Below are 144,179 nucleotides of genomic sequence, written 5' to 3' on the forward strand. Positions count from 1 at the left end.
TGTCCTCTACAATTAGCGTAAGTCAGCAGCATGATCCATGCAGACGGGAATGGAGCCCTCCGAAGACCTGGAGGGACTAAGGAGTAACAGACTGTTTCCCTGTGACAACGCTGGAGGCACCTCGGCGGCACAGGAGATGGACAAGGTCCAGAAGCTACAGGACGAGACCTTGTGTAAAGGAGATGCCCGAGAGGACCAGCCAACGACCCCTGAGGCAGCAAGAATCGTCGGAAGAGAGGAACACGAATCGGAGCTCGCCAGTGCTGATTCAGGGAGAGGCCAACGAACTTGGTCTAATGGACTTGGACTGATGGACTCGGACTGATGAGCTTGGACTGACAATCCCGCCAGAAGGCGGAGGACCTTGCAGGTTGATATGTTTTGAGACCCTGGGGGTGGAACAGTTTTGTTTGTAAACCCCAGGAGATGGGAATCTGGGGGTGGCCAGTGGGCCTTGATGGCCAAAAGCAGCCTGTGCATGCCCAGCAGCCAGGTGGAGGAGAAAAGCCAACTGAGAAGGCAAAAGCTGGTGCTGATGCTAAGTTTGAGAAGCCTTGAGTGGCTGTTAAGCAGCCTGAGTATGCTGAAGAACTGTGAGTCTCTTAAAATCACCTGTGGGTGATGCCCTACTCGTTGTCGAGTGAGGGTGAGGAGCTGAGGAACCTGTCCTTAGGGGACGGGTGGGGAACGTGGCTTGGGGTGGAGCCCAAGCCGAATGTAGAGTTTGGATCCCCGACCCATGTGCTTGTGCAGTGGGTTGGCCTGAGTGCAGGGGTCTGCGAGTCGCATTGGTAGCTATGAAGGCTGAGTGTTGGAGTGACTGCAGACAGAAACCCTGAGGGTTGGCGATTACCCCCAACAGAATAGAATTGCCAATCCCAGAGTGAGTGCATCCTGGGGGTGGATGCAGTGTGTGGCTTGTGGCTGAGACTACAGCCATAGAAGGCCAGGAGGCCTGACGGCTCCTGGTGTGTTACAGTAGATGCTGTGAGTGATTCCCCTCCCTTGTATGAGCAGTGCTTCGGCAGCAGATGTGGTGGCTCATCTGCTGGTACCAATAATTGTCTTTTGCACTAGGTTGGGGCCCTGCCTGGACTTATTTGTGTTCTGTTGTATTTTGTTGTTAAATTGTGATGTATTTGCTTTTGTGGGCCATGGCTGCATTGTTTGTTTGACAAGAAAATTTGTGTGTGTGTGTATATATATATATATAGACTGTACGGCAGAAAACCCTGAGGGGGTGGACTGTAGGATAAAGAAAATGTCAGGCTTTTCTGCCCTCCAGCCATCAGGATAGATGATGGATACTTAAGGTCCTGAATGCATGCCTGATGGCGGACACCTGGAGGAGGGTGTGGGCCTAGGTAGATGGGATTCACCTGGGCTAAGACTGTGCTTCTAAGGGCGGCGTCACAGGGATGCTAGTAGCAGCCAAAAGAGAAGCCGAGAGAGAAGCAAGAGAAGCAGAAGCTGAGAGAAGGCCGGAGAGCCCAGATAGAATGAAGACTTGCTGGGGGCTGAGAGGACTGCCAGCCTCCCGGCCCCCCAGCACCCCTGCCTGCTGTGTACCGGGTAAATCCCAATAAGACCTGCAAAAAACCACTGAGGACTCTGACTCCTCCTTAACCCGGTCTGCTGGATCATAGAAAACCTGTACTGTGTCCAGTCCTGTCCTCTACAAACATCTTCATAAATCCTGATGGTAGCCCTGTATTTTAAGCAGGGCTTAGTGTTTTTCGGTCTTGCCACCTTTAGAATCATTTCACTTAAGAACATACACTCCTGTTAACCATTTTCTTCATCTAAATAACAAAAATGGCTTTAATCAGGGCAACCATGAATAGATGACTCGTGAGTTGATTGTTGGCAAAAATAATGAGAAGTTAGGGAAAGATATCAGAAAAAGTGTGGTTCCTTGGTATAGAGAAGGAAGATAGGATTCAGAGTAGACTGGCTTGATTTAGATCCTGGCCTTGACCTTTACTGCCTGTGTGATCTTGGGTAAGAAAAGGAAAGTTTCTTTGAGCTTCAGTTTCCTCAACTATAAAATAAGTATGTTGTAGCACTGAGCATATATTAGACAAGATCACAATTTAAAAAGTAGACAAATGCTCATTTACAATTCATTTATACACACACACATCATTTCTTACCTGGGCTCTTCCAATATATATAATTGAAAGACACAAATTGGCCCCCAAAACTGAGAGCAATTTATGCTCACTGAAGATATCTCAGGCTTTTTGTTTGGACTCAACTCCTTTTGTTCCTGTAAGACCATTTATTTTAAAGATTTATTTATTTATACAAGAACTGGGGTGTGAGAGGATTCACCAGAGACAGAGTGGGGAGCAGAACAGGAGGATCTACTGAAATACACTGCTGAGAGGAGCAGGCAGCCAGACAGGAGAAGTCTGCTGCACCATGGGAGGGGGTGAGATAGAGCTCACGCTGGGGATAACTTGATAATGCTGTGTCTTTAACCCCTGCACCACCAGGGAGGCCCAGTTTTTTGTTTGTTTTTTTTTTAAGTCGGAGATGAGGCTATTCCATGTCCATGTTGACATCAGCCTCCTTTTGATGGGTAATTTAGGTAACTGAGGTGTTACACTTTGCTGTCTCCTTATTCACTATTATGTAGCTCTACCCCTATTCTTATGATACAAGAAAGGTGAACTTGGGGATAAGATGACTGGCTCAAGCTTCATGATAACAACAGCTAATATTTATGTTTGATGTGCCAGTAGTGACTACTGTTCTAAAAGTTTCACTTTTATCATTAAATTTAATCCTCACATCCGATGAAATAGATAATCTAATTATCCCCATTTTACTGGAAAGGTGCCAAGATATTATGAGCGTCAAATGCATCTGAGGACTGTTACAGGCATAAGTGACAAGTCCTAAGTATTGCAAAAATGCCGAGACACCACATACACACAAATATACAAAAAATGAGCACCCTATGGATTCTTTGAAAGGAATCTTCAAAAATGTGCTTCCTTTACATTTTTCTTTTTTATTAATTTATGATGAAAAGAGGAGTAAAGTAGGACAGGTTGGAAAATATGTTGTAATATGGGAAAAATACCTGCTGTGAACTATGCGAAACATGTGTTTCCTTACACTGGGCTTGAAAGACATTCTGGCAGAAGACTTTCCCAAATCGCCTAACCTTACATGCCTTCTGTGATAACTGCAACCCGGAAAAACTCTGCCTTGGCATTTAGCATGGTACATTATTAATATTTCGTTTCCGTTTCCTCCACTAAACTAGCCTCCGGGCAGAGGACACACTTAATATCTACACCTTTAGAACTTCACCCAATACTTGGTACATAATAGGTTCTTTAAAATAATTTTCTATTGAATATCATTGGTTTATAACAAATTTCAGGGGTACAGTATCATACTTTGACGCCCATATGTACTACATTATGATAATCACAAAAATTATCAAAATGGAAAGAAAAGTCTGCTTTCCATTCACTACCATACAATTAACCCTCTTTACCTGTTTTACCCACCCCACAGTCTTCTTCCCTTCCAGTTACAATCAATCTATTCTCTGAATATGAGTTTGTTTTTGTTTGTTCTTTGCTTTGTCTCTTTAACTTCCAGAAGTGAAATCATATGGCATTGTCTTTCTCAATTTTACTTATTCATTTAGCATAATACCCTCAGCTTCCATCCATATTGTGACAAATGGCAAGATTTCATTTTTTAAATTTTTTTTTTAAGATTTATTTATTTATTTATATAAGCACTGGGTACAGTCAGAAGTGCAGGAGGGTAAGAGAATTCACCAGAGCCAGAGTGGGGAGCAGAACAGGCAGAAGGACCTAAGTACACTGCTGAGGGGAGCAGTGGGCGGCAGGGGAGGTCTGCGCGCCATGTGGGACCCTCCTCCGGTGGCCGGGGAGCAACCGGGGATCGAACCAGTGCTGCAGAGGCTGCAGGCAGCTTCGCAACCCAGCACTCAACTGCTGCGCCACCGGGGAGGCCCTCATTTTTTAAATTATAACAAAGTACTATTCTGTTGTGAATATATGTGCCACATCTTCTTAACCCATTCGTTCATCAATGGGTGTAGGTTGTTTCCATATCTTGGCTATTGTAAATACTGTTGTAATGAGCATGGGTCTTCATATATCTTTTTGAATTAGTGTTTTTGTATTCTTTGGGTCAATATGCAGGAGTGGAATAGCTGGGCCTTAGTGTATTTCTATTCTTATTTTTTTGAGGAAACTTCATACTATTTTACATAATGGTTGCACCAATTTACATCCCACCAGCAATGTCTGAGGGTTCCCTTTTGTCCACATCTCTGCCAACTCTATTGTTTCTTGTCTTTTTGATAATAGCCATTCTAATGTATGTGAAGTTCAGGTATCTAATTGTGCCTTTGAGCTGAAGTTCCCTAACATAATGGATTATGTGCTTGTTGGCCATCTGTATGTCTTCTTTAGGGAGATGTCTATTCTGATCCTTTACCCATTTTTTTGGTTTGTTTTTGTTGAGTTGATGAGTTGTTTATATATTTTGGGTATCAATCCCTTGTTAGATGTGTGATTTGCAAGTATCTGCTCCCAGTCATTAGATTGATCTTTCATTTTGAGGATGGTTTCTTTCACTGTATGGAAATTTTTAAACTTTTAACAGTAATAAAATTCACATGCAATAATCTTGCTTTTCCTTGGGTTACCAGAATACTCATGTTTGTACAGGAGAGTTCTGGTTTTTAGAAATATACCAGAATTTACTGACTTCAAGGTCATCATTAGATCACATGGGACTAGATAGAGCAGCCTTTCAAATCCAGCTAACATAACATTTTCATTAAAATAGTTGCAAACCATTATCTAACAAAAAAGATCTGTATCTAGACTATATGAAAAATTCTCAAAACTCGTCTAGTTAGAAAATGGGCAAAATATATGAACAGACTTTTTTACTGAAAAGAATGTACAGGTGGTATTTAAGGCTGGGGATTGGGAAACTCAATATCACTAGCCATTAGGTAAATTAAAATTAAAACCTCAAAGAAATTTGGCTACCTACTTATGAGAATGGCTAAAACAGAAAACAGTGATAATACCGAATGATGACTAGGATGTGGAGAAACTGGAAAGTGAGTCACTCGAGCTTTGCTCATAGTGTAAGTGATCAAACCAGTTTTTTCGTTCCCACTCATACAGTCAAACTCTGAACCACAAAAATATCTTTGCACAGAGGAGTTTATTATATGAGATGGCCACCAAGGGAGTCAGCAATTTGGTTATCAGCCCAATGAAGCCAGCTCCCTAAATGGTGTGAGTGCTGTGATTATATAGGGGTAGAAGGATTGCAAGCAAGTGAAGGCCATAAAGGAAGTGAAGACCGGAGGTGGTGCCAGATGGTGTGGGCTTCAGTGGTTATAAATATGTAACTTTTTCAGAAGAGAGTGTTCCTCCTTTGGAGATAGAAAGGCTTGCCCGGATGCTTTCCTTAACTCTAAAGGGACATAGAGAATTCTGCTGAAGTAACACAATTAATTCTCAAGGTTCCCCGGAAATTGAGAAATAAATCACACTGGAGGGGGATGCCAGGGAGGAGAGCAGAGTGCTCAGTTCAGTATTTGATTCTGCTTAGTTTAATTGTTTCTATTCTAAAAGGTTTTAGACTACAAAATTAAAGGGGTCCAGTTACAGTAGGAATGGAAGATGGTAGAGTCACTCTAGAAAAGTTTGGCAGCTTCTTAAAAATTATACAGATAACTACTGTACAACCCGGAAATTAAACTCCTGAGAGTACTTGATGGTTACTGTTGTATGTCAGCCAGACTGACCATAGGGTGCCCACAAATCTGGTTAAATATTATTTCTAGGCGTGTCTATAAGGGTGATCCTAGAAGAGATTAGTTTTTGAATTGGTGCAGATGGCGCTCCCCAACCCATCATCTAACCCATTAAAGGCCAGGAGAAAACAGAAAGGAGAAGGAAGGAAAAATTCTGTTATCTCCCTTCCTGATGGCTTGAGCTGGGACATTAGTGTTCTCCGGACCTTAGACCAGACTTACACCATGCTGCTCCAGTTCTCAGGCCTTCAGTCTTGGTTTGGAACCACATCACTGCTGCCAGCTTGCTGACAGCAAATCGTGGGACTTTATAGCCTCCACAATCACATGAGCAATTCCTCATATAAACTATACATAATATTCACACATATATAACTATTATGTATGTACTATTATATATGCTGTTATATAAAGTAATACTAATAATTGTTATTATTACTAATTCTGTCTCTCTGGACAACCTTGACTAAGAAATAAATTTATAATGATAAATGGAGTGCTGTTGTAACCAAAACCTAAAAATGTGGAAGGAACTTTGGAATTAATGGGTAGCAGCTGGTCATTTTTCTTTTCAGGGCTTTCTAGAAAAAGTTGTCATTGCCATGAAGGGCTATTAAATGTAATTCTGGCGAAGCCTCAGAAAGAAAAGAGGAGAGTTGTAGAGAAAGCAACCACCTTCTTAGAGAATGCAAATATTGGCTGTACTTCGTACGGAAGTTTGGGAGAAATATAGATGGTAAAGGTCATCTTGATGAAATCTCAGACAGGAATGAGGAACATGTCACCTGACAGTGGAGAAAAGATTATCCTTGTCATAAACTGGCAAAGATCTTGACTGAATTGTGGTGATGTTTTTAGTGTTTTGTAGAAGTTGGATCTTGCAAGCAATGACAGTGGAGTTTAGCTGAGATTGCTAAGTAAAATATTAAAAAGTGGTGGCGCAGTGGTTAAAGACAGCACTATCAAGCTATTGCCAGCCACTGCAGCAAGAGTTCGATCCCTGGGCCAGGGAGTTAACCCACATGGCGCAGCAGACCTATCCTGTCTCGCCTGCTGCTCCCCTCAGCAGTATATTTCAGTGAATCTGCCTGTTCTGCTCCCCACTCTGTCTCTGGTGAATCCTCTCACCACCTGCACCTCTGGCTATACCCCAGTTCTTGTATGCATAAATAAATAATAAATCTTTTTAAAAAGTGGTTTGGTTCCTCCTTACTGCATAAGGTAAGATGTGAGAAGAGAGAAATGAATAGAAGAAGGAACAGTTAGGAAAAAAGGAATAGAACATAAAGATTTGAAAAATGCTCAGCCTGTCCATATTGAAAAATAATGAGAAAGCATGTTCACAAGCGAATAACATGGGAAGCTGACTGATAAGGAGATTAACACAGGTGTGAATTTCAGGTCTAATCATCCATACCTGACTTAGACAATATTTAGATGATACTTTGGAATTCAGTTTTAAGAATTGATGCTGGAACAAGTTGAGACCTTTGGAGATGATGGGATGGAATGAATAAATTGTGCATGTCCAAGGATATTGAGGCTCAGAGGCAGAATGCTATGGACAGAGTATTTGTGTCCCCTACCAATTCATTTGTGATAGCCCTAATCTCCAGTTTGATGATATTTGGAGCTGGAGACTTTGGGAAGCTGTTAGTTTAGATGACATCCTGAGATGAAGCCCCTATAATGAGATTTGTTTCCTTATAAGAAGAGGAAGAGAGCAACACCTCCCTCCTTGCCCCATGTGAGGGCACAATAGCAAGATGGCCATCTGTAAACCAGGAAGAGGGGTCTCACCAGGACCCAACAATGTTGGTACCCTAATCTTGGACCTCCCAGCCTCCAGAACTGTAAGAAATAAATTTGGTGATCAAGGCACCCCAACTTATTTTTTAATTCTTTTTTTAAAGACATTTACTTATGCATACAAGAACTGGGGTACAAGCCAGAGGTGCAGGGGGGGCAGAAGGATTCACCAGAGACAGAGTGGGGAGCAGAACAGGTGGATCTACTGAAATACAGTGCTGAGGGGAGCAGTGGGTGAGACAGGAGAGGTCTGCTGTGCCATGTGAGTAGCTCCTTGGCCGGCTGGGGATCGAACTTGTGCTGCAGAGGCTGCGGATAGCTTCACAGTGCTGTGCTTAACCCCCTGCGCCACCAGGGAGGCCCCAGACTTATTTTATTAAAATAGCCCAAAGTAACTATTTATCCCACAGAAATGAAGATTTATATTCACACAAAAACCTTAAGCCAAATTTTTGTAGCAGCTTTCATCATAGGCCCCAAATGGATGCAACCTAGATTCTCTTTAATGGATGAATGGTATAAAGGTGGCACACTTATGCCATAGAACACTACTCAGTAAGAAAAAGGAACAACTACTGTCATACACAGCAATGTTTATGACTCTCAAGGAAGTTATGCTGAGTGAATAAACATCAGTCTCAAAGCTTATTGTATGAGTCCACTTATACAGTCTTGGAATCACAAAATTATAAAGATGCAGATTAGTGATAAACAGAGATTAAGGTAGTTTGGTCAGATTTGGAGGTAAGTTGTTTAACTATTCAAAGATTAGCTACTATGAGGAATCCTGGTGATGGAACTAGTTTATTCTTGACTATGATGGTGATCACAGAAATCTATACATGTGATAAAATGGCATAAACTAGATAATTATATGTGTGTGCCTCTGTATAAGCACACACAGACATACATACACGAATGAGTACATGTGAAACTAAGATAGATAGCATATTGTCAATTTCCTGCATGTGACACTATTATAATTAGGCAAGGAGTTATCACTGGAGGAAACTAGGTAAAGGGTAAATGAGAAGACTCTCTGACTGTACATGAATCTGCAATTATCGCTAAATAAAAAGTTTAAAAATCTAAACACATACAAATAAACCTTGTTCCATCTCATTCCATCACTTCCAACCCTTTCCTATCTAGTTCAATTCATTCCTCTCTGGCCAAATCAGAGCAACAACTTACACAGAATTATAAATTAGTGTTGCTTCATTAAGAGAGAGAAGAATAATTAGCTGATGATGTGTTTGTTCTCTTGGGTCTCATTTGTGTGTAAATTATCTCCCTCTCCCCCTCTCTTGGGCCTGCTAAGAAATGTAGTCCCAGCCAGTCAGCACTTGACTTCCATCTGAATCTGGGCTCTAATCCATCTTTGAGTCTGAGATAGCAAGGAATGCTTGGGACCAATATCTAATGCATTTACCTTTTTAATGCTGATCTCTTGGATAGTAAAATCCATAAGGATAGGAATTCATTTTTCCATGTGTTCATTCATTGAGAAGCCCCTCAGTAGGAGTACGATTTCAATTTGCAGTTAAGGCAGAAGAGTGGAAAGAGAAGGTTCTTTCATGGCTTAAGCTAGAGAGAGAAAGGATTGACTGTGAAAGACAATGATAGGTTAGATGTAAAAAAGAGATCAATGGAAAGAATTAAGGGGATGGAAAGAAAGGCATATTTTGAGACTGAGATATAGGAGTTAAAGATAATAGAGGAAGTTCTGGGTGAATAATTACAGCATGCCATGTTTTACTAATTGCACAATTCAACTAAATGGATTGAAATGCTTGCTGGCAGCAGCAAGGTAATGTAATAGATGGAAAATTTATTTCCAGCTATTTAGCATTCAAAAGACAATTAAGAACATCAATGCTTAATGTATGAATGTTAAGAAAGAAGTCTTTTGCTATTGGTATGTTCTGTTTCCCTAGCTCTCTGGCTCACTGACCTTTTGTTGGCATGAGGTCAAAACCTAGTACCTTTTTCTGTTTCAGTTCTTACAAGGCCCTCATTCATTTTTTTCCTTTTAACAAATATTTGTTGACTGCCTAATAAAACCAGACATTCTGTTGGGTGTTGATGACATATCTAAGAATAAGACAAAATATCTGTCCTCAAGAAGCTTATACTTAAGTGCCGCAGTCAGCCAAACAGGTAATAATAACAGAATCATAAACACTATAATTATGTTAAAACTTGGGTCTTACTAGGAGGACACCTAACTCAATCTTGAGTTGTCAGGAAAGGCTTCTGGTGAGAAAGCCCAGTGAAGTGAAGTAGTAGTAGGTATAATTCAAGCAAATGAATAGGGAAAGGAAAGGAGAGGGGCTTTTGATGGGCACAGAGGCATCTCTCACCTTTTTCTAGGTGCCTTCTTGCTCCTCCTTGCTACCTACCACACAGTAACCCTAGTATCCCCCTACCTACAGGATGCTCCTCCCCACAAGGAAGCACTGAATTGAAGTCTCAGCAGTATTTCCTGTTGAGGTGACTTTACACTTGTCAGTTAACCTCAACCTAGTTTCTTCCTCTTCAAACAGGAATAACAAGACCTATTTCAGAGTTAATGAAATAATCAAAAGATGAAAGTGCTGTGTAAACAAATTGTAACCAATCTTAGTGTCCTAAGGGGATATGACATAGGTTTCTGTACTTTTGAGCCCACTATGGCAATTAAGGGACAAAGAGTCCCTAATCATTAGTATGGATTTATAGGTGCATTTCAAGTCTGACAAGTTTAAGCTCTGAAATTAATTGTTCCCTAAAGCCACTTAAAGTGTTTTAGTTAATTACTGTAATTAATTACTGTAATTGTTCTTCCACTCAAAACCACCACAGAGATGTGGCAGCTAAAGTATCACCCAGCAGTAGAGTGAGCAGGACAGTATCTTGGCCATTGTATGTACAAAACCATCAGTAGAGAAAAGTTTTTGACAACTAGTAGACATTAGAGATTAATAGGTATTACTACTGGAAGAAACTAGGTAAAGAATACAGGTATTCTCACTGCATTATTATAATATGCTAATAATAGATGTTAGAAACACTGAATAAAGGTGAGGTTGGGGGATATGGTGAAAAACATGCTCATTTTCAAATTTAGGATAATCCCTTGAACCATCAACAAAATACATGAATATGATTCAGCAACTTCTGGGCATTTACACATAGTTTTTAAAGAAATTTTACTCCTGGGTATGTATGTATGTATGTATGTATGTATGTATATACCTACCTATCTATCTATCTAGTTTTTTAAGAAACTACCAAACTGTTTTCCAGAGAAACTAGTATCATTTCATTCCCACCAGCAGTATTTGAGCAATCAGTTTTCTCCCCATCATTGCTATTGAAACTATATTTTAGACATCCTTATAGAAGTATAGCAAAATCTCATTGTGGTTTTGATTTTATTTCCTTTACAGCTAATGATGTTGAACATCTTTTTATGTGCTCATTTTCCCCTTTGGTGAAATATCTCTTTATACATTTTGCTCATTTTCTATTTGGATTAGTTTTAAGCTGTTGAGTTGGGGAATTCTTTGTTTATTCTCTTCATAAATCCTTTGTATATATGTGGTTGGCAAATATTTCCCCCCAGTCTGTAGCTTATCTTTTTATCCTCTTAAACTGGATCTTTTGAAGAGGCAAAAATTTTAATTTTGATGTGGTTCAAATTTATCTCTTTTACCTTTTATATTTCATGCTATTGGTGTCAAGTCTAGCCCTAGATTCTGGAGTACTTTTTCTTTTTTTTCTTGAAAGTTTTTTTTTTTTTTTAAAGATTAATTTATTTATACAAGCACTGGGTACAGTCAGAAGCGCGGGAGGGCGAGAGAATTCACCAGAGCCAGAGAGGGGAGCAGAACAGGCAGAATGACGAAATACACTGCTGAGGGGAGCAGCAGGCGGCAGGAGAGGTCTGCGCGCCATGTGGGACCCTCGCTGGTGGCCGGGGATCGAACCGGCGCTGCAGAGGCTGTGGGCAGCCTCGCAACCCAGCGCTCAACTGCTGCGCCACGGGGGAGGCCCTTGAAAGTTTTATAGCTTTACATTTAAAGTCTGGATTCATTGTGATTTTATTAACTGTGTAAGCTAAGAGATTCTCCCCCACCAATCCCTCCCATGGAACTCCAAATTAGCTTGGCACCATTTGTCAAAAAGGCTATCTTTTTTCCTTGAATTGCTTTTGCACCCTAGACAAAAATCAGCTGGCCACATTTTTGAATAGTATTATATGCCAGACCCTCCAAGGATATCTTTATATGAATTCTTTTATGTTCTTCCAAACAACCTGCAAAATAATTATTGTTTCCATATTTTTATAGTTAAATAAGTTGCCCAAGGGCACTCAACCAGAGTGCCCTGTATTTTTTTTTCATTGCATCTGCTTCTTACTTATCCAGCCAACATTTATTTAGACTCTGTTGTATGCCAAGCACTGTGCTGAACTCGAGAAACAAAAATTAACAAGACTTCCTGGAATGCTTCACAGAGGAAGAAACAAAACTAGACCCTGAGGTCTAGTTTCTTTGCAAAGAAAAGAGAGGTAAGGAGAACATTCTAGGTGTGAAAAGGCAAGGGGTGTGGAATAGCTTCATATATTCAGGAAGAATCAAGTTTTTTTGTTATGGTTAAGAACAGAGAGTGGGAGGAAACGGTCTCTTGTTAGACTTAAGATAGGTGAGATTAGGAAGAAACTTTCTTATTAGATTTAAGATAGCTGGGGCTGTCTCAATGGAAATGAACAGCAGGAAGTTGGCTATGTGAGTCTGGAGCTCAGGAGAGAAATTTGGTGGGACATTAAGCTTTGGGAGCTGTCATAGCACAGGTGACATTGAACTGCCAGAAACTTATTAGAGAGACAAGGAAAGGGGGCAAGAGAACATTTTAAACATTTGCACATTTAAGTGATGAAAGAACTGAGAATGAATGGTTAAAGAAGTAGGAGATAGGAGAGTGGTATTACAAAAATGAATACCAGTTAGAAATTCTGATTTTTGCTTTACTGTTATGGGTAACACCTAGCACAAAAAAGATCTTAAAGACATGATGGTTTCACAAAACTATTTTTAAAATATTTCAACTAGAGTGTTCAACAAATTCAATAATTAAGAAATTAAATGTAAATATGTTAGCTGCTAAAATGGAGTTTTATAATCATGTAGTTTGATAATGTTGAATCAATATAATTTTCATCAATATAATTTTCCTTCTATATAGGTCTATATATACACATATAAAGACAATTATGTGTCTAGGTATAAACATAAAGACATTTGCCTACATATACACGTGTAAAGACACACACATACATATAAATTGCAGGAAAATTCAATAGGTTGGGTCTTTAGTAAGAAAGCAAAGTAAGTATATAAGGCTATCCTTCCATTTATTGGTAGAAAATTATTTTCACCTGAATTTCCCACAAGTAATTTAGATTTTCACTTTTGAACTTGAGAATTGGTAAAACCACCCTGTAAGGTCAGGACTAGATACAGTGCAGGTTTTCTGATCCCATGCAGACCGGGTAAAGGAGGAGTCAGAGTCCTCAGTAGTTTTGCAGGTTTTTTATTTGGGGTTCACCAGGCATATGGCAGGCAGGGGTGCTGGCTGGGGGGCTGGGAGGTTGGCAGGCCTCCCAGCCCCCAGCAAGTCTTCACTCTATCTGGGCTCTCTGGCGTTGGTTCTGCTGCTTCTCGGCTTTTCTTTCAGCTTCGGCTTTGGCTTTTACTGCTGCTACTGGTGCTGCTGGCGTCCCCCCGTGACGCCGCCCTTAAAAGCACAGTCTTAACTCAGCTGAATCCCATCTACCTATGCCATTACCCTATTCCAGGTGCCCGCCATCAGGCATGCATTCAGGATAAGAATCCATCATCTATCCTGATGGCGGAAGGGCAGAAAAGCCTGACATTTTCTTTACCCTACACACCCGTATTACAAAAACAGTCTCCTCTCTTACATTGTAGTACCCTGATATACATAGAATACTATTGTAGTGTGTGGAAAGTGTCTCCCCTAAATTTATACCCACTTTTGGAAATACAGTCTTTGCAGCTGTAATTAGTTAAGGATCTTGAGAGGAAATCATCGGGAGTTAGGATGGACTTTAAATCTATTTTCTGGTATCTCTGTCAGAGAAAGGAGGGAGATTTAGACACCAGGAGATACACAGAGAAGGAGGCAATGTGCTAATGGAGAATGTGATTAGAGTCTTGTGTTGCAAGAGAAGGAACACATGGATTGCTGACAATCAAAAGATTTCTCCAGAGACTTCAAAGCAATCAACACTGCTGACACCTTGATCTCAGATGTCCAGCCTTCAGAGCTTGAGAGAATGCACTGCTGTTGTTTTAAGCCACCTGCTTTGTGCCAATTTTTTTTTTTAAGGATTTATTTATACAAAAACTGGGTACAGTCAGAAGCACGGGAGGGTGAGAGAATTCACCCGAGCCAGAGCAGGGAACAGAATAGGCAGACTGATGAAATACACTGCTGAAGGTAGCACGGGGCAAGGCAGGAGAGGTCTGCGCGCCGTGTGGGACCCTCTCCGGTGGCCGGGGATTGAACCACTGCTGCAGAGGCTGCGGCAGTTTCGCAACCCAGCGCTCAACTGCTGCACCACCAGGGGAGGCCCGTGCTAATTTCTTACAGCAGCCCTAGGGTACTCATACAGATCCTATTCCTCACCATCTTCCCAGGCCCCAAAGGTACCATTATATAAATAACTTCTTATTTTTTAAAAAACATAGATTTTTACCGTTTACCATGTGGAGAGGACAATATCCACAAAGATATGCTGAGCTGGGTTTCCTGAGGCTCACAACAGCTCTAAACAAAAACTCATTTGACTTAAATTGCCAATTATTTAATTTTGTGTTGACGGTTGACTATCAGCTCTCCTTGATCCTCTTTCCAATTAATGTTGATTAGTGTAAGCTCATTTAGTTGGTTAATATTTATTTCCTAAAAGGAAATGCATCTTGATTGATATGCCTGGGAGAAGGGAGCTGAGATCCAGGTTACTGATGGTTGTTGCCTTCAAACCTATCAGTGTTTCCATTATTAAAATCCTGTCTCTTTGAAGTTATTTACTTTGCTAATGATAACTTACAAGAAGGAAGTCTGGAAAATTAATTGCTGATAAAAGCTGATAAGTGCTGATAACTGTCTAATGTAATAACCACAATGAAAATATTAAATTATCCAATTCTCTGGTCTGGTTTTAACTATTGTAGATGTGGAGCAACAAATTGTCTTTAGAGTTCAGTTTTGAATTTTTGGCTGTTGGGCACCTTTCACAGCTTCAAAGTAGACCCAAATGGTGTGTTACACTCATCTAAAGACTTAATCTTTTTTTTTTTTGCTTTCACTGGATTAAGGCTCTATATATTTGTGGGTACCAAGTCTCCTAATTTTGAGAGGGTTTAAATTTCCATGTTTTTCCTAGTCTTAAAATATATTAAAGTGTTGCATCTATAATAAAAAATGTGCATATATAGGAGAGGTACAGTTCTAAAATGGGGATGGGAGGCTATGAATATCAAGGAGGAAGGAGTAGATATCAAAATGGACAAAGTCCTTACAATTTAGTAGGGGCTAGGGGCCTCCCTGGTGGTTCAGGAGTTAAGTCTCAGCACTATCAACCTATCGCCAGCCACTGTGGCATGAGTTCCATCCTGGCCAGGGAGCTACCCACATGCGCAGCAGACCTCTTCTGTCTCGCCCACTGTTCCCCTCAGCAGTTGTATTTCAGTAGACCTGCCTGTTCTGCTCCTCACTGTCTCTGGTGAATCCTCTCACCTGCCCCCATCTGGCCTGTACCCCAGTTCCTGTATGCATAAATAAATAAATCTTTAAAAAAAAAAAAGCACAATTCAATAGGGGATATAATGTTTTGCAGAAATTTTATACAAAACTGTATCTAAGGTTCAGAAGAAATTTGCAAAGAAATGTTTGGCTCTTAATTTAATCTGTGACTCCCTGTATGAATATATTGTGATTACTATGTAGTAATTTAAGGTCTAAATTAGAACTCTCCAAGTGACAAATGTTTTCATCCGGAGCAATGGCACCCAAATTACGTTGGAAACCTAAGCAAAATGAACTTGAAAAATTATATGCTTACTATTTAACTGCAGAAGTGAAAAGTGGTATGTCATCTTTGGATTTATTCTCATGTGATATAGTCACAAGTAAGTCAAAAGAAATAACTTATTTTTTTCAAAAATCTAGTCCTACTTTTATTTTAATTTTATTTATTTTTAAAAATTATTTATTTTTTACATCATTGTTATTTTTTAAACAATATATGCTTCCCCCCTCCCAGGTGTAGTCCCCAAATGAAATAATTTATTGAGCAGTTAGTGAAGCCAGCGTTTCCCATCAAACTCATTATTGCTTTAAAACCCAGGGTTGTGTCTTTCACAGGCCAGGGACTGTATTTAACCTTGGCTGGATGGCAGTTGAATGACCTTTTTGGGCTGACTGGGCACAAGAGATGTTCTCAGCGTGAGTTTCTCCGCAGTTCATTTCTTTGTAAGGTCATGGACTATCTCTTTGGACTTCTGAGTTTGAAATGCATAATTTTACTCATCTTCACTATTTCAACTTTAGTAAGAAGCACATCCTATAGATAGTCCATGATGGCTTTGCATGACTGAACCATTTTAGACTCTTACTATTCCCACCACTTGGAAGCAGAACACAGGGCACACTCATCCACAGAACTACGTGCAGAGAACAACCAGGTCATTAGATTTCTCGGTCCCTTCGTCGTTAGGTGACCATCAGCTAGGCCTGGCCAGCGCGCCCAATGCCCAAGGGCACTTTGCAGTCGCTGAATATTAACACCAACAGTTACGCCTTTCTCTGGACCAACCGTTGGAAGACCTGCACGCAGATGTCTGTTAATTTTCGGGGCCTGACTTCGTTTCCGAGGAATTTAACTCCACCTCTTTGGCCTCGAGGGTGAAACAACGCCCCCCTGCGCGCCCTTCACCCAGCCGCCTCCCACTTTCTCCAGTGGCTGAAGTTCTGACTTTTCCTAGACAGCTGGAGAAAGCCAGCTCGCAAAAGCAGAGCTATATTATCCACTTCCTCGCTCCGGTGGGACGCTAGAGAGGAAATCACACTTTGTAACTGGCTCTCCCGGGGGAGAGGGCAGCGCAGCCCTGAGGTCTTGGGCGCGCGCCCGCCTGGCTGCAGGTTTGACTGACGCGGACAGGCCGAGGGCGCCGGGAGGCGTGGCGGGGGCCGTGGGCCGAGCCTGAGACAAAGGGACTTGGGCTGCCACGCCGAGCAGTGAAGGGCATTCTGTGAGGTCCTTTTCGCAAGTCCGGGGAGGGAGCCGGCGGAGCGGGGCGGGGCGGGGCCGGGGCCTGGCGTGGAGGGGCGCCGGGTGGGGTGGGGGCTGCGCGGTCACCAGGCCCTGCAGGCGCGGGGTTGGCGCCTTTTCTCCGCGTCGGAGGCGCCGAGCCCGGGGTCGGCCAGCCCCGTGTCCTCTCGCGGGCCTCCGCCCCGGCCCGCGGGCCTCCCAGCCTAGGTGAGTCGGGGCGCTGGCGGTGGGGACGCTGGGGGCGCTGCGGGGGAGGGGTGCGGCCCCCCACGGGGAAGCCCTGCTGTCTGGGAGCGGAAGGGGGCGGGGTCGGCAGTGATCCGCGCTGGGGTGCCCCCCGGGCGCCCGCAGACCGTGCACTGCGGCGGGGGGCGGGGGGCGGGGGCCGGGGGGCGGGGGTTGGGGGGAGCCACCCCTTTCTCGCCTCTTGCAGCAGCGACGTGGAAGGGAGTGGCCGGGTGGATTCGGGAACCGTGTCCCAGCACAGCCCTGGGGACGAGGCCTGCAGCCCTCCGGGTGAAGGTTTTGAAACTTTTGGGGGCGGGAGTTGTACTGGGTCGGCTCGGCCTGCAAGATGGGGAGCAGGCAGTCCTGGAGGACTCTCTGCAGGGGGTGCACCCAGGTGGTAAATGGACGCCTCTTAATTGTGTTTGAACCTTGAGGGGGTGCGGGGTGGTTGGCCGACCGGGGACGTAGGAGATGGCGACCCAAAGGTGTGAGTGCAAGTCAGGGCTGCTGGGGGTGGGGCAGGAGGCATGATGGTCCTGGGCGCAGATTGGGGCCCGGGCTGGTGACGGGGCTGACAGCAAAGGGGGCAGAGCTTGCAGCCTTTTTGCAGTGTCGACCCATTGGCTTCGGGGACAGTTATAAATAGCGGTCCCGGGAAGATGGCAGAGTGTCAGGTCAGGTTTTTATAGGGTGTTGTGCCTTTTGTTGGCATGCTGGGCTTTAACATGTGAGTTTACTGTTGCAAGCGTCCTTTATTTGCCCCATGGCAAATGAAGTCTTGTAGGATGGACTCTGGAAGGGTGGAAATGTCAAGAGCGCTTGGGCTGCATACCTTTGCTGATAGGATCAGTCTTCCACAAGGCTGCAAAGGCATTTCATTTTCAAAGGAAATTTCCCAAAACTGCTGGAGGAAGGTGTTAAGTAGATAGATACCTAGGATTTGTTGTAGGTTACCAGCCACAGGTGAACATTCAGTCAAAAAACTTGTTTTCTGCTGTTGTGTGCAAAGCCCAGAGTTAATACCAAATGAGTAATACTGATAAAGATATTGTGTTCACTTAATCCTTACAACACTATAAAGTAGATGGAATTATGACGATTAGAGAGTCAGGTCTAGGGAAGTGAAATGACTGATTTTTGAAGTCATACAATAATTTGCAGAGTGGGGGTCTCCAATCACAGTTCTTCCTTTGGGCCTCTGCTGGCCCCTCTAGGTCAGGTGCTTATCCTCCAAGCTTTTACTATTTGGGGGGAGAGTTACCCAAACAACTTCTTTTAATCTGCTGTATTAAGAAAATCTCTCTTTTTTCAGTTTTGAATTGTAAAATTTCTCTCCTTTGCTTCAAAGCCATAGGAAGCAGATGGAATAATAATAAAACAGCAGAGAACTTTAAATTGAAGATAGGGGAAAATGTCGCAATTAATATGAACTGCTGTCTTTGATGTAAATAAGTACAAGCCTGTGATAAGATGTTTAAGATGTTTCAAATAGTCACTATCTGTCAGGGTCATTTGTATTTGATTTAGGGTGATTGATAGGGATTGTTCTTGGGAATCAACTTTGTCCTGATTACTGCCTTGTGTGTTATAATCAGTGGAACATTTGGTAGAAATTGGCCTCAAGGCTTTGGCCTAGAAATTGTTCAATGTAAAATTACCATTTTACAAGTAGGCAAGGCAAAATTTCCAGACTACAGGCCACGAAATAGTATTTCAACTTTTAAAAGAATGCAAGATTTCGTTAAATCATAAAATTTCTAGGGGCTAATGGGCACGCTGCAAACCACTTTCTCTATGCTCCTTTTATAGATGAGCAGACTGGACAGAGAGATCCAGGTCAAACAGTGAGTGAGTTGCAAACTTAGACAATACATGGGCTCCATTATGTCTAGCTTTGTTTTTGCTGAAGAGGTCTGGGTAAGCCTTGTCAGTCCTGTGAGAATGATGGTTTTGGGGAGTTGGGATCATTTAAGAAGAGAAACTAGGGAAAGTGAAGGAAGTTGTGCTAGGACAAGGTCATACATAATGGGAGAAAAGATCCCCCACAAGATCAGAATTATCTTTTATTTTCTTGTGCATTTCCCTTGGTTCTTGGTGTAGAGTCAGTGAATGATTTGAATGTGTAGCTAAATTCTGAGCTCATTTGCTGTCCTTTTTTAAAAGATTTTTATTTATTTATTTATTTATTTATTTATTTATTTATTTATTTATGCATATGGGAGCTGGGATGTAGGCCAGAAATGGGGGGTGGGAGGCAGTGAGAGGATTCACCAGAGGCAGAGTGGGGAGCAGAATAGGCAGATTTGCTGAAATACACTGCTAAGGGGAGCAGTAGGTGAGACAGTTCTGCTGTGCCGGGCCAGGATCAAACTCAGGCCATAGCGGTGATAGCCCTGAGACTTAACCCCTCGGGTACCAGGGAGGCCCCTGCTGTCTGTTCTTAGCCATGAATAATTCTTGAAGTGCCCGTGACTGAATGAGGAGACTATTTACGGGACTCAGGGATTCTTTAGTTCTGAAACTAAGTGACATATGTGGAAACATTTTGAGAAGGTAAAACCTATTTAAGTACAAAAAGTTATTCACATACATTTTGATTGCATGCTCAAGCACTTATGCTTGGTAGCTGTGCATTCCATACATACATGGGAATTGCCATTAAAGGCAGTGGAGGTAGCCACTGAAGCCTCAATAACAGTGAAGGTCAATGACAGGTCTCCCAGTCTAGTTAGAGCTGACAAAAAAATGACCACTGTGAGAACCACTCACAGATGAGTCCCTAGTTATTCCCACATCTGTAAGCACACATCTGTGTGATTAAAATAACCATGGAATTTTTCTTTCTTATTGGAGTGACATTGCATACATGTTTAATTTTTTTGAGATGTGCATTTAGCAAATACTACTTTCCTACTGACTCAGTCTCAGTTCATGGGGTTTCACTGCATGGGCACCTGGCTGTCCTGAATAGGATTTCAGTGTTTTCTGGACAACATGGTGACTAAATAGGTTGCTACTGTATTATACAGTATCTTATACAGTATATAATATATTGTATATTATAGTATATATAGTATATAATATATGTTATACTATAGTACATAATATAAAATATACAGTGTTTTAGCTAATTTAAAGGAAATTCAAGGATAATGTTGATTATATGCAATTATTGCTGCATGTGCTGAATTAGAGGATAACTTTCATGTAACATGTGACTAGACTGTATAGCAAATGCAATTTTGTCCAGCTGTATTAAGCATCTATTAGACTTATGTGACCTAGGTTTGGAATTGAATATTGAGTTTATAACTGCAACTGAAGTGGGAAAATGGATCCCAAATTTTAAATATTTGAACTAGAAACAAACTCTGTGAAGCATCTTATGTAACTTGACTTGACAACTAAATTCATTGTAGGTGTCTGCATAAAATGATCATATTCCAGGCTTTTTGGATTAGTGTTTTTCTTAATGTTTTTGATGTTCAAAAAACAATATATGTTTCTTTCAGGACATACATATTTTATTTTCTTTCCTCTTAGTGATTTACCTTCACGGAAATTGGGGGATTCAGAAAATTGGGAGCTCTTATGAACATGGCCAACCTACTGAGAACAGCGGTGACTGGCTGTTCATGTCCTTTGCTTAACAATTTGGGGTCCTGTAAGGTTTTCCCTGGGAAGAAGGAGTTTTTACGAAAACTTCATACTCATCAGGTGCTGTGGTCTGAAGCCTCTGCAAAACCAGGTAAAGTCTCAGTGTGTGTAAATCTAACCTTCACGTTATAGGCAAGAATGGGTCTCCTGATAAAAGGAAAAGTCATACAGATTGACAGCCTGGCGCTTGTGAGTGATCATTGTCAATAAAAAAACATATGAGTGCTTTGCCAGATTTTCCATATATAGTAAATTCTGGAAAAAAAGGAAAGGTAGTAGAAAAAGAAAAATGATAAACTAGTTGAGTTGTACTATTTTTCCTAGCAGTTCTTCCTATTTCCTAGTCAGTATTGGGGAATTATACTAGATATGTTTCATCTGTGCTCATGAATTTGAAACTAAATGTATTAACTCATCTGCATTAATACTTCTCCGTTTAGTTAATGGCAACTTCATCTCATTTACTCAGAAGCCATTCTAGATCTTTGTGGGAGGTACAGATCAGCTCTACCTTGTATCTAGAATCTGTCCTCATCATCACGGCTGGTGTCATTCTGTCCAAACCACCATCATCTGTCACCTGGACTATTGCACTAGTCTTCCCAATGGTCTCTATGCTTTCTACCTTGCCCCTCTTACAGTCATGTACATGATAGTGAACATAATCCTTTCAATGAAGGAACCTCCTTTTTTTTTTTAAAGATTTATTTATGCATATAAGAGCTGGGGTATAGGCCAGAGATGCGGCGGGTGAGAGGACCCACCAGAGTCCCCCACCAGAGTGGGGAACAGAACAGGCAGATTGACCAAAGTACACTGCTGAGGGGAGCAGCAGGTGAGACAGGAGAGGTCTGCTGCTCCATGTGGGTTGCTCCCGGGCCCACCGGGGATCGAACTTGTGTTGCAGAGGCTGCGGATTGCTTCATAGTGCTGTGCTTAATCCTTTGTGCCCCTGGGAGGCCCAAAGATCCTCCTCTTGCCCAAAGACTGTCCTAGCATGCTCTCTATACTTACTGGCCAGGACTCTGCCAAGTGCCATATATAGCTGTAAGGAAGGCTCAGATATTTAGTCTTTTTTCCAGAGGGCTTCTGTTATTAAGGCAGACAAATAGGATGGATATTTGGGAGGCAACCAGAAATCTTTGCCACATAGAATAATGCCCTTCTTTTTCATTTAAGCTTGCAGGATAGTGTTTTTTCCCCTCCTCTATAAGATAAGGATTCTATTTTTCCCTTAACATAACCACAATGTAAGTATCACGTTGGAAATCCTGAACAGTAATTTCAGTCAGTATTCATTATTTTCTCAGTTTTTTTCTCTTTTCTTTTACAGTTCCCTTATTCAAATAAGGCTCCCAACAGGGTCTACATGGTATATTTGTTGCTGTCTTTAGATCTCTTTTGATCTTATGTCCCCCTCCTCTTGTTGCTTTTTAATTTGTTCATTAAAGAATTTTGTTATTGCCCCGGGGAATTTCTCACATTCTAGTTTAACTGACTGAATTCCCTTGATACTGTTTAACCAATTTCTTGGTATTGTTTAACCAATTGTTTAACCAGTTTCTCTTTCCCTTGTGTTTTCTGTAACTTTTAGCTAGACCTAGAGGCATGACAAAACTCAGGTTTGTACTTCTTGGCAAGAATACTTCCTAGGTGGTGCTATGGAATATCTGTGACATTACATCAGGAAGATTAGTCAGTGAGTTTAGGTGCTGTCATCTTGAGCCATCTGATGTATTGCCCATCTGCTTTTCACTTAACTTTGGTTGATGATCATTAAATGAATTCATGACTCTATCTCATCTTCATTTATTAGCTAGAATTTTTCTATGAGTGAAATTTTTCCTCTTGTTTAATTACCCTGAAATTGTACTAATGAGATGGGATGCTTGATCTTTTCCTATTATTTGCTAAATTTGGTAATCATCAGTTGGTTTCCTTATATATTAGTTTTTCACTCCTGCTGTTATATATGTAACATATAACACAAATGTAACTTACCTTTCTGAAGGCCATGTACGGAGATGACTGTCACTAGGTTTATATCCACATTTGGTTGTGGCTATCAAAATGTTGAGTATAGGGTTGTTCTCCAAAGCAGTCATGACCATGAGGATAGGGAGACCATAAACCTCAGAGCATTAGTTGGAAGGGTGGACTTAGCATTTTAAGTGGTCTGTCAACCCATTTTTCCCCCATGAATAAACTAAGTTAGTCATATGCCTTAAGAACCATTTGATTAACTAAAATATTTGCATTTTCAGAAGAGGGGGGTATAACATTTTGCATTGCTTAACAACAAAAAAAGGCAAAGCATTATGATTATGAACCAGGAACATTACTTTGAAAAGCCAGTTATATGTGTAGTATATTTTAAACAGACTGCCCATTTCTATTTTCTGAATTTTGTTATTAAAATCATTGTTTTCTGTCATTTTTAAACCTTTGTAGGAATTCCATATAAGCAATTGACTGTTGGCGTTCCCAAGGAGATTTTCCAAAATGAGAAGCGAGTGGCACTGTCACCTGCTGGTGTTCAGGCCTTGGTCAAGCAGGGTTTTAATGTTGTTGTGGAATCGGGCGCTGGAGAAGCTTCCAAATTCTCAGATGATCACTACAGAGCAGCTGGTGCCCAAATCCAAGGGGCAAAGGAAGTGCTGGCTTCTGATTTGGTGGTCAAAGTAATTATTTCTTTTTCCCTCTCCCGTTTGTGGCATGCTGATTTTTTGAAATCTGTTCATCAAAAAGTTCAATTACTTTCTATTATTTTCTAACAATGTCTTTGTCTGAAAGAATTGGTTGCATGTTGTGACTCTAGTTCATGCTCCACTAGAACTTTGATCAGGCAATGTGATCTGTGTTTTCCTATGATGAGAAAAAGTGGTCTTTGTTTTTATACAAAGACCTTGTGGAAATTCTCTTTTAACTATGTAGGAAATAATTGCTCTACATGATTCATAGATACCTTAAGTGCCCACAGGTAAGTAGTTAACTGCTACTAAAAGAAAGAATGGTATGGAGCTCCTCCTGGTACTGAATGTACAGTACTTTTCTAGATACTTAGAAGAAATGATGACTTAACTGACATGGTGCTATTTCTAGGAAGGGAGGGATTCTTCTGGAGAAAGCAGTCTGGGAGTAAGTAGTGAGTAGCCTTATGTTAATATAGTGTCTTAAGATAATATAGAAATCTTTGTGTTAAAGGACTTTAGAAAAAATTTGAAGTTAAAAATTACATGGGAAAAGGAAGAGTGATTGTATCTGCAATTACAGATAATTACTAGAGTTGAGGGTTAACTTAAGTCTTAAGCTTTAACAAACAAAGTAAACAGGGAAGTAAGGATTTCATAAGCAAGATCGTCACTACTCACTTTTTCAGATCAGTTTTTTTTTCTGAGTTGATTTCTAAGGGGGTATCAATCATATATTTTTTAAAATATAAGGTCTACTGAATGACTTATCAGGGTCTTAAATAATGTGTGTTTTTTTTCCCCCAGAACATACAGAACTCTTTTTTGGGTTTGGAAAATTAATAGTAAAATTTATGACATGAGATAAATTATAATTCAGCTAAAACTTTTAAAGTGTTTCGATATACCCATAGATAATTGGTAATATAATTTGGCATCGTAAGAAAGCTTAGTGGACACAGAGAAATAAATATAATTCGTTTCAGTGTCCTAGGGATCAAACTTTTTGAGATCCGCAAAAAGAGGTTCATAGGGTACGCATAAGTTTTGGAAATGCTCTGTATTCCTTTTAGAGAGTCACAGTGTATTGAGAATGTTAAAGTTGCTCAGAGGATTCTATAATATAGAAACTATATACTTACGTGAATAAGCTACTTCTCTTTGGACCCTCTCTTTTGAACCAAGTCTCTTACTATGCCAAAGATGTAATGATCCAATAAACACACTCAGGGAAGTGTTCAGTTGGCTTAACTCACTCATATGGCTGTGGTATCATGGGAGCATTTGAGAGGGGCCAAAAGAATCCTTTCAAAGCTATCCTTTAATTTTTATTAAATCTCCATTATGGATTCTCATTGAGGAAAAATAGACCTGTTCGGGGAGTCTTAAAATTTCAGAACCTAAAATCACATGCTTTCCCAGATCAACAATTGAAATGAGGGGCCTCCCCAGTGGCACAGCGGTTGAGCACTGGGTTGCGAAGCTGTCCGCAGCCTCTGAGAGCGGGTTCCATCCCGGCCGCTGGTGAGGGTCCCACATGGCGCAGACCTCTCCTGCTGCGCCTGCTGCTCCCCTCAGCAGTGTATTTCATCAGTCTGCCTATTCTGTTCCCCGCTCTGGCTCTGGTGAATTCTCTCACCCCCCGCGCATCTGGCCTGTACCCCAGTTCTTGTATGAATAAATCTTAAAAAAAAAAAGCTAAAAAAAAAACCCACAAAAAAAAAACAATTGAAATGAGAATGACAGATAAAGCAAGGTGTCTTGTAGGCAAATTGAGATGAAATGCTGTGAAATGAAAAGTATTGACTTGGTATTTGTATTTCCTTCTTAAAAGTTAGTCCCAGTGCTGTGTTTTTCAGTGCTTAAATGTGCTTGGCTAAAAGTACTTGTTGCAAACCAGGAGGCAATAAGATGATATGCTTTAATTGAAGATTGATTTTAAACTTGGACATAAACACATTTTAAAACATTTTAACAATGGAATTTATAAAATTTGGCTTGAACACATGGACATTTGAAACATTCAAGCACTTGGAGTGTATGTTCATTGACTTATTTGGCACTTATTTTTCTATATCTTTTAAAAAATTGAAGTAACTTTGATGCTAGCATTACATACAATTTCAGGTGTATGTGATACTTCTTAGAAGATGCTTCTTAGAAGAAAATTAGGCTTAAACCTAATTCAGGAGGGCTACTATTTGTTGTGTTCATTTAAATATCCATTTGGACTATTAAGGTAATGTAAATCTACACATTCCATAGAGATTTTAGTATACACAGTTTTTGTTTTGTTTTTTACTTTCCTGTGTTTCTTTCCTTTTTTTTTTTTTTTTACATCGTTGTTCATTTTTAAACAATATTTGCTTCCCCCCACCTCCTCAGGTATAGTCTCCATGAAATTTCCTTCCCCAGTGCACCCGTGCACCATCACCTCAGTCCCCTGTGCTCCTCCCTCCCCCCTCTTATCTCTCTCCCTCCTCCTCCTCCCCTGCAGGATGTCTCTGATTTTTTTTTAAAGCTAGTTGACCCTTCTCACCTCACCCCTCTTACTACACTGAAGTATTTTTTATTAAAGATTTATTTATTTTTACTTATTTATACAAGCACTGGGTACAGTCAGAAGCACGGGAGGGTGGAGAATTCACCAGAGGCAGAGTGGGGAACAGAACAGGCAGACTGACAAAATACACCACTGAGGGAAGCAGCGGGCACAGCAGGAGAGGTCTGCGTGCCATGTGGGACCCTCGCTGGCGGCCGGGGATCCAACTGGCGCTGCAGAGGCTGTGGGCAGCTTCGCAGCCCAGTGCTCAACCACTGCGCCACCAGGGGAGGCCCTGTCTCTGATTTATAATTGTTTTTGCTTTGTTGTGTTTTGTACTGTTATTATTTTTTTTTTACATTGATGTCTTACTTGGTTCTCCTATATTCCTGCTATAAGTGAAACCATCCTATATTTTTCTTTTTCCTTCTGGCTTATTTTACTGAGCATAATTCCTTCTAGCTCCATCCATGTTGCTGCAAATGGCATGAGTTTATCTTTTTTGATTGCTGAATAATAGTCCATTGTGTATATGTACCACATCTTCTGATCCAGTCATCTATTTTTGGACATTTGGGTTGTTTCCAGTTTTTACCTATTGTAAATAGAGCTGCAATAAACATAGGGGTGCAGGTGTTCTTTTGAATCAATGTTTATGTGACCTTTGGGTAGATCTCTTGGAGTAGAATTGCTGGGTCATATGGTAGCTCCATTTTCAGCAGACTGAGGAACCTCCAGACAGCTTTTCATAGTGGTTGGACCAGTTTGCGCTCCCACCAGTAATGTAGGAGAGTTCCTTTTTCACTATATCCTCGCCAGCATTTTACACAGTTTTTTTAACTCCTTGTACCTCCAATGTTTGTGCTTGCCAAAATCAGCAAGAACTGGATCTTTGAACATGCAACAAAAACTTGTCTATTTGTATTAATTTCTTTTAATTGTACTATAGTTACAAGTTTTGGGACAAGTCTGTTGTAGAGTAATATATTTTTTCCACTACTCTACAGTTAATTGCAAACCTGTCCCAACACTGTTTCTTAGGGGTGTGTACTCTTTGTCCAGACAGCTCATAGGTCCTAAGTCAGAGAGTAGATGGTGTAGATCCTTGTTTGCTTTTCCTTGCTTAGGAATTTAGTCAGAAATTCACTGCTGAAAGATTTACTTCTGCAGTAATATTTCAGCCATGGTATATAATTTAAGCTATCCTGTTTACTTAAAAAATATGGTAAAGGTATTTATATTTTTTTAATCTGTTACTCTACTCTTTTCTCAGGTTCGAGCCCCCATGGTTAATCCAACGTTAGGTGTTCATGAAGCTGACCTTTTGAAGACGTCAGGAACACTGATTAGTTTTATTTACCCAGCCCAAAATCCAGACTTGCTAGATAAACTTTCCAAAAGAAAAACTACCATTCTGGCAATGGACCAGGTTCCAAGAGTCACAATTGCTCAGGGATATGACGCGCTGAGCTCCATGGCCAACATTGCTGGGTAGGTTGATTCTTTTCTGTTTCAGTTGAACAAAAGCACACGGTACTACAGAAACATCCTTCTCTCTTAGAGATTGTAGCCTTTGAGAACACAAATCCTTTTTAAGATTCTATCATTTCACAGCCTTCAGATAGGAAATAGCTCTTCATATGACACTGCTGTTCATTCCCTTTTAATCTTCATGTGTGGAAGAAAGTAGTATTTCTTTCCATCAAGGAAAATGATGGCATGATAATTTGCATGAGGAATAGGCTATGTTTTCATATATGTATGTATATGTATATGAAATTGCCTTTTTTTATCAGTCAAAGTGACTGAATCTGTTGGATGTGGTTCAATTTAGGTTTTACCTAGGTAAATTCATAAATTATTTGGTAAGCAGGGAAAATAAAATGTCTGTACCCAAGGAAGCTTCATTGGTGTCAAGACCCATATTCATAACTGGGGGCTAACTGTGGTCTCTTGATTTCCAGGCCAAGATAGCATAAGCTTTGCCCTCCAGCAGAAATGCATTTCCTATTTTTTGTCCATAGTGCTATTTTGAGAAGGATTCTGTGGTACGTTCTGCTCAGAGGAGTGTGGCTATGACTGAGTAGTCATGTATGCCCTGGGGGAGGGATAGGAATAGTTATCTGCTTGCTGTGTTGCTGACTCTACATAATAGTGGGGAAAATGTGAAAATTAGATGATACTATGAAATCATCTCAGTTAATAAACTAGTTGAATTAGATTTTAAGCATGAAAAGCATTAGTAGTTGATAACTTGCTAATAAGAATGAGGCATCTACAAATGAAAATATTTAGAAAGTAAAACAGTGCATAAAAAAGATTAACCTGAATAAAATCTTTTGTGGCCTAACACACCAAATGAAAGTTTTTCTTGGTTTTATATCTTAGCTGGAGCATATCAAATACACCATATCTGGTACTTTGGGTTTCATCCATTCACATTTGATCTAAGTCAGAAGCCATAAACTAAAATGACAAATTAAAAATACATTTTGTTGTCCTTCAAGTAACATAGCAAATGGTTGGTTGGAGGACATTTTTTGTGGTACAAATAATAGACCAAGGGGCAAAATAAATTGTTGCCATATCTATTTAGTTTGCAGAAGAATTAGGTTATGCAATGTAGGACTTAAAATACTATATAGAAAATGTACAAATTATCCCAGAAATTTCCATTGTAGTGCAGATCAATGATAAATAATAAAATTTTATTGAAATTAATAAAATGGCTATTAATAAGAACTACTATTTCAAAAAGGGAAAATGTAGAAAGTAAACTTGTAAGGGTGCTGCTGATTTTGTCATGTGAAATGCACTGAGGTGAAGGGTCATCAAAGACAGTAGCTCCAGATCAATGGTTTTTAGTTGCAGAACCTTGTGAACAAATGAAATACCATGAGGCAATGTAAGTACCCCAGAAAAGCAAGGTGGACTTGGTTGAATTGAGGGACAGAGGGGGTTCAGAAACATGTCTGTTCTCCAGCACCACTGTCACCCCAGAGTTGGCTGAAATTTGAGACTTTTGGGATCTATGGGACACAAATTAATGAATCGTTATCTTCTGTCCTAAGTTGATATTTGTTTACAAAGGGCATATTTTCAGATAAATCATCTAGTCTCTAAAGCCACACATATTTTCAGATAAATCATCTAGTCTCTAAAGTGGGCTTTTGATGATGAAAGTAAAAAAGTTCCAAATGAACAAGAATGAAGTGGAAGGAGCATGTCTTCACTGCTTCTCACTATGGCTGTGTGTATTAGCCAGACAGAAAACCACTTATTAATCATCTAGTCTCTAAAGCCATATCACTAAAATCTTACTTTCTTGCTCCACTGTGACTTAAAGAAACAGTGGTAACTGTTACATGCTTTGGTATCAATTGTTGTACATGTTATGCCATGTGTTATTTTATAAAATTATTACTGGGGAAGGTGTTATTGTCAATTTAATATTGCACAGTTGCATTACATATTTCGAAAGAGTGTATCTTACTAAGAGTGTGTAAGATTGCCTTTTAAGTATGAATGATATGAAAGTGAAATTGTTGTTAAAGATATCCCATTAAAGGAAAGATGGTGTACTTTTACTGGTTTTTACTGCATAGTTTGTTTGGTTAAAAGCCAAGCACTTTTTATTTGCCAAGTGCTTATGTGACAGATTTATGGTAAGTGCTTTTCCTGCATCATCTCATTTAGTCCTCACAACAGCACTAAGCGATGGATGCTCTTTTTGTCCCACTTAATAGATGAGGAAACCAAAGATTAGAGAATTAAAGATATGTACCCAACATCACAAAGCTAGTGGTAAAACTGGGTCGGTCTCCTACACTGTCACCCATTTGTGATCAAGGGAAGTGTTTTTTATTTGTGTTTTTTATTTATGTATTTTTACATTAGTGTTCATTTTTGTACAAGTTTGATTTCTCCTCTTAGGTGTAATCCCCATAAAATTACCACCACCAAGACACTTGTGAACCATCACCACAGACTCTTGTGCTCTTCCCTCCCTTGTTTTGATCCCTCTCTCTCCCCCTCCCCTGCTAAATGATTCCAGTTTATAGTTTGCTTGCTAGTTTTCTTTTTTTTTTTCCTGATCCCTTGTTTTGTTTCCCTATATTCCGCCTATAAGTGAGATCATCCAATATTTTTCTTTTTCCTGCTGACTTATTTCACTGAACAATCCCTTCTGGCTCTATCCATGTTGTTGCAAATGGCACTGGGGGTGAAATCTTATGATGTCGAAGCCTAGAGCTCATTTGATTTTTTATTTTAAAGTTTTTCCCCTCTATTATCATTTGCTACATAGTCATCAACAAAGATTTAGATGATATAATAAATTAAAACAGAGTTTGGGGCCTCCCCTGGTGGCGCAGCAGTTGAGTGCTGGGCTGTGAGGCTGCCCCCAGCCTCTGCAGTGCCGGTTCATTCCCCGGCCCCTGGCGAGGGTCCCACAAAAATAAAAAAAACCCAAAAAAACAGAGTTTGAAATATCAATAGTTCTAATACCAGAAGAAAGTCTTTGCTGGCCTTTTTTTGTCTTTCCTTCATTTATTTTCTTCTTTTTTAATCCTAATTGATCAGCAATATTTTTGAAAAGGCCAGGTTCCATCACAGATGAGACTGTGCCTCTGTAGGCAGGAGGCCTGGCTTAGACTCTGGCTCTGCCATTTACTCCCAAGTGACCTTGGACAAGTCTCTTCCTATCTGTGTCTCAGTTTCCTCACTTGTTAGGTGAAGATAGTAGTTGTCCCTATCCACAGGATTGTTGTGGAGATTAAAGGAGCAAGTATCCATTCAGCACTAACCACATTTTGACACATAGTAGGTACTCCATAAATGCTGGTTTCTGTTCTTTTACAAAGTTTGGTTGTGGACTTATGATGGTATATGAACCTGAGGTCATTCACTTTATGGGTTTTAACCGTTTGCTTATTTATTTTTTAAGTTATAAGGCTGTTGTACTAGCAGCAAATCATTTTGGACGGTTTTTCACTGGTCAGATCACAGCTGCTGGAAAAGTTCCTCCTGCAAAGGTAGGCAAAATGCCTAGTGTTTCTTCATAATATGAATTAATTAGAGCAATGTTGTGTATGGTCTGAAAAGAGTTATTTGAAGATTCTTATTATGTATAACTTCACTTTGATGACTTTTGTGATGTACTAACATGTGATCGTGGTTCAAAGGGGCTTGAAATTACTTAAAAATAAATTTAGACAGTCTTAAAGTTACCCTGTTTTCTTTCCTTCTGTTTTTGACTTACTAACTTGAATTGCTGGATAACTTGTTCTGCATAGCTTATTTATTACTGACTTTTAAAAAAACTACAAGATACCATTGAATAAACTCAGTTTTCCAATTATTGTGACACTTTGGTGCAGAGAAAACATTATCTTGATTTCTTCACTTTTGATCATATTTTGGGTCAAGAAGACAAAGTGAGAGGTGGTATGATCAGGATATTTGGTAGGAGGAAAGGGTACAGTTTATTAACTTTTTATAGAAGTATATATGAAATTGTTTGTTATTTCTCTTTCTTCTGACTTATTTCACTTAGCATAATTTTGTCACATTTCTTCCATGTTGTTGCAAATGCCAAGAATTCATGAATTCATGTTTTTGTTTTTGTTTTTAGTAACTGAGTAGTATTCCATCATGTGTATGTACCAGAGGTGCAGTTATTTTTATCTAGATTGAGAGCAGAGACAAGCAGTTCATGAAACGTGGACTGGCTAGATGAAAGAATAGATTATGCTGTGACCCTTCAACTCAACTCTTCTTACGCTAAATGACAATATAAGCACATGGCCAAGATATAGGACACTGGACTTTAAATGTTGTCATCTACCTGCTCTATAGAATATGGGTTTATCTGGTGCTTCCTGCTTTTCAGTACCTTATTATTTAAGCCACACAAAATAAATCTCATAGGAAAAAATTAAAAGATTGTAGCAACTCTGAGAAATCTAATTATATACTGCCTTTTTTTTAAAGATTTATTTATTTATTTATTATGGTACAGGCCAGAGGTGCAGGGTGTGAGTGGATTCACCAGAGTGGGGAACAGAACAGGCAGACTGACTGAAATACATTGCTGAGGGGAGCAGTGAACGAGACAGGAGAGGTCTGCTCACTGTGTGGGTAGCTCCCTGGCTGGCCAGGGATCGAACTTGTGCTGCAGAGGCTGTGGATAGCTTCACAGTACTATGCTTACCCCTTTGTGCCACCGGGGAGGCCCATATATACTGCCTTAAAAACAGGCAAGAAGGAGAAAATGGCAAGTGGTTTAAGTGGTGGCCAGAATATTCAACAGTACGAGCAGAGAGCACACAGAGAAGTGATGTATAAGGAGGTGGTTACTGAAAGAGTCAGAAATGGTTTGGTTATTATGGTGGTGGAAGTTGGGTGCGGCTCTTAAACTGGCTGAATGCTTTGATGCGCAAACCCACTGCTCAGTTTTGGTTAGAATCTTCCTTGAAGTATGTAGCAGTTGAGAGCAAAGTATAAATATAAGAGATTAAAAAGTAAAAGACAAGAGGCTTAAAGGAAGGAGAATCAGCTAGCCTTTAAAAGGTAAAAAGTGACTCTCTTTACTGAGTTTATATTTCAGCTTACCTGACTATAGTTACCTGTCAGAAACAGTTTTCTGATATTGAAGGCATGAGTTGGGCTCAGCTAGGTAGGTTGCCTAATTTATTTAGGTTTCCTTTAAGCATGGAGGATTCTTGTCTAGGATGAGCTAACATCAGTGGAAGATGTATCATACTCTGGGCACTGTTCTAGGAGCTGGGATATGGCATGAACAATGCAAACAAGGTCCTTCTCACATGAAACATATTGTAGTAGGGGCCACTGGGAGGAGATAAATAAGCAATTAAATATATGAGGCCATTATAATATAAAAGAAGTGAACAAGGTGTTGTAATACTGGGTTGTGGATGCTAGCTGCTTTAGTTATGGTGATGGGAACGGCTTCTCCCATCCTTCCATGGTTAGAGAGATTGGCTAAGTTGCTTTGGATATCAGATACAGTTTGTTCAAAATGGTTCAGAATTAAGTGGATGGTTACATGCTGTTTCTTTTAGCATTTGTCCTCAAACTAGGGGTTGGAACAGATGTTTCACCAAAGTTGCACGCATTTTGAAACTCATTTTGATATTTTATGAACACAGAAAACTATAGAATTCAAGAGGTGAGAGGTAACTAGAAGCTCACTCTGGGAATTTTAGTAAAAGTAGCATTTATATAGCCAAGACCCTGTTAATCTTTAACATATGGAATGCTGCAAGTGTCTTTCACCCTGAGGTGCTGATTATCAGGCTATTTTGAGTGAAGGTTGCTGACCTTCAGGCTATTTTGAGTGAAGGTTGTTAGCAGATGTCCTTCTGACAAATTTTTAAAACCGTGGCTCAGCTAAAGAGTAGTCTATCTGTTATAGGGCAGCCCCGATATTGAACGGGGTTGCCTGGCTGTGGGTCCTCACCCGTGCGCTTCAAAGGGACTTATTAATACTCCACTACAGACACACACAAAAGGTTAATAAAAGGTTTATTTACAAGGGAAAAGGAAATAAGGAAAATGTACAACTCAGGGAGAAAATATGGAAATAAAGTCTTTAATGCTTCCTATCCGATCTGCCGACCTGGAAACCCAAAAAGCGCTCTCAGAGCTGGCCGGACGCTGCGAGCTGGCGGAGAGCCAAAATGGGGGAACCCCTCCAAAGCCCACGTGTCTGGCTTTATACCAACCTGGCTGCTTAACCCCACCCTCAGGTCCCAGCCACCTTCCCTTTGGTGGTGATGGTATTTGGAGTTCCCAGTGTCTTTGGCTTTGGTCTGGGGTGGGGGGTGGAGTCCACAAAGCCTGTATGGAATTAGCTTTAGGACAGACATCCTTTTCCCCCTAACATATCCACTTGCAGCATTTATGGAGGGCCAGCCATCTCGGGCACTTGGTGTATTATTGAATGCCGTGTACCAGCTATTGATAGTCATCAGTTGATGATTTTTCGTAGTCAGATGATAACACATTGTTGAAAACACACTGGTTCTGCCTTCTTTCCTAGATTCTGATAATTGGTGGTGGTGTTGCTGGGCTGGCCTCTGCAGGTGCAGCAAAGGCAATGGGTGCAATTGTACGTGGATTTGATACCAGGTGAGTGCTTTACTAGTGACTGCAGTTAAGGTAAAAGGTTTTGTTTCACTGGTTAGTATGTGCTCCTTAGGGTCTATAAATTGAAGTAGCACATTGGAAACTGCTCTGCAAGCTCTCATTTAAAAGTGTTTCCACTTTTTCAAAGTTAAACACAAAGTGAAAAAGTATTATATAGCAGGGAAAAAAAAGAACCAAGACTCAGTATAGGGGAAGCAATTCATAAAACAAAAGAATTAAAAACAAACACTTTTGTTTATGTGTGTAGATTAGCAGTAGGACAGTTATCTTTGTCTGGTTTATAATAAATTATTTATTACTTTTTTTTTAGATAATAAATTTTATTGTTATATTCCCCATAAAATTGCAGCCCCCCCATTCTGACCCCAATCCCTCCCCTCCCGCCCCCGCCCCCCTAAAAGTGTCTCTGGTTCATAGTTTTTTGTTGATTTTGATTTTCACTTTCTTATAGTTATTCATTTTCCTGGTCCCTTATTTAAGTATTCTAGATTCCTGCTATGAGTGAGACCATCTGGTATTTTTCTTTTTCTTTTTGGCTTATTTCGCTGAGCATGATCCCTTCCAGCGCCATCCATGTTGCTGCAAATTGCATGTGTTTATCTTTTTTGAATGCTGAGTAATATTCCATGGTGTATATGTACCACATCTTCTTGATCCAGTCATCTATTTTTGGGCATTTGGGTTGTTTCCAAAGCTTAGCTATTGTAAACAGTGCTGCTATAAACAGAGGGGTGCAGGTGTTCTTTGGAATGGATGTTTCTGTGTCCTTTGGGTAAATACCTAGGAGTGGAATTGCTGGATCATATGGAAGCTCTATGTTTAGTAGGTCCAGAAATCTCCACACAGCTTTCCACAATGGTTGGACCAGTTTGCACTCCCACCAACAGTGCAGAAGAGTTCCTTTTTCTCCACACCCTCGCCAACATTTGTTGTTGCTAGTTTTTTTAATATGTGCCATTCTCACTGATGTAAGATGGTATCTCATGGTAGTTTTGATTTGCATTTCCCTGATGACAAGTGATGTTGAACATTTTTTCATATGCCTGTTGGCCATTTGCATTTCCTCTTCAGAGAAGATTCTTTTTAGCTCTTCTGCCCATTTTTTGACTGGATTATTTTCTTTGTTGTTGTTGAGTCTCATCAGCTCTTTGCAGATTTTTGTGATCAGTCCTTTATCATTAGTGTTGGGTGCAAAAATGTTCTCCCAGTTGGTGGGGTTTCTCTTTGTTTTTGTTATTGTCTCTTTTGCTGTGCAGAAGCTCTTTAATTTGATGTAGTCCCAGCTGTTTATCTTTGCCTTCACTATCACTGCTTTGGGTGATGTGTCTGTAAAGATGTCTTTGATGTGCAAATCACATAGTGTTTCGCCTATATTTCCTTGTATATATTTTATGGTTTCAGGTCTTATGTCTAGTTCTTTAATCCATTTTGAGTTGATTTTTGTGTATGGTGTGAGGTAGTGGTCAAGCTTCATTCTTTTGCATGTAGCGACCCAGTTTTCCCAGCACCATTTATTGAACAAACTTTCTTTGCTCCAATGCATAGTCTTTGCTCCTTTGTCAAAGATTAGTTGACCATAAATCTGTGGGTTTATTTCTGGATTTTCTATTCGATTCCATTGGTCTGTATGTCTGTTCTTGTTCCAATACCATGCAGTTTTGATGATTATGGCTTTGTAGTATAGTTTGAAGTCTGGGAGTGTGATGCCTCCATTCCCTTCTTTTTTTTTCAGGAGAGCTTTGGCTATTCGGGGTTTTTGGTGATTCCATATGAATTTCATCAATAATTGTTCTATTTCTTTGAAGAATGACATTGAAATTTTCATTGGAATAGCATTGAATCTGTATATTGCTTTTGGAAGGATGGCCATTTTAATAATGTTTATTCTTCCAATCCATGAGCAGGGGATGTTTTTCCATTTCTTTGTGTCTTCTTCTATTTCTTTTAACAGTGTTTTATAGTTTTCTTTGTATAGGTCCTTTACCTCTTTTGTTAGATTTATTCCCAAATATTTGATTTTTTTTGTTTCAATAACAAAAGGGATGGTTTTTTTGATTTCTTCTTCTTCAGATTTATTGTTTGTGTATAGGAAGGCTACTGACTTTTGCATGTGGATTTTGTATCCTGCCACTTTACTGAACTGATTGATGAGTTGAATTAGTTTTTCTGTGGAGTTTTTGGGGTTCTCTATGTATAATATCATATCGTCTGCAAATAGTGATAGTTTGACTTCTTCTTTTTCTATTTGGATTCCTTGGATGTCTTTCTCTTGTCTTATTGCCCTGGCTAGGACTTCAGTATTATATTGAAAAGCAGTGGTGAGAGTGGACATCCTTGTCTTGTTCCAGATCTTAATGGAATTGCTTTCAGCTTTTCACCATTGAGAATGATACTGGCTGTTGGCTTGTCATAGATGGCCTTTATGATGTTGAGGTATGTTCCTTGTATCCCAAGAATTTCAAGGGCTTTTATCATGAATGGGTGTTGCACTTTGTCGAAAGCTTTCTCAGCATCTATTGATATTATCATATGGTTTTTATATTTATTTTTGTTGATGTGTTGGATAACGTTGATTGATTTTCGGATGTTGAACCATCCTTGTGTCCCTGGAATGAATCCTACTTGGTCGTGGTGAATTATCTTATGGATACATTGTTGGATTCTGATAGCTAAAATTTTATTGAGGATTTTTGCATCAGTGTTCATTAGGGAGATTGGCCTGTAGTTTTCCTTTTTTGTGTTGTCCTTGTTCGGTTTTGGTATTAGTGTAATGTTGGCTTCATAGAACGTGTTTGGTATTGTCCCTTCCTTCTCAATTTTTTGGAAGAGTTTGTGAAGGATAGGCACTAATTCGTCTCTGAATGTTTGGTAGAATTCATTTGTAAATCCATCAGGTCCTGGGCTTTTGTTTTTGGGGAGGTTTTTGATTACCATTTCAATTTCGCTAATTGTAATTGGTCTGTTTAGGTGTTCTATTTCTTCTTTATCTAGCTTTGGGTGATTGTAGAGTTGTAGGAATTTGTCCATCTCCTCTAGATTGTTAAACTTGTTTCCATATAACTGTTCATAGTAGTTACTGATTATTCTTTTGATTTCTGCTGTGTCCGTTGTGATTTCTCCTCTTTCATTGATGATCCTGTTTATTTGTGCTTTCTCCCTTTTTTCCTTTGTGAGCCTGGCTAGGGGTTTGTCTATTTTATTGATTTTTTCAAAGAACCAGCTCTTGGTTTCATTGATCTTTTGGATTTTTTTTTTAGTTTCAATTTCATTTATTTCTGCTTTGGTTTTTATTATTTCTTTTCTTCTACTGGTTTTGGGGTTTTTTTGTTGTTCTTTTTCTAGATCTTTGAGCTTCGAGATTAGGTTGTTTCTTTGCGTTCTTTCTTGTTTCTTGATGTGAGCTTCTATTGCTATATATTTTCCTCTTATTACTGCTTTTGCTGCATCCCATACATTTAGGATATTGGTGTCCTCCTTGTCGTTCAATTCAAAGAATTTTTTAATTTCTTCTTTGATCTCCTCATTAGTCCAGTGGTCTTCCAGTAGTGTGGTTTTTAATCTCCATGAGGTAGGAAAGTTCCTTGCCTTCTTTTTATGGTTTATTTCTAGTTTGATGCCTTCATGGTCAGAAAAGATGTTGATATGATTTCAATCTTGGTGTATCTGTTGATGTTTGTCTTGTGCCCCAGTATGTGATCGATCCTGGAGAATGATCCGTGTGCGCTTGAGAAAAATGTGTACTCCTTTTTTTTGGGGTTTAGTGTTCTATAGATGTCTGTTAAGCCCAATTGCTCTAGGTCCTTATTTAGAGCTTTGGTTTCTTTACTTATTTTTTGTCTTGTTGATCTATCCATTGTTGATAGTGGTGTGTTGAAGTCTCCCACTACGTATGTGTTTTCTCCGATGTCTGTTTTCAGAGAGGACAACAGTTGTCTGATATATTTTGGTGCTCCTTCGTTTGGTGAGTATATGTTAATGAGTGTTATTTCTTCTTGAAGTATTGTCCCCTTGATCATAATGTAGTGACCCTTGGGGTCTCTTTTTATATTTTTGAGTTTGAAATCTGTTTTATCTGATATAAGTATAGCTGTTCCTGCTTTCTTTTTTGGTCCATTTGCTTGTAGGATTGTTTTCCATCCTTTAACTTTGAGCCTATTTTTATCTTTTGTAGCTAAATGTGTTTCCTGGAGACAGCAAAAGGTTGGGTTTTGTTTCTTAATCCAGGCTGCAACTCTATGTCTTTTTATTGAAGAGTTTAGTCCATTTACATTTAGAGTTAATATTGATATGTTAGCATCTGTATTTGCCATTGTGATTGTCTTTGCTTTGATTTTATTTATTTATTCTTTTAATAACTTTTTTTTTTTTTGGCCTTCTTTCATTGTTATTCGTCCCTCTGAGGTTCTGGCTTTAGGACTCCTTGTAGTATTTTTTGGAGTGGGGGTTTAGTTGTAATGAAATTCCGGAGTTTCTGTTTGTCTGGGAAGGTCCATATTCTTTCTTCAAAGAGGAAGGAGAGCTTTGCGGGATAGAGTATTCTTGGTTGGCATCTGTTTTCTTGGAGTCTGTTGACTATGTCCCTCCACTCTCTCCTAGTGTTTCTTCGGAGAAGTCTGATGTCAGCCTGATTGGCTTTCCTTTGAATGTTATCTGTTTCTTCCCTCTTGCCAGCTTCATTATTTTTTCCTTGTCCTGGATTCTTGGGAGCTTTACTATTATGTGTCTTGCTGTATTTTTCCTTTCGTCGTGGAAGTTTGGTGTTCTTCTTGCTTCTTGTATATCAATTTTCAGCTCCTTCTTCACATTTGGGAAGTTCTCTTCAATTATCTCTTTGAATATTTTCTCTGTTCCTACATCTCTCTCCTCTCCTTCTGGTATTCCTATAACTCTTATATTTCCTTTCCTCATGGAGTCAGATAGTTCCCGAAGTCTTTCTTCGTTCTTTTTCCTTCGTACTTCTCTTTCCTTTTCTGTTTTGGTTCTTTTTATTTCTGTGTCTTCAAGATTACTTATTCGTTCTTCCATTTCATCTATTCTGCTTTCATTGCTTTTCCCAGAATTCTTTAGTTCTTCCATTAATTCTTTGGTCTCCTGCATTTCTTTTACTTCCCTCTTTAGGGACTCAATTTCTTTCTTCTGACCATTGTTTTCCCTCTCTAGGGACTCAATTGCATTCTTCTGATCGTTGATTATTTTTCCCTTATCATTGTTTTCCTTTATGACTTCTGTCAGTTTTTTAATCACGGCAATTTTAAATTCTCTTTCTGGAAGGCTCAGAAATTCTTCCAAGTTATTGTCGTTGCAATCTGGGGGCTGGTTTTCTTTTTGTGGTGTGCTTTTTCTCTGGAGAGTTGCTAGGTTGCGTGTGGTTCTTCTCCTCCCTACTGTCTGTTTTCTAATTTGCCGTATGCGTTGGGACACTGTGTAGTTGGGACTGGCCGGCATCTTGGGTGAGCTTCTCTGCTCTCCTCTGGTTCCTCCAGGAGTCATCTGTCAGTTTCAAGCAGTCTTTACTGGAGAAAGGTCCCTGTTCTAAAATGCCGATGTGGGGACACACTCCCCTGTGCGCCTGGTCTGCCCCGGCGGTGGGTTCCTGCTCCCCCTCTGGGCTTGGACTGCAGGCCAGAGGGGGTCTGGCGTGGGCGAACTTCCCCCGCTCACCTCTGGCTCCTGAGGAAGCCTTCTGCAGGTAGTCTTTACTGAAGAAATGTCCCTGTTCTAAAATGGTGATGTGGGACACACTCCCTGCGCGTCTGGTCTCAGGCACACTCTTCTGTGCGCCTGGTCTGCCCCGGCTGTGGGTGCTCGCTCTCCCTGTGGGGTCAGACTACTGGTCGGAAGGGGCCCGGCCTGGGCTAACTCCCCAGCTGGCCACTGGCTCCTTCAGGAGTCTCTGCTCGCTATGTGGCGCTAGAGATCTCTCCTAGAGCCCTTGGGGAGCTGATTTTCCACCCCGTGGGACAGGGAGCAGAGCAGGGATGGTAGGGTACACCTCAACGGCTTTGGGGTGCTGTGTCTGCCTTGTGCCCCACCGTCGTGGGGAACCCATGCCCCTAATTTCGTGCCCCGGGTCTCAGTTCTAAAGCCCTCAGTTCCAGGACGCGGGCTGTAGCCCAGATCAGTGGCGCGGGAATGGCGCCTTTTGAATCCCGCTCCCCTGCCTGGGCGCCTGGTTCCTGCTCACTCAGGGAGGGCCTCCGCGTGTCTCCCCGCAAGCCTAGGTTGCAGGCAAGGGGACCTGGGCAGCTGCGATCCGATCCGGATCCGCATTTACTTTTCAACCGCACTGCTTTTCCGCGCGATCCCATTTCCAATCTGCGCCGCTTTTTCGCGCAATCCCGATCCGCGCCTGCTTTTCCAGCGCGCCGCTTTTCCGCGCAAGCTTACCAGGCGGCCGGGGCTGTGTGCTGGTGCTGGCCTCCTCCCCGGGGGCGGGGTCTCTCTTTAATGGCGCCCGGAGCTCACCTCCGCGGCGGATCCTGCAGGGTTCTCCACAGCTCCCGTTCACGGGGTGTGGTAGCTGCAGTAGTTCCTTTCCACCTCCAGTTCCGCTTGCTGCGTCCGTTTTTCTTGTTGGCCGTTTTGGTTTGTTGTTTCCCTCCTCTCTGCAGGTCGGAGAGTGCCGCCTCTGTGGGCGGGGGAGGGGAGCAGGGTTCTGCGCTTCCCTCCCATCTGGTCCTCTTTTATGGCAACTTTCTTCTTAGGGCAGTTTGCTGGAGTCGTCCGTTCATCTTCCGTGTCCCAGTTCTCACTGGGACCTGCCGCTTTTCCTCCCTATTAACTTTTTTTAATGGGAGATCTTACTCGCAGTGTCTCCTCGCCGCCATGTTGCTCCGCCCCCTATTTATTACTTTTTAAAAAAGATTTATTTATGTATACAAGAACTGGGGTGTAGGCCAGAGTTGCAAGGGTTGAGAGGATTCACCAGAGACAAATTGGGGAGCAGAACAGGCAGACTAACTGAAATGCACTGCTGAGGGGAGCAGCAGGTAAGACAGGAGAGGTCTGCTGCACCAACTTGTGGGTCACCTCCCTGGCCGGGGATCAAACTCGAGCTGTAGCAGCTGTGGATTGCTTCATTGTGCTGATGCCCAACCCCTTGCCCCACCAGGGAGGCCCAAGTTTCTAACATTATTTTACTGTGTTCTATTTCTGTTCAGAAATAGGTAGGGCATGAACAAAGATGTTTGTCAGTGTGAATTAAGAATCTTGGAGAAAGAAACATCTTGGAGAACAGACTGGGAGTTAGGGGTAGTGAGGGACATGCCTGCATGGAATGGTTGGAAGCAGGTTAAACTGAGAGGGCAAAGTAGGCCCCAGAACCTTCAACTTGAGTAGCAACACATGTATTATTATTATCATCATCATCATTGCATTATTATGATAAGATCCCTTCTTTTAATGTAAAGATAGAGTTGAATATATTTCTCTGAATAATTTTAGAATCCCTAGGTGAAAGTACTTGTGTGCATTGTGTATTTACTTAGACAGCAATATTTTCCTAGAATTTCTATAAAGAGAAGTTTGATTAAAACCCTTCTTTTCAGGGCCTCCCCCGTGGCCCAGCGGTTGAGCGCTGGGTTGTGAGGCTGCCCGCAGCCTCTGCAGTGCTGGTTCAATCCCTGGCAAGGGTCCCACATGGCTCGCAGACCTCTCCTGCGAGGGTTCCACATGGCGCGCAGACCTCTTCTGCCGCCTGCTGCTCCCCTCAGCAGTGTACTTCATCACTCTGCCTGCTCTGCTCTCCCCTCTGGCTCTGGTGAATTCTCTCACCCTCCCGCGCTTCTGACTGTACCCAGTGCTTGTATAAATAAATAAATAAATAAATAAATAAATCTTTAAAAAAAAAAAAATAAAACCCTTCTTTTCAGAAGACATTGATACTAGATTTCATTAAATTTTTATTGAGCATTATTATCATTTATGTGTTCCAGTACTTTTTTGAGGTTGAAATGTGGTTATTTATTATTAGTTGAGGAATAGAGAAATACTACCAACTTATTAATCTTTAGTATAGAATGATCAAAAAGTCACCAAAGTTGGAAAGTGTTACTTTTCTGAGTAAAGAATGTTCCATAGAACATTGGACTTGACTTGGACTTTAAAGAAGCTATGTACTGATTAAAAAGTTGGCCTGTTTAAATGAGAAAGGCATTAACAAAGTTACCAGGATGAAACCAAGGATAGCTAGAATTAAGCATGCCATTAGTCCTATCTTTTAATTTTGTATGTTGATGTAAAGTTTTTGAACCCTTCAAGTTTGAAGAAAACAGGTTCTTGAAGTTTTCATTGTAGTAGACAGCATTATATAGTAGAAATGTAAATACTTGACTTAGAGATGATTTGAAATTTGGTGTTGGGTTAACTATTTAGAATTTATTCTTCTATCAGTGTTATTGTTTTATATTGTGTACAGAATAGACAGCTAGAATAGCTGTTGCTTCACTTCATTTTTATTTACAGTTTAGTAATGTTACTCAGGTGTACTATGAAAAAGATGTGGCTGATCTGCTATAATACTTTTCTGAGAATTTATAATCCAATTAGATTAGATTGGAGAACACACTTGATAAATTCTTATTGGAAGAGTGAATGGTATATATTAAGTTACACCTCAAAAATCTTAAATACAATTCATTGCCTTTTGGTATTAAAGGGGTGCAAATTTTAAATTCTTTCAAACAATGACTAGGAATTTTCCCTCCTTACAATAGTGATTATTTTGCTTCATGACTATATTATAAGTGTAGAAATTAAAAGCTTTAATTTTTCTTTTTTTGTACTTAAAGCTATATTTACAAAAACAATTGGCATAACAATTTGTTTTTGCCTGTACTAAATGCTTACTCCCTTCTAGGGATTGTACTTTACACCTTACTTTACTTGTAAGGTGTTTTTTACAATAACTATATGAACTATGAACAACTAGTCCTATTTTATATAATAATAGGCACTGTGTATCAATTTTATTGTTTATCTGCTTTCTTTCTAATCATAAAAACAGTATATTGCTTATTGCCTCATTTAGAAAAAACATTTAAAAAGTACAAAAAATGAATAAAAAACTCTAAAATCTTAGTGCCTACTATTAACATTTTAGTATATGTTCTTTTTCTCTTTATTAATAATATAATTTCACTATATGTTGATATTATAATTTAACTTATTTAATAAAAAAACCTTAACAGTAAGTTATCCAATTGGTCATCCAATTATCATACACCTCCTGGCTAGCATTTATTTATTTCTAAAAACTGAATATAGTTGTATATAATTTATATATGTTGACTGCACATTTTTCCACTTATGCCATTTTTAGGTTGCTTTTTCCAAACACAACTGAATGAGACATGGGGGGAAAAATCAAGCAATTAAAATATTTCTAAGTAAAAGTTGTTGATGTGGGAAGAGTCCCCATAAATCAGAACATTTACAGATGGAAAACATCAACTTGAGTGATATGAATGAAGTTAGACCTTAATGTAGGTTAGACTCGCATTACATTGACAGTGGGGCCATAAGAAACATACCTGGTTACATGAGTTGTCAATAGTAAAATTCCTTTTGCAAATTAATTAAGCAGAAGTTGGAATTTCCTTTAGTGTTTTCCCCCCAAGGAAAAATATCATAAAAGCCCTCCTACCTTTAGACTCCGTGTGCTGCATAAGTTTGACCCCAAAGAGATCAAGCCTTGCATCTCTTGAGGTGCCACATCTGCCTTGGCCCCTTGGGTCTATGCATAAAAGAGTTGGCGATGACATTGCCAAGGCACTGGTAATTGGAAGGGTCTGAGAAGGACAGTGAAATGGACCCTGCACAACAGACAGGCCCAGATTGAAGTGTTACCTTCAACCTCTGTCATCGTTAAAGCCCTCAAGGAACCAGCAAGAGACACAAAGAAGCAAAAGATCATTAAACACCATAGAAATACCACTTTTGATGAGATTGCTAACATAGTCCGTGATGCAGTCTTGATCTTTAGCTAGAGAACTCCCTGGCACCATCAGAGAGATCCTGGGCACTGCCCAATCTGTGGGCACAATGTCGATGGCCACCACCCTCATGAAATCATGGATGACATGAGCTGCAGTGTGGTGGAGTGCCTCATCATTTAAGAGCTACAGAGGAAATGTTTCAGTAAAGGATCATTTGGCAAAAAGGGTATATGTAAATGCAGATATTGATTTCTGTGGTTGGGACCTAAAATAACTTGTTTTTCCTTATTACCAGAGCTGCAGCTTTGGAGCAGTTCAAATCTCTGGGTGCTGAACCCTTGGAGGTGGATGTGAAGGAATCTGGTGAGGGACAAGGAGGATATGCAAAGGAGATGTCTAAAGAATTCATTGATGCGGAAATGAAGCTCTTTGCTCAACAGTGCAAGGAGGTGGATATCCTGATCAGCACAGCACTTATTCCAGGTACGGTAGGAAGGCTGTAGTTAGTGGTCAGATACTTTACTAATTACATTTTTTTTTTATTTTAAGAGGACAGGTTTGTTAGGAAAAAGAGAAAGAAAAAAAGAGGTACCAGCATAGTCACAGGTGGGCAGGAGACCTGTGTTTTGCCAATGCCACTAAAAACATTTTAAATTGAGGACACATCATTGGTTAACATTTGAATTTCTTTAACTTAAGATTGACTTTTCTACTTATAAAAGTGCTGGAAAATAAGACATGCGAGGCAGAGAAGACAACATCACTAAAGCCCTTTCAGATAAAGGGTCACTAATCATTTGGCATATTTTCTTCCAATCTTTTTTTTCCTGTGTATTTTTACATAACTGTGTTTATCAGCCATATTCTGTGTACAACTCATAAGCAATTTTCTCTGTTTACACTCTTTTTAAGTTGACTTTTAATTCATTTCTGTTCTCATTGTTCAGATACAACATTCAAATTTTTGTACTGAAAATGTGAAGGAAAAAGTACAGGTCATCTGGAATTCTACCAGAGATTACCATTAGTAGTATTTTGATGATCATTTTTCTTAACATGACAAAGAATGGGCTACTTTGTGTGTGTGTATTTACAGAATTTCCAGTGTATATTTCTCACTTAATGATATGACACATCACTTTCTAACTATTTCCTTTGACATGTTTGACCTTTGCAAACAAATTGTGAGCAGTTTGATGGCAAGAACTACTTTTCAGTCCCTTTATAGCTTCCTCTTCTAAAAAAATATTTTTCACTTAGTGGATTATTGATATTAAACCAGTAAGTACTTACTAATCAGTGGCTTGATCTTACAGGTTCATGTGTTGGATCTTACTAAAGGATCTGGGGGACTGAACAGTTATGAAAAGTTGCTTTGGCATGAGGTGGTAGAACAGGAAAGTTTTCTACTGGCTTCCCTCCTCCCCACCCCCAACTCCCCAGATCTCATTAATATAAGCCCAAGGGCAGCCCAAGGAAGTTAATTGGCATTATATCCTTGAGCTTGTAGGGGAAACATGACTGCAGGTCTTTGTTTCTGGCCTCTGTTTACTCAGGTGGTACTTGATAGGGGAACTGGTCTTGATAGGTGAAGTAGGTCTCTCCACACACTTCTCCCCTCACCAGAACTGTCTGGGTGAAGCAGAGAGACGGAAGGGTGAAAGGAGGTAAGACCATAAGTAGAAATGAAGCCAGGGTGAATGCAAGTTAGGTGAGCCCATGCACCAGGATGACACGTGAACAGACAGTGGCTGGAGAACTCGTCAAGGTCCTTCCTTTCCTTTTATGGCAGTGGCTCCTGGTTCAGCTTTGAAGAATGGGTGGCCTAATGCTGTAGCCACTATCTGACCTTTGAACGATTAGCGAGCAGCATCTTGGTGAAAGGAGCCGTTTACTGAATGCAGAAAATGGCCAGCAGAGGGCGCTAAAACATTTACTCACAGGAATAAGTGGTGCCACTCGAGCTCGTTTTGCTCATGTCAGACTCTTAACAAAGAACTGAGGGTAATTTGACAGTGTATAGAATTATTATTATTATTATTATTTTTAAAGATTTAATTTATTTATTTATACAAGCACTGGGTATAGTCAGAAGCGCAGGAGGGTGAGAGAATTCACCAGAGCCAGTGCAGGGAGCAGAGCAGGCAGACTGACTAAGTACACTGCTGAGGGGAGCAGCGGGCAGCAGGAGAAGTCTGTGTGCCATGTGGGACCCTGGCTGGCGGCTGGGGATCGAACCGGTGCTGCAGAGGCTGCAGGCGGCTTCGTAGCACAACGCTCAACCGCTGCGCCACCGGGGAGGCCCTGTATAGAGAATTATTTATGATTATAAAGCTCAAAGTGAATGATAGAATGCAAGCAAAGCTTCTTGTATAAAACACATACTATGTACTTTAGAAAAAAAATATTATGTATATTCTTTAAAAAGACATGTTAAAGAATTTTTATTGATCTGCTACAGAGTCTTCATTTTTCAACCTTTTCTGAAGCTATGATCTACTTCACAGCCTGTTAAACTTGGCACAGTCTCTGACTGGTGGATTAGCCCAGAGTTCATACTTAGAAGGCTTTCTGAAAAGGACCTTCCTGTTATTTTTTTAAACCTAAATAAATAAATGGGAAAGGTTAATTAGAATATTATAAGGGGCCTCCCTGGTGGCGCAAGGGGTTGAGACACAACCTATGAAGCTGTCCGCAGCCTCTGCAGTGCAAGTTTGATCCCTGGCCAGCCAGGGAGCTACCCACATGGTGCAGCAGACCTCTCCTGACTCGCTTACTGCTCCCCTCAGCAGTGTACTTCGGTCAATCTGCCTGTTCTGTTCCCCACTCTGTCTCTGGTGAATCCTCTTACCCCCACCCCCCCACACCTCTGGCTTGTACCCCCGATCTTGTATGCATAAATAAATAAACCTTTAAAAATAGAATATTATAAGGATGAAGATGATCTTTCCAAAGATCTTTCATACTCCTGGGGGACTGAAATCTGAAAACATGAATATTTACAAACAATTGAGAAGATTATATAAATGTATAGCTACTCTCTAAAAGCTGTGTCCTCACCATTGCACCTTTATTGGCTTCTGTCCTCTACCTTATCATGAATCACTTGATGGTGTGTCCAGCTTCTGAAAGACTTTCAGAGCAGACATTATTCTAAAGTTTTCCTTGAGCGTCTCCAAAGAGAATTAAGGAAGATATCAGGAGTTCTCTAAGATGAGACTTCTTAGAACAAGATGTGGCAGGGATGAGAACTTTAAGAGAGGGATACAATTAGCTGGTTTCAGGTAGCATCCTGTGAAGTTGGTAAACTTTTGTTCCTCTCAGGTACATATCAGTGGATGGGCTTTTAAAAGCAATATGTTGAGCTCAGGTAGGGTTTACTAGGCTGCCTGATAGCTTGCACCATATGCTTTAGCATCATCTCCAACCCTCTTTTTTTTTTTGAAAGATTTTATTTATTTATTTATTTATTTATTCAAGCACTGGGTACAGTCAGAAGCGCGGGAGGGTAAGAGAATTCACTAGAGCCAGAGCGGGGAGCAGAGCAGGCAGAAGGACCGAAGTACACTGCTGTGGGGAGCAGCGGGCTGCAGGAGAGGTCTGCGCGGGGACCCTCCTCCGGTGGCCAGGGAGCAGCTGGGGATCGAACCGGCACTGCAGAGGCTGCGGGCAGCTTCGCAACCCAGCGCTCAACTGCTGCTCCACCGGGGAGGCCCATCTCCAACCCTCTTGATTGGCTTGGGTGATGGACTCAAAGCTAGAGTTGCACTTACTGTGGAAGGCCTCAGGTGAGGGCCTGACTGACAGCCTTGTTTTTTAGTGGTGCTTTGCATATTACGGAAAGCACCCATGCTTCCATTCTTTGACCTTTGGGGTCACCATTCAAAAGCAAGGCAACACTGCCCCTGGTTAGTTCAGTCTGTGCTGAGAATTTTTTTGCTAAACCTTTGGAGGCAGACAGATTTTTCAGCATCCCTATTGCTCTGGAACCCTTTTAGAGGGACTTTTCATATTCCTTGAATATTTAATCAGGAGAAGACAGAATGAGGTTGAAAATCTGATTAAGTTTAGGGAGGGTTGGGGTGAGGTAGGGAAGGATCATAGTGGTTTAACATTAACATGACATTGTTAGGCAAATTTCACCTACATTCCAGCGAGAATTAAGAGTACCTTAAGGACAAGTTCAGCCTTCCCTGACAGAAACAATCTCTATTTAAAACCTTTCCTGGTGACCATCTAGTTACAAAATCATCAGCACCTTTGGGTCATCTAGCTCTCCTCTCTCGCCTTCCCCACCTCACATCTTGCTCTCGCTTTGTAGTTGAACCAGAGCTACTGGAAAGCCTGGGGTTTTGGTTCAGTAATGAGGACAGTATCTTGGAGCACCCGGACTCCCAGCATGAGATCCAGGTATCTGAACTGATCAGGGTTGGATCTTTGGGATCATTTTCCCCTCCCTCTCCCACACTCCCTATGCTTAAAAAGTTTGTGCTCCTTGGTAAGAGATTCTCATTTCTAATCCTGATGTAACTTTCAAATCTCCTGTTCAACTAATCTTACTCTATGTGGACTTGATTTCAATCCTACTGGCTGCTTTTAGCTTCTGAAGTAGGTCAAGGCCTTTCAGGCCTTTGCACTTATTGCTCCTTCCCTTTGGAATGCCATCTCTGCCCTTCCTGTCCTGTGAAATCCTACTCAACTCAGTTACTACTTCCACTGTCCTTCCTGCTATCTCCTACTTAGTAGTAAACACTCTTTTTTTGGCATTCATAGTCCAGTCCCCCTTGCCTGTTCCTTACTCCAGTTCTCAGCCTCCTTGCCCCCCAGTTGCCCCCTAATTGTCCTCCTTGCCTCCCACATGCAGTGTGAGGACCAGCTTGTGTCTGTCAGGGTAGAGCTCAGCACTGCACCGTGTCCACAGTGGTGGCCCAGCACATGCTGCTCAGCTGTATTTTGATTTTGGGGCCTTCCTTCGGGCCCAGTTGGTACAAACCCTTTTATTTTTCCAGTGCTATCCAAGAAAGATAAGAAAGAACACTCTGTCGACTCACTTTTGGATAGGGGCCCTGCAGAAGCTAATTTGAGTCTGGGAACCTAGCTTTCTTAAAATTTCAAAACTAGGACACATGCCCAGTTTGCAATATGAGGTGGTTCTATCTCTCAGGAGTCAGAATTAGCAAGTGGTGGAAGGTCTCTTCAGGGGTTAGTGTCCTGCCAGCCAGGAAGGAAGCTTTTCATTGCTTGATTATAAACTCTAGTTTCTTAACCATATGTACTTGGGCCTCTTTTTAGGCACAATCCAAATGAGGGTAACATTACTATTTATTTTGATCTCTACCTACCTGTTAGCATCTGTAGAATACTTGTAATTATACATGAGATCTCCCCTCCCCGGAGAATCAGGAGTGTGTGTTTATCCTGATATACCAGGCCTTGCACATAGGAGACCAGACCCACATTCCCCTGGTCGTCAGCCTTGGCTTTCTGTCTGATGCTGCCTTTCTCTGTGAACCCATCTTTCACATGGAGTAGAATATAAGATAGTACAGAAATTAACCTTTCATAGTCATTTTCAAGCTGGCTGTCTGGCAAGATAATAATTGATAAAGTGATTTGTGAAATTCCACAAATACATTATTGTCTTGATGACTACACAATGTTTTTCCCTAAAGCAAAGGTTTATTTTTCTTTCCCCTTTTCTGTCAATAGTATGGGCTTACGAAACTATATAGATCAGTGATTTCCAACTTTCGGGAAATTATTTGACTTAATTTTACTGAGTCATCTCATTCCTCTATCCTCTTCCCCTTCCTTAAATATGTTGTGTGATTGCATGGAATTTTGTAATATCACTTCTGCAAAGTTTCATTTGTTTTGAGAATTTTGAAGGACAGAGAGAAATACTTAAATGTTGCAACGTCAAGGGCTGGTAACCACAGGCTGTCTACATACCTCTTGGTAGCTTTCAACACAGACAGGGCAACTTGTCATCAAGAGGATGATGCCAAAATTGTGGAGTTTCCCATTGTCATTTATCAGTGTTGACTTCGTAGAGGGTGTTTGAGCACACTTAGTGAGGGACCAGGCCAGATTTAACAAATATTTTATTAGAAAAATTTATGGCAAAGAATTACATTCTGGTTTGGTCTATTATTTCTCTAAAATTATGTTGCAAGATTGGAAAGCCTTGTGCTCCCCTCCCTGGCAGTCCCTGGAATGAAAAGGATGGAGAGGCCAGCAGCTTCTGGCCAAGCAGCATCCGACAGAGTTGCCTTGAACAGCTAGTACATCCCACTTTTTGTGTGTCTCTTATCTCCTTTCCACTCTCCCCCTACCTTCTTGTGCCTCAACACTAGTTAGGGCGGTCTATCTGCTATAATAACTCACCCAAAGTTATAATGGCTCAAACACTTAGATATTTACTTCTTGCACAGTTAATCATAATGGGTGGTGGACACAGGGCCACCTGGGATCCAGCTATGAGTGTTGCCATCAACACTCTGAGGCTGGGACACTCACTCTGGACACAGTTTCTGTTCCAGCTAGCCAGAAGGGAAGAGGCCTGGAGGATCGTGGCTTGCACCTGAGGTCTTAGAAGGGGCACACACCGCTCGCTTCTGCTCACTTTTCTTTTGCTAAGACTTAGTCACTAGACCAAACCTGACTGTGAAGGAAGTTGGGAATTGTTGCTCACTGTGTGTCCAGGAATGAGAGGACATTGCCTAGCAGTTTGCTAAGGCAACTGTCTCCATAAGCTACAATCTGAGTGACTTAAACCACGCAAAATTTATATTTTCATTGTCTTGAGGGTAAGAGTTCAAGGTCAAGTGTTGGCAGGTTTGGTGTCCTTGCTTTGTGGAAGGCCCTGCTCTGCTGTGTCCCCATGTGGTCTCAGTGTCTCATTTTTTGTCCATATTTCCCCTTGTTTTAAGGACACCATCAGATTGGATTTGAGCCCACCTTAATGGCCACAGTTTAATTTAATCGCATCTCTAAAGGCCTTATCTTCAGATACAGTCACATTCTGAGGGCTTCAATATATGAATTTTCTGGGTCCAAAATTTAACCCATAACAAATGTGGTTTTGGTGTACCTAATAATAGTCTCTTTTCTACTTCATAGTAGAGCACGCTCTTTTATCTGCTGATGTTTAATTCATTCTTGGGGGATTAAATCATGGGTTTAGAGCCAGAGAGAGTAGATTCAAATTCCAGTTTCTGTAGAATAGGTAATGAGTCTCTCTGAATCTCAGATTCTTCATATCTGTAAAGTGGATAAAAAACTCTGTTGCAGAGTTGTTGCGAGGAATAAGTGAAGGGAGAACCTGGCATATAGAATTATTAGCGCAATTCCTCTTTCTTCCATTGGTGATACTTGCTCTTGCAAATGGTGCTCTGAACTAAAAAGCTTATTGACCTTGGTGTGGATAGTAAAACCATCATCTATTAGATGGCTATCCATCACTGGTTTCCCAGGAGAGAAACGTGACTTGTTTTTTTATCTGAATTTTCTGAAGGTATCTATTTCATTAAGATTCTTTTTGCAGTTAACCTTATTTTGATCTAAGTTGAATGACATAGGAAATGTGATTTTAAAATGTTATTTTAATATTTTTTCATTTTTAAAAACAATGTTTTAATTATTTTATATCAACAATAAAATCACAAAATATTCATTGCTTCAGTGTTTTAGGAATTTTGCAGCTAATGTACCTCTAAACATATATTGGAGGGAACACAAAGAATATTATAATTTATATAAGACCATTAGACATTTTCTTACTTATGCTGCCATTTGAGTTTGGTAGCTTGTTTTCCTTTTTTGAGAATTCCCATAGCTTATGGAGTTGTGATAAAATGTTGACTGATTTTGATTTTTGTTTGTACAGAATTTTGCAGCTCTGAGAGTTAAATTAAGATAATTCTTTAAAATTTTATAAAAATGTTCTTGAACTATCAGGTAAAAACTTGTTTTTAGTTTTTTTTCTTTAAATAGATCTTTAAGGATTTCTTTAGTCTGCTAAAATATGCTCTCGATGAATCATGGTTCATAGGTGTGGCGTTTAGAAATATCTCAAAGACATAAAACTTGTAGAAGCTGACCGGACTTTCTGGTTCTGTATAAAAAAATTTTTTTTAAAAAGATTTATTTATTTATACAAGAACTGGGGTACAGGTCAGAGGTGTGGGAGGGTGAGAGAATTCACCAGAGACAGAGCGGGGAACAGAACAGGCAGATGGACCAAAAATACTGCTGAGGGGAGCAGCGGGCGGCAGGAGAGGTTTGAGCCCCATGTGGGACTCATGGCCAGCGGCCGGGTATCAAACCGGCGCTGCAGAGGCTGCGGGCAGCTTCTCAACCCAGCTCTCAACTGCTGAACCACCAGGGAGGCCCAGGAAGTCCAGTCTTAATGCAGATGGCTGTGAGGCAGGGGATTCTGTGTTCCTGTGTGCTCTGAGCAACACCCTTCTTTTGGATTTGGGTTAGGGTTTATCCTCAGTGTAGCATGGAATGCAGCAGCATTGTCAGGTGCCTGTTCACACAACACACCACCAGAGCACAAAACAGGCCGGTTCTTCTGATGACTCCCTCTTAAAGAGCAAGGAGCTGTCATTTTTTTGGAAGCCCTTTAATGTTACGTTGAAACTTCAACGTTATTTTAAAAATTATCCTTGTCTTTGAGGTCCTTGTTCGTGAGAAATCAATTTTGGCTTGGAGAAATACATTCTATAATTTAGATTAATAATCCCTTTGTTGCTATATTGTTAACTATACTATGTTCTTGTTAGAGCAGTAAGTTTTTCTTGAGCCTGTCTAATGTGACGCCGGACAGGCCAGGAAATTAGGAATTTCCCCATCTGATTACATGCCATTGAATAATTCCAGTAAATAATACTCAATGGTCTTTGGAATCATAAAGTTTTGTGGTAAACCCATTTCATCTTGGTGTCTTGTTGTTCTTAATATTTTTAGTGGTTTCCTCTTAATTTTGTTCTTTTTTTTTTCATTGTGATTAAAGTTGTCTGTGAGGGCTTGATTCTCTTCCCAGTAAGCTAGATTCTGAGAATTTATTGATTTCAGATGATCATTTTAGGCCTGATTCATTCAGAGAGGTATAATATATTGCAAAACCTTCTGGCAAATCTTTAGCCTTTGGTTTTTAGTTTAAACTAAATGACTTTATGAATTTAGTGTTGCAGAGAGGCCAGTGATATACAGCAGTGCCCTTTGTCTATGGTTTCCCTTTCCTTGGTTTCAGTGACTTGCGGTCAATTGAGGTCTGAAAATATTAGCTACAATAAGACATTGAGAGACAGAGAGAAAGCGAGAGTGAGAGAGAGAGAGAGAAGACCACATCCCCATAACTTTTATTACAGTCTATTGTTATAATTATTCTTTTTTATTAGTGTTATTAATCCCTTACTGTACCTAATTTGTAAGTTAAACTTTATCATAGGTATGTATGTGTAGGGAAAAAAAACAGCATAAGTATAGGGTACGGTATTATTCACAGTTTCAGGCATTTACTGGGGGGTTCTTGATCTGGTGGGGACGTCTATATTTATTCTTTTGTGACATAGCACAATGTTTTTAAAGCTATTTTTAGAAATGAGTAAATTTTTCAGAAGTTCCTCAATTTAATGCTTTTAACACTGTATCTTAGTATTTATTTAATGCAAAATTACAGATCATGAAAAGACAGTGTGAATTCAGTTTTATTTAAGAATGAATTTGTATCAGTCACAACCTTAGGGACAGGCATCTAGAAACAGTGCTCATGGATGAGGGTTTTATTCAGTCAGTATTCAATTCTTGGTGCATATAGAGATTCCAGGATAGCTCACATTAATCTGTGGCACCCCCTATTCACCCTAAATAACAGCCAACCAACTGGGAAACTCTTTAATTAAAATAATGTATGAATAATATAAAATATCTCAGTTATTTATTAACCTTTGAATGCAGACTTCTAAACTGTTTGACACAGTGCTATAAATAAATTTTTCCTTCTCATGGCAGATACTAAATAAGTATTAGTTGAGTTAATAAATGAATCAATATTTGAATGATGACTCTGAGTGCATGATGTCCTACCATGATTTTGGCAAAAGTCTAGAAATAAACTCCCAAGTGGGAAGGAACTGAGTAATCTTACTAGGGAACTTAATGTCCATGAACCAGAAGGAACCAAGAAATATTTCATGAAATTGGATAGCAAGCCAAATCTTTCACACACAGTTTCTATCTTGCCAGGAAATACTTTTTTTTTTCTTTCTTGTTGATTTTTTTTTTCTAACATAGTGACTTTTTTTTTAGTGTTGTTTGAGGAAATGTAATAGTCATAACTTTTTGTATGTTGCCATCTTTTGAAGATAAATGATAAAACTAACAGAATTGAGCAAAGATCAAAGCCTAATTGTACTTGTAAAAAAAATAGGCCTTTTCTGTCTTTTTTTACTAACTCTTCAGCCTTCTGTGGTTATGTCTTGAAATACCTGATATGCTCATTTGACCTTTAATCCTTGTATCTAGCATCTTTACCAGGCTTTCTCTGGGTATAATGAGGCTTCTTTTCATATTTGGAGGGTTTACATTAAACTTTGGACATAACCTTCTCTCTTATGTATTGTAAAGAATCTCCGCACATGTTCCTGCTTGTTCTCCATCCTTAGTTGTGTCTCGGTATCTCTTTGAAAGACTGTCCTCACTATGTAGCTTCATTTGCTCTGGCAGGATGGGCACATGTTTAAGTGATGCCTTTTCAATTGGTAAGTAAATGGGTTGGTTTAATGCAGTTTGTAAGTAGTTCTAATTACTTAGAAATCCATATCCTCAACTTAATTCAGAAACTGGTTATTATGCATGAGTGCTTTTTCTTTTAAAACAAACATACTATGTGATTTTTGTTGGACTTGCAGTAAAATATAAAATAGACAATAAAGATCACCTGTGATCTCTCTACTTAGTGAAAGATGCTATTAACAGTTTACTCTTTCCTTTTAGCCTTTTTTTTTCTGTCATTTTTATCATGTTGAGATCAAGATATCATATTAAATGGGCATAGTAAGATACTGTATCATAAATTTTCCCTGTTAATATAGTGTGATGAGTCATTAAGAACTTTTTGTGAATATATTTCAATGGTTTTTCAGAATGTTCTTATTTGAATACATTGTATTTTATTTAACTATTGCCTGAAAAAAGGGCTTTTGTGTTTATTTCCATTGAAATAATTGAGAATAATGTTCTAATACTTTCTTCTTCATAATTCCGTTTATGTATTTTCAATTATTTCCCCAGGATTAATCAACTCTTAGAATTACTGGATGGACAAATATAAAAATTTTGACCAAATGCTTAATAAACTATGCTTTTCTAAAGAGTGGACAGTTCATAATCTTGCCAGTAGATAATTGTATGATTTCAACATTATTATTATGATTTTTTGACTTTTTCACTTTGGGAATACAATAAAAATGACTTTCATTTTTTTATTCATATCTTTTTCTTATGGTGAACTTTATTTTAAATTTGGCTTTACCATTGTCTTTGAATTGACCATTTATTTTTATAGTTCATTTATGTAATAGGATGTTAGTGTTTTGCTTTTATTTAAATTTCCATTAGAATTTTTCATATTTGTTTTTTAGATACATAAAGTATAATGTATACATTATAATATACACATTTTCATATAAATCTATTTATGTTTTTCTTTGTAATTTTCCCTATTGCTTTAAGTTTAGAAACTACTTTGTAATGCAAAGACTAAAGAGATAGTCACTAAAGTTTTCTTATTTTCTTCATGGGTTGATTCTCATTTACAATAAATTCTGATCTGTAGAGTTCAAGTTTAATTTGAAGTGTAATATTAGTTTTGGTTAGATTTTTCCCTCTGAATACCTTGTCATCTTATTTGTTCCTTCTATTTTGTGATACCATATTTATCATACATTACATTTTTTATCATAGTAGGCCATCAGGGTGAGAGGGGATTTTGAAATTGCCTTCTCAGCCTTTCTCTCTCTTGACCTATTCTTTTGAGGATTTGTTCATTTGGAACTTTTATGTACTATTCTGCTCCTCTTTTGGCTCTCTTTTTTGCCCTTCTGTTTCCAATTTTCTTTTCTGCACTTTTCAGAAGTAAAAAAAATTGAGCCACATGTGAATGCTTGGAGGCAGCTGCACTGTTATATTCATCATTGTATTCCCTGTCGTCCTTATTAAGTTTTTTAAATTACAAAATTAAAACAAGCTCTTATAGAATATTTGGGAGATAAGAAAAGGCACAAAGAAAAAAACAAATTATTCTTGATCTCGCGACTCAAAAATATATTGGTATCATAGGCCATATAATATATATAATATTTTATGTAAACATATCTAAAATCATTCATTTGAATGTGTATATATATTTACAGAATAAGCACATCCTATGCATACAATTTTGGGTTTTTTGAAAGATTTATTTATTTATGTATACAAGAACTGGGCTATACAGGTGGGGGTGGCATGAGAGGATTCACTAGAGACCGACTGGGGAGCAGAACAGGAGGATTCACTGAACTATACTGCTGAGGGGAGTAGCAGGGGAGACAGGAGAGGTCTGTAGCACCATGTGGGTAACTCCTTGGCCAGGGATTGAACTCATGCTGCAGTGGCTGCGGATAGCTTCCTAGTGCTGAAACTTAACCCCTTGCTCCACCAAGGAAGCCGCAATTTTGTTGTGTTCTTTACTTATAAGAATTTCATTTCTTTAAAATATTCCTCTGTGATTTTTTTCCATACCCCTCAGTCATTTGGCTGTGCATTAAATAATCTGAAAGAATATGCTATCTTTCTGAAAGTAATTGAATTTAAGATAATAATATGGATAGAACACCTGTTATCCTCATGAGTGCACTGTGTACATCTTATTTATTGATAAGTTTGTGTCAGCCGCTGCATAATTGTTTTGTGAAGGCTGGATGAGTAAAATCAAAGAAGACAGATAGTTTGTATATCAAATTTTTTCTAAGAAGCCTAAATGATTTTGGCCACTTGATGTCTTGAAAAGTAGGCACTGTTACAGTCCAGGACTGATCCTTAGCTATAGATGCCTCAGAAGAAAGGAGAAATCTAGAATTTCTAGGGAAGGAGAAATTAGATGCCAAATCAAATATGCAAAATTGATGGTGGTAAAGTTGGTGCAGTTAGAAGGCAGAGGGAAGTGGACTTGGATCTAAATTGAAAATAGCCAAAAGAGTAGTTTAAGGCCTATTACCCTGAGACTGGAGGGTACAGGTAAAGCGGGAAGAACAGCTTGAACAAACAGGAGACTGTTTAATAAGAAAGAGGCTCTGGTCTTGAGAAGGGGATGGATGATGAGATTAACTACCTGGAAGGTACAGGTTAGCACTTCAAGTTTGCCTCTGTATGTGGCTTCAACCTTACGAGCCTTCGCTTTAAATTACTGCAGAGTTGAGCAGTGTGACCTGTATTTTGGACAAAATCTTCAGATGTAAGTGGTGTGTATCCCCAAATTCTCATGCTTGAGTAAAATTTAGTTAAATGTTCAAGATGCCTTTGCTTGATTGCAGTGGGCAGGGTAGAGCAAAGGAATATGTCCAGAGAATTTTGAGAAGTGGAGAAACTACCAGGACTTCAGGATGTTGTCTTTAGGAAAAATATCTCCTCATTTTTGCTCTCTCATTGTGACTTAGAAAAGAGAACCAGAGATCATCTAACACACCATGGTGGCTGCCAGGTTCAGTAATGAGAGGGAGGCCCAGGGAGGAGGGCTTCAGTAAGGGAAGGCTTAACATTGGGAATTTATCTTGGAAGTTTAAAGTTTGCGTGGAGAAAGAAGGGTGTACTATAGAAACACCCACTTAGACTTTACAACTTCTTTTCACATATGCTACAAAAAAGTTTTTCTTCTTTTTTGAATCATACGTATTCTAATCAAGTAGATTGAAACACAGATTATTATAATGCAAATTTTATTTTAAATTGATTTCCATTTATAAATTTGACAGTTTTTACTGAAACTCAATAAACACAAGAGTTGAAAACTTTCCAAAGAAGAGGTAATGAACGATGATTAGACCATTAACTCTCTGCTTTCCTTACAAGTTTATTTTTCACAAGTTTATTTCCTTTTTCTTTTGACTTACACATTTACAATGTTTCTGAGACCCGATCATGATTATACACTGGCAGCACAGTTCTCATGGAACATATTGGTGTATGTTAGCTTGAAAAATCCTAATGTTTAGGACATTATCTCCTGTGTATAAACTAGTGAATGAGTCTGAAATGTGTATAAACTAGTGAATGAGTCTCCTGTTCACCAGGAGAATTGGATGTTTTCTGTTTATCAATCAATAGATTCCCAGTACCAACAATAGGGCTGACTTAATAGATGCAGAATCTGGTGACTTCTGTTGAGATATTTAGAAACATTTATTTTGTAATTCACAAATTACTGTTACCATTATGAATTGTTCTATACTGGTATACATATTTTCATTATTGTCTTCTTTTTCTTCTTATTTTTAAAAGATTTATTTATTTATGCATACAAGAGCTGGGGTACAGGCCAGAGATACAGGGGGGTGAGAGGATTCACCAGAGACAGAGCGGGGAACAGAACAGGCAGAATGACTGAAATACACTGCTGAGGGGAGCAGCAGGTGAGACAGGAGAGGTCTGCTTTGCCATTTGGGTTTCTCTCTGGCCGGCTGGGGATTGAACTCGTGCTGCATAGGCTTGGATTGCTTCATAGTGTGGTGTTTAACCCCCTGCGCTACCAGGGAGGCCCAGTGGCTTATTATTATACATTAAAAAATGTCAAATGTTTATCACTTCATGAATAATGCTGGGTAGAAACCAGGTGGGAAGAGATTTCAGTGTTGAGCATATTGCAAGGTTTGCTTTCTGGCTAACTCTCCTGTGTACTGGCTTGCTGCTCCTGTTCATATTTCTTGGGAGAATGACCAGTCTTACCTGTGTTACAGACTTTAGGGGTTTCTTGAAAGAGTTGAAATTATAGATGTTCAATTCCTGAATGTCCAGAGACTACTGTAATAACTTGAATATTGAGTTTTGAAAAATTGTAATTTGTACTGTTTTCTTTGATTTTATTAGGTAAAAAGGCTCCAGTTTTATTTAGTAAAGAAATGATTGAGTCAATGAAGGAAGGTTCAGTTGTTGTGGATTTAGCTGCTGAGGCTGGCGGAAACTTTGAAACCACTAAGCCAGGAGAACTTCATGTGCATAAGGTACAGCAAAATGCTTCTTGCTGTGTACCAGTTCCCATATTTTTAGCGGTTTGTGAGAGGGTCCTTATTCCTTTCAGTCTATAGGGAAGTTGAAGCCTGAAATTTTTAAAATTAAAAATAGACACGTTTAAATCTCCTTTTGCAGTGTGTACTTGTTTGTGAGTCTATTTACATATTTTTAAAGATCGGTAATTTCAAAACTTAGCTCAGACTATGAATGAGAATTGTCCCAAGAAGAATGTGAGCATGTGGTAATGCCCCTTTTTGACTATATTTTTGTTTATTTAGGGAATTACTCACATCGGCTATACCGACCTTCCCAGCCGAATGGCCACGCAGGCCAGCACCCTATATTCTAACAACATCACTAAACTCCTGAAGGCCATCAGCCCCGACAAAGATAATTTTTATTTTGAAGTGAAAGATGACTTTGACTTTGGTACAATGGGTCATGTCATTAGGGGAACTGTGGTCATGAAGGTAAGTGAGGAGAACTGTTGCTTTTTGTGTGGCCAGTGTAAATGTATTTTAGTATTTCTGGTTATGGGAAAATTCTATTTTGGAATCGAGATATATTCTAGTAAAGTATTGATGTATTGGGTTCATGCTAATAAAATTGTTTAAAAATGCAGAACAATTTAAAGAAGGATATGGCAGAGACTTACATGCATATGATTCACCCAAAATATGTGTCACTTTTGAGAAACAGAAACAACAACAAAACTCCAGAATTGAATAAAGTAAAATTAGATGTTTGCTTTTGCTCTCACCTATCTGCTTTTAAGGTTTTGTTTTTCCATATATGTTCTATATACATTATTTATCCATGTATTATGTATAACACATTTTTTTTTTTTTTTTTTTGTGGGACCCTTGCTGGTGGCGGGGCATTGTACTGGCGCTGCAGAGGCTGCGGGCAGCCTTGCAGCCCAGCGCTCAACCACTGTGCTACCAGGGGAGGCCCATGTATAACACATTTTTACATACTCATGTCATATGTATATAAAATGATGTTATGAATTGTATGAATTTTTGTCTCATATAAAGTTGCTTTATTTTTTTTTAATTAATAAATTTTATTTTTATATTCCCCATACAATTGCAATCCCCCCATTCTGACCCCAATCCCTCCCCTCCCGCCCCCCACCCCCCAAAAAGTGTCTCTGGTTCATAGTTTTTTGTTGATTTTGATTTTCACTTTCTTATAGTTATTCATTTTCCTGGTCCCTTATTTAAGTTTTCTAGATTCCTGCTATGAGTGAGACCATCCGGTATTTTTCTTTTTCTTTTTGGCTTATTTCACTGAGCATGATCCCTTCCAGTGGAACATTTTCCCACCATTATAGCCATCTTCTGTGTTTTTAATATGGAATGTTATTTATTTTTATTTTTATTTATTTTTTTTTAAAGATTTTATTTACTCATACAAGAACTGGGGTACAGGTCAGAGGTGTGGGAGGGTGAGAGAATTCACCAGAGACAGAGTGGGGAGCAGAACAGGCAGACAGACCGAAGACACTGCTAAGGGGAGCTGCTGGAGAGGCTGGAAAGGTCTGCTGCACCATGTGGGTTTTTCCCTGGCTGGCCAGGAATTGAACCACGCTGCAAAGGCTGCGGACAGCTTCACAGTGTTGCGCTCAATCACCTGTGCAACGGGGATGCCCGAATATGTTATTTTAAATGCTATTTTTCTGATTTCTGCTAGGATGGTGAAGTGATTTTCCCTGCTCCCACACCAAAAAATATTCCTCAAAGTGCCCCAGAAAAACCAAAGACAGTGGCTGAGGTGGAAGCTGAAAAGGCAGCTACAGTGACACCCTTCAGGAAAACGTTGACAGCAGCTTCTGCTTATACAGCAGGTGGGGATGCCATTAATAAGGATGTAGTCCTGATAATTTGAATTCTATAAATAATGTATTGATTGTTAAAATTACTAATGAAATGTTGGTCTTCTTTGGATTCCATTTGGAATGGGGCCTGCTAGAATGGGGCCTGTGATTTTTCATAAACAAGTCACTTGTCCCACCTCTGTGGAGTTGGGACTGCTCTGATCGCCTGCCCCAGGAGGTACAGGCACTGGGCCACCCTCTGGAATGAGTATGTGTGAAATAATATACAGACAGTTAATATTTTTCTTTTTATGGGAAGTATTTTAAATAAATTCGTTATATTTTTGGTACATCAAATATTTTGAGCAGTGATGTACATCAAAGTATATTGATTTGAAGTCCATATAAATAATATCTATTAATTTTTTTGTGGTTTATAAAATATCAGTTGTGATAATCTGCATGTTGGATAAGAGACTAGGTAACCAAATGTTTGTGCTGAAGAATCAACACTATGCTACAGGTATAGCCTTTGAAAGTTTGTCTGATATTTTCAGTTATTCCTTAGTTAAAAACTCAATTTAAAAAATTTTATCTTTCTCTTCAATTTAGTATAAGTTCTTTGTTTTTTTAATGCATATTCATGAAAAACTAAAGAATTACTGCAAAATAATGATAAATATACATTCTGGCTCTGACGTATTAGTCTAAAATATGAATATTTGATTTTAAATTGCTTTTGCTGTCATAGAATGAACTAAAAATGTTTAGATGTGCTTAGGACCAAAACAAAAACAAAAACAAAGGCAAACTATACAGAATTAAGGGCCAGCACTAGGCACACAGAATTTTTGTAGTCTCTGCATTCTTCAAATTCCCTTGTGAGTCCAGATGTTTTAAAGCTAAATATGTAACTCTCCTTGAATAAAGAGCAAGTCTCAGCAAAAAGACTGAAAAATCCTCCAGTTGAGAACAACATTGTGAATAGATGGGGCAGTGTCCCTGTTTGCACTTGTTGAAAAACAAAAATGAACCAGGTTATTGTATTGTAGTTCGAGTTTATTATCAGTAAAGTAGATTTGTAAATTTCCCTTTCTCATTGCGATTATGAGGAAATATAACAAGGCATCTATGATTCATTTTTCTAGGTTTCTCATATTTGTTAAGTCAAAGTTTATCGCATTTTAATAGTTATGAAAAATGGCATGTTTCAGTGAATGAAAGAATCACTATTTGTCTGTCAACTATCATCTGTCTACCTATCTGTCTCATTACGTGTATTTTTTTTGATATGTATGTATATATTTTTTCAAATTTTGAACTTTCTCCTTTATGTTGAAAACCAATGTTTTTCTCGTATGTGTTAGAAGTCTATTACAATGACATTCTTCAAAGAATGTGATTCGCTTTTTTCCTCTGTTACGCAGAGTATAGAGATAACACTTTTGACATTAAGTGTAATATAGAAAAGACATTATCTTATTGAACAGTTAATAAGAAAACCTTCAGATGTATGGTTTCTGTCTTGGGTGCTCAACACAGTGGGATGGCGCTTATGATAATCTGGTGCTTCTTGATTAACGTAATCATGATAATAACCAGTGTTTAGTGAGTGCTTGGCATTGTGCTAAACACTTTACATGTCTTAACTCATTTATTCTTTATAAAAACCCAATGAGGTGGGTATAATATTATTTTCCTTTTCCAGATGAGGAGAAAGTGGGTCAGTGATATTACAGATGAGGACACTGTAGACAGAGAGGTTAAGTAATTTGCCTAAGATCACACAGCAAACAAGCAGCAGACCCAGGATTTGAACCAGACAGTCTGGCTTAAGAAAACGTATTTTTAACTAAAATCCTGTATAGCTTCTCTAATGTTAAACTGGAATGCAAAACAATATTCTATCTCTCCCCCCAGATGGTTAACAGGCCATGCATTGGTATCCAGATATCATTTATGCGGGTGGGAAAATACAAATTAAGATTACAATCTTATTGAATGATTTCAAGTAAAATTAATGTCAATTACTAGATGTTCTAATGGTGCCATTTATATAAAGAAATGGTACATATCAAGGAACAAAGTACCTTATTCAGAAAAGCTAAATTTCAGCTTCCTTTTCATCTGCTATCACTCTGTTTTGACTGACCACTAGGTAACCCTTGTATTGCAGAACAGCCATCCACATGTTTGCTATTAGGAAAGGCGATAATTAAAGATGTATGTTCAGAACTGACTGTTTGTATTCTTCACATTCTTAATTTAATTTGTATTTTTTCTCCTTTGCTTTGTAAAACCCTGTTTGCTGACTTGGTGTTTAGGCTGGAGATGACTGCTCTCGCCAGCAGTCCAGTCCAGTTTCGGGAGCAATTGCAAAACCTCTGTCCCGGGTGGGTGGAAGCCATATGTTTTGGGGAGGTGCTGGAGTGAATGAAATCCTTCCTACTCTTTTAAAATCCCTCTTCCACAGCCAAATCTGAGAGTGACATGAAATTGGCCTCACAAAAGTCCTGTCTTATAAAAGTTGTGTCTTGCCCAAGTAGAAAATGCTTTGGTAGATCCCTTTAGGCCTGTAATTCTGGAATAAAAACACTTGTACAAACACATGTGGCATTGTCTATAAAAATTAAAACAGGGAGGAGGACAAACTACTCAGAGGAAAATGTGCGATTTGTTATTAAGGTGACTTGAGTATTTTACTACATCTTTACAATTTATTTTATTTTGGGAGTGTTGGTCACAAAGTAGAGTTGTTCATAATCCCTCTGTGTGTGCACCCCCACTAATTTATGAAATATTATAAAAAATCTGATTGTTATTGGCAAGAGTGTGGAATTTAAAAGCATTGATAATTCCAGATGCTTGCGTGTGTGCTTTTAATCTTCCTGAGCTAATCAGATGTCAGCTCACACTTTCTCCTCTTTCTTTAGGTCTCTCTGGGATGCTGGGTTTGGGCATCGTGGCTCCTAATTTAGCCTTTTCTCAGATGGTGACCACTTTTGGCCTGGCCGGCATTGTGGGGTACCACACCGTTTGGGGCGTGACCCCCGCTCTCCACTCACCACTGATGTCCGTGACTAATGCAATCTCAGGTTTGTTTCTGTCTTGTTTTCCCTCACTGTAGGTTTTCATAAGTTTATTCAAATCTAGGAATGCTTTCGACGAGGCTTATAAGGTGTGTGTTTGCAAAGTGTATCGGTTGGCATTTGAGGTCATGATTGTGGGGAATCAGGCTTTTGGAGGGGGTAGGAGGTGCCCTGGAAGCAAGAGACTGAGAAGTCTGTTGGGCCTTTGGCTGCTCCCATTTCAAGCAATTCATTGTCACTGTTATTTCTTTCAGTTGTGATTGCCTTTTAGTTTATTTTGTTTCCACATATTAAATAGTTTTATTTGTAACTTTCAAAACATAAAAACAGACATAACTTTGTTTCTATTTGATTTACTCACACTTGAGTGAACAGCTGTCTCATTCATTTGAAACTTTATAAAAACCACCCCAAATGTCCCCCTTTTATATCTGAGTAATTTGCACAATTTCCTGGGATTTTGGGTTCTATAGTTAAGTTTCCCGCTTCCCGGGTGTGGTAGACAGTAGGCCGAGTGCTGAGTGTTAACTGATTTTTCCTTCAAATACATCACTCCCTGGGCCTTTGGTGCTGGTAGGAGAGGGTAGTCATGGAGAGAATGGAATGAAATAAAATAGAGTCCTAGTGACAATGATCTTTGAGAGACCTTTCAGAGAAGAATACAAAATGCAGGGCCTCCCCTGGTGGCGCAGTGGTTGAGCGCTGGGTTGCAAGGCTGCCCGCAGCCTCTGCAATGCCAGTTCGATCCCCGGCCACCAGCGAGGGTCCCACAGAAAAAAAAAAAAGAAATACAAAATGCAATATGATTTGTTAACATTGATCACCTCTTTAAAAAGGATTCCTCTGATAACATTTGGAAACTAGTGTTTCACAGAATCCTATTTGCAACATCCTTTAGGGCTTCTCTTTAGATTTAACTAACATTCCTAGCAAGTATACAGTAGGCCATGTGGCATCAGGTTTCCTTGAAGCTTATGGAACAGAAAACAGCTGGCTAGCGGGGCAGCGTCAGACATTTCTCTTCCATGTGAGCCTTTGGAGTGGCCCAGTTAGTGGTCCACATGGCTGTCCAGGACGTGTTCTTTTTTGTCCTCAGTGATGACTCAAATCTCAAGGGTGAGACCCACATTGGGCAGATGGAAGGGCTACCCTGGCTTGGAAGCCTCATGGTCCCAGTGGGCCTCTCTTTTAGTGTGGCCATTGCTGTAGCAGGAAAACTACAGGAAACACTCAATTCTGAGAGCCACTGTACTCAGGAAGCCTAAAGCTGTGGCTTCACCATCATGTTATAGTTCCTGAATAGTTTTTTCTAGCTGAGATGCGATTTATCTACCAGGGGTCCCTTTTTATCATCAACTATATTGTTTGCTAGCATTATTAATTTATGTCTACCAGGAGAACAGAACTAGAAAGTTAAAGGAGGTCACATTCTTTTTCAGAAGAAAAAAGTTTTGTTGGGCCTCCCTGGTGGCACAAGGGATTAGGAAGCAACCTATGCAGCTATCTGCAACCACTGCAGCACGAGTTCGATCCCTGGCCAGGGAGCTACCCACATGGTGCAGCAGACCTCTCCTGTCTCGCCTGCTGCTCCTCTCAGCAGTATATTTCAGTTGATCTGCCTGTTCTGCTCCCCACTCTGTCTCTGGTGGATCCTCTCACCCCCCCCCCTCACCTCTGGCCTGTACCCCAGTTATTGTATGCATAAAAAAATCTTAAAAAAAAAGAAAAAAGTTTTGTTAACACTGCCACGATCACACTTCCATGGGAATGGCATGTGAGAACATCCTCCTTTATGAGGATGAGGCTCTGTGCATATGAGGCTCTTCAGCTTTGACATCTGATTGGGTGTCATTTCTATAGCTAATCACTCTGTTGATGCTTCCTTCCTAGGCTTGACTGCGGTTGGTGGGCTGGCGCTGATGGGAGGACATTTGTATCCCTCCACAACTGCTCAGGGCCTTGCTGCTCTTGCTACTTTCATATCCTCAGTCAACATTGCAGGTACGTGAATGTGAAAGAAGCCAGACAGCTATTTCCAGTGAGAAATAAATACAACAAATTTCCATGAGAAACAAATATAAATCGATAAAAATAGATCTTTTTTTCTTGACTTTTTTTTTATAATAAATTTTATTTTTATATTCCCCATACAATGTCAACCCCCCCATTCTGATCCCAATCCCTCCCCTCCCGCCCCCCACCCCCTCAAAAGTGTCTCTGTTTCATAGTTTTTTGTTGATTTTGATTTTCATTTTCTTATAGTTATTCATTTTCCTGGTCCCTTATTTAAGTTTTCTAGATTCCTGCTATGAGTGAGACCATCCGGTATTTTTCTTTTTCTTTTTGGCTTATTTCGCTGAGCATGATCCCTTCCAGCACCATCCATGTTGCTGCAAATTGCATGTGTTTATCTTTTTTGAATGCTGAATAATATTCCATGGTATATATGTACCACATCTTCTTGATCCAGTCATCTATTTTTGGGCATTTGGGCTGTTTCCAAAGCTTAGCTATTGTAAATAGTGCTGCTATAAACATAGGGGTGCAGGTGTTCTTTGGAATTGATGTTTCTGTGTCCTTTGGGTAAATACCTAGGAGTGGAATTGCTGGATCATATGGAAGCTCTATGTTTAGTAGGTCCAGAAATCTCCACACAGCTCTCCATAGTGGCTGGACCAGTTTGCACTCCCACCAACAGTGCAGAAGAGTTCCTTTTTCTCCACACCCTCGCCAACATTTGTTGTTGCTAGTTTTTTTTTTTTTTTTAAAGATTTATTTATTTATTTATACAAGCACTGGGCACAGTCAGAAGCGCGGGAGGGTGAGAGAATTCACCAGAGCCAGAGTGGGGAGCAGAGCAGGCAGAAGGACCGAAGTATACTGCTGAGGGGAGCAGCGGGCGGCAGGAGAGGTCTGCGCGCCATGTGGGACCCTCCTCTGGTGGCCGGGGAGCAGCCGGGGATCGAACCGGCGCCGCAGAGGCCAAGGGCAGCTTCGCAACCCAGCGCTCAACCGCTGCGCCACCAGGGAGGCCCTGTTGCTAGTTTTTTTAATATGTGCCATTCTCACTGGTGTGAGATGGTATCTCATGGTAGTTTTGATTTGGATTTCCCTGATTACAAGTGATGTTGAACATTTTTTCATATGCCTGTTGGCCATTTGCATTTCCTCTTCAGAGAAGTTTCTTTTTAGCTCTTCTGCCCATTTTTTGACTAGATTATTTTCTTTGTTGTTGTTGAGTCTCATCAGCTCTTTGCAGATTTTTGTGATCAGTCCTTTATCATTAGTGTTGGGTGCAAAAATGTTCTCCCAGTTGGTGGGGTTTCTCTTTGTTTTTGTTATTGTCTCTTTTGCTGTGCAGAAGCTCTTTAATTTGATGTAGTCCCAGCTGTTTATCTTTGCCTTCACTATCACTGCTTTGGGTGATGTGTCTGTAAAGATGTCTTTGATGTGCAAATCACGTAGTGTTTCGCCTATATTTCCTTCTATATATTTTATGGTTTCAGGTCTTATGTCTAGTTCTTTAATCCATTTTGAGTTGATTTTTGTGTATGGTGTGAGGTAGTGGTCAAGCTTCAAAAAATAGATATCTTGAGCAAGAATTTAATTTTGTCTTTAAAAAATGTTTCACTCAGCTATAAATATTCTGTGAAGTTATTAGTTATTTTTCCCAATCTGTAATTTTTTAGAAACCCTTTTGATACAGAATTTCCTCTACCCCCTCCAGTGCCCTAAAACAGACAAAATGATGTCTTGCTGCAAGTTAACTGGAAAGTTATTAAATGTGTAGTTTTGAAGTAAGTGACTTAGAGCTAGCACCATAACATCTCTAAATGAGTATAATTTGAGATAAAATTTTAGCTTTTTGCCTCATCCTAGTCTGTGTTTGTCCTTGAAAACTGAAAGCCTAGCATATCATTTGTTTGTGAAACTCATTTGATGCTATTTTATGGCCAAGAAATCTCTAGTTTGTCCAAGAAACCTGGTGTCTGTTGATAAGGTATTTATTTTCTTATATCATTTTTTATAGTGCTTAACAAACAGAATAATTTACTAGAAAAAAAATTCTGGCTTTTGATCTGTTGCATTCCCAAGATATTTGAATGCCTGTTTACTTTTAGTCATGCAGAAATAGTTGGGTCTGGTTTCTGATAGCAAGTTTTCTTTCTGAATATACGTAATTCCCTCCCCCTACCCTCCATCCCCGTTTAGTGGAGTTGGCTTGAATAATAGAATAACTTTTAATTTGGGGGGTTCTTAAAATGTTACTTAAAATTATTTTTATCCCTAGATTATAAAGATGTGCTTAAAATAGAAAAAAATACAATACTTTAAAAAATAATGTTGCTCCATGAGATAACCACTTTCTGTTTTCTATTTGCTTTGATAAGGTGGCTTTCTGGTGACACAGAGAATGCTGGACATGTTCAAACGCCCCACTGATCCCCCAGAATACAATTACCTGTATCTACTCCCTGCTGGTACCTTCATTGGGGGATATTTAGCTGCCCTCTACAGTGGTTATAACATTGAACAAGTAAGAGGCTCCTTTGAATATTTACATTTTTGCCACTGTGTTTTTTTTCCAGTTGGGATTAACATTATTATCAGAATCAAACTCGATCAGGCCAATACAACAATAACTCTAGAAACATCTTGATCAAGTAGATGAAATCAAATTCCCATCCCCTACGGGTCAAGAACCCTGGATTCTAGAGACAGATTTACCTGCTAACTGAATGTACAAATGTGGGTTTACCTGTATAGATAAGGTATTAGTGTCCTCTTTATGTATCTGGCTAGATTGTTGTAGGTATACAATGGAATAATCAGTAAAAATTAGAAACTTTTAAAATTAAATGCTGTTAGTCATGTTCCTACTTTCTTCTACAAATATGGAGCACCATCTCTTATGACCAAGAGATATTATGCCAATTAATTTAAAAAATATAGTTTAAAAATGAATGCTGTGTAGGGCCTCCCTGGTGGCTCATTGAGTTAAGACACAACCTATGAAGCTGTCCACAGCCTCTGCAGCACGAGTTTGATTCTCTAGGCTGCCAGGGAGCAGCCCACATGGTGCAGCAGACCTCTCCTGACTCGCCAGCTGCTCCCCTCAGCAGTGTATTTCAGTAGATCCAACTGCTCTGTTCCCCACTCTGTCTCTAGTGAATCTTCTCACCTCCCCGCACCTCTGGCTTGCACTCCAGTTCTTGTGTACATAATAAATAAAATAAATCAGAAAAAAAATAATGAATGCTGTGTAGAAAAACAGATATAATCAAATGGGACCTTGAAAGCTCCGGGTCTAAATATAATGATAATAGAGCTCAACTCTGTTCTTAACTCAGTATTTCCATATTTCTTTTTAATTACTGTGGCTAGGTTGCCAATTCTTTGACAGCAAAAAAAAAAAAAAATCATGTCTTTCTTTGTTTTTACTGTTTCCAACATGAAGTATTTGTTGAAAGAACAAAATCTTTTTGAGAAGAGTTGGAGTGGTGAGTCAAAGGGACTAATGCCTGAATCCCAGATTTTCTATTTACTGATCATTCAACTTTGGAAAAATCATGTAACCTCTTTAAGCTTTGGATTTTTTTTTGTTAAGAGAGAATGATGATTCTTTCCTCCTGTGACTCTCATAAGACTGAGTTACAACATAAGTGAAGTAGAAGGCATAATCCCTGGCATTTAAAACATCAGGGATTTCCTCTTTCATAGCATTTAGTTAGGTCTAGATCCTATAATTACATTTATATTAGGTACTTTATATGCCTTTATATATGCTATCAAGTCCAGAAGAAACCAATTTACATAAATGGTGTAATTACAAGTAGAATTTAAAGTATTTAAGATGTTAATATACCTAGTAGATAGGAAAATACATTGAAATATCAGAAGAGATCACATTAGTGCTCTACTGTCTGCAATTAAAATTGTCCTAAGAGAATCATGTATCCTAAAGAGCAGTCTTGACAAGATTTTTTTTAAATCTTTCTTCCCTTTCTTTGGAATAGATCGTGTACCTGGGCTCAGGTCTGTGCTGTGTTGGTGCCTTGGCCGGCCTTTCCACCCAGGGAACAGCTCGTCTTGGCAATGCATTGGGCATGATTGGGGTGTCTGGAGGCCTGGCGGCCACCCTTGGAGGCCTCTCCCCAGGGCCAGAACTGTTAGCTCAGATGTCTGGAGCAATGGCTTTGGGCGGTACCATTGGTAAGCTCTGCTTGGGTTTTGCCTTCATGTGAACCCTTGTCCCCTTTACCCATGAAGGCAGTTATGCTCGGACATTTAAGAATAATTATTAGTAGTAAGAACTTTTAATAGCACTTGAGTTTCTGAATATATATATATTTTCTGTTTAAGGCATTATGTCATTAATAGGAATTAATGGAGGAATTAAATTACCTTAATGGAAATTGCTTCAGTAAATATTGTTTTGGAGAAAATTCATCACAGTTGGTATAATTGTCATTCAAATACAAACATTTAAAAATACTGAGTCTATCAATTGAGTGTAAAGATTATTGTGCTGTAAAAATACTCTGTGATTTGTTTGCTTTTCTGATTTTGTCCAGTTAGCTGATAATAGAATGGGGGATTGGAAAAAAAAGTATGTGTACACACACACACACACACACACACACACACACAGCCGGTGTCTTTATTTTCTGTACAGCCCATGTAGAGAATATTTACCACAGTGAGAAGCAGATAAATAATTACTGGTCGCAGTGATGGAACCTTTAAGTATGATCTTTCTTGCGGTTATGTCTCAAAGGTCTGTCAAGTTTTAATTTCTCTTTTGGCCTTCCTTTGCCAACAGGCTTGACAATTGCCAAACGCATCCAAATTACAGACTTACCTCAGTTAGTTGCTGCTTTTCACAGTTTAGTGGGCTTGGCAGCTGTACTCACTTGCATCGCGGAGTACATTGTCGAGTATCCACATTTTGCCATGGATGCAACAGCAAACCTCACCAAGATCGTGGCCTACCTCGGAACTTACATCGGTGGTGTCACATTTAGTGGGTCTCTTGTTGCCTATGGAAAATTGCAGGGTAAGTGCATAACCATCACATAGAGGCAAATATTTTTTTAATTTGGGGTGCTTAGGGGTTCATTTCAATTTCAGAAAATAGATGAACAGTAGAACCTGTTAGGTGAAGAGTTTTTATGCAGTACTCAGAAATATATGAGCTTTTTTTCCCTCCATAAAGATGACTTCCTGTTATTCGTTTCCTAAATCTTTGAAGTTGTTTCTTTGCAGTTAGTGGAGGAAACTGGTGCACAGAGGTTTGTGCAGAGACTAATTGACATTTGAATAATTGACAGAATAATTGACATAAAGATAAAGATAGTATTTCCGTAATCCTTGGTTAGAGATGCCCTTGTAAAGTTTGCAGAAATGAACTTTATACATTTTCTATAAGAGAGAAAAGTTTATTGAGTGCACTTTTTTTTTTTAAATGACTATTTTTTTTTAAGATTTATTTATTCATGCATACAAGAACTGGGGTGGAGGCCAGATGCGCGGGAGGGTGAGAGGATTCGACAGAGACAGAGCCGGGAACAGAACAGGCAGACTGAAATACACTGCTGAGGGCAGCAGCAGGCGAGGTCTACCATGCCATGTGGGACCCTCGCAGGTGGGATGGGATTGAACTGGTGCTGTAGGGGCCGCAGACAGCCTCATAACGCTGTGCTCAACCCGCTGCGCCACCAGGGGAGAGACCAAGTGCATTTATTTTAAAAACAAAATCCATACTTTAGGGCCTCTGTCAGGATAACTTTTGCTCCTCCTAAAGCCAGCCCTGAAAAGAGCAGTGTGTATGTGGGACACCTTTTAGCGTTGTCACAAAAAAGTTAGTCTAGAGGAACTAGTTTTTCATTTAAAAATCTTGTCTTCCTTCTCAGTAATCAACTCATTAAAATTAAGTGGGGAATTTCATGAAACTTAAAAATCACAAAAGAACAAAACATTCGTGTCTCATGCTTTGTCCTTGCAAACAACTAGCAAACCAGGGCTCTTCTCCCTTGGGTTCAGTTGATAGAATCAGAAATGCTAATGTCCTCAGACTCTGTTTTGAAGTTGTAAATAAATAAAACCACACTTCAAAACTTCTGTGTTGGTCATACGGGAGAAAAAAAATCACTTTTCAAGATTCTATGACAAAGAGTAAAGAAATTGTGGGATCAAAGTAAAGAACAGTTAAGCCATACTTTTTCTATTTCCGCTAATATTTGATGTGTGTAAGAACTTTATTTGCTTTTATGTTTCAGTATCTGGTAATATAATGTGATATTTTAAAAATGTCATATTTTTATTCTAATATTGTTGGGGTAGTTTAGAATTAATTGACATACACTTCAGGGTGCGTGATTGAGGGGGTTTCTTATGAAAGAAGGGAGTGGGTAAGAGGGGTTCAAATGGCCTTATGATATGTTCTGGGTTTTGACCACCATGTGCTTGGTCCTAGGTATCCTAAAATCTGCCCCTCTCATACTCCCTGGAAGGCACTTACTCAATGCAGGCCTGCTGGCTGCTAGTGTGGGTGGAATGATGCCGTTTATGATGGACCCCAGCTTTACCACCGGCATTACCTGTCTGAGCTCTGTGTCAGCTCTCTCTGCTGTCATGGTGAGAAGTCAGAGATGGGGAGCACATGTTTGAGAGTATTTTGTTCGATTCCAATCTAATCCTAATTATCTAATCTTCTAGACCTCTGATGGCATAAAAATATTCTAAATAATGTAAGGGGTTCATCTTCTTAGAATCTGGAAAATATAAAAAAACTGCAAAGAAAATCACTTTTTTAAACCATTATGCCTATTGAGGCAGTGTTGATTTACAACACCATACATGTTTTATGAGTACAGATTCACACCTCTACAAATGTATGTTCTCAAACCATGCCCACCACCAACACACTAATAATCTCGCACCATAGTCCATTGAGTCCCCTCCGTGCTTTACTCCCAGTTAAAAACCACTCTTTCAGCTTAATTATTTCTTTCAAAGTTGTCACATGTGATATCATTGTTGCTCAGGGGCTTTTTACTGATTAGTGTGTTGATGAATAAGATTTCTAAAAAGCCAAGTGTTTCAGTTTAATTCCCCAGGTGCCTGCTGTGTGGCAAGTCCTGCAAAATAGTGATTTGGGGTTTATACAATAAGTGTAAGACAGTGCCTGCCCATTAGTTGCTCTCACATTTGTTCTAAGCAATGACACCAAATCACATAATTGTATAAAGTGAGATGCAGTTATAAACCCTGTGTGTTTGCTGAGGGAGTTCAGTGAAGTCTTTCATGATAGGTTTGGGTTTTCCTCTTCCTCTCTAATTTTTGCATTTAGTATGTTGAAACACATAGTTTTCTCTAGTTGTCTGCATGTTACAATTTAGCATGTTATTATCAGTGTGCAAATGCCATTGCATACAGTTCTGTGTCTGTGTCATGTTTATCTGTGGTTTATAGACAAGGTTTATTATTTTAATTTTTAAAAAAAATCAACAGTACTTTGCACAATTAGAAATAAAATAATTGTTTAAAAATACTGTTTAATTGAGAAAGATAAGATTTTAATGTTAAAATCATGCTTATATTTTATGTAATCCATAGATTTCAGCCATGTTTTTAACGCAGAAGCTTTAGAACACCGGAAAGTAACCGGAAATTCTATTTCTATGTCATTACTGATTATCCGATTTTGTCTTGGCTTATATATTGTTGATTTTTATTTTATTTTAAGCAAAAGTAAAATAGTTTTGATATTTTTAATTAAGAAGAGGAAAAAAGTCTCAAAATCATACAAATGTAAAATTTCAATATTTTTGAAATTATTTCAATATTTTTGAAATTATTGTTATTTTTGAGAAGAGTTGGATTTGATTTTTAAAAGAATGTCCAAGTAAGATAAATTTTTTGTGGACTAATTTTAGTTGCTTTTGATTTAATTAATGAATACACAAATTCACATCATAACTAACTCAAAATAGCTGGGACTCTATAGAATAATAAACAAAAATCTTTCTCCCTTTTTTCTTTCCATATTTAGTGATTTTTGGTTGCATCATAGACATTGTTATGAACGATGCATTATAGAGTCTTTGGATTCTGTTGCATTTCTTCAGAATGTTGATTATTATTTATTTATTTGTTAGTTTTGTAACTGATTTTTAAAATTGATATACTGGTTCCCCTGTGGTGGGAGTTGGGGCAACTAAAATCTGTTATTTTATCCTTAGCAGGATTGCTTGGTATCAGCTCACATGGGCAGAGATATGGATAGAGTTTATATACAAAATTTGGGGCTTCCTTTCCTTAGCCTTCTCCTTGGCAGAATTTCCCTTCTCATTTTCTAATTGCCTCAGGCCCCTTAACTAAACCCTATCATTGACTCTTCAAACTAGTGAGATTTTTTGTGCTGACATTTTTAACTGCTTCACTTGGCACCAATAGGGACCTGCCCTTAAGCGAATGCCATAAAAACTGGGAAATTCATTCAGTGCTGTTACTTTTTTCCCAAGTGTCGACCTCTCTCTAGTTTTTTCCTGCTTCTCATCACTGCCTTTTAGGGATATGGGATTTTTGTGTGTGTGGCGGATTGGGGGGCGTTGGTTCAGTGTTTACAATTATATCAATGAGCAAAGGGTCAGATAAGAGACAGTCATTACCGGCAGTGGAACTTATATGTAGATACACTAATTGGAAACCGGAATGATTTGGAAGCAAAATATTAAATGGCAGAAGTTTTATTGTTACATTACTAATTTTGAGTTCTGTTTCGGTTTCCACCTAGGGTGTGACTTTGACTGCTGCCATCGGGGGTGCTGACATGCCCGTGGTTATCACTGTGCTGAACAGCTACTCTGGCTGGGCCTTGTGTGCAGAGGGGTTTCTGCTCAACAACAACCTGCTGACCATCGTGGGTGCGCTCATTGGCTCCTCTGGTGCCATCCTGTCCTACATCATGTGTGTGGTAAGACATATCTCAAAGGAAAGAAAATGGTGCTATGAAAAATAAGCATTTTTGTCCTTTATTTGCAGTAAATATGATGCCAGTTTTTCTTCTTTCCAGCAGAAATAGCAGTGTCTCATTTGAATAAATTTGCGAGACCGCTTTGAAAGTAACCAAGGGTAGATAATTAGGAAAGTAAACTATAAACATTAGAATCTTTTGACTCCTTCCATCTGGAGATGGTCTATTTCCTTATATTCTTTTTCTTCGTGTACTAAATATCTGTGTATTTATTTTTCTGATCATATTATATACTGTATTATATACATTTCATTTTTTGAAATCTTACAAGTTATCATCTTGCCATTTCCTTATCGTTAAAATGATTCAAAACATATTTAAGGGACTTTATGCTTGTGTGTCATATGGATATACAAAATTTAATTTTCCACAGTGCTATACAGTAGCCATAGAGTAGGTTGTTTGATTTTGATTTCTTTTTGTACATAAGCACCTCACTGGCATTTCTTACTGTTGTGTTAGGATTGATTGCTCAAAGGGTGTGCTCTTTCTGATGGGCTTTTAAGTACTTAATGCCATGCTATTTCCAGAAAGCTTGTGCCAGTTCACACTCCCACTTGTCATTGGTGAGCGTGCCTATCTGCAAGTGTCATGGTCAGTGTGGTTTTCTTAAAAAAGAAATGAAAAAATTTATAACAGAAACACTTCCCAGCTTCCTTTTGTTTGTGATTCTCTTCTTGATGGCAAGACTATGCAAAAACAGATTTGACTAGAAAACTTTTTCAAATTCCAACTATTCTCTAAATAATAGTTTTGAATGACTGTCAAAGTACAACCACAAAACTGTGAAATCAGAATGTGACTTTAACTAGATAAATAATTCAATAGAAAAAGGAACTTACTCTACCTTCATTTTTTATTATAATATTAAAAAATTGTTTTACAACTCAGAATCCTTCTTATGTCTAATTGGAAATCTCATTATATAGTGAGTGCTGAAGTTATTTTTTAATAATAAAAAAGTAGTTTTCTTTTTGGTAATTTTAGTAATTTTTAGTAATATAGTCAAGATTCAAAACAAGAGGTTTTAAAATGAACTCCCCCAAGTTTTCAGGGAATTCAGAAAGGTGGAGGATTGTGCCTCTTATTTGAAAAGTTTCAGGCTTTGGGTTTTTTAAAAACAAGTATATATGAAGAAGAAAAAGATTCAATTGCATTAGAAATATTTTCCTTAAATCTTTTAACCAGCAGGGGGCAGCAGATTCTCATTAAAAACTGATTTTAAAATTATTTCTTAATCTTAAGAATAAAGTTTATTTAAATATATAATTTGGTTTCCATGTAAAGCGTAACACCAACAAAAACAATAACCAGTAAATTTCAGTTCGGAAAACAAAAAATTTACACAACTATTAAAAATCTAAAAAAATAACCAAGGATTTGAGATTTAAACCCAGTGACACACTGAGATGGGGAGTGGTGGAGAACTTGTATCTAGTTCTTGAAGTATTATCATGCTTTTATTATACTTTTCTTGAATGATTTTCTTTAGGTTTTTAAATATATCAATTTAGTGTTTCCTAAATTTCTGTTTCTCTTTTTTCTTTCCTTTCCCTTCTTCATTTGTTTTTTGTATTATTATATAATAATACAGTAACTTTTTAAAATCAAATTATGTTGATTTGCACTTACATAACTGTAATTTTGGAGTCCAGTGTCACATTTGTATACATGCTTCATTCCCCTCCACCCCAAAGTTCCAGTGGACAGTGACTGTTATAGTAACAATTTTATAACAGTAACTAGAATAAGGAAGAAGAGACACTCATTGAAAGTAGTCTTTTCTTTGTGTATTTCTATAATTATGTCATCTTTCTTTTTCAATTCTCTCATATATTTTTATCTTTTTTTCTAGTTCTTCGTTTCTTTTCTTTCTCTCCACTCATCTGGCATGCTATTTATTACCATCCCACCACCGATATTTTTTATTCCTATATTGTATGTAAGGTTAACATGGTATTCATATAGGAATAAAACCTCATTAACCTAATAAACTGTGTAGAACCCTGAAAATCATACTGGATCAGATTAATATTCTGTAATAGTAAACTATGTTACTTTGGATTAAAGGACAGTTGAACCTTTTTTTTTTTCCTTTTTTTTTTTTTACCCCCCCCCCCCACCAAGACAGTTGAAGCTTTACATTTTTAAAAATATTCAGTTACAAAAATAAAAAATGCTTGATGTGGGAAATTTGGAAAAAAATAGAAAAATATAAATCAGAAAATAAAATAATTTATAATCCCATTGCCACTTAACTATTGACATTTAACATTCTAGAGCTAGTCTTTTTATATGCATATGTTTAAATACATTCTGGTTTAATTTTATCACTAATATTTATGAGAGTTTTGTAATAAATTATTTCAGCATCTCCATGTTATTATTTCACATAGACATTCTGTAATTTATTTATCCAAACCTACTTTCTTCATTATTTTTAGCTTTCTTTTTGCTACATTATTCCTCCTTGTTTGTCTTTGATTATTTCCTTAGGTCAGATTTTTAAAAGTACAATTCTTTGGTGTAAGGAAGTAACATATTTCTGTTGTCTGTTAATTATTGATAAATTGACCTCCCCAGAGGAGTCTCCTGTCAAAACTCTTACTGGAGATGCCTGAAGTGCTTATTTTATTGCATACTTTCTACTCTGAAGTCCTATTACAAAACAAATAACAACCACAAAAACAAGCATGCTTTTCAATTTTGAAGATAGACATTTTCTTGCCTTCTCAAATTTTGTGATTTCTGACATGTATTAATCTTCATGGATTCTTAGCTTGTGCTTCATTATAAGATACTGTTTTTTTTTAATGGCTAGAGCTTAGCAGCTCAATGCGGTCATAATAATAAAATAATAAATAATAATAAACAATAAGAATATAAAAGTGAAATGGTTGCTCATAATTGGTAATAGCACACTACTGCAGATACTACATTGGGTGTTTTATACATATTAGCTCATTTACTCCCAACACTGATTCTGGATGTGGAGAGCATCCTCTTTTTACAGAGAAGATATCTTAAGATGCTATTTGTGTTTATGGAGCCTGACTTAGCTCCTGGCACATTCAAATGAATATTTGTTAAACAAACATTAGATGGATATTTTGTTAGCTTATTACATATTTTGGAATTCTTTCCGGGTAGGTTATGTCATCTAGGTTATGGTAACAGATATACCACATATCAGTATCATTTAATACTGCTTGTATGTTTACCTTCATTATTTTGTTATTTATTGAAGGAAACATGCAAATCCAAACCAGAACAGAGTGGCTTTATTATGTGAGCGGGAATGGAATGCTCCCCAAGTTTCTAAGCAACAATCCCTAAAATTGAATTTTTTTCAGACAAAGAATTCTTTTGGGTGTCCTCTGAGCTAATGCTGTGGTTACACAATACTCAATTTTTGTTATAAAAACTGAAAAATGTTGATAGTATTCAAACTACCAGCCCAAATGAAGGATTTGCTTTATACCCAGATGTCATATAGATGCTAACCTCAGGATTTTATAGTTCATCTATTTGAGATTGTGTTTTGGTAAGTAGAGGACTTGCAAAATGAAACAGCATTTTTAGATCAACTTTTCTGATTTTTGTATTTGCCCCTTGTTTCCCAATGAAAATATAACAAAATGAAGTGGCTCAAAGCCAAACCAAAAATAATTGTTTTTTGCCTTGTGATCAATTAATTAGCACCTACAAAGCACAGAAATGAGAGATGCTAATAAATACTACTTTGGCTTTGTCTATTTTATGACCTTTCCTTTGTTTTCAGATTTATTTCTTATAGTTTGTTTGGAATTATGTGGATTAAGGTTTTCTTTAATGTAGCATACAATGTTCATTAAGGGGCTTAATAACTTAAAAGGACCAGTTTTGGACAATGTTGCAAATACTTTGTCTTGGAAACTGGGAACTCTTCATTCTGTGGATCAGTGGTCACAGGGCGGTCTCATTCATCACTTAGGCCAAAAAAATAAAAAAGGGAGAGAGAAACAAAACAAAACTCTAAACCCTAAACATTTGTTGAAAATGTGATGTTGCAATGGTAAATTCAGAGATGAAAAATAATTTAGTTTTTAAGAGACCACATGGAATTAACTTAATGGTGATATAATTGTGGATACGTGTTTTAGCAAGTTGACTTTGATTGTTAAACTACTGTGTGGTTCTCTTTTTTTCTTCGTAAGATGCCATCACAATCGGGTACACGTTAATTAAATGTTCTCAGAAATTCTTTCTCCTCCATTCAGTTTTATAAGGAGTAAAGACTGGTGCTTTAAAGTCAAATTCGAATTAAATGTTTATATCCTTCTCCCTCTGTCCCTGTACATTCTATCTGTTGGTCATTTGTGCATCACACAGCTTTGTGATGCAGTGATGGAGCCTCTTCCCACATTCAACTTTTTAAAAAAGCCTTCTATGACAGAAATATCTCTGTGTCTGTAACAGTTCTAAAGCAATTCTAAAATTTATTAGAACATACTCTTTCGCAATTTATTCTCAGAATCCTATAACTCAAAACTAGAAAGAGTTTATCAAAATCAACAGATGTTGAGAATCTGGAAAGTCTCAGGTATGACTATTTGGATTTCATTAAACCTTGAATTTAAGTTATAGCAGCTTGTGTTAGGAATTTGAAGCATATCAGACTGGGAATGAACTTAACTAAAGCATGCTAATTTTATCGGACCCTCTTATCCATTCAAAATATGCATAAAGAGGGCCTCCCCTGTGGCGCAGTGGTTGAGTGCTGGGTTGCGAAGCTGCCGACAGCCTCTGCAGCGTTGGTTCGATCCCTGGCCGCTGGGCGAAGGTCCCACATGGCGTGACAGACCTCTCCTGCCGCCCGCTGCTCCCCTTAGCAGTGTATTTCGTCAGTCTGCCTGTTCTGTTCCCTGCTCTGGCTCTGGTGAATCATCTCACCCTCCCGTGCTTCTGACTGTACCCAGTGCTTGTATAAATAAATAAAATGAAAAAAAAATTCTATGTTGTTTAAAAAAAATATGCATAAAGATATTCTGGGCTTTATTTTATATGTGATAGTCCTAGACAAACTTATTAGACTTTGAGCATGTAAAATATGAATGTTGTTCTGATAAAGGAGCATGGGTCAAAAGAATGATTTAAAATTCTGACAGCATATTGATCTATCATCCTTGAAACCTGTGGTATGGGTATACTTTCTCCAGTCATGTGTGACTCTGCTCAATTCTTCTGTTCCTTTTCCTACCTGCCTTGACCTCCATCTAGCAGAAGCAGTGTATGCAATGTCTCTGCTGAAGAGGAAACAAGTTGGACTGTCTTGAATGAATGGGTTTTCTTTTCCTATGATAACTGAAAATCTTCAGATCATTTAAAATATACAGTATTACCTTTTTTCATTAAATAGTAGATTGATACTTAATGTAGATTTTTTTTTCAAAGATTTATTTATTTATTTATACAAGCACTGGGTACAGTCAGAAGTGCTGGAGGGTGGGAGAATTCACCAGAGCCAGAGCAGGGAGCAGAACAGACAGACTGATGAAATACACTGTTGAAGGGAGCAGTGGGCAGCAGGAGAGGTCTACGTGCCATGTGGGACCCTCGCCCAGTGGCCGGGGATCAAACCGGCACTGCAGAGGCTGTGGGCAGCTTTGCAGCCTAGCGCTCAACCGCTGTGCCACCGGGGAGGCCCTTAATGTAGATTTTAAATGGCATGAGCAATGGATTGGTGATCTTTATCATAACCCTTAAAATAGAGCTTATTTTTTTTCTGCAGTGATAAATTCATTTATGCTGATGCTTTGTAGAATTATGCTTTGATCACATACAGTGATTTACATTATTAAAATGTATTTGCTCAAAACATCTAGCTTTTACCTATTCTATTTTATTTTGCCTCCAGAGGTCTATAAAAAAACTGTTTGTAAGACCAGATCAGATATTGTTGCATATTTTAGTTGTAGCATTTGTGTGGTACATGGTAAAATGAACATGTGCCTTCCTCTTAGTTTTTCCTTGAGGTTATTTTCTAGTTAAAAGGGTGGTTGTAAATTTTAATGAGACCTTGTATAAACTTACCTATCTATTGGAAATTAAATATTTTAGTTGCCTAATGATGAGTCTAGCACTTCTATTACAGATTCATGGAGTTGTAATTGATTTGGAAAATAGTGTCGACTCCCACATTCCTTTTTTCTTGACAGCAGAGGGCAGCAGAGTTCTAAATGAAAGAGCCCCGATTTTTTGATTAGTACCACTTGCTTGACTACTTGCAACTGGTTGCAGAATTCACTTGAGATGTGTTAGGATAACCTTGCAAAATTTCTTACTTCTGTCATTCTCTTTTATGCAGGTGAAATACACATAAATGTGGAGGTAGTATATAATTGCTGTACAGAATATAAGGTCACTGTACAGATCTTGATTTTCATTAATTTCTTAGTTATTGGTAATTTTCCATTAGTTTTTTTTTTAAATTTACTCTTTCACTGACATTCTGTCATGTGCAGTTGATATTCTAGAGAAAAATGATGTAGTTTTCTAGATGTCTTCTTGTCTTTTAGATTTTTGAACTAGCTTTTAAAAAGTTAGGTGAAAAAAAAGAGGTCAAATTTATCTGGTCAAAGTGTTTTAAATAATGAGTTAAATCTATTTAATGATATAAATATCATATATACAAGTTCATACCATTTTCAAAAAGTGGATTTAACCTTACAGCTGATAATTTTGCTCTCTAGGCCATGAATCGCTCCCTGACTAATGTGATTCTTGGAGGCTATGGCACTTCTTCAACAGCTGGTGGAAAACCCATGGAAATTACTGGCACACATACAGAAATCAACCTTGACAATGCAATAGACATGATTCGAGAAGCTAGTAGTATTATTATTACTCCAGGTAAAAAACCCAAACAACCGAAAAGCAAACAATGTTTGATAGTGGTGTGGTTGATTGCATTAATATACTTTATATTCTTTCTTATAACAAGAAAAAATAGAATTGGGGCTTCTTTATTTCTGAAAATACAATGGAAACTTAAAACTGTATTACTAAGTGAAAAAATTTTGAGAATTCTTGGTTTAGTTTAAAATTTTAGGGATCACATAGAAATCCTATAAATTGATGTAGTAGTAAATTCTAGTCATGTTATTTTATGATTCTGTAAAAATGTGTAAATCATCTTTGAGTTTTGGTTATTTTTTTTCCTCATTGATACATATTTGTCTCACTGATACATTTTTCTTTTTTTTGGTACCTTGTTAGGATTAAATTATTAAATAGATTAAATTATTTATTTATTAGATTAAATTATCTATTAAATTAGATTAAATCATTAAATTAACAAATTAGTAAATTATTAAAATAGTACATGTAGCTGTCTAGCTAACTTATTAGACTCATTCAGTGTTCATAAATGTTCACCTTTATTTTTCAAATGTTAAGTACTTTAAAAATTGAGAATCATATTTTTCCAAAAAGATAAGGTAGCAAAACCTAGTAGAAAGAGCTTTGTCTGGGAATAACAATACCTCACTTTGGTACTTAATTTTGCCTCTAATCATCAACATAACATTGATTGAATCACTTAATCTCTCCAGGCCTCAACTTTCTAATTTTCTGGGTTCAGATTTTCTTCACTCTAATCATAATTCTATGATATTATAGGAAATACATTGGTTTCAATTTAAGATGTTAACTCTATCATGTTTTCACAAAGAAAATCTATTAATTTGATATGTGGGTAGTTTGCTTGTTCATTATATACTAATTTGTAAATAACAAACACTAGCAGAATTGAGTGCTCAAGTGCCAGTCTTCCCAAGGTAGCAATATCACTTTCTAGGGGAATTTGAAACATGTGGATTTGGATGTTTGGTTGTCTCCAAGATGGGGCTGCTACTGTCAATGAACTTTTGGGAAAGATAGACTAAATATGCTGTAATGTCTGGGACCGTCCTGCATAATGAGGTGTCCCAACCAAAGTGGCCTTGGAGTTAGCTGTTGGAAACACTGCTAGAGAAAAGTGTCAAGATGTAAAGATGTAGAGTATGGTCTTTCCCTGTAGGCATTTTTCCCTCTAGTGAGGAAATCAGGTGCATAATTAATGCAGGGTGGGTTATGATGTGGGCAAAATTGAACTGTGTAGATAATTTTTCATCTGAGGGAAGCTAAGAAGGATTTGGGCCCCAGGGGAAGGATGCTGCTGAGGTGAGAGAAGCTAGAGGGAATAACTTGAGCATAGAATTGGTATTTAGAGAAATGGGTGTTGAAAAGTGGAGATAGATGTCAGATTCATTGTGCAGGTAGAATGGACAGAATGTAGGGATTAAAGGAGAAGGAAGATGATGGAAGTTTTTGATTATCACTGTAATAACATTGCAAATATGGAGTATTTTCACTTTTGGATGGGGGGGTATATTATGTTCTTTCTAGAGACATTAAATTTGAGGTAGAGATGGGACAGTAGACCTAATTTAAAAAAATTGAAATTTACCCAATTTTAAAAATGTTCCTATTAGAAATTTACTTTCATTTCTAGTCCTTTTCATTGATTGCCTCTGTTGGCATAGAAATGTGTTGATAAAGAGAGTAGTTGTTCATAAAAATTAAAAAAAAAACATATTATTCTTCCTAGGCTATGGTCTCTGTGCAGCCAAAGCTCAGTACCCCATTGCTGATTTGGTAAAGATGCTCACTGAACAGGGCAAAAATGTCAGGTAAGTGCTTGTAGTGTGAGACTTGCAGTATGTGTGTGAAGGCAAAGGAAAGTGGAAGACTTTTTTAAAAAAGATCATTATATATTTTATTTTTATTGAGGTAATATTAATTTCCAGCCCTGTGTGTGGTTCAGAGGCACAGATCACACCTCCTGAGGTACGTGTCACCACATCACACCCACACCAAGGCGCCGCAGCCCTCCTTACAGTCCTTCATGTTTCCACTCATTGTTTTTCCTCTCCCCTTCTTTGTTTTGTAGCCTGAGTTCCACAGTCAGATTTTTAAGGTTTGTTATTAGTTTGTTTTTGTCTGACCCTTTGTTTTGTTCCTCTATATTTCCACATTTAAGTGAAACCATCCAGTATTCTATTTCCCCTGCTGACTGACTTTGCTTAGCATTATCCCTTCCAGATCCATCCATGACATTGCAAAGGACAAAAATTCATCTTTTTTTTTTAATGGCTGAGTAGTATTTCATTGTATATATGAACCATATTTTTCAAACTTACTCTCTGTCTTCGGGTACCTGGGTTGTTTTCATAACTTGGCTGTTGTAAATAGAGCTGAAATGAACAGAGAAGTGTATATATCCCTTTGATTTAGTGTTTTGTGTTCTTCAAGTAGATACATACGGTAGATCTACTTTTAATATTTTTGAGAAACCTCCATACTGTCTGCTTAGGGGCTAGACTAGTCTATATTGCCACCAGCAGTGTACACAGGTTCTTTTTTCTCTACATTCTCACCAACAGCTGTTGTTCCTGGGCTTTTTATTATAATATGGGTCATTCTCTCAGGTGAGATGGTATCTCACTGTGATTTTGATTTGCATTTCCCTGATGATAAGCATTACTGAACATGTTTTTCATGTGCTTGTTGGCCATATCTGTGTGTCTTCTTTGGAGAAGTGTCTATTTAGTTTTCTGCCCATGTTTTGATTGGGTTTTTTGTTTGCTTTTTGTTCAGTTTCATGAGTTCTTTATGTATCTTCTCTATCAGCTCTTTGTGAGATGTATGATTTACAATTTTTTTTTCCTATTTAGACAAGTGTCTTCTTTTTACAATTTTTTTTTCTGCTGTGCAGAAACTTTGTAGTTTGATGTAAGTCCATTTGTTTATGTTTACTTTTGTTTCTCTAGATGGTTCTTTCTTTTTTTTTTTTTAAAGATTTATTTCTTTATACAAACAAGAGCTGGGGTGCAAGCCAGAGGTGCGGTGGGTGAGAGGATTCACCAGAGACAGAGTGGGGAGCAGAACAGGCAGATCTACTGACATACACTGCTGAGGGGAGCAGCGGGCGAGACAGGAGAGGTCTGCTGCGCCATGTGGGTCACCTCCCTGGCCGGGGATCAAACTCATGTTGCAGTGGCTGTGGATAGCTTCGTAGTGCTGAGATTTAACCGCTTGGGCCACCAGGGAAGCCCTAGATGGTTTTTTCTTTTACTTTTTCTTTTTTAGATAAAGAAAGTTTATTGAGGAGAAAAGGGACAGAAATAAAGTGGGACTCCTAGATATAATTTTTTTCTAGATGGTTTTTTCTTAATGTGCAGTTTTATGTACGTAATCCTAGGTAAAAGAAACTAAGTTGCTGTAGACGACTTTATTCTAGTCTTAGCCTTCCTACTTAGTTTTTGCAGTTTCTGTTTAATGGCTTCAACCCTAGATATGGGTTCATTTTAGAAAGGGAAATTTCATGCTAAATTCCAGGATATTCATTAATGGGGAAAAGTAGAAGTTTTATTTTCTCTGTGGTTTGATTTGGGGAGGGAGGTTAAAAAATGCATTTGAACTATGTCAGGTTGTGTCTTTTGGTTCTGCTGTTCATAATGAAGAAAAACATCTCAAACAAAGATCTTTGACGAGTAAAAGATCCAGTGGTAAATCAGTGGGCTGGTTAATATTTTACTGATTTTGCTCTCAGGCTCATGGGGTGGAAATTACTACTGAACATGTCATTTTTCTAAAACCGCTTTCTTTTCAAAATGTGAATTAGAGCAGCAGCTGTTTTAGTCACTGGCCATTTAGACACTAAACTCTGCTCTGGGGAAGATATTAACTCTGCCAAGTTGAGGACTGCATTTCTGGATTGTTCCCTATGACCTTGGAGAAAGGGTTTACAGAACATACAAATGAGGCCACTGGATGATGAACCAGTACTTTGTTTCTGTCCTACTCACCTTTGTTATTTTATTTATTGAAGTAACAATGCATTTTAATATTGTGTAAGTTTCAGGTGTGTAGCATTGAAAATTAGCATATGTTTATAGTGCATTAAGTTCACTAAATATCCAGTTCTATCTTTCACTGTACCATTGTATTCTTTTCCCTAATTTGTATTGTTTGTATATAGAAGTGCTACCAAATTTTGTATGTTGATTTTGTAGCCTGCTGTTTCTCTGTAATGATTTATTGTTCCTAATAATTTTTTAGTGGAGTCTTTATGGTTTTCTGTATATATTATCATGTCATCTGCAAATAGTGATAGGTTTGCTTCTCTTTCCCAATTTGGATTCCTTTCATTTCCTTCTCTTGTCTAATTGCTTTAGCTAAGACTGCCAATGCTATGTTGAATAGTAATAATGTCCTGTACCTCATCTTAGAGGGAAAGCTGTCAGTTTTTCACCACTAACTATGATGTTAGCTATGGGTTTGTCATCCATGGTGTTTATTATGTTAAAATATAATCCTTCTATCCCCATTTATTGGAGACTTTTTGGTCATAAATGAATGTTGAAACTTGTCAAAGACTTTCTCTGTGTCTATTGATATAATTGCATGATTTTTATCTTTTGTTCATGTGATGGATTACATTAATTGATTTGCATATGTTAAGCCATCCTTCATCCCTGGAATAAGTACTGCTTAATCATGATGTGTATGATTCTTTCATTACCATGTTGAATTCAGTTTGCTAAGGTTTTGTTGAGAATTTTTGCATCTATATTCATCAGGGACATTGTTCTATAATTTTCTTTTTTGTGGTATCCTTGTTAGCTTTTGGTATCAGAATATGTTGGCCTCATAAAATGTGTTTAGAGGCATTTTCTCCTCCTCAATGTTTTTTGAAGAGTTTGAGAAGGATAGGTGTTAATTTGTCTTTGAAGATTTGGTAAAACCCACTAATGAAACCATCTGGTCCTGGACTTTTGTTTTTTATTGGGAGATTTTTGAGTGTTGTTTCATTTTCTTTGCTTATAATTGGTGTGCTCATGTTTTCTATTTCTTCCTGATTCAGTCTTTGGCACATTGTATGCTTCTAAAAATTTGTCCATTTCTTCTAAGTTGCCCTATTTATTGGCATAACGATGTTCATAGCAGTCTTTTATGATCTTCTGTATTTCTGAGACATCTGTTGTAACTTCTCTTTTATTTCTGCTTCCATTTATTATTAGAATTTCCTCTCTTTTTTTATTAGTGAACCTAAGTAGTAGTTTTTCTATTTTGTCTGTCTTTTTTAAAAAAAAATCAGTTCTTGGTTTCACTGATTTTTTTTGTACTAGCTTTCAGTATCTATTTTATTTATTTTAGCTCTAGTCTTTATTATTTCCTTTCTTCTTGTTGATGTTTTTCTTTATTGTTTCCTTCCCTCTTGCTGATACTGGTTTTATTTGTTCTTCTTTTTCTAGAAACTTACAATATAAAATTAGATTATTTACTTGAACTTTGTTTTTGTTTCTTGATATTGGCCTGTATTGCTATAATTTCCCTGTCAGTAGACTGATTTAGTTGTTTCCTATAGGTTGTTGAACCATCCTTGCATCTCTGGAATAAAGTCCACTTGATCATGTGTATGATTCTTTCAATGTATTATTGAATCAGTTTGCTACTATTTTGTTGAGCATTGTCACCTATGTTCTTTGAAGAAAATGGCCTGTAGTTTTCTTTTTTTGTGGTGTCATTTTCTGGTTTCAGAATCACGTCCTGCTTATTTTGGACCCTATTCTGGAACCTTGCTGGTAGGAGTCAGTAAAGGTACTCTCTGGCATATCTCTGGAAGAACTGCTATGTTTGGTAGGGAAGCTGGTTCACTAGCAGTTTCAGTGACATGGTACCATAAGTCAGAATGAGAGACGATAATTAGTTTGATCACCAGGATGTTAATATGTGTTGACAAAACTTGTAAAGACTTAATAAAAATTCCTATTACATGTCAGTTTTATACCATTTTCTGGGGCAGATGATATAAAAACAAGCCAAACAGTATACCTAGAACTAGTGAGAGTATTTATGTAAGACTGGATGCAGAATCCTAATCTTCAGCTTGAATATTCCAGCTATTAATAGAGCTCAAAAAAGAGACTAAGAGGATAAAGTTGGAGATTATTTAAATGTTTTCATGTCAGTAATTATATCAGCTTCATTTTATTTCTTCTTCTCCTTTTTTCTTTCCCTTCTCCTACCTTTCTTTCTTTCTCTTCTCTTTCCCTATCCTCTATCTTCCTTTAATATATTATGTGTTTTTCAAGTATACAGAATGCTATTTTATGATAGGTCCAGAATTTCTGTGATGTAGATTTTAGTGATAATCTTTGGTGTATTGAAGATAGAATAGGAAAAAAGTCATTGATGTTATTTTTTTACTTTTACATAACAAATCTCCTTTTAGTAACTCATTTCTATTTTCTTATAGGGTTTAAACTATGCTTCCCTTTAAGTCATAGTCTTGCCATTTAGAGCATTTGCAGACGTACAAGTGGAAAGGATGTGTTAAAGAATCTTTTATGATTTTTTTGAAAAAGAAATTGTTTTTCTTTATTCAATCCACATGTGAAAAAGTCTAATGTATTAGTAATGCCTTCTATCACCACATAAATGTTTAGGAGATAAGTGGCAATCGTAATAAAATAGAGAAAGATGGCTTTCATGTTTTAGTTATCCTTAGGAAAGGGAATGATTAATTTGACATATTTCTCTCATTACCCATTGATCAGCCTAGGTTAACCAGACATCTTGGAAAATCAGTCCAGTGCTAGGTAGGTGGATACAGAATTGGAGAGCATCAGAAGACTGTTGAGAAGCTGGAAGGAAGGCTGAACAGAAAGGAATATGAGGAATGCAGAAAAATGATTTGAAAAGAAAAGAGATAAGATAAATGCATTTTTAGTTTCTAATAGTCATTTTTATTAATGACATCATATACTTATATATATATTTTCAGGATGACTTCTGTCATGCTGTATGGGGAAAAGTCATTATTTGATTTAGATTTTGTAGGAGATATTTAATTAAACATGATTATTTTCTCAGTTATAATTTTGATTTTTGTTGAAGCAATTTTGTAAACAGAATGGTAGGCTTTTCATGAGAGAACTTTTTATTTTACATATGTGTCTTTATAGTTTGTTTACATAATTTCTTAATGAATTTATTTATTATGTAGCATCAGAATACAATTATTATTTCATCTGATTTCCTTATTTGTGGGTTAGGAAAAGTTAGCCATTTTTGTTGCTCTATTCATATTAAAGATGAAACTATATATTAATGTAAATTTTAACATGGGCTTTGTAAGAAGCGACATAAAACTCAGATTTTAATTAAATGGAAGAGAGCTATTCTTGATGACAGATTATCATATTTTTCCTTTCTAGCTTCTGTGTGGTAATTTTTTTAAAGGGAATCACCGAAACCTTGTTGATTTTGCTTTATGTGTGTCATCATCTTTTTATAGGAGAAATGCAAATTTTCCTTATGAAGTTAGGGAATATGTACATCCATAGATGTTAGATTTTTTTTTTTAAAGCAGCAAATGTCTGTTTGAACAAGAGATGGCTGCAGTGGTTACCTCGTATTTTAATGAAATAAATCTGTATTTACAGTTTGCGGTCATTTAGTCCTTTCATCACTCTGTGGAGCTCCCACGGTGTTCATTGAGCACAGCTACTGGGCCTCTGGTTTTAGTAGATCATTGTGCCTCAGGACCCTAGCATGCCTAGCATCCAGATGTGGTGACATATTCACACACATCCCCCATGGAAATGTGCCAGTGTGGACATACGATTGTCATCAATTAGTTATGCCCAAGTGGTGCCAAGAAAAATTGCATCTGTCATACAGTCTGTCTGGCTTCATGGCCCATGATTGATTTAGAGACACTCCTGTTTTCCTTTACTTTGGCCATAGTCATAACATGTTCGCAAAGAGCTGAGATTATATAATAAAGCACATGACATTTCATGACCAGAACTCATTTCAGAGCATCATGAAAATTTACTGACTTAAACTTGCGTTAGTGACCAGGGTAGTGTTGCTTTCCAGTTGCCCAGAATGTCTGCAACTTACCTAACTGTGTTTGATCCCTAAAAGCATTTTGTCACGAAAATCTTATGATGTATGAGTGCAAGCATTTTTTCTCTCTTTCTCAATCTTTGCATTATAAAGAAAAAGGTAGTATTCCCCATGAATCATTTTTACAGTTTTTTTTTTTGCAATTAATTGCTGCTCGATTTTGTTTCTTTAAGTCACAGAAGTTGTTTGGATTATCACAGAAGTCTTTTGACTTCTTGACAAATTGGTGTTCCATAGTACTTTCATGAAGATATTCAACTTTATCTTCCTATCAGTAATCTATTAATAGAATTTTACTGTAGAATACAAGGATATAACAACTCAGTTCTCGGGCCTCCTTGGTGGTGCGAGGGGTTAAGCACAGCACTGTGAAGCTGTCCGCAGCTTCTGCAGCAAGAGTTCGAACCCTGGCCAGGTAGCTACCTACATAGCGCAGTAGACCTCTCCTGTCTCACCCGCTGCTCCCCTCAGGAGTGTATTTCAGTCAATCTGCCTGTTCTGTTCCCCACTCTCTCTCTGGTGAATCCTCTCATGCCTCGTACTTACAGCCTGTACCCCAGTTCTTGTGTGCGTAATAAGTAAATCTTTTTTTTTTTTTTTTTAAAGAACTCAGTTCTCTTAAAGCCTGGAAACAGAGAAAACAAATCTTTGAACAAATGAGTCAGTGGATGACACTGTAGTGTGATGGTAAGCTAGGACGAATAGAATGCAACAAAGGGGAGGAATGCAACAAAGGGGACTAACTGCCCAGGGGACATTTTAACTTTTTATACTACTTCAAAAATGAAATTTTTGCAGTTTTTTATAAATATTTTTTAATCCTGTGAACACATTATCTGCCTATATAGTATTTGCAGTTTTATCATCTTATGTAATGTGGCTATAGATTTAAGTATATGATATATTTTTGCTAAGAAATTCATTCCTTAAAGGTACTTGAAGAGGAAATATTTTATCAATATAAATGGGTTATTCCTTTTTCATAGATTCATTGTGATTCAAAGAAAAAATTCAACCTTCTTGACTTTGTTAGGTTTTGGGGTACAGAAGAACCAGGGTATGTAAATTCATAAAGAAAGGCACATGCTTCTGAAGAGAATAGAAATTAGGTTAGATAAAAGACCTAGTTTAGTATTTGAATACAGAAATAGGCATTATTTAGTAGTTTCATGTCAGCTTTGTGATAATTTCTTTTTAGACACGGCTATTATTGTCAATGACCATTTGCTGAATAAATAATCACATAGCACTTTGTGTCGGGCACTGCTCTAGGTGCTGAGAACATACCAGTAAATACAACAGTTAATTCCTAATCCTGTGGAGTTTACATTCACTGGGAAGTTAGTTAATAGGCTTCAAGTTATTTGAATCGGAGATACTTACAATCCCTTTGTGTCTCCATTCAGATGCTTGCTGAAACGAGAAAGAACAGCTGTAGCATAGTTTTTTTTTTGTATCCGGGTTTCGAGTTGCAGTTGGCACTTTTTGGTGCTTCCAAAAGAACATGGTGCACTGAATCTGCTTTTTTTAAAAGATTTATTTATTTATGCATATAAGAACAGGGGTGTAGGCCAGAGGTATGGGGCATAAGAGGATTCACCAGAGACAGAGTGGGGAACAGAACAGGCAGATCTACTGAAATACACTGCTGAGGGGAGCAGTGGGCGAGTCAGGAGAGGTCTGTTGCACCAAGTGGGTCAGCTCCCTGGCCAGGGATCGAACTTGGGCTGCAGTGGCTGCCGATTGCTTTATAGCACTGAGACATAACCCCTTGCGCTACTAGGGAGGCCCTGAATCTGCCTTCTTGAAAGACACATTGCAGGAGGGTGAGTATTATATGTAATTAGTAAATGTAATTAGTAACATGTAATTAGTAACATGTAATTAGTAAATGTAATTAGTCAAATGAGTGAAACTCTTGGAGGAAGAGAGGAAAACCAAAGAGAATATTTGTATTCACTCACGTATATGTTCAATTTATTGTAAAGACTTGACAGTGATTCTTCAGATCGAAAGTATCTGTTGTGCTTCTAGAAGGTGGCCATCTTCCTCCTGGATTCTGAATTGACCAGCCTGCCTTTGGTTTTCCTCTGTCCACAGCATAATGGTGTGGTGGAGAGGACAGAGGAGTGTGTCAGAACAGTTAGGTGCTTTATGAAGCATCTTCCAGTTATGCTATTCTAGGACTAATTCCTTGGAAACTCTTGCCACAGGCATTCCAGTGGTCCTCTGGGGAGAAACTTACTATTGAGGAAAGCAGTGCCTCCCACCCCCAGGGTGATTTTTGGCTTCTTGTTCTAGTATTAGTCATAAAATCTCTGAGCTGATTTTCTTCAATGAGGTTCATGTAAGCATGGCAGACTAAATAAATAAAAGCCCTCTTCTCATTTCATGTTCAAATTCTTCAGTGTCTTATAATTTCCATTTTATTTATTTTTTATTTTTTAAAGATTTATTTATTTATGTAATTAAGAACTAGAGTGTAGGCCAGAGGTGTGGGGTGGCAAGAGAATCCACCAGAGACAGACTGTAGAGAACAGGCAGATCTACTGAAATACACTGCTGAGGGGAGCAGCGGGTGAGACAGGAGAGGTCTGCTGAGCCATGTGGGTTAGCTCCCTGGCCGGGGATTGAGCTCATTGTAAGTGGCTGGCAATAGCTTGATAACACTGTGACTTTAACCCCTGCACCACCAGGGAGGCCCTATAATTTCCATTTTATGGTGCTCACTAACCATCACATTCTAGCAGCCATTCAAGAACATCATGAAAGTTATTCAGATGGAAAGATGAAATCATGTATACTTTTTCCTAAATCTCTATGTATGCTAGTACATAGTACTCGAGGACATTAATAGCAATAGGATTTTATTTATACCTCTGGTGTCTCTCTTACAGAACTTGGTTATTTTGAAAAGAAAACCATGTCAGTTTCTATTCTGAGCTTGGTAGTTGGATTTGATTGTGTGATGGAAAAGCCAGATTTGGGCACAAAGTGTCATAATCTTGGATTAAAAATGTTGTATTGTGACATGGTTCTGTAGAGGACTATGTTGATATTTGCAAAGGGTTGACCTGATCCTCTTTAGATCACTTCTCATCCATTTGGGTGGCCTCAATGTCACAGACTACATGTAGACATGAGAAAATAACCATAGCCTCTGCCAGACATTTCCCGCTTCACTGTTGGTTCCATTATTCTATATTAGAAAAATTGTACTCCTGAGATGTTTTTACAAGTTCTATAACATTCATATTTTTTTCCTAAAGAAGGGAATGCCATGAATGAACACCAGATTTCAGATCTTAGTAGTAGTTTAGCCCTTATTTGCCATCAACAAAAGAAAAAGAGGAACATAATGTTCTTTAATTCTGGCTGTTGGAAAGTTCTAGGAAATTAAATGAACATTTTTTTTTCCATTCAGAATTGTATGAGTGAGTTCATCTGAACCACTGTTTCTTAAGAAGGACTTTCACAATTTTAAAAAGATGAGTGCCTATCCTTTTGCCTAAGAAATCTTGCCAGAAAGTTGATTCTACAACCTCTCTCATCACATTAACCAGCTTTTGTGGACAGCAACTACCTTGTAAGGAAGATTTTTTTTTTCCTTCATTAGCTTATTTCTCTTCAGATAGAGAGGCTAACCTTATCCAGCTAGTCCCTGACTTTAAATCAGCAAGGCTAATTTGTACAACATTTACCACACTTACTAAATATTTTATATTGTATGGCATTTACTAAAATTATTAGTTTGGAAAAAACACTTTTCCATGTACTTTTAATAAGTGATGGATAGCTGTCAGTCAGAAGCTCTGACTAGAGGTTATGCTAAGTGAACTAGAAGGGGTTTTGCTAAGTGAAATAAGTTAGGAGAAAGACAAATAACAAATTATTTCCCTCATATGGCATACAGAGAAACAAAAAGGAACAGACAAAACTAAACCAAAACAAATCCTAGAAATATGGCTGCAGAATTGAGGCTGCCAGAGGAGGAGAGTGAGTATGGGAAACAGAGGGGTGGGGTGGGCCCAGTATGGGTGGAGGACTGTGGGTTCTTTGATGATGGGTGTTCTGTGGTAACATACCTCTGGAGAGATGTGAACCTATTGCCTTAAATTATGTACAGTATTGTTAATTGATGTTACCTCTGATCAGTATGAGATAAACCAAAAAACTTGGCTTTTCAGTTATCTCATATTTTTCACAGGTGAAATACACAAATAAACAAATAATGAATATAGTAATAAATCTCTTTATTGACTCATGGATTCCCCCCCTCCCCCATAATGGAGTGTTGTCCCTTATAAGTAGAAAGCAGAGGTCTTTAAGGTGAAAAGCAAATCGGGCTCTATTGTATCTACAGTGGGACCCCTGGTCTGCTGGTGATAGAATGTATTTGGTGTAATTCCAAAAAAGGATTCCTTCCTTAGGAAACATTGGATTAGGGGATCTTTTTGGTCTTTTTAAACTCTTTTTATTAATTTGTAAATGTTTTTGGTTTGATTTGGATACTTGGATTGATTTATAAATATTTTTGGTTAAAAACAGGAGGAATACATATACTTAACAAATCAGCCTTCTTTTAATTTTCCCTTAGGTACGTCATTTCCCTAGTTAGTCAACCTCCTAGGAACAGAATAACATATTTACAAAAATTATGGAATGGTAGTACTAGGGAGGCCGAATTCCAAAATGCTACCAATGTTACATCACCCTGTTTGATTTTAAAATATAAAACAGAATAAAAGAAAGGAAATTAAACCTTTGAACTTCTTCAACATGAAAATAGATTTTACATAGTGACTTCCTGAACAAGTAGACAAATCATTGAAGGTTGTGAAGAGCTTTTTTTTTTTTTTTTTTTAATCTGGAGGTCTTTTTCATTATACCTATAGCAAGTGGCTGCAAAATGGAGAAAACACTCCAAATATGTTAGAATTAGACCCAGTTGCCCATGTCATTTTTTTTTTTTTTTTTTTGGTCATAATTGTTGAATTGGTATCTTTGGCTCTTCTTCATGGTTTATTGCTGAACTAAATCTGGATATTTCCATAAAACAAGAAGGAAAATGTAGTTTATTTGCACAGTTGTGGCAAGATCCATGTGGTGAATGTTTTGTACTCTTTAATAGTCCCACATGTCCAAGAACAACTGTGTAATGCATCCTGGTCAGGACTTATTGTCTCCATGGCCCTTGATTATAGGAATTCACATTGTTGTGTTCCCTTTAGAACATTTGGTGTCTGAAATCTAAGTGAGGTTGCAAAAAAGTAGAAGAGTGGGCTTTATATCACCATATCTTATAAAAGAGGTTTTAAAAATATGGTGTTTTTGAATTGCTTCTTTAGCAAATTTTATCCAGTGCACATGGTATTTATGAATAGCTCTTATACTCTTGTTTTTCAATTTTTTGTAGATATAGTTTATTTATTAAAGCAGTGTCTTTTTTTTTAATTTGAGGTAACATTGGTTTCAATACTGTATAGGATTTAGGGGTATAGGTTCACTTCTTCAGGTGTATATTACCAAATTGTACCTGCTACCAAAGCACCCGTAATCCTCCACCATAGTCCATTGTGCCCCCCTGCTTTATTTGCCGTCCCCATCCACCCCTTCAGGTAACGTATAATCTGTAGTCAGCTTTCTAGGGTTTGTTTGGTTTAGTTTTGTCAGCTCCTTTGTTTTCTTTCTTTATATTCCTCATGAGAGTGAAATCATATAGTATTTGGCTTCCCCTTTCTGACACAGATGATGCTCACCATCACTTATTAGCAGGGAAATGCAAATCAAAACCACAATGAGTTATCATCTCATACCTGTGAGAATGAGCCATATATAAAAAGATACATATCTGCTGAAATTCACTACTGAGAGGAGCATCAGGGGAGAAGGAAAAGTCTGTGTGCCGTGTGGGTCAGCTCCCTGGCCGGGGATTGAACTCATGCTGGAGTGGCTGGTGATAGCTTGATAGCACTGAGACTTTAACCCCATGCCACTGGTAGATCTGCCTGTTCATGACACTAGTAGATCTGCCCACTCTGTTTCTGGTGAATCCTCTCACTGCCCCACATCTCTGGCCTATACCCAAGTTCGTATATGCATAAATAAATAAAATAATCTTTAAGAAAAGATACATATCAAGAAATGACAAGTGTTGGCCAGGATGTGAACAAAAATGAATCTTTGTGAACTTCTAGTGGGAATGTAGAATGGCCCAATGCCTATGGAAAACAATATGGAGGTTTCTCAAAATAATAGGACCTAATAATTCTACTCTGAGATAGCTGCCTGAAATGCAAAGGCACTAATTCTAAGGGGTATGTGCACTGCTATGTTTGTTGCAGCACTATTTACAATAGCCAAACCGTGATATCAGCCTAAGTGTCCACTGACAGATGAGGGAATCAAGAAGTTGTGGTATAGGGCCTCCCCTGTTGGCGCAGCAGTTGAGCACTGGGCTGCGAAGCTGCCCACAGCCTCTGCAGGGCCGGTTCAATCCCCAGCCACCGGCGAGGGTCCCACATGGCGTGTGGACCTCTCCTGCCGTGCCCGCTGCTCCCCTCAGCAGTGTGTTTCATCAGTCTGCCTGTTCTGTTCTCCGCTCTGGCTCTGGTGAATTCTCTCATCCTCCCATGCTTCTGACTGTACTCAGTGCTTGTATAAGTAAATAAAATAAATCTTATTAAAAAAAAGGAGTTGTGGTATAATACACATAACGGAGTACTACTCAGCTACAAAAAAGATGTTATGTTTTAAATTTTTTCTTGGCGTGTTTAAACGGCTATGATCAGGTTATTTAATTTGAGTAGATTATTCTACTTTTTAAAAAACTGTGCCTGGGTGTGTGTATATATATATATTTAAAGATTTATTTAAAAAATAAAGAGACAGAGTGGGGAACAGAACAGGCAGACTGATGAAATACACTGCTCAGGGGAGGTCTGCTGCACCATGTGGGACCCCGCCGGCCGGTGGGGATCGAACCAGCACTGCAGTGGCTGTGGACAGCTTCACAGCACAGCACTCAACTGCCTGTGCCACAGGGGAGGCCCATACCTGGGTATATTTATATATTATATATATATATATATTTTTTTTTTTTGTGGGACCCTCGCCGGCGGCCGGGGAACGAACCAGTGCTGCAGAGGCTGTGGGCAACCTCGCAGCCCAGCACTCAACCACTGCGCCACCAGGGGAGGCCCTGCCTGGGTATATTTTTAATTGGTAACTGAGCCTTAACTTTTACTATATAATGCTCCATGGAAGACTTTATCATTTTCATATTGAGAGAGGAAAATAGAAGTGTTGAAATTGTTCTTTTCAGATATTAGAGAGATTGCCCTGAATTGATGAAGATATTTGTTGTGTCTGTTGAGGAAACAGTACTTTTTTTGCTAAATAATATCTGGGAGTTAAATGTGGCATTTGAAATTTCACTCTATCAAAATAAACGTGTATTTTAATATTAGTTATAATGAGTTCCCAGTGAGTCCACTATTTACCACTAATGAGTCTTACACTGTGTATTTTCTCTAGTATTTTAATGTAGCTATTAGTACACAGAATTTTTGCCTCTTACTAGTCTATGTTGACATTTACTAGAATTTCAAGATCAGGGTTAGAAAACCAACTTGGGAATCTCAGTGTTGTAAACTAGTGTTACCTAGTTTAAAAAGATCAAATAAATTAAAAAAAAAAAAAAAGAAAACCAGCTCAGAATATTAACATCAGGCCATTCTTTGTTTTAAAATGTCATCACAGAAATTTTCTGAAGAGGTTTTATTATCAATCCCACTGAACATACAGAAGTAATTGTCCAAATGTTTTTTCAAATTTATTTATTTATGCATACAAGAGCTGGGGTACAGGCCAGAGGTGTGGGGGAGTGAGAGGATTCACCGGAGGCAGAGTGGGGAACAGAACAGGCATATTAACCCAAGTACACTACTGAGGGGAGCAGCAGGTGAGTCCGGAGAGGTCTGCTGCACCATGTGGGTTGCTCCCTGGCAGGCCGGGTATTGAACTCTTGCTGCAGAGGCTGCGGACTGCTTCATAGGTTGCATCTTAATCCCTTGCGCCACCAGGGAGGCCCAGTTGTCCAAATGTTTTGACACCATGCAGTGCCACCCTGGAGCTTTTAACTTCTACCCTCTACTTCCCTAAATTCTTTCTCCAAAGAGTAATAGGAAGCTTACGAGTAATTTGTACGTTATTGGGAATAGTAGGTTGTTTAAAACCCTTGCCTGTCCTTCCTCCCTTTTTCCCTTCCTCCTGTTAGTTATATCCCTATAATTTAGTGCCAGGCACTGTGGGCATTGATAAATAGCACATGTTTTCTGTACTCAAGGAGCTCCCAGTTTGGAATCATACAACCAGTTACTATGATGCAGTGTGTCATAGGAGGAGGTACTTAAAGAAAGAGTTCTGGGACCATGGAAGGTCTTTCTGTGATCTCATTCTAGTAGTTATTTTCCTTCTGTAGAATTTTGTTGTAGATAGGGCCAGCTGATTCTGTTTTATTCAGTACATGCACAATAAAGATAATTTTTGTGTTTTAAAGGAAAAGCTTAAAAGTTTGTAGGCTTGCTATTTTGAAATTCTGGATATTCTTCATGTGATGATGGAACATTGATGAACTTTGGCCATCAGTTCCTGGAAATTGAGGGTAGTGGCCAACCAGTGTCTGATATAATTAACTTTATATTTTTTAAAGATTATTTATTTATTTATTTATTTATACAAGCACTGGGTACAGTCAGAAGCGTGGGAGTGCTCAACTGCTGTGCCACCAGGGAGGCCCTGATATAATTAACCTTAATGCACACTTTGGAGATTGGCCAATTACCAAGGCCAGAATTGTTATAAATCATACTGATTCATCGGCTTGCACATATATGTTTCAATAAATTTAGTGAGTTCTGTTATTTTTCTCAAAACATTGAAATTCTTATATAATAGCATGCATGTATATTTTCCCCAATCTTAGAGTCTCAGAGTTCATTGTTTATTATATAAAAAGATATAAAAGATTTATCCTTTGGGATATTCATCATACATGTTAGTTTTGTGATTGCTTACCCTTTAGTACTAGCTCAATAGAAAGTATCTTAATGTAGTCTGAAGCTAATCAAATATTATAATAACAACTAATAAATTTAGAGGTCTTTCAATTATAATTTAGCCCAAGACACCGCAATTAAAGCATATAGAAATAGCCAGATAGATTAATATAAAATAAGCAAAGGCAGTGTTAAAAACAAAAAAATAAATAAAAAAAATACTGGACTCCCTGGTGGTGCAAGGGGTTAAGACTCAACCTATGAAGCTATCCACAACCACTGCAGCACAAATTCGATCCCCAGCCAACCCACATGGCGCAGCAGACCTCTCCTGACTCGCCTCCTGCTCCCCTCAGCAGTGTACTTTGGTCAGTCTGCCTGTTCTGTTTCCCACTCGGTCTCTTGTGAATACTCTCACCCCCCACACCTCTGGCCTGTACCCCAGCTCTTATATACATACATAAATAAATAGATCTTTAAAAAAAAATACTGGAGTCAAGTGTATGTTGATTTATTTAGCTAAAGTAGAAGCCCTGATTCATGGAATTTTAGGACTGGAAAGGGAATTTCTGGTAAGCTGAAAAATAGCCCTAAAAATGTCTACCTCCAATCCTCAGAACCTGTGTATATGTTACCTTGCTTGGCAAAAGGGACTTTGCACATTTAAAGTGAGAATTTTGAGGGGGGGGATATCATCCTCAATTATTCAGGTAGAATCACGTAATTAATCATTTCGGTTTATAAGAGGAGGAAGGAAGGACAGAGTCAGAAAAGAAAATATGACAGTGAATCAGAGATCGGAGTGGTGCAGCCATGAGCTAGTGAATGTGGGCAGCTGCCATAGCTGGAAAAGACCTACAGTGGGCCAAAAGGCATATGTGAACTGTTGTATTTTCTGATATTCTCTCTGTGTATGGAATAGGCGAGGAAAGAATTTTCCCTTAGAGCCTCAAGAGAAAATATAGCCCTAACAATACCTTGATTTTAGCCCAGTGAAACTGATTTTGGACTTCTGACCTCCAGAACTGTAAGAGAATAAATTTTTTTTATTTTAAGATACTAACTTTCAGGTAATTTGTTATAGCAGCAGTAGGAAACTATTGATAACATAGTCCTTAAATATCATGTGGTCCAGTGACTCAGTCTTTCTCAAGTCTTCCCAATCAGATATTGGTAAGAGGATGAGCACTGAAAAAACACTTACTGATGATCAGAGCATTGGGAGATCAGGAGAAAATTTTGGTGTAATGTAACATCACAAAAGAGAACAAATGAATAATTCTTGACAGTCAATACTGTAAGACTGAGGTAGGGCAAAAATGTTCAGGAAACCTGAGAGCACTTCAGCTGCTTCTTTCTTATTAGTAGTTGATACCATTGGTTGAGATCCCTCCCCCATCTCTCGTAAGTGAAGGGCTGTCTCAGCTGCCATGATGTCAGTGTCTTGATTTTGTCTGATCCCAACAACCATCCTTTGTATTTATATGTCACTTACTCTTGAATCCATTTTGTACTGGACTGGTAGGTACTACATCTGCTTAAATTAATGAACCTCTGTTTCCCTGACGACAGAAAAGAAGTCTGAAATTTGCCCTAATGAGGCCATTTGTTTTAAATTATTAACAGCGTTTTAAAAAATTTAATTCCAATTCTTTCTTTTGCACTGAAAGGCCATGTTCTTCTGTTTTATGGAAATGAGGAATATTTAGTTAACTTCTATTTTGTTTAGTTTTCTCAGAAATCAGTTTTTTTCCCAAGTAAAATTATCTTATGTCATATAGTGTGTGTTATTTTCGAAGTTAGGTATTTTGAATTTCTCCTGAACCTCATCCAGGTACCCTTGTGAGCCTTTTAAGATGCAGTTTCCTGGATTAAATCTAGCTATTTAGTTTTATCATTGGTTCTAGTCAGTGATAGAAGTAATAGTACCTTTCCTGAATGTGGAAAACACCCTGTGTTAATTTAAAATGTTGATAGGAAATGGATACAGTTGAAATGCAAAATGGCATTACCTTTGAATGAAAATCAACTGATTAGCAATGCAATTTGATACTTTAGATATATTACTAAAAACCTCTGTAAATTGAAATGACCTTTTCAAATGAAAAATTTTGATTTTTAAGATATGTTCTTTGAGAAATTGTTTTGTTCCATCATTATTGAAAAATACATATTAGGACACTAAAATTTAATTATATGATCTCTGCCTTTGTTGTGGCATATTCTCTGTGCCTTGAGTTATTTAACATTGAGTTAAAATATTCTGTCAGTCCTCATGTACTATTTGGGAAAACAGTACATTAAAATACATAATAAATTACAGTTGCAGTTTAACTTCTTTACTGAGATTCATATTGTTAAGTTTAGCAATCTATTTTGTGAGGTATTTACAAGGAACTATTAGCAGAGGAGAAAGAGCAATATGGACTGTGTTCACTTAATCACATGCCCATCAAGCAAAAATGTAGATGCTTATTATTTCTAACAGATGGTTACTGTTTCTAACAACTGCTCATTCTTTTTATCGATCAATTTCAATCAAGTAGCTATCAGAGAAAGCACTGAAATTCTTATTTTTTCCCTTTCTCTTGGAGTAAGAGTAAAGAGGCAGGGGAGACTTCTTTGACTTCTCTGTAAGATTTTGCATATATCCTGCTTCTTCTTGAACTTGACTCCTCGATTGAATACTTGCTGATAATTTGCACTTGAACAATCTTTATTATGATGGTTGCAAAGTGACAATTTTATTATCTTACCACTTTAATCAATCCAGTCCGTAGCATGCCACCATGCCACCGTAGGGGAGAGTGTTCCTTTCTTCTTTATTTACTTACTTGTTGACTTGTGAATGTTATCAGATTGCCTCATAAATTCCCACTTACCCAGGGGGTTCTGACCTCTACTATCCTTATTTATTTTGATGTTCAAATTATTTCAGATTTTAAAAAAAAATGTATTTTTTTTTTTTAACCACAGTAAGTTTACTATGCTGTATGTAATTTAGGGTGTAGGTTTATTCCTTCAGAGGTATGCTGTCACACCACATCTACCTACTACCAAGACACTCATAATCCTTCACCATAGCCCATTGGGTCCTCTCTCCCCTTAACTCCATACTCCCTGACTTTCATTCTGGTATACTCCACTCTATAGTCAGATTTCTAGGGTTTGTTTTGTCTGTTGTTTTGTTTTGTTTCTTTATATTCCACATATGCGTGAAATCACCTGCTGTGTGTTTCTCCTTCTGACTGATTTTGCCTAGCAAAATTCCCTTCAGTTCTATCTGTGTTGTTGCAAATGGCAAGATTTCCTCAGTTTCCCATTTTGTCTATATACCACATCTTCTTAATCCACCTGTCAGTATTGGGTACTTAGGTTGTTTCCATAATGTGGCTACTGTAAATAGGGCTGCAATGAACATAGGGGTGCGTCTATCCTTTCAAATTAGTGTTTTACATTTTTTAGATACATACATACAGAGTGGAATTATACCATTTGGTAGATCTATTTTAATATTTTGAGAAACCTGCATACTGTTTTCCATAGGGACTGGACCAGTCTGCATTCCCACAACAGAGTACAAATGTTCCTCTTTCTCTACACCCTTGCTAGCACTTGTGTTTTCTGTTATTATTTGAAATGAGCATTTTTCAGGGGTATAAGGTAGTATCTCATTGTGGTTTTGATTTATATTTTCCTGATGATCATTGATGTTGAACATTTTTACATGTGCCTTTTGGCCATCTGCATGTCTTAAAGAAACTAGTTTAGCTCCTTTTCCCATTGTTTCATTGGGCTGTTTTCTTGCTGAGTTGCAGGAGTTCTTTGTAGATCTTGGATATTAAGCCCTTGTTGGATATGTGATGTGCAAATATTTACTCCTCCTTGTAGGATAGAATGAAATATATGTGAGAAACCACTTGTAAATTGTATCACTATGTAAAAGCCTGAGGTGTTAATTTATTTTTAATGAAGTTCATTTCTTCAACCATAAAACTGTATATTTTCATAGAAAATTTATTAAAAAAGAAGGGAAGTAAAACCACTATTTGTTGTTCATACATGTAGGGATGAGTCTTTAGTTTGCATTTAGCTACATTTCTGTTTCTTAAAAATTAGAAACATTCAGGGCCTCCCCAGTGGCGCAGCTGTTGAGCGCTGGGTTGCGAAGCTGCCTGCAGCCTCTGCAGCCGGTTCGATCCCCGGCTGCTCCCCGGCCACCAGAGGAGGGTCCCACATGGCGAGCAGACCTCTCCTGCAGCCCGCTGCTCCCCTCAGCAGTGTACTTTGGTCCTTCTGCCTGCTCTGCTCCCCGCTCTGGCTCTGGTGAATTCTCTCACCCTCCCGCGCTTCTGACTGTACCCAGTGCATGTATAAACCAAACAAACAAACAAATAATAAATAAATAAGACATGCCTCTAGAAAATTAAAAAAAAAAATTAGAAACATTCAGTAGTCACAGAAGATTATATAAGGGGGAACTTGGTAAAAGAAAATACCTGTCACTTTATGTCTTTCCTCCTCCTACCCCTATCCCCAGTTATAAACACCCAATAATTCAGGCTTTTCATTATCAGTTTTAAAGATGTAGAAAACCAACAGTATTTAGACAATATAAATGACCGTTACATAGCTCTTTTTAGGATGGCTTTTTGGGAAATGTCAATTCCTACATTTTTTTAAAAAAATAATTTTTGCTATATTTTTCTGATATTTTCTCTGTGCATATAAATATGCTTTACATTATAATGATTAAATTCTGAATTGAAAATTTTATTATTGAAGATTATTATTGAAGATTATTAATGCAGAGTCTGACTTAATTAATGAAAGAACTGTGTATTGTGTTTTATGCAACTAGATACCATCCAGCATATTGTATTCACTTTGGAGGACTGAGGGTTTTAAGCTGGACATTCACAATGTAGACGGTGTCTGGGGCAGTAACGGGTTGGGATGTCCTGTCTTTTCTTACAACACTTGAAAGAACTGAAGATGTTTGCTTGGGAGGCATCCTAAGATGACATAAGAGATTTGCATATGAACGAGGGAGGATACTCCTTCCTCCAGAGGGCAAAACTACAAGATGAAGTTTCTCTTTGGCTAATATATAAATATATATTAGAGAGATTTGGCTAATATATAAATATATATTAGAGAGAGAGAGACAGAGAGAGAGTTATTACCCCCTCTTTTCTCATCTATCTGCTTATCTAAACTCATTGGTATTGTCTTGTAATGGAAGAGACTTTAGGAAGGAGTAAGTTTCTTGTCATGGAAGGATTAAAGCCGAGGTTGCATGGATCCCAGCCAAGTGAAACTATAAAAGGCATTTCTCCATTGGATTCATTCATTCGTTTTCTCCCTCGCTTGCTCATCACTCACTTTTTATTGAGCCCTTCTTATGTGCCAGGCATAGTGCCCAGTGCTGAGAAGACAGAGATGAGTATTGTGGGCAAGACACTGGATTAAATGACTCCAGAGATCCTATTATAGCTGCGGTTGAAACAAACTGCTTGATGCTTCAGTTTCCTTTGACTGAATAAGAGTGGAACTCTACCTTGTGTATTTCTCTGTCTTTTAAACACTCTTGTGTGTTCCTATCACGTTTCTTGTTTGACGGGAAGGAACACTTCATATTACTCTGAAACTCTACCTCATGTACCTAATAGTATTTTATTTCTCTCCCTTTGAACATAGAGGTTAAAGTTGAATGTGGAGTCAGTTTTTGCTGGACTAATGTTGATTTTTCATGGCAAACATTTAATTCCAGTCCAATTTATATACATTTGAAAAGATTTAACATTGATCAGAAAGTATTATGAGAGAACACAATGCTTAGGAACTGTAAGATGATACTATTTTTTAATTTTTTTGGAAGTTCATTGTACTTAAAACATATATGGAAGAGTCAGATTCTAAAGTTACATTTATTTTTTTCTGAGAAGAGTTATAGTTTGTATATACTGAGATATTGAATATCCAACTTCAATATTTGTAGATTGACTATGTATCTGGATTAATTGTATTCCTGCCTGTAGAGATCAGATAGTACCAAGAGAAGTAGAGGGGCCAAGAAGAAAGTGTGCAGATTTGAAGATAATATTGGGTTCTCTGTACATTTTGGCCCATCAAGTAAGGCCAGCTGTTCATTTGTTTCATGTCTAGGTTTGGAATTCACCCAGTTGCAGGCCGGATGCCTGGTCAGCTTAATGTGCTGCTGGCTGAGGCCGGCGTGCCATATGATATTGTGTTGGAGATGGATGAGATCAACCATGATTTCCCAGGTAAGTGTTGGGGGTGATGGTGAAGTTTAAATACCCTTCAGATGAATAAAGCAATATCAGTCTTAGGACATAAATTGTGCGATCGCGGAAGATCTAATAGTCAGGTGAAGAGTAGCCTGCTCCTTGTAGATATACATGGAAATTAAATAAATATGATACTGTACTGAATAAGGTACAACAGATCGGTAAGCGGGTGGGTAATTTTAATCCTGTGAGGAGATCTGAAGGGATCTGCTGTGGAGCGGGTGGCACAGACTCTGCTCAGATCTGGGCATCCAGGTCCTGACTCACTTGAGTGTGGCCTTGAACTAGGTACTCAACCTTAGGTTTCTCACTTATAAAATTGCTTCTGCATGGTTCTTGCCAGTGTCTTGAGTTTGCACCAATTCTATGATCAGCAAAGTAGTTTTCTGCTTTCTTAAAAGTTCTATGATAGGACTTTACTGGATAAGGTGCTATACTTTATGGCTGTCAGGGGGTAGATATTGATGCTAATGACATTTGGCCCAAGATCATGTTTGTTAAAATTAAACCAGTTCCCTCTGGCAAGTATCCACTGTAAACTTAAAAAATATTGCTTGAGAAAAATAATGAAGTCGTGTGTATGTCTACATTCACATGGCATTTTTGGCAAAGTTCTTAGGCAGTTTATATTATAGTCCTTAAGGAGAGAATTTAGGGCATTTTAATTTTATACCCCCTTTCACATTTCACTGTTGCTAAATTATGTGTGAAATCTGCCAGTTCTAGGAATTATGGACATAGCTTTAATATAACACAGGCTTAGACCATTTTCTTTTAGACATTAAATTGCATCTTAACTGGGATGCAAATCTTGTAACTGAAAGATAATCATTATTTTGGAATAATTAAATAGCTGTAAAATCAGATTAGGTAGATCCATTTGCTGGGGCTGGTTGGGAAGCATAGTAATGCCAGCTTGCTCTTGTCAAGATGCTGAGGATCAGATGCAGGACCTGTTACTTTTTAGCTGTGTATCATTGACCAAGATAAGATACTGAACCTCTCTGATAAAGCGCTTTGTACAGTACCTGGCACATATGTGGGTCTTATAAATACTAGCTTTTGTTATTGTTGTTATAAATTCAGATCACTATCATTTGCCTGAAAAGAAGTGAAAGTGACCCTTTTGAGTTTCATATTTTGTCATTTTTTTTTTACATCCTCTAGACACTGATTTGGTCCTTGTTATTGGAGCTAATGACACTGTTAATTCAGCAGCACAAGAAGACCCCAATTCTATAATTGCAGGCATGCCAGTCCTGGAGGTCTGGAAATCAAAGCAGGTAAAGTTTTAGATTTGTGTTTCATTCTAATAATCACAAATCTTTTAAAATACACAGAACTATTCTTGGTCACTAGATGAGAAATGGTGATGCCTTTAGGAGGCCCAGGAGTTAGAGGATATTAGGACCTGGTTCTCTATCTGTCTTCTGTCTGTGATCACCAGAGACCTTGAATGCCTTGCTCACAAGTAGAACTAGATGAGATTATATGTATAGACTAACAAAATCTGTAATCACAGCTGAAAAAGGAGCTTTGAGATTTTGGAATGAGTCTGGCTGAATTCCAAACTGAGTCCAGTGAAGCAGATGGCTTCCTTCTGGGACAGTGAGTCAGTATCATTGCCTTTATATATGAACACGAGCACATTTTTTTCAATTCATTTTTTAAAAAGGAATTTGTATGTTGTTATGGGGTGTCTAAAAGAAAGGTGATTTAGAAATCCAAACAACAACATGGCATGAGGAAGCAGGCTCTGCTTCTGCACAGTACTTCTGAAAAAGCTAATTGTTAGATTGTAGAACACTCAAAAGGCTGTAAATTTTACTCTACCCTAGCAGTGGGCACTTGTGCTTTACCACTTCCAAGTCATAAGTGCATTTTAAGAATCATAGTAGTGACATTTTTCCTTTAATTTTGTTTCTCTTCATTGCAAATATGTGAATTTGAAACTTATTATGTTTCAAATGACATGTACTTGTTCATGTGCAACTGAGGGGCAGGCAGTTTCCTGGGTGTGTGGGAGGCAGTAGCGGACCTCTACTCCTTGCACAGGGGCTCATGAAGAATTGTTGCATCCATTGTCAGTACAGGAGAGTGTGCAGGAGCATCTTTGAACCAAGGCTGCATGAAGCATGATTGCACTGCTTCCACTTGTGGGTAAATTACATGTCACCCTACAAAGGCTTTCACTTCATTAAGAACTGACTTGACATTCAACAGGACAGTAACATCCATATCACATAAGATTGTAAATGTTAGGTATTTGCAATATCTAATATTGGCAATTTAGAGAGGGACTTACTCCTTCCATTTTGCTTTGTAGGTGCATGATATTGGCTATTAGCTCTGTCCTTGTGACAAGCTAGAGTTCGTGTTGGGCTTTTGTCTTAGACCTTTCTGGAGTGATGGCATAGAAATCACATCATTTTCGCACTACGCTACATTTATACATTTATCTTAGGAATGAGAGTGGAGCTTAGGCACTAAGTTTTTCTTTAGCACATTCGTAGAAAAATACTTATTTTTCTGACCAGAAAATGTTATACATAGTCTTCATAGGGAAAAATGTTTAGAAGAAAATTACTTCTAATCTTATCATTCTTAAATTATGGTAGTGTGACTTTTTCTAAAATGTGTATGACAATATAGGCACATTCTAAAAATTAAAGTTAACACATTGTAAAAATTAAAGTTAACACAATGTAAACATGCATTTAAAATGCTCCTTGTACTTGTAAAAAGTCTGTGGACTAAGAAGTAGTAGTGGTACCTCCCTGTCATTATGTTAGGGCAGGGCAGTATTTGTGTGCCTAACAGGCCCTAGCCAGGTTCTGTTAAATGCGCTCTCTTGGGCCTCCCCTGGTGGCACAGCGGTTGAGCGCTGGGCTGTGAAGCCGCCTGCAGCCTTTGAAGTGCCGGTTCGATCCCCAGCCACCACCAAGGGTCTCACATGGCACGCAGACTTCTGTTGCTCCCACTGCTCCCCTCAGCAGTGTATTTCTTCACTCTGCCTGTTCTGTTCCCCGCTCTGGCTCTGGTGAATCCTCTCACCCTCCCGCGCTTCTGATTGTACCCAGTGCTTATATAAACAAACAAACAAACAAACAAATAAATCTTTAAAAAAAAATGTGCTCTCTTTTGATCTTTGACTCTCAGGTTATCGTAATGAAGAGGTCCCTGGGTGTTGGCTATGCTGCAGTGGACAATCCAATCTTCTACAAACCTAACACGGCCATGCTGCTAGGAGATGCCAAGAAGACATGTGATGCCCTGCAGGCCAAAGTGAGAGAATCCTACCAGAAGTAATCGTGAAAGACCAAGCTGTTCTCTAGCTGTTCTCTACCAAAGCTGCCTCTTTACTTGTGGAAACTGGCAAATCAAGTCTTGGTACTTACAGCTAACATATATCTGTAGCAAAACTCTTGAAGTAAAGGAAGACTCTGAAGAAAGCAAAACAAATACAGGGAGATTTTTCTAGAACAGTGATATCTCCATTTGAAAAAAGGATTGAAAATTCTAAATGTTTTTCTATGCATATGTTTCGTGTGTGTTATAAATCAAAAATATTTTTAAAAAGGAGAAAGAAAAACATCATTTTCGATGTAATCCATTTGGATTTTTTAAAAATTCCTCCATTAACATCTGGGGAAGACAAGCTACTATGAAATAAACTGTTTGCAATTAAGTTTTTTCCCCCCCAAATCAGAGTATGTTTTAAGATCTTATTTAATTGATGATTGGTGAGCAGTGGTGGCACTTTTTTTATTTCTTAGCTACCTCTTTGTTACTACACACCAATAAAGATTGTCTTTTGCCTTTTGCCTCAACAGTGTCGATTTTCTTTGTGACTTTGCTACTTTGCCCAAAGCACTAGAGAGGTTGAATGTGTGATAAATACTTTGTTGACTGTGTGATGAATGCTTTGAGCATGTATCTTTATATATTTAATTCAGCACTAAGTTTCCTGAAATAATTATTAACACATAAGATCTATCCCTGAAAGAAAGAAAAAGCAATAACTGCTGCAAATTTTCATGTTCACGCTCATTTTTACTGAGTTTACAATTCACAGTATCTGCTGGTATGGTAATTAATTTCTGTTTTGCTGTGCCTAGGATTAAGGTAGGGCTGTGTGTGTGTGTGTGTGTGTGTGTGTATGTGAAGGAAGATAAGATTCCTTTTAGTTTTTTTAGCGATAAATGCAATTTGTATGTGTATATTAGGTCAATGGGAGCCTCAAGACTGAATTATATCATAAAAATTCTATTGGAAGAAAATAAATAGTATCTTTCCCTTTTTTTTAATTTTTTTTAAGATTTATTTATTTATGCATACAAGAGCTGGGGTACAAGCCAGAGGTGTGGGAGGTGAGAGGATTCACCAGAGACAGAGTGGGGAACAGAACAGGCAGACTGACCAAAGTACACTGCTGAGGGGAGAAGTGGACAAGTCAGGAGAGGTGCTGCGCCATGTGGGTTGCTCCCTGGCCGGTGGCTGGGGATTGAACATGTGCTGCAGAGGTTCGGCTCTCCTCTCCATTTCTTTTTCTTAAGTAATTGTAGGTTTATTTGGGAAACAGCATCTTGAATTTTTTGAGATATTTCCTGAATTCAATTTAAACTAAAAAACTATACTTGGATATATTAATTTATTTTCATAATTTATAGTTAATAGTTTCTATATTTTTTAAAAAAATAGGTGATATTCCTTGATACTTACTAATCCTTTGTTGTTTTGTTGACTGAATTGAAAATTCATGCTCTAGTTGGTTTTATTTTACTGCATTGGTTAGGATACTTAAGGGATTTTTGGGTACATAGTTTCTTAAGTTAATATGCCAAAAGTTTGGTGGTAGCCTTAGATTTTTAATCATAGCAAAGTCTAAAAGAAAAACTAATTTTAACACATCATTTTATTATTCTTCCTTGTCTATTTTAAAGAGTTACATTTAGTAGATATGGCTTATTTTTATTCTTATATTATTCACTATATCTTTTTGATATTTAAGTATAACTAAAAAATTTGTTGTTCCCTATATTATGGTACCAAACAAAAGAATTTATACCTAGGGAGTGAAATGCAAATGCTGATGTGTACTTTAGGCATTATTAGCCACCCTTTGCTTTCTCTTGTTCTTAAATTAGGAGGTTTTTGTTTGTCTATGTAAAGAATGTATGTAAGTAAATATTTAATTTTTATAAATTTTATCTATGTTTCTATCTATCTGTTGGTCTATCTCCTGATCTATTACTTTGGACAGTTTTCTGTATCATTGTTTATACTCTTCTAGGGATTGCAATAGAGAAAACTAATAGGACTAATCTCTTATGCAGTGGCTTTTAGACATTTACTGAGTCAGGGAATATCAGTTAAATGTTTGATAATGAATCTGGAAAGTGGACTTGGATCTTTCTGATTCCATCCAAGCCATGACGCCAACTTTTAGGTTTTGCTCTGTTTTCTCATCCAACAAATATGGGATATGTTACATATCAGTCAGCTTTAGGGTTTAGTTCAATTTATCTCATCCCAAAGCTTCATGCTGCATAATTAATAACTCATAACCCACAAGTTCATCTAATTTAGAGGCAAAATTTCTAGTCCCCTAAGGCAGAAATCTTATAAATTAAAGCATTTCGGTACTGGAAAGTTGGACAGCTCTTTTGTATAGTGAGGGAGAATAGTTCAGATATCTAATTTATAGCTCTTGCCAGTTTTTGAGAGTCTCTGCCAATGAATATTATTGGGTCAGAATAATAATAAAAAGAACAAACCAAAACTCTTCACTCCAGTGGTAACGACTTGCACAATACAGCTATTCTTTAGATTCTCAAAGGAAAGAAGGATTAGGTTAATTAACAAGGAAGAAATAAAAACTTTTCAAAATGAAACAAAGTGTTGGTTTAATAAGGCAAACGAAATGGTCAAATTTAAATTTTGAAGTACTCAGTATTGCTGTTAAAACTCTATCTTAAAAGTTACATGTTGGGTTAAGGAATTGAACTTTTCTTTACTGATTATAGACATTTAACATGGTGTATACTGTAATTTTGGATGGCAATCTTTTGGATGCTGATAAAATAATGATACAGATGATGAGACAGTAATTAGGGTGACCAGTATTTGGACCTTGTGCATGTAATGGTTAAGATTGTGGTCAGAAGAAATGCTTAGATCATAGCAGATAATTTATTTGGGGGAAGATTAAAAAATCATATTGGGTAGGTAATGTCAGTTTCTGATTATGGGCAACATTAAAAGCTTGAACCCTAAGTAGTGGGGAGATGTTACATCTCTCATGCTGTCAAAATTATAAGCGCTTTGTTCTGTATAAAATATTTATGCTTGATAGTTTTAGAGATTACAGTCTTGAACTCAGCTTTTTAGTTCTTTCCAAAAGCCTATCTGTGAAGAATAATACCAAAGGAAAGATTGCCTAAAAGATAAGGAGCCCAATTTGCCCTCAGATATTTCCAATTTCTGCCATGGACCAGACCAGACCTCTAGAGAGCTCAATACTTGAGCTGTATTGTTTGGGTCATCATGCATAACAAAGACATGGGGGTTCTGGAATTGACAGAGGGAATATGAACCCACTCACCAGAGGTGCCAAAGTGTGGGGGCGGGGAGTACACAGGACAGCAGTAAAATGGCAGGAGTTGAAGCGGTTGTCCTGGGATTTGAGGAGGGGTATGGGTTTGGGTTATGCAGGTGACACGTGGGGTGATAGTGTCTCATTCCCCTCCCACAATGAAAGTTAGGGAAAAGCAAAGTGAGAACTTAGCAGGGGGTGGAGGTGCTCCCTTTTTCCCTATTGTAAAGCTGTTAATGAAGACCTAATAAATATTTTCTCATCTTCCTTCCTGTTGCATTTGGGAAGAGGAAAAATTAGCAGCAATGTGGCACGTTGTAGGGGATATTAAACCCATGGAAATGGACTTTTTAGAGCTTGAAAAAAGGCATTTTTATCTCCTACTTTGGTTTTGGTTTCCTCTAGGAATATCAGGCCTTGAAAAGTTCTATAATACGATGTAGAACTGGAGTTAGCCAGTGAACTTTTGTCCAACCCAGTTCTTTTCTGGAACTGATTTAACAAAAGCTAGTGAGTTGTTTTTTGTTTTTTTTTTAAATTTCCCTTTCTGCCAATTTGGGAGTATACTTTCCATAAGAATGCTTATACCAAAAATAGCAGGGAATTGTACCTACCTAATTCATTTTTTTTGAGGATTTATTTATGTATATAAGAACTGGGGTACAGGCTAGAGGTGTGGGGGGTGAGAGGATTCACCAGAGACAGAGTGGGGAACAGAACAGGCAGACTGACTGAAGTACACTGCTGAGGGGAACAGCAGGTGAGACAGGAGAGGTCTGCTGTGCCATGTGGGTAAGCTCCCTGCGTCTTAATGCTGTGTCTTAACCTCTAACACCACCAGGGAGGCCCCCCTACCTAATTCTAGTCAGACCTTGCAATTCTAGTCCCCTACTATACATACAGAAGCTTTTTCATCACTGAATTAGAACTGAAAGGTCATGTCTAAAAATCCAGAATAACAGGAAAAACTGTGATTATAACCCCTTTGTATTTACTGTGTCAGGAGGGAGATAATGTCTTTCCCAGAGTTATAAAATAAAATGTCATGAGTTTAGAATGTTTTGTCACTGTGCTGTGAGTTTACTGGAACAATATACTTTAATCACTCTAAAACAGGCTTTTACAAACTTTTAGGGCTTTACTGATGCAAAATTTTGTTCTTGTGAATTATAGCTGTCATTAGCTAGACTTACTTCATGCCCACATTCTTATGTCTGATTGGGGATTACTGCCTCATTAGCGTTGGCTTTAATTATAGTAACTTAGAAACTTGGTCTTATAAAGATTAGAATCATCACTGCAAATGAGACAAAGAGAACTTTTATAGAGTACAATAGAAAATCTTACAAGGATGTACTGGTAAAAATTTCACAGTGCTCACACTGGCTTTCATCCTTGCTATGATGCATCTTACACAGGATACTACCAGTACAAGCAGCTCCAAAGGGTAGATTTTAGTGGTGAACCTGTTACAGGGCAACCTTCAGAGAGCACACACAGGCTCACGGACTTTCAATAAGCCCGCTTCAGTCTGATACTCTTGGCCTCCTCTCTTTTCTAACACAACCCTCATATGAAATGGGTTGCCTGACTGTGGGTCCTTACCTGTGCACCTGAAAGGGACTTATAGTAAGACTCAACTGCAGGCACACACAAAAAGGTTTATAAAGGATTTATTTACAAAAGAAGGGTAAATGACGAAATGAATAACTTAGGGAGAGAGAGAGAGAGATAAATTGGTGAATGCATCCTACCAGTTCTGCTGAGTTGGAATCCCAATGGAACGCTGAAAAATGGCAAAACCAAGACACCCCCAAGGCCCACATGCCTGGTTATATACCAAGCCTGGCTGCTTAACTCCACCCTCAGTTTCCATCATCCCTTCGGTGATGATGACATTATGCGATTTGTAGTTCTTGATGTCTTGGATATCTTTGGTCTGGTGTGGGTGGCGTCCATAAACCTATTTGTGGAGTTTGTTCGGGACATCATTTCCCCCTAACAAACCCAGGATGAGTGGTTGGGTAATAACATCACTATGAAAGGCATTGTTGTTTTCTACACAATGAATCTGGTTTGGTCATGCTTTCATTTCTACAGTGCATCAGCTTTTGATAAACATGAAACCATTTTAATATATCACCAAGCTGGGCAGAAAGAATGGGGAAGTGCATTTGTACATTTATGTGTGTTTCACATTGACTTCTGCTCAGGATTCATTTGGAAGTTTATCTTAGCTTTAAAAAAATTCTAGATGGAAAAGCTCTGCCCCTGTTTTCATTTTCTTTGAGGTATAATTGACATATGCTGTTATGTTATTTCAGATGTATGACATAATGATTATATACTTGCATATATTGCAAAATGGCCATCAGGTTAATATCCATTATCATAAATAGTTACATTTTTTTTTTCTGGTGAGAAATTTTAAGACCTATTTGCCAAAAAATTTCAAAATAACAGGGGGAAAGTTTAACTTCATAGAGAAAACAAGGAGCTGCTGTTTTTACAAAACATCTCAAAGGTGCTATTTATCCAGTCATGAATTTTCTCTCACCCGTTCTTGATCAGCAGCTGCTGCATTTTTTTTAAAGAAGTGGGGTACAGGCCAGAGTTGCGGGGGTGAGAAGATTCACCAGAGAGAGTGGGGAGCAGAACAGGCAGATGTACCAAAATACAATGCTGAGGGGAGCAGCAGATGAGACAGGAGAGGTCTGCCGCGCCATGTGGGTTGCTCCCTAGCCGGCCGGGGATTGAACTTGTGCCGCGAAGGCTTAGGACAGACTTACAAGCTACTGCATTTTTGCCTAAACACAAGAACCTATATTCTGAGGATGCTTCATACTTAGGAGCACAAATAAGAACATTTTAAAAAAAGATTTATTTATGCATACAAGATCTGGGGTACAGGCTAGAGATGCGAGGTGTAAAAGGATTCACCAGAGACAGAGTGGGGAGCAGAACAGGCAGAATTACTGAAATACACTGCTGAAAGGAGCAGCAGACGAGACAGGAGAGGTCTGTTGCACCGGGTGGCTTGCTCCCTGGCCGGCCAGGGATCGAAATAATGCTGCAGAGGCTGCGCATTACTTCATAGTGTGATGCTTAACACCTTGTACCACCAGGGAGGCCCACCTTCCTGGGTTTTGCTTTCCCTATGACCTACCTGCTTACTCTTCTTCCTGTTTTGACCTCTGACACCTTCACAGTCAGGCAAAAGCTATTTGCTCTGAATTTTTCATCCCACGGGCCACAAACTGAGATGTCAAAATATGAATTTAGGGCCTCCCCAGTGGCACAGCGGTTGAGCGCTGGGTTGTAAGGCTGCCCGTGGCCCCTGCAGTGCCAGTTCGATCCCTGGCTGCTCCCCGGCCACCAGAGGAGGGTCCCACATGGCGCGCAGACCTCTCCTGCCGCCCGCTGCTCCCCTCAGCAGTGTACTTCGGTCCTTCTGCCTGCTCTGCTCCCCGCTCTGGCTCTGGTGAATTCTCTTACCCTCCCGCGCTTCTGACTGTACCCAGTGCATGTATAAACAAAACAAACAAATAAACAAATAAATAAAAACATGCCTCTATTAAAAAAATAAATAAATAATTAAAAAATATATGAATTTAATTTTCTATAACTGATGGAATTTCTTGACACCTCTGGTGTCCCCTGGTAACGGAAAATTGATCTTAATTCAGGGTGTCCTTTTCTACTCCTGGGATACCTCTTCATTCAGAGATAAAGTGGGGTGAAGCACAGGTGAATTTAGGTAACATCAGTGTTTGAGTGGAGTGAGTCAGTCTTTGAGTTGCATTTATTGTCTGGCATTATCTGAGATGTGTATTATCTTATTTAGTCTTGGTTATAGGAATATTGCACACTGGCATCCTCTAATTCTTTGGTTTAAATGAAAAAAAATTATAAGATATTAAGGGGTCCTTCCTGGTGGCGCAAGGGGTTAAGCACCGCACTATGAAGCAATCCGAAGCCTCTGCAGCAGGAGTTCAATCCCAGGCAGGCCAGGGTGCAACCCACATGGCACAGCAAACCTCTCCTGCCTCACTCCCTGCTCCCCTCAGCAGTGTATTTCAGTCAGTCTGCCTGTTCTGTTCCCCACTCTGGCTCTGGTGGGTCCTCTCACCCCCCACACCTCTGGCCTGTACCCCAGCTCTTGTATGCATAAATAAACATCTTAAAAAAAGATATTAAAGCAATATGGAATGGGAAGAAAAATGCACATGGTAGAGGATATGATAATGACAACATATTGATAATCTCACCTATTGCTACATTCATATTGGGATTAAACTTTTTTAAATCTTTGTATGAAAATGGAAAGTTAATGTCATTTTCCTAAAGAAAGTAGTAGATGCTCTATTATTTAAATGATTTGAAAGGGAATTGATCCAAATGCTTCAAGCAAATAAAATTTAAGGAAGAGACCTTTATTCTCCAGAGAGAACTTAATTGCTTCAGTTATCTGTGTCTTAAAAAAAAAAAATTGTGCAACGTTGAGTTGTTTGGGGAAAGGTTTTTTTTTTTTGCTTCTATGCCATGAGAATTGTCAAATGCTCTATCATCTAATTTCTATTAGTTTATCAGCAGGACTTGGTTATTAAATCTATTGCTAAAAGTTGAGCCATTCATTCACAATTGGAAGGCATCTGAAACAAAGAAAAGGTCAAAGCACAGCTCTTCTGATAATCAATGTCATTTTAAGAATACAACTTAGTATTTCTAGTCCATCAGTTTTTTTTTTTAATACCGATGAACTATTTTTTTAACAATAGTGATTTCTGTGTGTATTATTAACATAATTTCCACTGGAGTAACTGGACCACAAAACATCATAATCTCCCCATTATTAGTGCGGCAGATGGAACAACCAGAATCATATCTTCTGCCAATTAGCTAGCTTTTTCTTAAATTACAAGTGCTTGGTCATTTCCGTAAATGTCATGGTTCCTATTTCATGCATTAACTTTTTATTCTTCTGGAATAATACCTCATATCCTCCTCCCATGGAAATAAAGGATATTGAGCAAAATGGGACAAATAAGATGAACATGTTTAAAACTACCATGATTTAATATTTTAATGTTATTACCTAAGCATGAAATTAGAGTAGATTGCAAGTGAGAGTTTAGCATAATAGGTGTTCCCAATATGGCTGAGCCTGTGGGATGAGGGGTGTTGTCAAGGTGGAACACAGGGTGAGAAAAGTGGGTGCTGCTGAGCATGGGACATGTCTCTGAGATGGGGAGGAAGAGCCCCTGGGAAAAGAGATCAAAGGAGCATTCCTTTGGATGAAAAACATTAATTTTCAACAAGACAAAACATAAGTATGGAAATAATATTTAAATGAGGAGCTAGACCAAATGTCTACAGAACACACCACCCCAAAACTGCTGCATCTGAGTGCACATAGAACATTTTCAAGAATAGGCCATCTCTTGGTACACAAGGCAATAGCTAATAAAATTATTGAAATTATATCTAGTACTCAATGTTTCAGTTTGTCTGGAACTAACTCAACCCCTCTATTTTGTCAGAGATCCTAATCATGAGTGTCCATTTCCTTGTCTCTAGTTAATAATCTCAAACCCAGGAAAATTTGGAGCTCAATTCTATACATAGAAAGAGACACAGGGGGCCTCCCTGGTGGTACAAGGGTTAAAGAGAGCACTATCTGGGCCTCCCTGGTGGCACAGCGGTTGAGCGCTGGGTTGTGAGGCTGCCCGCAGCCTCTGCTGCGCTGGTTCGATCCCCGGCTGCTCCCCGGCCACCAGAGGAGGGTCCCACATGGCGCGCAGACCTCTCCTGCCGCCCGCTGCTCCCCTCAGCAGTCTACTTCGGTCCTTCTGCCTGCTCTGCTCCCCACTCTGGCTCTGGTGAATTCTCTCACCCTCCCGTGCTTCTGACTGTACCCAGTGCTTGTATAAATAAACAAATAAATAAATAAATCTTTAAAAAAAAAAAAAAAAAAAAGAGAGAGCACTATCTGGGCCTCCCCGGTGGGTGGCGCAGCGGTTGAGCGCTGGGTTGCAAAACTGCCCACAGCCTCTGCAGCGCCGGTTTGATCCCGGGCTGCTCCTGGGCCACCGGAGGAGGGTCCCACATGGCGCGCAGACCTCTCCTGCCGCCCACTGCTCCCCTCAGCAGTGTACTTAGGTCCTTCTGCCTGCTCTGCTCCCGCTCTGGCTCTGGTGAATTCTGTCACCCGCGCTTCTGACTGTACCCAGTGCTTAAATAAATAAATAAACAAATAAATAAATAAATCTTTTTTTTTTTTTTTTTTTTTAAAAAAAGAGAGCACTATCAAGCTATTGCCAGACATTGCAGCACAAGTTCAGCCTGCCTGGGAGGTGACCCACATGGCATCGCAGACCTTTCCTGCTTCACTCTCTGCTCCCCTCTGCAGTGTATTTCAGTCAATCTGCCTATTCTGCTCCTTGCTCTGTCTTTGGTGAATCCTCTTACCTCCCCCAGCATTTCTTTTATGCACCCCAGCTCTTGTATGCATAAATAAATAAATCTTAAAAAAAAAAGTGACACAGTGTAGGGTAAGGAAAAATGTCAGGCTTTTCTGCCCTCCCGCCATCAGGATAGATGATGGATCCTTGCGGTCCTGATGGCGGGCACCTGGAGTAGGGTGTGGGCATAGGTAGATGGGATTCACCTGGGCTGAGACTGGGCTTTTAAGGGTGGCGTCATGGGGACGCCAGTAGAAGCCAAGAATGAACGGAAACTGAAGAAGAAGAGAAGCAGAGAGAACGCCAGAGAGCCCAGATAGAGTGAAGATTTGCTGGGGGCTGGGAGGACTGTCAGCCTCCTGGCCCCCCAGCACTCTGGCCTGCCATGTACCCACTAAATCCCAATAAAAGACCTGCAAAAAACCACTGAGGACTCTGACTCCTCCTTTACCAGGTCTGCTGGATCAGAAAACCTGCACTGTGGTCTTCCTGCCCCTCCACACAGGTAAGAGTAACTGGAATAAAATTACTGGTGTAAGTGATAGAACCTTAGATTTTACTGGTTTCTGTAGCTATAACTACTCCTAAGCTCTTGAATCGTGTGCAATTAGCTGCTAAAGCAATAGGTGCCGAACACATATCCTTAGGCTCTGAACACAGTTGTTAAAAATCTTGGTTGTCTTCCAGCTAAGTGCTGAGGTCTGTTCTAACTCACACCAAGCACTGGACCTGGATTAATGCTTCTGGAGCAGCTGAAACTCGGTTACATAGGATCACAGAGAAAGCTACTTGCTTAACAGGGTGACTCTGCTGGGCCTTTCTTTGATGGGTTGGGTCTTGGGGATCCGGGCTCTGAACTGCACTCCAAACATTGGGAATTATCCTGCTTATAGTTACAATAATCTCCTGCAACATATTCTCTCCGAAGCTTAAATCCATGTTTGTAGCTACTAATTACCAAGTAAAAGAGCTCCCAGAAAGTGGAGCCTCAGAGAAGGAGGGAGAAGGTCTTAGAGTATGTGAACCTGACCTACTGATGTAAATGACCTGTAAATACCACACAGGATCAGCAAAGAACGAAAAGTAGCAGTTGAGATTGGCTCTGGTGCCTTAAATTTCCCTCAAATATCTCAACTTGAGTCTGATTAAAAGGGGATTATTGTTAAAAACGGGAGCAAAATGGAGTCTTTCAAGTTGGGTCCTCCCAAGATTTAATACCTAATCTAAGTGCAGTTCCAACCTTTCCCAGATTTAATCTTTAAACCGTCAAGAGTTTCCTGATTAACACTGAAAGGTGTAGGCCTGTGGGGAAGGATGGACCCGGTGGCGGGGCCTCACCTGCTCACAGGCCTCACCGGCACACTTCAGAATGCGCGACCCGTTCAAAGCAGGCGTGTGGAGAGAAACACAGTGTATTCATACCGGAGTGAAGAAAAGGGGAACCGGGAGAGAGCGTAGGAAAAGAAAAGTTATTAGCTGGCACGTGGCCAGGTGTCACATAACCCACGCTAGGTAGCTCTGCTCAGCGGAGCAGGTGCGGGTGCCCGCAGGGGCTGCCTGTGAGAGGGAGGGTGAGCGCCCGCGGGAGCTGCAGGTGGGAGCCGGCAGAGGGGAGGGGAGAGCTCCAAGCTAGGCCTGACGCTTGGGTCTTTAAAGTGCAGGAGCTCGCTCTGCTCCACCCCTCTGTCCCGGCGACCCCCACTCAGCGAAGCCAGGATTTGGAGCTGCAACACCCCACTCTATCTCACAGGATCAGCGAAGTAATGAACAGAATGACCCCCCAGCCCCTGAGGAAAGGTGGCTTCATACGAGATAATCTTTCTTTTCTTTCTTTCTTTTTTTTAAGATTTATGAGACTGAGTGGGGAACAGAACAGGCAGACTGACTGAAATACACTGCTGAGGGGAGCCGCGGGTGAGTCAGGAGAGGTCTGTTGTGCCATGTGGGTAGCTCCCTGGCTGGGGATCGAACTCATGCTGCAGTGGCTGTGGGTACCTTCATAGGTTGCATCTTAACCCCTTGCGCCACCAGGGAGGCCCAATAATCTTTCTTTTCTGTTGTTAATAACTTTGTTCACAGTCTTTCAGTGTAAAAACCCTTTATTTTTCTGCAAACTCTTGCAGTGCCTTTATACTTGGTGGATGGGATGCAGCCTAATTCGTGATTTAGTGTAATCAATGTAAGAGAGAGAGAGAGATCGAGAATATGAATTACACACTGGCATCAGATTTTTGGAAGGCCTGTGGAGTAAGGAATTGCAATTCAAATGACCAAAAGCCATAAAAAAAGCTAGTGGCAGCTGTAAACAACATTTCGTGGATTGTATGGTGATGTGAGAAATTGCTTCTGTTTGAAATGTGTTAATTTTATTCCCTATCCTATAGGGATTTCCCATCTATAAAATAATATACTCAAGGTGCAAAGACAAGCCTGAACAGTTATCATTTATTGTGTGAACTGTGCTGTGTCAGGTAAAAGATACAGGTGACATGTGTAGGGTAAGGTAAAACGTATCAAGCTTTTCTGCCCTCCCGCCATTAGGATAGATGATGGAACCCTGCGGTCCTGAATGCATGCCTGATGGCAGGCACCTGGAGTAGGGTGTGGGCATAGGTAGATGGGATTTACCTGGGCTTAGACTGGGCTTATAAGGGCGGCGTCACAGGGATGCCAGCCACAGCAGAAGCAGAGAAGCAGCCAAGAGAAGAGAAGCAGAGAGAACGCCAGAGCAGAGAGAACCCAGATAGAGTGAGGATTTGCTGGGGGCCGGGAGAACTGGCAGCCTCCGGGCCCCCCAGGGCCCCTGCCTGCCGTGTACCTGGTAATCCCAACAGCCTGAAAACCCGCCTAGATCTCCACGACTCTCTCCTCCTTCACCCTGTCTGCATGGGATCACAGAAAACCTGCTCTGTGGCCATTCCTGCCCTTACACATGTCTCTTGCAGTGTAGTTTGGGATGCATATAAGGACAATTAAATTATAATTTGGTATTAAGTGCAAATGTTACATGATTTGCAAGTTATGGGGGTAGCTTGTAAAAGAGAATAATTGTCCTTGCCTGGGGCAAGAGTAGGGAGTTCTGGGGAGCTTTTGCTGAGCAGCACTCTGGAAGATCTTTAAGAGATGGTCAGATACACAAAGAGAAATGGGCATCTTAAATGAAGGAGAAAGCATGTGAACAATTATGGAATCAAGAAATTTCAAAGACAGCAATTCTCTTCAAATATGTAACAGATAAAGATTTTTAAAACAGTTATTAATTTTAAATTAAACTCGTTCTAGAAGACTATCATTTTCCAGGTTTTTGTGAGGAGGAGGCCTTGCTTGGGTCAAGATTCTTGGAATAACTTCCCTCCTTCATTGCCTGTCTCCCTCCCTCCTTCCTTCCATAGTCATCTGCCAATCTTGGTATTGACTGATGAATCTCCTTTTCCCTTTTGCTCTCAAGCAAAAGTAAACTAAAAAGTAACATCCTTAGTATTTTTCAGTATGTCCCTTTTCTTTGTCAGATCACGAGTAGATCTGGAAAGAGTGAAGGAAATCTATTCTTTGTGTCATAGAATGTTCAAGTTACCAAGAAAATATTGAGACAATTGAAACTGGGCAGCAACAGTTCATTACTAGTAGTTTTTCTCTCTTCTGTGCCTTCTAGGCTGAGCTGAGAAGATCAGGCTGAGACCAGAAGGCCACCCTGTTTCTGATGGGTGATAAGCATAATTATTGTAGTGCTTTATTTTTTGTCAGCTAAATTAAGCTGGGAGTGCCTGTCTCAGAATACACTTTCTTGTTGAGTCTAGGTTAGTCTGGAGAGGAACTGTGTGAGATTTGGAAGATGAAGTGAAGCAGTAGTTTTCTCTGAAACCTTGTTCAGAGCCCCAGGCACCCCGCAGCTCCCTGCACACTGAGGCCCATCTCCTGGCCTCTTTGCTGGTCTTGCCCACCAGTTGCAACCTTGGCACTTTGCCCTCTTGCTGGATCTGCATCTTCAGCTTCTCAAAGTCCCAGGCAGGGCGTACATGCAACTCTGTGACGAGGGACATTAGCTTGTCAGGTCACCTGTGTGGTTGAATGTGAGAGACAACAATGGTCCTGGTGTTTTGTCCTTCTGCTCCCCCACTTCCTGTCTGGCTGCCAGCCCTACTTACTATAGTCATAGCCAGAATCAAAGCCCAGAGCCTTTTTCATGGACTTCCTCACCAGCACCCACAATTGTGTACAGCTGAATTCCTAGTTAATGCCTTTTTTCCGATTACTCATAGCGGTTCTGCTTCCCTGGTTAAACCTTAACTGGTACAGCTCCCTTGCAACACATCATGAATGCTAATATAGCTATTTGGATTTATTAGTGGTGATGAGGAATTAGGATGGCATGTCACTGAAATTACAGGCAATCTAAACATCTCTTTCAATAACTCCAATCATTTCTCCTAACACATATCAAAATTAGGTAACTCATATTTCACCACCTTTTACAAATGGATTGAATGATGAATTCAGTTAATGAATCTCCCAGATAAATTATTACTTTTTCCAAAGAGCACAGTATAATCCTGTGGGTGAACTTAAACCACTTGTAAAAATCTATCTTCTTTGTGACACAGAGTTGGGGAGTGCGAGAGAATGTTTACAGATATTATACAAGGAGGAGGCCAAATATTTTCGTGATGATTGGTAACTAGCATATGTGCACATATGGAGAAAGATGGGTGCTATTTTAAGAAATTCCCCATGTTTTTCCATAAGTGAGTCAAACCTTCTTTAACTCTGGCTTGGTCATGTGAATTTCTTTGGCCAGTAGGGCATTTGCATATAACATACAGACTGGGCCTGGCTAAGTACTTGTGCACTGGGGCTTGGCCTTTTGGAAATCTCCCTCTTGGATGCCTATTGCCATGCTGTCAGGAAGCTTGGGCTAAATCATGAGAAGCAGCCTGGAGAGAATCTTGGAGAATTAGTTGTTATCTTGGCTCTACAGCTGAAGGCCGTATAGCTGAAGCACTATCTGCGGAGAAGGAGAACCACCACCTAAGCTTCACCAGAATTGCTAACAAGTGGAATTCTGAGAAAGCAAATTGTTTGAGGTGGTTTGTTACACTGTAATGGAAGCCTGAAATAAGCTAAGACAGATTGTTAGAAACAAACTTTATTCTTTCTTCTTTGAAAACATACTATAAATCAGCTTAGTACTGACTATTCCCTTCCTTGGTTTCCGCCATATTTCTTTCTGTTGTCTTCATTTCCCCCTTCCAAGGGAAGCATCATTCTTCTAGGCAACATGATTGAGAATCCCTGCTCACACTGGACTATCTTCCATACTAGCCTGTTTTGGGACTTGAAACTTCAGCATTATTAAAATAATACATTTTTTTCCTACTTGGCTAAGAATTTCCATCTCCAAGAATGAACATATAACCAGCTGTGGACACAAAACATTATTCTTTGTCATTCACTGTGGAGCCAGGGTTAGTTTGTCAGTTTGCTTTCCTAGAAAATGGCTAACCAGGTCTTCCCTTGCCGGAGGGCCTTCCCCACATCTACTTCTGCCTGCTGGTTTCTTCCAGTATTTTGTCATTTAATTAATGACTGCTCTTCCTTCAGCACTTGACTCCATTAATACTTTCTTATGTAAGTGTCCTGGACCCCTGATTAAGTCAATTCTATTATAGGCCCTCATGGAACCAAATATGTCTTCTTCAGATCCCTTTATTATAATTTCACTTCAATCTTTTAAATATGTAATTATATTATGTTTACATACCCTCAAACTATAAGCTCCCAAGGGGTGGAGATCTTGTCTATTTATGCATACTTAGTTTTCTCAGTGCTTAGCATAAACTCTGACATAAAATTTACTCCACAGATATTTGCTAAATGAGTGAATGAGTCAATTAACTGAGAATGCTGAACAATTTTTCTTGTTTACTTTAGAAATTTTTGTGCCTGATGTTTGGGTTTTATTATTCTTATAGGCAAGAAAGCAGACACTTGGCATTTTAAAAATTTTTTGAGTTGTTTCAGGAAGTGCTATGCTGAAACTGCTGAAAATAAGGCTTATTAGAGCAATGTGGGCTTTCTTAGAATGCCTGAGCCATTTAAATTCTAACCCATGGATGCAAACATTCCCAGGAGCAGGAAAACTAATAAGGGTGAACATGCGTACTAGAATGCATTGTAAAAACATCACCGGGCTGCCACACATATTTTTCCTGTTTTTCCATGCAATAATAGTTAAAAGCTTCCCTTTCTTTTATAATGAAATAATTTTAGATTTGTTAGGGAAGAACTATAATGCTTTGATATACTTTGTAATTTTCAGATTTATCTTCATTAAAGTCCGCCATAATGCACTTAAACATAAAAATTATTTATAGCGGGTTTACTAATATGAGCAGAAAAAGGAAGTGTTAGAGCTTTATGTTTATTTTAATATTGCTAGTCTGACTTTGAATGGGTTGAGCAAGATAATAACCATGAGTTAACCAATATTCAACTTATGAAGACCATTTTTATAATCCTCTTAGAAGTTGTGAGTCAAAGTCTCCACTTTTATTTCCGTAGGGATGGCTGCTGTTTATTCTTCAATTTAGAATATCTGGGAAGTAATGGACCTAGAGAATCATTTCCCAAATTGATGCCAAATGTCAGGTAAGAGAAAAGTGGGTTCTATGATCACAAAAGGTTCGGAAATGCTGGATTAATCAAAATTCAACAGTATTTTCCTCCTTTTAGTCACAGGACTGATAATAGCATGCACTACAAATCTCCGAGAAAGGGTGTAATAACATTTCTCATTTGCATCTGATCCCTGAGTTTTTAAATGTAATTAAACATTTTAATTAATTAATGAACTGAAAATTAGCCTGGCATGCTCTTTGTAATTTAAGTGTGCTCTGCTAAACACTCCAGGAGATGTAACCTAGAGAGAAGTCTCCTAATGCATATGGAAAGGTACAGGCATTGATGAATCCCTGGGGAGGTATTTCTCTCCTGTTCTTTCCCATAATCATGGTTCTGAATCCTATTCTAGGAATTGCTGACTGTGTTCCTGTCACAATAAGTGTGCTAGTTGTAACATTAGCTAAAATGCATTGAACACTCACCTTATACCAGGCTCTTTTCTAAAGATTTTCAGTGTAATAACCCACTAGTCAAAACAGCAATCATTTTAGTAGGTGCCCCATTTATGGATGCAGAAGCTCAAAATCCATCTGAATTCATAGATGTAGGGTCAGGATTTGAACCTGGGCAGTCCAGCTCTCCTCTTGAAGCACAATACCATGCTGACATAGCACTTATTTGCCAACTAACTTTTAGGAAATGACTTCTTGGTGAATTGAGAACTACTTGTATTTTGTCACCACTTCAGGATACTAAACAAAGAAGCAATGAAGTCCAGTTTAATGTACCATCATTTGCAATATTTCTTCCAGCCATTTCTGGAAAGTCAAGAATATATTAATCCATTATCAATCTTGTTTTTCTTCCTTCTTTCTTGATTCCTCAAAGATGGTAGACAAGGGATTCAGCAATCTCAGGGCACATTCTGAAATTTTATTTGGAAACAGCATGTATGAGTCTTGTATGGGTGCATTTTGGAAGAGTTAGCAGGTTCTTTATAAAGTCTTCTCTTCTACCTTTTTTAAAAAAAAGATTTATTTATGTATACAAGAACTGGCATGCAGGCCAGAGGTGCTGGGGGTGAGAGGATTCACCAGAGACAGAGTGGGGAACAGAATAGGCAGACTGACTGAAATACACAGCTGAGGGGAGCAGTGGGTGAGCCAGGAGAGGTCTGCTGTGCCAGGTGGGTAGCTCCTTGGCCAGCCAGGGATTGAATCCGTGCTGCAGTGGCTGCAGACAGCTTCATAGGTTGCGTCTTAACTACTTGCACCACCAGGGAGGCCCCTCTTCTACCTTTTCTAGTTAAATTTCACTATAGAAAAAACAAAGGAAAAAGGATTAAAGGAGGTCAATTTTGTTACTCCTCATTATTATGGTATCATTTACCATGGTACAAAGACTTGTACCACTCATTTTTCTCTAAATACAGTTGAAAGAGCCAGATTTACTATATTTGCCCACAATCTGGAGTTTATCTTATACTTTCAGTTTTTGCACTCTATTCTGTATCTCTGTGATTCTTTCTTTCTTTCTTTTTTTGGTGGGACCCTCGACGGTGGCCAGGGAACGAACCGGCGCTGCAGAGGCTGCGGGCAGCCACACAGCTCAGTGCTCAACTGCTGGGCCACCAGGGGAGACCCTACATTATTCTTTTTTAAAAGATTTATTTTATTTATTTGTGCATACAAGAACTGGGATGTAGGCCAGAGGTACGGGGTGGGGAGGTGGTCAGAGGATTCACCACAGAGTGGGGAGCAGAACTCCTGATCTCCTGAAATACACTGCTGAGGGGAGCAGCGGGTGAGGCAAGAGAGGTCTGCTGCACCATGTGGGTTAGCTCCCTGGCCAGATTGAACTCATGTCTGATAGGACTCATGTCGCAGTGGCTGGCTATAGATCGATAGTGCTGGGACTTTAATCTCTGTGCCACCAGGAGGGTCCCTTTATATTATTCTTGGTTATGAATCCTTTCATTAACTTTTCCTCACTTCCTTCTGAGATCTTAGGAATGATGTAAATTGCCTTTCTTACATAAAACATAACTATGAGCATCAATAAAGATTTCCAGGCTTAAAAAAGAATTAGAGTAAGAACCGGAAAACATCATCCAGCAAATGTGAAAGCAGAGTCCTTCTGGATTTTTTTGTTTTCCCCCCTAATACTCTACTTTGACACCAGTTTTCAAACATTGACTGATTGATGTAGTATTCACTTAGTTGTGTAATTAATGCTGTGTAACTACAACTAAGACTGGCATAAATATATTGGGGAACAAAACCTAAGTGTCTATTGTTAAGCATCCAGCTGAGCTGGTAGGAACAGAAGTCCATGGGTGTATCAGAGTAGCCTTCTAGCTTTAAGCCTTCAGTGTGTGGGGGGGGCATAAGTCAATATATTTTACATTCTTAATGGAGCACTCTGGCTAGTGTGTTGAGTTTGTTGCCTGGAGGTTACTGTACTTCTTGTCCTCTGAGGAAATCACAACATGATGCCAACTCTATGTAGCTCTTCTGATAGAATTGATGAATTCTACTGTACACTATACTCTATCATAACACCTGCAATACTTTATTTCACTCAAGTTTATCCTGGATTTTGAGTTCTTAAGGGCAGAGTCTGTCCTTGATAAATAGGTGAATATTAAAAAAATATTAATATGTAATATAATATATAGATGTAATGTGATAAATGGAAAGGGGGAGAAAGAAACAGAGAATGGAATGTTACAGAAAACCAAACTTCAAAAACCACTTGGGGTATTGGTACAGTGAAATGTGCTATTTAAAGTGCTGTCCGAGGACCCATAGTCACTGGCTGTGAAAGGCCAGTGGGGGTTAGAAAGCAAGCGAATACTCATGTTCTCAAAATTCAAAACAGAGACAAAACTTGACATACATAATGTATTTAATCTCAGTAGTAATATTTGCATTAAGCAAATCTTATTCTGTTTCAGAACACTGATAAAATGGCGTTGATGAGGGCTTTGTGAATACAGATCAATCAGCAGGAATTGTGCTGTAATTAATTTGTTTTTTCACTAGATGGTGCTTGTGAGCCAAAGAGAAAAAAAGATTTTTAAAATTTATTTACCTTAAGGGAAACCAGGGGAATTTATGAATTAAATAGAATAAAGCAATGAAGAATTACAAAAAAGTCTTTTGTAGTTAAGTTAGAATACTTGGAGAAAATCTCATCTTCCTTTTTGGTAAAAATGTCAACCTTTTAGAAGAAAAAAATTACCCATTAAGACATTGTAACCACAAAAAACTGAATGTTTGGTAGGCTGTCTAAACCCAGTGAATTAAAAATTCTTCTTACTCTCTTAAAATACAACATAAATCTTTGGTTAGAAGCAAAACCATTTAAATGGCTATATGATGAGAGCATAGTTTCATTTCATAATGTTAGTTTGTGAAGTGGGTTATTGTCTAGATTTTAGATGCTGTCTGATAGGCAATATTCCTTAACTTTTCTCAGGGCACTGTAGGAGTTAAAGGGGAAGGCTCTACATTCATACTGCTTGAGTTTAAGCCCAGATATACAACTTGCTGGCTGTGTAAGCTTGGTGCCTCACCTCTCTAAGGTTAGAGGAATTTCCTTTCCCTCATCCTGTAAAATGAATATGCCATAGTTTCCATCTCATAAGATTATTGTGACTTAATAGATATAAAAGATTTAGAACAGTGCCTGGAACGTAATAGCCCTCAAAAATGTTAACTCATGACATTTCTCTTCATTTCACTTACTAATGAAGGAATACCTTCTCAGTCACAAAATAATCCAGGGAAATACCAGTTTAATTAAGTCCATGCTTCTTTCCTTCCTTTTGCTATTCTAATATTCTAAACTATTTCTACATTGCCTCCATCCATGAAACTGACATATTTTTCCCACGTATTTATTTAGGGAGCAGCCTGTATCTTGAAGTGTACTGGAAGAATTTATATTCTAATGTATGATGTTTGGGGTAGTTCAGCTTCTTCTGAATCTGAGAAAAAAATAATTTTGTTTTCTCATTATAGTTCTCGAGATTGAACAATTACAATTATTAAAAGTCAGCTTTCCCCAATAGAACTTTGTTGTTGACAGGTAACAGAAAGTTACCATAATGGTTGATCGGTATCACAACAAAGAAAGAAAAATGTATGAGGAAGAAATTATTCAAAAAGAATATATATATATAAAATATATATTACCAAAATGGTGGTGATATGGATGTGAAAAATAACATAGAAGGATAAATATTCAAAACGATATATTAAAAGCTGAAGATAATTATATCTGTATCTGGGAAGAATCATGAATCAATTTATGGGTCACAACTTCTGTTTACAGTTTTATTTTTAATGTACATGGAACCCTAGTATCCTATTCAGTTATCAACATGTGATATGATGGACAGAACCTATGTCCTGTGCTCTCAAATATAAGAGATAACATGTAGATAAGCGATTTCTTTGAGGAAAACAAATGGCAGTTTTACCAGAGATATTTACAGCAGCCAGTATTTACCAGAGATACTCTGTGCTGGGTGGGAATTCTATTTGAAGTATCATATTTAATCCTCCAAGACTTTACAACTCCACAAGGTAGCCATTATTATCATTCCCATTCTAGAGTTGAGGAAATTGGTGTTTGGAGAAGTTAATAGGTTTTCGTAGATTACATAATCAGTGACTGATAGAGCTTGTATTCAAATCCAGTTCCGTCTGACTCCGGGGCCTCAGCATTTAGCCAACATGTCAGTTCAAACAGGCGTCATTTGAGTTGATTCTGTATAGGCAGCACCCTAAATGACACATTTCCTAATTGGTCTTCCCTGCAGAGACATTAACTTGTCAACATGGCGCATTACCCTTCATCAGTTGCCTACATGGCTTGGTAGTTAAAGAATCAAACTGTCCTTCATAATTTGAAGATGATACCACTGCATGTGAGGCTGTGGTTGAGAAAAACCAACATCTGACAAGCAGCTCTTTCCACATCATGTATACATGCAGATTGCTCTTTGGTTTGTGGCTCAAGCCTCTGTTGGCAGAGACTTGCTTCCGTATTTTGTTCTGCCAAAGTGTGGTTAGCAGAAGCTTAGCTTGAAAAAGGCTACATACACAATCACTGATGTTATATATTCACCAGGGCATCCTCAGCCATTCTTAACTTTGCCATACTATCCTTTGAACTGAAGGATTATCAGAAGTCTTGGCCTTCCAGGTTTTATATGTGAGACCTGTTTAAGTAGTATATTGTGGTCACATTTTAATAGATTTCTAGTCTACTAGACTCAAGCTCAAGGCTATCAGACTGAATGAACTTGCAACCTTGATTACTGGGTCTTGCCCTTTTTTGTTCTTAGGCCTAAGCTACTTGTTCCTGGGATAGGAGATGGTGGCCATGTGTTAGAATTCCAGGGAGTTTTGTTCACTCTGTTTTATAAAATTTCATTTTGATCAGGTGCTTGACTGCTCTTTCACAGCTTGTCTCTCTGTAATTCTTATCTGGTCACTCTGTGTTCAATTGTCCATGCAGAAAGACAACTTTTAACTGGTTCCAGTGGGTTTGAACTGATTTTATCTAGCTCTGGCTGTTTGCTTCTGTTTCTGACTGTTTTTTGAGACACTTTGGGCTATTTACTTCCTGTTCTGGGCAGTTTTGAGCCCCTTTAGGGGTGCACTTGATAACAATAGACCTTGATGGCTTAACATTCACCATAACAGAAAGCAGCTGCAGTGAACTTACCTCCTTTGTATAACATTATCCCTTCCCTTCTTTTTCCAGAAAACTAGTATTGAAGACATACTATAAAATAGGCATTACACTGAGTCAGGATTTTTTAGCTTCAGCACCTTTAAAGTTTGATACAAATAAGCCTTTGTTAGGGAGAGCTGTCCTGTGCTTTGTAGGATATTAAGTAGCAGCACCCTAGACCGTTACCTACAGAAAACCCCTACTTGGGACAATCAAAAATATCTCTAGACATTATTAAATGTCCCAGGGTTGGGGATTATCCATAGTTGAGAATTACTGGTCTAATGTTATTATATAATTTAATCCTTATAATAATACTATAAAATAGGTAGAATTATCATTTCCCATTTGGAGAAATAGGTTTATAATGTTAAATAATTTGCCTAGGGTCATACAAAGAATAATATCTGAAACTGAGATAATAGCTCAAATCTGATTCCAAATTCCGATATATTTTACCTATATGCCCCACAAAATACTATTATATGAATTTTGGATTCTTTTAATTATGGAGAGAGAATGTTTTCTGCTAATCTACTATTAGAGTTGAAATCATCTCCTCCCAGACTGTATTTAACTACTTTCAATCCCTGAATATATATATATATTTTTTTTTTCTCATGATTCTATGCCTTTGTTCTTTTTTCTGCCTAGGTTTATTTTGCTCTGCATTTCAGCTAGAGAAAGCAATTTAATCTTTATACCCTGAGCACTAATATCACCTCCTTATGACAATAGACCTGCCTACTCACATACTTATGCACTCCCATGCCAAGAAGTTGCAATCATGTTTTGTATTTGTAGAGAACATGAATGTGAGAGTTACGTGACCTTCTAACCATGAAAAAGAAATGAGATTGCATTCTGAGAGCTAAAATGCATAATAGATGCATAGCAGGTTAGAGATTTATAAATTTACTTTAAAAAGACTAAATTGATCTCTGGTTTAAAACATTTGAGTTTCCTAATGAAAGAATTAACCACATTGAAAGAAAAGATAGTCCATTAGAACAGAACTTAGAAACAGAGAAATAAAGTCAGAAACAACTGCTGCTGCTGTCTCTCCCAGCCCTGTCCAGAGGTGAAGCTGTCCTATCACATTAGTGGGAGCCTTCAGTTAAGTCTGTGGATATCACTCCCATAAGGCTGGCACATCAGAGCAGCAGCGTCTTATTTTGTCAGGTTTTTGACCATCCATTAAATCACTGATTCTCAAAGAATGTAACATATACTACAGGACTATAACAGATGTGGGTGATGCAAGCATGCCATTAAATAATGTGGTCTCATATGGTGGGAATGTTATCCACATAATTTTCTATCAGGCATTCTGATACATAAACCAGAAAGTTTCATTTTTGGCTCATATGTCTCTAATGCTAAATGCTAATTTCCTTTGTAAGAATAGAGCAAACCTTCGACTTAGTTCCCTTGCAAGTAGTAATTCTAGTTAAATGTAAAATGATTGCTTAGTTTCCATTTACTTTCATTTCTATTATAGTTTTTCTTGACTTGCTCAGAGGCAAGTTATATTGGTTTTCCATTTCGGGTAGTGATTTTAAAGTTTATTTTAAAAGTAATAAACAGCAAAATGAACCAATTAAAAAATTAAGTAAATAATCATGTAGTTAAGGCAAGCAGATATGGCAAAGTAAGTAGGATTAGGGTGATCAACTCATCCCAACTGAAAAACAGGAAGACTTGCCTCCCAGCTCACTCCTGTGCAAATTGAGAGAGCTGGTCACCCAAAAAGAAGACAAAAATGCTTGGTGTTTCAAAAATTTAAATGACAGGAAACTCATTTCAATCCAGACAGTTCTTTTTTTTTTCTTTTGTTTCATAGTTTTAAATTTAATTAAAATTTAAAAGTTTTTATTTATTCATTTTCCTACATCATTGTCAATTTTTGGACCATATAAGATTTCTCCCTTCAGGTGTGAGTACCACAGTTCTCCCACCACTAAAGCTCCCATAGTCTGTCATCATTGTCCCCTGTGCTTATGTGATAGCTGATGGGAACCACATACAACAAGAGGGATTGATTCATGGGCACTTAACAATTTCTAATAGATGGAAAGTCAGGGTATATGGTGGATGCAGTAGGGGAACATGTGGTAATTACTCTTCTGATGGCTTCTATTTTCTTAGTGAAAATGGAACTAAGACCCAGAACTGAGAGAGAGGAGGCAGAGAACATGTTTACTCCTCAAAGAGTAAAGTGTGAAATAGATTCCTAGGAGACTAGGACAATGAGTAGACTAGGGAAATGAGAATTGCCAGTGAGTAGCAAGAGCTTCTCTTTGGTTACTAGGAATAAGTGTAAAGTAAGGTCCATTTCATGGTGATATCCTTTTCTCTAGCCACACTGAGTTGCTCAGGTTATGTGCAGAGTAGGCATATAATTGGATTTTTCAGGAAACTATGAAAGGGGCAAGAGAGTTGAGAGTGTATGCATGGAGTGAATTTAAAATGAGCCATGAAACTGAACTTGTATTATGAAGGAAATGGAAACTTGGGGGAGGATGAGAGAAAAAGTGAAAGAAGTAGGGTCAGTGGATTGGGATCTTATATGGGTCCAAAAAATTGTTGGTAGGGTATTGAATGGGATAGAACCATGAGATGCTGGCTGGATAAGAGGATACTGTGAAATTAAGATAAGGTGTTAAAGTGTTATAGTGATTGGTAGAACTTATTTTTCTTGCTTGGAAAGCTTTTTCCTTGTGTTTCCTGTAGGCAACTTCTAATGGTCCTTCTGGATTTAGCCTACCCTGTCCTCTCCTAATTATTGTATGTCAGATAACTTCTGGTATGGACCTTTGTCATAGCAATTTTCACATTTTATTTAATATTTCACGCAACCGCTGTGCCACCAGGGAGGTCCTAAGCTTGCATTTTTTTTTTTTTTTTGAGAGATAGGATAATGTCTAATTCATCTTTAGAGCAGTAGTTATCAGCATATATTAAGGCTTAAAAATGTCTTGGTGAAAAAAATGAATGTATGACAATAATTGAATTGAATTGATAACAATCTAAGTTTGAGTATTGAGGACTATAGATTTAGAGATTCATCCAGTTTAATCCTTTCTCTATAAGGATCTTCCCAGTTCAGAGATTTTTGAAGCTCAAATTCCTGGGTGCCTGTCTCTAGAATGACCAATCTTGCTTTGTCCTCTTTTGTTCAGGACCTGCTTTTGTTTTGTTCTTGACTTTCACTAATTTAGTCTGTTACTTAACCATTTGACCCTCAAGCATGGAACAAAGCAAGACATCAGAGCTTTTTTGTGACTGTTGGTACTGATTCTTAAACTTAGGAGATATTCAGTATTTATTTTTGATAATGATATTTACTGATGATGAGATCCAAAATAACAGGATTTTTTCACTGACTTCTGTGTCTGTGATCATCATTATCATGATAAAAGAATTTGCTATTTTCTTTCTAAAGTCTTGACAATCCTGTATTGGGTTGAAACAGAATTCAAAGGTATTCATATGTTTTAATATAGGTAGATAAGGAAAAATCTAAGACACATAAACAGTAAAACAAAAATCTAAAACAAATACAACAAAAATTCACTAATTTGGTCTAAAAAAGTCAAAAGTTCTGTTTGTATTAATAAAAATGATTCTGGAAAAAATGTAATTTTAGTTTTGTGACTTTGAAGTACCTTAAAATACTGGGCTACTTAAACAGACTACTGAAATATTGCTTATGGAAAGTTCCCAGGGGTTTTACAATAAATTAATAGATCAGAATATTTTTGGAAGTTAATATATTAGGTTGTTGGTAAATGGGTAATGGTAAATCCTTCAAATTTAGTTAAAAACAAAACAATACATAATCTAACAATTTTATATTTTGTGTGATATCAATTTATTCTTTTTTTTTTTAAAAGATTTATTTATTTATGCATACAAGAGCTGGGGTATAGGCCAGAGATGTGGGGGGTACGGGGATTCACCAGAGACAGAGTAGGAACAGTACAGGTAGATTGACCGAAGTACACTGCTGAGGGGAGCAGCAGGCGAGTCAGGAGAGGTCTGCTGCACCATGTGGGTTGTTCCCTGGCTGGCCAGGGGATCAAACTCGTGCTGCAGAGGCTGTGGACAGTTTCATAGGTTGCGTCTTAACCCGTTGTGCCACCAGGGAGGCTCTCAATTGATTTATTCTTTCATCAAAGATCATCTATTGATGTACCTTGATCTAGATTAAAGCACTGGAACATATAGATGAATAAGACATGATCTTTACTGGCTGAGAAGTTGTATTTTTATTTCCACTGCCAGTCTGTCTTCAGTTTCCTTATTTTATGTTTTTTTCTTTAATATTTTGAGGATTTTCTTTACTTTGATTTGATGGGAGTGCTCTTTTCAACATGTCTTGAAGACACGGTCTCATGTTTGCAAACACCTTCAGCTTCTGTTTGATTGGGAAGGCCTTTATTTCTCTCTTGTATATGAAAGTGTCTTGTAGGTTATAGTATTCTTGGCTGGCAGTTTTTGATCTATAAATGTTTTAAGCTACCATTCCATTGTCTCCTTGCCTGTAGAGTTTCTAGTGAGAAGTCTGATGTAAGCTCAGTGGTAGTACTTTTCTTAAGTTGCATGGTTTTCCCCTCTAGCTGTTTTTAGTATTCCTCTCTTTGTCTTGAACTCTTGCTAGCTTCACTAGTATGTGTCTCGGTGTAGGTCTCACTGTGTTTGAGTAACCAGGTATTCTTTCAGCTTCAGGGACTATTATACTTAATTCCCTCCCCAGGTATGGAAAGTTTTCCTCTATTATTTCCTTGAGGAGTCTCTGTTTTTTTTTCTCCCTCTCCCTTTTCTGGGATGTCCATTATTCTTATTTTGTAATGTTAAATATTTCTTGAATTGCTCCTTCATTTTGTTTTTACATCTCATTTCTCTCTTCCAACTGTGTCCTTAGTGCATTAATACCTCAACATCACTGATTTGATATTCAGTTTGATCTATTATACTTTTATAGCTTTCTTGGAATATCTTGATCTCATTCATTGAGTTCTTTACCCCTGAATATCTGTTAGTTTTAATTTAAGGCTTCCATATCAACCTTCTGTTCATTGATTTTATTTTTGAGTTCATTAATTTGTTTTTCTGAATTTTGTTGTATTTTTGTTAACAGCTTTTCTGAGTTTTCTTAGCATTTCTTTGACTTCCTTTTCTAAGTTCTCTTGTATTGCTTTGATTTGCTTTTCTTCTACATCTTAGTTTCTTTTTGTATAGAATTTTTGAATTCTTTATCTGATATGGAAATATAGCCTTCAACCTTTATTGTGTTTGGGATCTGGAGAGATGTTCTCATCTTATAATGGCATATTGAAGTATTATATTTTCATTTGTTATTTTTACCTGCCCAATTTTATACTTGAGTTCTCCCTATTTTAGAATTGCCTTTAATAATATCTTTAGCAGTAACTTTGGGATTAAATTATTTTACTTTTCCTGCAGGTGGTGCTGTGGTTTTGTTTATTTTATTTATTACTTGTTTATTTATTTTTGGTCTTGCTGGCTTTTTATGTACTCAGCTCTGATTGTAGTTGCTGAGTCAACAGAATGGGGGAGGGGCTTGGAGAGCTCCAGATGTTGGTGTGGGTTAGTTGGCGTGGGGTTGGTTCATGTTTGTGGTACCCCTAATGTCACTACTCTTTGGAGTTTGGGATTAGAGTTTTGACAGTCTCTGTGGCTCTCAGTGTACCTCATAAGGTGAGCACTAGTCCCAGGGGTGTGGAACAGGAATGCAGATCTGAATGCCTGTTCTGCTACAGTCTTTACTGGGAACCCAGACTGTGTGGCATTTCCCAGTTACTCTACAACATTTCAGCTTCTTTTCAGAAGTGTGCCTCCACACCACCTCCACTCTTATATTCCTAGGATCTCTGTCTGTGCTGACAGCCCTGCCAACCAGTTGCTCTTACTCCAGACCATAAACTCCAGGTTCATCTCTACACCTACTTCCTGTTTGATGTAGTATGAATCTCCTCACTCTTAACCCTGTTGAAATCTGCACTGTTCTCTTCTGTCCAAGGGATAATCAATTCCACTCCTGTCCACAGGACTATCCAAACAATGTCTATATTCTCACTGTTCCCAGAGCCACAACCAGCGGGGAACAATATCCTGCTGTTGTCTCTACTGGGACCTGTTGTGTTTCTGTCTCTTGGTTGGGCCTGTTCTACTGCTTGCCAGGGCTTACTGGGTCTGGACTGCTTCCAGGACCTGCCGGTATACAGGGATCTGTCAGGGACAACCACATGAGAGCTGCTTGCCAGTTCTACTTTGCTGCGTGTGGGGTCTGCTGGGTTCTACTTTTCTCACCCAGGTTACCTGCTTGGCTTGTTTCACTGCTTGTTGGGCCTCTCTTCCCTGGACTTTGCCCCTAGTGTGTGATGTAATTATCTCCTTTTTCTTGGGCAGTTATTGACTTTGTTCTATTGCAATCTAGCTTTGAATATATGAAGGCGGTGAGCCCAGTGTCTTCCCTCTGCTGCCAATTTGCTGCTTTCTCAAGATTGCTTTTTATTTTTTAAAATTCATTTCTTGATTATGTGAAGCATTATATGTCCAAAATCAAAACCTTAAAATAAGGTACATTGAGTCAAGTCTGGTTTCCATCCCTCCTTCTTCCCCACCTTTGGTTTGTTCTATTTTTTTTTCAAAAATATAAATACAAGTACATATTTATAATTCCTCGCTTTCTGAATAAAAGGTAGCATAGCATATTCTAAGTACTTTTCTGTACGTTGCTTTTACTATTTAATGTATTTTGGAGTTTCCCTATAGCCCTGTGAAGAGATTGTAAGAGCCAACTTTTAAATTTTATCCAATCTTAGGACTGGTAAATGAAATAGTGTAGTTTTGATTTACATTTCTCTTGTAGGTGAGATTGAAAACCCGCACACATATTTAAAGGTCATTTGCATTTCCTTTTCTGTAAATCATTGGTTCTCAATTGCAGGTGATTTTGCCCTAAAGGGATATTTGAAAATATCCAGACACATTTTTAGTTGCCACGACTGGAGGGTACTGCTACTGGCATCTCATGGATAGATGCCAGAGGTTGCTGCAAAATATCCTATAATTCATGAGGCAGCAGTCTCACAACAAAGGATTATGACTGAAAATGTCAATAGTGCCAAGCTTGACAAACCCTGCTGTAAGCATACTTACTGGTCATTTTTCATTTAGAGTTTAATTTCTTAGATTTCTTACAGTTTCTTCATTGCTAGAAACTTTTTAAATAGGGTTTATTATTATTGTTCACAAAAATTGATAATCCCAACTGTAGAAATCAGCATCTCCATAAGACTTGCTTTGGACACTAAAGTGATTACTGAAGTCTGTTCTCAGATGCTTGTGGGCCACCACATAGTTGCACATGCTCTTTTCCCTAGCCTCTGCCATTGTGGAAACATGTAATGAGAGGAAGCCTATATCAGTTGGGTTCCTGAGACAATATGATGATAGAACTCCCTGCTGACCAATTATGGACATGTAGTGTGTGAGTGAGAAAGAGTGGTGTTTTATGCCACTGAAACTCTTCAGGTTGTTTGTTACTATGGCAACACCTAGCCTATCTTGATGGACAAAATCTTTTTATATTAAGGGCATTGACAGTTTGCCTATGATATAAATTTCAAAGAATCTTCCCAGTTAGTTGTTTGTGTTTTCACTTTGGTTATGGCATCGTTTTTGCCTTGCAAAAAATATTATTTAAAAACTTGTAAAAAAAAATGTAGTCAGACACATTGGTCTTTTTCCTTCCTGGCTCTGGGTTTTGAGTCACAGTTAAAGTTTTCTTCACTTCTATATATTCTTCTAGTATTTTTATTTTATTTTATGTTTTTGCATTTAGAGCCCTAAATCTCTTGGGCTGAGACTGGATATATTTTTCTCTCCATATGATTATCCAGGTGTCTATAAACCACTTATTAAGAACTCATTTCCCTTAATTACCTGTGATGCTCTTTACTATATACTACATTTCTATGTGTATTTTGGTCTTTTTTAGGATTTAAAAAAAATTTCTAATTCCTTGGTCTGTTTATTCATGAATCAATATCATACTATTTTAATTTCTGGAACTTTAAAATATATTTAATATCTGTTCTTATTGTTTTTGTTTAAAGTTTTCTGTTTACTGTAATTGCTACTCTCTTCTTCCAAACTCTTTTCTTCTTTAAAGATTTATTTTTATTTATGCATGCAAGAACTGAGGTTTAGGCCAGAGGTTCGAGGGGTGTGTGTGGGTGTGTGTGTGGGGGGGTGGGTGGGTGTGGGTATAGGTGTAGGTGAGAGGATTCACCAGAGGCAGAGTGGGAAACAGAACAGCAGATCTACTGAAATACACTGCTGAGGGGAGGCGAGACAGGAGAGGTTTGCTGTGCCATGTGGGACAGCTCCCTGCCCAGGGATTGAACTCCTGTTGCAGTGGCTGCAGATAGCTTCAGAGTGCTGAGACAACCCTTTGGCCACTAGGGAGGCCACTCTTCTTCCGAATTTTAAAAGCAATTTGTCCAATTTTGAAACAGATGCTGAGTCTATATTTATTTGGATTTTATTAAATTTTTAAAAAAATAGGAAGAAATACATTTATATGATGTGGAGTTCTCTATAAGAGCATGGCATATCCTTTTATTTATTCTACTTTTGTGAGATTCAGAGAATTTTATAACTTTTTTCATATAGGTTTTAGATAATTCTTTTAATCTGTTCTAATAATATACTTTGGATCATTGCTCTTTTTGATAAGACAGGGAATATTCCTTATTGATTTTTTTTTTAATTGTGGAAAATCCTTATCAAATGTTGGCTCCAACACCCTAGACCATCCACCAATTAATCTGTGACCAGATTTCCCCTTTTGGAATAAAGAGAGCAGATTTATTTTAGATCTCAGATTGTAGATGAAAGGAACTATAAAATACAAGCTAGTGGAATGATATTCCTCAACTCATCATTGTTAGTTTATATATTTTATAAACAGTTTCTCCTTAACATTTTCCTTTCTCAAAGCAATTAATCTCTTTTTCAATTCCTGCCTCAGATTACACTGCATGAGACAAATTCCTCACAGTACGGAACATTCTGAAAAATTACTATGAAATAATGGTAGTTATATAAGGAAATCTGAGCTTGTATAGTCTTAATTGCATACAATCAAATGTATATACAACACAAACCTAACCTAATTTTGTTTGTACAAATTGGGGTAAATAAAATCCTATAAGAATTAAACACAGATTACAAGGCTTATAAATGGATGTTTCTGTGAAATGGAATCATTTCTGGAACAGGTTTGAAAATTATCAATGTAATTGAAATTATCATTGGCAAATACTTACGGTATAGCCTAAATCCAGGGCATTAAGTATTATTATTTTACCCACTTTTTCCTTCACAGACAAAGTTTCTTCCTCAAGCTGGGTTTTGCTAAAGTGGTAGGTATGTTTTGAAATAAAAAATAGTTCTTACTTTTTTTTTTTTGCTATTCCATTGAATTTATTTATTTACTTTTTTTGCAAATAGCTTTTCAATTAAAAAATGTTGTAGATAAGATTTTGCTCTCTTCATACTCTAAGGAGAATACAAGATAGTGGGGTCCTGGTTCTAAGTGGAGCAACACTGCTAGGGTCAAATCCTGTACCTGCCAGTCTCTGGGTTTATGACTTGCACAAATCAATTCACTGATTAACCATAACTTTTACCGAACAGGGCTGAAATGAAGATTAAGTGAGATAAGATTTTAAATGCTTAGAGTAATATCTGACAAATAGTAAGTAGGTTTTGATACATCAAAAAGAAAAGTTGCACACTCTTTTAAATGATGGCCATCATCTTGGTTCAGATGATTGACAGCAAAGATGCCTTCAGGTCCGGGTTAGGATAAGGCAGAACCCAGCCAGGAAAATCACAGCTCCACGACACTTGCATGTGATGGTGGAGTGATCCACAGGATGATTGTTCTCATATGAACCCCACATCTCTCTACCATTTGATGAGCTTACCACCTACCATTTGATTGGAAATTTCTCTGAGTCTACCCAGGAAAAGACATAGAATCACATGAAACATGTGGGGAAGGCAGTCAGCTCAACTTGCCCCCTCTGAAGGAAAGCTTTGGGAACAGAAACAACGGTAAAATATGACAAGTGAGCAGATAGGCTGTTCCATTAAAAATAAAGTTAATCCTGTCTGCTCATATTCTGCTTGATGCAATCCTCAATGACTTCCCATTTCAAAGAATGCTTGCTCCATATTAATTAGCTAGCTGCATTCACTAAACCTGAAATCCATATACAAACTGAGTTATTTGTAAACAAGAGATAATGGGAGTGTCTGTCTTTTGGATTATATTGGACTCACAGGAAAATGAGGAACAATGCAATTCAGCATCCATTTTCCATTTCATACCATCTCAAAAGAGAAGTAGTATGCCCCTCACATGTAGGGATATTTTTCTCTCCAGCTTTGTCATTGGCCTCCACTAATAACTCTGTAATTCATGCTCAAGGAGACCACAGAGAGTGAAATTAAATGGAAACTCAGGCAACTGTGTGCAATCATACAGATGGCATAATGAATCCTTAGGGCCATTACACAATTTTCTACTTTCATAGAAAATTTAACTGTCCATGCTTGTGGAGAAGATTTGGTAACACAAGAGGACTAATGCAAGATGAAGTGCATGCTGGAGCCAATCCAGGCGAAATGCCTCCCAGCACATCTCTCCTAAAAGATTCAAAGTCTGAATGTATTTATGTCTGAGTGTTCCCTTTTTAACCCTGGTATTTATTCATTTATTCAATAAATATTTAATTAGTACCTACTATGTGCTATGTGCTGTTCTAGGACCTGGGGATACTGTGGAGGGCAAGGGATAGAGCTTGCATTCTTATGGAGAAAAGGATTATAGAACTATGTAATGTAATGTCAGGTAATGACAAGAATTTGAAGGCAGAAATAGCAAGGTAGGTGGCTATTTTAAATATGATTTTTAAAATAGCTTCTCTGAGGATGACAGGACATTTAAGTGGAGCTTGAATAGTGTGGAGGAGGATCCAGAGAATTCTGGGGAAGAAGATTCAGTCATAAAGAACAGCAGGTGCAAAGGTCTGTAGTTGGAAGGGTCTTTGTGCAGGCGAGGAACAATAGAGGGAATTTGGTTAATGAAGTAAGAGTGGGAAGGGTGTTAGGTGATGAGGTTGGATTCATGAAGGGATAGATCACATAGGATTTGGTAAGCTCTGGACTTAATTTTTTTTTAACTTTTTAATTGAGTATATTTGACATATTACATTGTATAAATTTAAGGTATATACTATACTACTTGAATACATTTCTATATTGTAACTCATGTAAATTTGTATATATAATATGGTTACCGTTGTGATATCACACTACTTACATTACAATCACATTATTATAGTATGTTATTATTGTTTATATTCATTATACTGTGCATTAGATTACTTTTTTGAAAAAGATTTCTTTATTTATGCATACAAGGGATGGGGTGCAGGCCAGAGGTACAGGGGATGAGAGGATTCACCAGAGACAGAGTAGGCAACAGAACAGGTGGATCCACTCAAATACACTGCTGTAGGGGAGCAGCAGGTGAGACAGGAGAGGTCTGCTGTGCCATGTGGGTTAGCTCCCTGGCCAGGGATCGAACTTGTGTTTCAGTGGCTGTGGATAGCTTCATAGTGCTGAGACTTAACCCCTTGTGCCACCAGGGAGGATCCTGTTCATTAGATTTCTATGGCTTATTTACATGGACTTTATTCTTTGTGTGAATGAAAGCTGTTGGAAGGTTCTGAGCAATAAGATGATTTATTATTACAATAGTTCATTGGCTGCTGTGTGAAGAATGGTATGTACAGGGCAAGAACGGAAGCAGAGAGGCCATTTGGGGAAGAGTGTACATTTTGTGTGCTGATTTGTATCAAGAAAAGGACAAAGAAATAGAAAGCATGAATGTATAATTTCCCTTTGGAGTAGGCCTTGTAAACCCTTAACTATACAGATGAAGTTTTTTGCATATTTCTCCATTGTTCCTTACTGATAATAGTATCTAATTGTGTACTATTATTTTAAGTGGCAAAAAAATGGAACAAAACGGATCCCTGTCCATAGAGAAATGGTTGCTCAAATTCTGGCAAATATTTACAATTAACTATTAAACCACTAATAAGAATGACCTTAATTAACACTTACAGTGATTAGTGATTACCATGATATTCTCTCTCACTGTTTTTTTTAAAGATTTATTTATTTATACAAGCACCAGGGTATAGGCCTGAGGCGCGGGAAGGTGAGAGTTCACCAGAGACAGAGCAGGCAGCAGAACAGGCAGAAGGACTGAAGTACACTGCTGAGGGGAGCAGTGGGCGAGAAAAGAGAAGTCTGCCTTGCCATGTGGGAATCTCCCTGGCCAGCTGGGAATTGAACTGGTGCTGCAGAGGCTGCAGACAGCTTCACAGCGCTGTGTTCAACCCGCTGCACCACTTGGGAGGCCCTACAATGATATTCTCTTAAATGATGATGTAAATGTGTATATGTGTGTGTGTATGTATATATGTGTATGTATATGTAATAGCCTCATTCTTGAAAATAAATTCCCAATACCTATGTTAGTATATATGTCAGTATATATTGATATGCACATATATGAGTATTTATATATGAATATATGAGCATGCAGAAGAGCATAAAAGTATGTAAACAGGTTAACAGACTGTAAACATTAATTGCTTGGTTGCGGACAGATAAACTTTAAGTGCTTAAGTAGCGTCTATGAACTTTGATGGCAAAACCCCTGAAGTAAGATTACATCCCAGTACAAACCAGGCAGAGTAAGCCTAGTAGGGGGTACAGAGAACACAGTCTAAAATTGTGCCAGAATTCATTCTTTATTCAGTAATTAAGGATTATTATCAGTT

General features: G+C 38.5%; 1 protein-coding gene across 2 annotated transcripts; it reads left to right on the top strand.

Moving 5' to 3' along the window:
- Positions 1–20,807: 20,807 nt before the first annotated feature.
- Positions 20,808–109,322, top strand: NNT (nicotinamide nucleotide transhydrogenase; the record flags this gene model as incomplete). 2 transcript variants are annotated; one of them, XM_084233172.1, is made up of 21 exons in its annotated part: positions 20,808–20,964; positions 23,325–23,554; positions 27,379–27,596; positions 31,051–31,138; positions 34,168–34,256; positions 44,505–44,692; positions 59,339–59,472; positions 59,761–59,952; positions 61,178–61,331; positions 64,235–64,396; positions 66,281–66,391; positions 68,782–68,927; positions 70,408–70,603; positions 71,214–71,447; positions 72,867–73,027; positions 75,189–75,368; positions 82,160–82,319; positions 84,058–84,139; positions 105,656–105,774; positions 106,966–107,081; positions 108,958–109,322. In XM_084233172.1, 21 exons carry the CDS (start codon positions 20,808–20,810, stop codon positions 109,105–109,107), a joined length of 3,267 nt encoding a protein of 1,088 aa, XP_084089298.1. In that variant the 3' UTR covers positions 109,108–109,322. The 2 variants fall into 2 exon arrangements, with proteins under 2 accessions (XP_084089298.1, XP_084089299.1); XM_084233173.1 differs by lacking the exons at positions 59,339–59,472; positions 59,761–59,952; positions 61,178–61,331; positions 64,235–64,396; positions 66,281–66,391 and having other exon boundaries at positions 20,814–20,964.
- Positions 109,323–144,179: the final 34,857 nt, after the last annotated feature.

The sequence above is a fragment of the Talpa europaea genome, assembly GCF_964194135.1.
Source record: "Talpa europaea genome assembly, chromosome: 5".
NCBI classification, from domain to species: Eukaryota; Metazoa; Chordata; class Mammalia; order Eulipotyphla; family Talpidae; genus Talpa; species Talpa europaea.